Genomic DNA, 144,179 nt, shown 5'->3' on the forward strand with positions numbered 1-144,179 from the left:
TACAGCTGTGTGTCGTCCGCATAGCAGTGAAATTTAACATTATGTTTTCGAATGACATCCCCAAGAGGTAAAATATATAGTGAAAACAATAGTGGTCCTAAAACGGAACCTTGAGGAACACCGAAATTTACAATTGATTTGTCAGAGGACAAACCATTCACAGAGACAAACTGATATCTTTCCGACAGATAAGATCTAAACCAGGCCAGAACTTGTCCATGTAGACCAATTTGGGTTTCCAATCTCTCCAAAAGAATGTGGTGATCGATGGTATCAAAAGCGGCACTAAGATCTAGGAGCACGAGGACAGATGCAGAGCCTCGGTCTGACGTCATTAAAAGGTCATTTACCACCTTCACAAGTGCAGTCTCAGTGCTATGATGGGGTCTAAAACCAGACTGAAGCGTTTCGTATACATTGTTTGTCTTCAGGAAGGCAGTGAGTTGCTGTGCAACAGCTTTTTCTAAAAAATGTTGAGAGGAATGGAAGATTCGATATAGGCCGATAGTTTTTTATAATTTCTGGGTCAAGATTCGGCTTTTTCAAGAGAGGCTTTATTACTGCTACTTTTAGTGAGCTTGGTACACATCCGGTGGATAGAGAACCATTTATTATGTTCAACATGGGAGGGCCAAGCACAGGAAGCAGCTCTTTCAGTAGTTTAGTTGGAATAGGGTCCAGTATGCAGCTTGAGGGTTTGGAGGCCATGATTATTTTCATCATTGTGTCAAGAGATATAGTACTAAAACACTTTAGTATCTCCCTTGATCCTAGGTCCTGGCAGAGTTGTGCAGACTCAGGACAATGGAGCTTTGGAGGAATACCCAGATTTAAAGAGGAGTGCGTAATTTGCTTTCTAATGATCATGATCTTTTCCTCAAAGAAGTTCATAAATGTATTACTGCTGAAGTCAAAGCCATCCTCCATTTGCGAATGCTGCATTTTAGTTAGCTTTGCGACAGTATCAAAAATAAATTTCGGATTGTTCTTATTTTCCTCAATTAAGTTGGAAAAATAGGATGATCGAGCAGCAGTGAGGGCTCTTCGATACTGCACGGTACTGTCTTTCCAAGCTAGTCGGAATAATTCCAGTTTGGTGTGGCGCCATTTCCGTTCCAATTTTCTGGAAGCTTGCTTCAGCGCTCGTGTATTTTCTGTAAAGCAGGGAGCTAGTTTCTTATGACAGATGTTTTTAATTTTTAGGGGTGCAACTGCATCTAGGGTATTGCGCAAGGTTAAATTGAGTTCCTCGGTTAGGTGGTTAACTGATTTTTGTCCTCTCACGTCCTTGGGTAGGCAGAGGGAGTCTGGAAGGGCTTCAAGGAATCTGTGGGTTGTCTGAGAATTTATAGCACAACTTTTAATGCTCCTTGGTTGGGGTCTGAGCAGATTATTTGTTGCAATTGTAAACGCAATAAAATGGTAGTCCGATAATCCAGGATTATGAGGAAAAACATTAAGATCCACAACATTTATTCCATGGGACAAAACTAGGTCCAGAGTATGACTGTGGCAGTGAGTAGGTCCAGAGACATGTTGGATAAAACCCACTGAGTCGATGATGGCTCCGAAAGCCTTTTGGAGTGGGTCTGTGGACTTTCCATGTGAATGTTAAAGTCACCAAAAATTAGAATATTATCTGCTATGACTACAAGATCCGATAGGAATTCAGGGAACTCAGTGAGGAACACTGCATATGGCCCAGGATGCCTGTAAACAGTAGCTATAAAAAGTGAGTGAGTAGGCTGCATAGATTTCATGACTAGAAGCTCAAAAGACGAAAACGTCATTGTTTTTTTTTGTAAATTGAAATTTGCTATCGTAGATGTTAGCAACACCTCCGCCTTTGCCGGATGCACGGGGGGTATGGTCACTAGTGTAACCAGGGGGTGAGGCCTCATTTAACACAGTAAATTCATCAGGCTTAAGCCATGTTTCAGTCAGACCAATCACATCAAGATTATGATCAGTGATTAATTCATTGACTATAACTGCCTTGGAAGTGAGGGATCTAACATTAAGTAACCCAATTTTGAGATGTGAAGTATCACAATCTCTTTCAATAATGGCAGGAATGGAGGAGGTCTTTATACTAGTGAGATTACTAAAGCGAACACCGCCATTTTTAATTTTGCCCAACCTAGATCGAGGCACAGACACGGTCTCAATGGGGAAAGCTGAGCTGACTACGCTGACTGTGCTAGTGGCAGACTCCACTAAGCTGGCAGGCTGGCTAACAGCCTGCTGCCTGGCCTGCACCCTATTTCATTGTGGAGCTAGAGGAGTTAGAGCCCTGTCTATGTTCGTAGATAAGATGAGAGCACCCCTCCAGCTAGGATGGAGTCCGTCACTCCTCAACAGGCCAGGCTTGGTCCTGTTTGTGGGTGAGTCCCAGAAAGAGGGCCAATTATCTACAAATTCTATCTTTTGGGAGGGGCAGAACACAATTTTCAACCAGCGATTGAGTTGTGAGACTCTGCTGTAGAGCTCATCACTCCCCCTAACTGGGAGGGGGCCAGAGACAATTAATCGATGCCGACACATCTTTCTAGCTGATTTACACGCTGAAGCTATGTTGCGCTTGGTGACCTCTGACTGTTTCATCCTAACATCTTTGGTGCCGACGTGGATAACAATATCTCTATACTCTCTACACTCGCCAGTTTTAGCTTTAGCCAGCACCGTCTTTAGATTAGCCTTAACGTCGGTATCCCTGCCCCTGGTAAACAGTGTATGATTGCTGAATGATTTGTTTTAAGTCTAATACAGCGGGTAATGGAGTCGCCAATGACTAGGGTTTTCAATTTGTCAGAGCTAATGGTGGGAGCCGTCGGCGTCTCAGACCCCACAGCGGGAGGAGTAGAGACCAGAGAAGTCTCGGCCTCTGACTCCGACTCGCTTAATGGGGAGTTTCTGTCGGCTGAATAAGCGACACCGGTTGAGCATTCCTACTGCGTTTCCCTCCAGAAGCCATGAGAAAGTTGTCCGGCTGCGGGGACCGTGCGAGGGGGGTTTATACTAACGTTACTATCTGTACTTGCTGGTGGCACAGACGCTGTTTCATCCTTTCCTACACTGAAATTACCCTTGCCTAACGATTGCGTCTGAAGCTGGGCTTGCAGCACAGCTATCCTTGCCGTAAGGCGATCGTTCTCCTGTATATTATAAGTACAACGACTGCAATTAGAAGGCATCATGTTAATGTTACTTAGCTTCGGCTGTTTGAAGTCCTGACGAACCATGTCCAGATAAAAACTCCGGGGTAAGAAAGTTGAATGAAAAAAGTTGAGTGAGGGTAAAAAGTAAAAATATACGGTAATGAAAAAGTAAAAATCGTCAGGTAGCAAAGTAAGATCGGCAACAAAAATGCACAGCAGCGTAAACAAGTCTGCAAGTTGTGACCGGAAACAGGAAAACTGTAGGGGATAACCAGACCTTCATACAAACTTGCTATGCTGAATTCTTGACACACAATTGAACCGCGCTGCTATATGCTGCCAGCACACCCACAAGCAAGCCACTTCTGGTGGCTGGCGCGGCACGTTGCAATTTACCACGTACTAATGTACACGTACGGTAAGGATTTCAGGTTAGTCCCATGCACCTCAGTAGTGCTGAGGCTGCGGCTGCCCCCTTAAATAGCTACCACTGCACTACTTCCACCATGTGTCCTTTTTCGAGGTGCCGTAGCTCACCGACATAGACGATTGGAGTGATCTAATAGCTCACATAACCTTGGTTACATACGTAATCTTCATTATGTAACACTATATTGGATCACTCCAATATGGTATCACAATACCAGATGAATCGGTGAACTAGGTAAGGGCCAGACAGAGAGTAAAGTCCCATAGGACTGAGTTTAGGGCAGTCATAGTTGTTGCTGTGTTCCTCCATCCCGACTCAGGGAGGCGGAGGTAACACCCAGCACAGCCGTCCCAACCTTATCGGCAGGGTCCCCATTTACTTGATAGTACCTAGAAAAGGTGCTAGACGATGCCCAACTGGCTGAGGCACAAATGTCATTGAGGGGAATTCCTCAGAGCAGGGCTCATGATGTAGCGACTCCTCTAGTAGAATGCCTCACTACAGCAGACGGCAGAGGCCAATATGAGAGTCTTTATATCGATAGGCTTGTCCTAGAACTCTCTCACCATAGCAAACAAATAGCTGATCAGACAAAAACGTAAATTAAACAGGAGTTGTTCAATTTGATAAACTCTTTGGTTAGTGTCAGTTGATCTCAAAAAGTATTTGTATAATTAGACAACCTTTACATTTAAAAATATGAAATGATACCTCTTCTATCAAAAACCTGAAGCTCTCAGGTGAATTTACACTGTGTATGTGTAATGTAAGTGTCCAAGGCCCTCATCAGGCACAGCACACTTGGGAAAAAACACCCAGCTCACCCGCATCCGCGGGAGGGGCATATACAGACAAATGTAAGGCCCGGTTCACATGTTTATCAGACAGGACCTTCGGCAAGAATTAGGGGTTAAGATGGAGGGTGACACTCCTCTTGCCTGGACCCATTGTGAAAAACATTCAGTGCTCACTGAAAAAGCATGAAGTTCACTCACACTCGTAGTGGAGGTAATAGCCAACAGGAATGCCCAGCTTAATGGATAAGTGCTTCAAAGACATCAACTCTAGGGGCTTGAGGGCGGCTTAGCAAGAGCTGACAGCACCACGTCAAGGTTCCAACTTGGCACCGAGCGAGCCTTTGCTGGACACAGACGTTGAACTCCCTTCATAAATTTGGAGAGCAATGGGTAGCCACCCATGGGTCCATCTTGGCTGTTGTCATGGCATGCTGAGATAGCGTCTAAACTGTGAAAATGTAAAACTGTTTGCATATGTGACTCCAGTGGAGGCTGCTGAGGGGAGAACAGGTCATAATAATGGCCAGAACAAAGCAAATGGATGTATTGATACCATTCCATTGATTCCGTTCCAGTCATTACCACAGCCCATTCTCCCCAATTAAGATGCCACCAACCTCCTGTGTATGACTCTCACACCAGGTACAGAATATGCCCCATCACATTTGATATGATGCATTGGTGGAAGATGCCATGGCGCTCCACAACGTGTTCATCACATTGTCCGGAAGGTCTAGATCGGTCCACTAGAGGCCAAGCCCAAAGCTGGAGGCGGCGCGGGTCCGGATGCCACAGTGTCCCCCAAGCCTGAAAGAGCAGGTTGGGCCTCAGGGGCAGCTCCCATGGGGTCCCCGAGAGGAGGGACAACAGGACGCTGAACCATGGTGGTCTCGGCCAGCATGGAGCTATCATGAACAGCTGGTGGCCCATCAAGACAACCCTGTCTAGCATAGCTGTGATCAGGGAAAATGGTGGGAACACGTAAAGTGTCGTTGCTGGCCAATCGTGAGTGAGGGAGTCCAGACCCAGAGGGCCTGTAGGGTCCAACATCGAGAACAATCTGGGGCAATGAGTGTTCTCCTGAGATGCAAACAGATCCACCTGTGCTCTCCCGAACCTGTCCCAAAGCTGTAGCACCAAAGATCTAGTCCCCCTCCGGTGGGCCGTCTCTCAAAAGCATGTCTACTGCATTGTTCAGGACCTCGGGGATATGTGCTGCTCGCAGCGATGCTAAGTGGGTCTAGGACCACAGCAAGAGCTCCCCAACCATTGGACCAGGAACTGTCCTACCAGGCAGGACTGGAACTGTTGGAGAGCTAGGCAAACCCCCGAGTTCCTGCACATTGATGTGTTGACCATTCCATGGGGGGCTCCAGCGGACGCTGGCCGCCTGCCTCTTAACACGGCACCCCAACCCAGAGGCATCAGCTCACACAAGTTATCTGAGGTGGACTCTGATTAGGTACACCCCTTTAAAACCTGTTAGGGCTAGGGGGCAGTATTTACACGGCCGGATAAAAAACGTACCCGATTTAATCTGGTTACTACTCCTACCCAGTAACTAGAATATGCATATAATTACACCCTAGAACACCCTAAAGTTTCTAAAACTGTTTGAATGGTGTCTGTGAGTATAACAGAACTCATATGGCAGGCAAAAACCTGAGAAGATTCCTTAAAGGAAGTGCCCTCTCTGACAAGATCATGTTTTTCTTGTCTCTGTTTATTGAAGACTGAGGATCTTTGCTGTAACGTGACACTTCCTACGGCTCCCATAGGCTCTCAGAGCCCGGGAAAAAGCTGAATGATGTCATTCCAGCCCCAGGCTGAAACACATTTGCGCTTTTGGCAAGTGGCCGATAAGAGGATAATGGGCTTAGGCGCGTGCACGAGTCGATCCTGTGCTTTATTTTCTTTCGTCTATTTACCTAAACGCAGATTCCCGGTCGGAATATTATCGCTTTTTTACGAGAAAAATGGCATAAAAATTTATTTTAAACAGCGGTTGACATGCTTCGAAGTACGGTAATGGAATATTTAGAATTTTTTTGGTCACGAAATGCGCTGTGCTCGTCACCCTTATTTACCCTTTCGGATAGTGTCTTGAACGCACAAACAAAACGCCGCTGTTTGGATATAACAATGGATTATTTGGGACCAAACCAACATTTGTTATTGAAGTAGAAGTCCTGGGAGTGTATTCTGATGAAGAACACCAAAGGTAATCAAACTTTTCTAATAGTAAATCGGAGTTTGGTGAAGGCTAAACTTGCTGGGTGTCTAAATAGCTAGCCCTGTGATGCCGGGCTATCTACTTAGAATATTGCAAAATGTGCTTTCACCAAAAAGCGATTTTAAAATCGGACATATCGAGTGCATAGAGGAGTTCTGTATCTATAATTCTTAAAATAATTGTTATGCTTTTTGTGAATGTTTATCGTGAGTAATTTAGTAAGTTGTTAGTAAATTCGCCGGAAGTTTGCGGTGGGTATGCTAGTTCTGAACGTCACATGCTAATGTAAAAAGCTGTTTTTTGATATAAATATGAACTTGATTGAACAAAACATGCATGTATTGTATAACATAATGTCCTAGGTGTGTCATCTGATGAAGATCATCAAAGGTTAGTGCTGCATTTAGCTGTGGCTTTGGTTTTTGTGACATTATATACTAGCTTGAAAAATGGGTGTCTGATTATTTCTGGCTGGGCACTCTGCTGACATAATCTAATGTTTTACTTTCGTTGTAAAGCCTTTTTGAAATCGGACAGTGTGGTTAGATTAACGAGAGTCTTGTCTTTAAAATGCTGTAAAATAGTCATATGTTTGAGAAATTGAAGTAATAGCATTTCTAAGGTATTTGAATAACGCGCCACAGGATTCCACTGGCTGTTACGTAGGTGGGACGATTTGGTGCCACCTACCCTAGAGAGGTTAACAGGAAGGAGCGGGATAGCCATTTCGATAGGGTCTTCAAACATGCACTCATCACCAACAGTTGATAGTGTCTGTGCTGGTTTGGGTGCCGGCCGTGGGATTTGAACCATCGCTGGAGTGGCCTGATGGAGAATGCCCAGCGGAACTAACAGTGAAGCCATGGCTCGTCCGAGCCGGAAACGTTTGAGCTAGGATATGATTTTGTTACTCTCATCTGAGGGAGACGTGCCCTCATGAGAGCCGAGTCTATGGACATCCCGCGGTAGATCAGCTGCTGTGAGGAGGTCAGGTGACTCTTCTCCTCGTTTAGGGTGAGGCCCAGAACTCGAATGGGGTTCAAGAGGGTCCTCAGGTCTGTTTTGGCCTGTTCCCTGGATGGGGCAGACTATCCAATCGTCCAGCTAAGGCAGTTATGCCGAAATGCTGCAGTAGGTGTTCACCATGCAATGTGAGAGTCCAGTCAGGTGCCAGAACTGTAGCGGTGGCCAGCATTGGAATTGGAGTTTGTTGCCTTCTGTCACTGTGTTCAGTACCCATGGGGACTCCACTTGCCTCTTTCAGTTTGGCCTTTGGGCCTGTGAGAAGCTGCCAATGCTGACAGCAAGCACTTCAGGATGACTGCTGAGTGCCACCTTTCATAGACACAGTCCGCTGCCTGTGGGCAGGGGCACCTTGCATTTCTCAACGTGAAACGCCATACTGGAAATGGTCATTTCTCTCTGTGGGAAGAAGAGAAGTGTAACAGAAAAATATGGCAACACCGTAAGACCAACAGTGTAATCTAGTTGTTATGTGAAAAAAAACTATCGAGCACCAACCCAGCTACGCACTGTTTGAAAAACAGCTGTGCAATGCAGCTGTAATGCAGCTGTAATGGAAACTAGTATAGTTAATGTCTATACTGCAAAGTAGTGCAACATAACTATAGTAAACACAGATACACACTGAAACCCTTAGTACAATAGAGCTGTAATGTGAGTTTCCAGGGGAAACTAGGATAGTTACTGTCTTAACTGTAAATACAACAGAAAACTAGTAACCCCAGCTACACACTGTGCAAGACCGTAGTGTAATAGCGGAAAGGTGAGTTTCCAAGGGAAAACTAGGATAGTCACTGAAAACTGGTATGTAGCCTACCGTAAGTAGTGCAACAGAAAAACTATAGTAAACCCAGCTGCACACTGTGCAAAAAAAGGTAGTGTATAGGGCTGTCAGTTTCCAATTAAGGGATAGTTAATGTCTGTACTGTAAAGTAGTGCAACATAACAAAAGTAAACACAGCTACACCCCGAAATAGAGCTGAGATGTGAGTTTCAATGGGAAACTATGATAGTTACTGTCTGTACTGTAAAATAGTTTAACAGAAAACTATCACAACCCAGCAATTGTGTGAAAAAATAACATTGTAATCTCACTATGGTGAACATAAACTCTATACCCAGTAAATTAAGCCAACAGTGTAATTTTCTGGGTATACAAAACATTAAGAACACCTGCTCTTTCAATGACTGACTGACCAGGTGAATCCAGATGAAAGCTATGATCCCTTATTGATGTCACTTATTAAATCCACTTCAATCAGTGTAGATGAAGGGGAGGAGACAGCTTAAAGAAGGATTTTTAAGCCTTCAGACAATTGAGACATGGATTGTGTATGTGTGCCATTCAGAGGGTGAATGGGCAAGACAAAATATTTAAATGCCTTTGAACGGTGTATGGTAGTAGGTGCCAGATCCACCGGTTTGTGTCAAGAACTGCAACGCTGCTGGGTTTTTGACTCTCAACAGTTTCCCGTGTGCATCAAGAATGGTCCACCACCCAAAAGAAATCCAGACAACTTGACACAACTGTGGAAAGCATTGGAGTCAACATGGGCCAGCATCCCTGTGCAACACTTTCAACACCTTGCCCCAACAAATTGAGGTTGTTCTGAGGGCAAAGGGGGGGGGGTGCGGTGCAACTCAATATTAGTAGGGTGTTCATCATGTTTGGTAGACTCAATGTGGTACTGTGCCTATATATACACTGTGCAATACTGTATGATAGTATAGAATGGGTCCTACAGTATCAGCCTTAGTCTCATACACTATTTGAAGGAGAGGAGACATTAAGACATTAATGGCTGTAGCTTTTCCTTCTGGAAAAACAATTAAGCCAACCATGTAATATACAATGTTTATAGTAAACACTGTGCAGTACTGTACAATAGTAAAGTTTAGTATGGGCCTAAAATATCAGTCTTAGTGTATGAGACAATCTGAAGGAACAGACATTTAGTGTGAACTGCCTGACCGTGAAGTGGCAGGGCATTCTAACTCACACGTTTATAGCTTATTTCTTGCTATATACGTGGGGGTTCAGGTTGGCAGTACTTAGTCCTGCAATGGTCACCTCTCATTAAGATAGCTACTTTGCATAGCTCATTCACCATGGAACACACAAGAGTCTAGGCAAGATGGCTGCGCCCTCTGAGTGAGATGAAAATATGGTGTGCCTTGCGACACCTAGCTTACTCTCAGGGAAGAACTGCAAGTCCGCTGGAGTGAAACACACAGTCTCCTGATCTTGCGGGATAGGCATGGTCCCCGAACCTGAAGGCTTAAACCGTGAGGGTTCCGGTGGACAGACAAGTCACACAGACAACTAAGACAAACCCTCTGCGCCGCAATACTAGTCGGCCAAACCGAGTATCGCCCAGTTTTGTACACTGTCAAAAGTAATAAAACAAGGACAAAACCCCAAAAAGATGGCATAGGTCAAACCGAGTGGGGGGACAGCAGAGCACCCAGATGGAGAGGTTAGCTAGCTGCACCAAGCTAATGAATAGCTGTGGCTATACTTCTGCGCTTATACACTCTAATATAGAGCTCTTACCAAGAAAATCCTCTTGGAATGAGCCGAGAAAAGGAAAAAGGTAGAAGTAGTGCGGCGGCAGCTATTTAAGGGGGTCAGCCGCAGCCTCAGCACTACCCGATACAGTGGACTAATTTGAAATCCTTACTCGGAATGTATCCTGCCTCACGGAAGAATACCATATTGGAGTGATCCCATATAGTGCTACATAACGTATTTTGACATGTTAACGCTTGCAGAGCTGTCTAAGAGAGAAATGAATGGTAGTTAACTGGACTAGAGGAGACTCATCATATTCATCGTCTCTTCTCTGCCCAGATACCAGTTAAAGTGCACTACATTTGTAAAGGCATTGATAGTATACATTCGTATTATTAGATATTAGTTTAAAAATATATATGTACATTTGAACTCATGTTGCAATGGTCAGGAAGTAATCTTTAAAATCAGGTTGTACCGTGGATTTAATTACTTAACTTGCCACCAGGTGGCATGATTGCTTTGAATGTGCACTGACAGGATAGCATTGTTGACATTGTTGCACGGTGACTAGTAACCCTATGTCTATGCAGACATAGGGTTACATATTGGCCCCTTTGGCCATAACCTCTTTTTTGTTGTTATTTATTGTGAGTGGTGTAGATGTTTCAACTGGAATTTTAATTTGCATGACTCTATGACAGGCCTGTCCAGCAGTGGAGGCTGGTGCGAGAAGCAATAGGAGGATGGGCTCATTGTAATGGCTGGAATGGAATAAATGGAACAGAGTGAAATGTGGTTTCCATATGTTTGATGTGTTTGATACCGTTCCTTTTATTCCATTCCAGCCATTACACTGGGCCCATCCTCCTATAGCTCCTCCCACCATCCTCCACTGCTGTCCACACAATTAAGGTGTAGGCCTATTTCTGGAGCGCTCCTGAGACTCGGTCCTTTAATGGCCTTAAATAAAAACAAACCCACAGTTTCAGATTTTATGGACAATGTATTTTGTTTTTTTGTATTAGGCTATTAAATTACATTTTTGTTGAGAATCATTTTAAAAAGTTTGCCTCAAATGTCACGTAGGCCTGTTAGTGATCGGTGCGCACTGTGCACTGAGTGTTAAAACTTCGCAAATGTGTCTTTTGTCGAATGCCAACACTATAGGTATGGGTCTACTCGACAGTACCACCATATGACATTTTTTTGCACGCCCTCGGTCACTGGCCTTCTAAGCCCAGCTAGTGAGATTCCACACCCAATTTTGCAGCCCACTGGACCATTTGCGGTTTGGGTAAACTGTCAGTGAGCTTCCATCCATGGAATCTGGCATGATACTTCAATATTCCTCATACACGGCAGCCCAGCTTGGTCTCATAGACTAGACGTAACATAGTAAATGTAAACCCGAGACGCTCAAATTAATAGCTAACCCTAACCCTTTAACCTAACTCCTAATCTAAACCCTAACCTTCACACCCTAACCCTTAGCCTAGCTAACATTAGCCAGTATTCGTAACATATCATACGTTTTGCGAATTTGTAACATATTGTACATTTCGAAAATGTGTAACATATTGTATATTTTGCAAATTCGTAACATTAATAAGACAAATTATAATTTGTGACATATACTAAATGGGTGTCTCGGATTTAGATACAGAATAACACAAATGCTCTGAGACCAGGTTGGGCAGCCTGACCATCTTTTATTTGAGGTGTTAGAGGGCTCATGATGCGGGTGACCACAGAACATCAAAGGGGTTTTCCATTCCTTTCGACATGTGGACCTATCCATATCCCTATCTTTTGCGTGTGCGTGAGAGTAGAGAGAGAGAGAGAGAGAGAGAGATGGAGTTTTCGAGAGGGAGTTCAAGACTGTACACGCGGCTCACTATATGTTCTGTCCTCTTTCATTACCTTTCATACGCATGCGCAAGTCGCTACTCCATACTCACTACGCCTTTACGCAGTCTGGTCCTCTCTTTACTGAGCGAGGCTCATGACAGAGCAGAGGACAAAACAGAAAAGGATTCCCTGTTGTGGTTTAGGGGGGGAAAAAGAAAACAGGGAGAAAGAAAGAAAATAAAACGTTGTTTGCCTTAGCTACCAGCAGCAGAAAGATAACTTCAAAACGTATAGGCTACCTACCTACCGTCAAGGAACTGCCTGCATCTGATAAGGGATCAAGTCCACATATGAGGAGAGGGAGGGGGTGTGGAGAAAAGTCGAGAGAGAGACAGAGTGTGTGTGTGTGAGAGAGAGAGAGAGCACTGAGGGAGGGAAAAAGGTCAGGACACAGGGGGCATTTCGCACTGCGAGAAATAAGGATAGTATCAGAAGGTTGCAGAAGTAACGGAATTGGCAGAGATAAAAACGTGTGATAAAATAAACGTCTGCCCCACAACTTCTTCACAAAGTCAATTGAAAGGAGTACCTTGGGAATTGAATTGGGCGCATTTTCTCAAGAAAATTATTTGGATACTTAGGACACAGTTGGTTTTACTGAAGCCGAGACAGTAGGCTGGAGGCTTCACTTTGGATCGTGCGTAATTTTCATTGAGAGCCACCATCAGGATGCGCGTCTGCCTGCTCTTGGTCCTTCTCTGCCTCCTTTGCGCCGGGCACGCTCAGAAGTTCTCCGCTCTCACGGTAGGATACTATAAAAAAACTATTGCCAGAATACTCAGACTTTTTGCAGTCGAGCATTTGTCATACTTTTGTATTGGTTTATTTTGGATATAGCCTTCTTACGCGCAGAATGCATGCTTGGAGCAATGGCTTTATGTGATGGCAATTAAGAAAATAAAGGTTTTTCACCAGTTTACGAGCCGCGAGGGATAACATATGGTTCAGATTCTCCACTTGCATCTTTTTGAACCCATGAACATAGCCTATTGATTTAAGTGTTGTTTTATCTGGGACAAGATATTTTCTCTCTTTTTTCATTTTTGTATTTCTTTATTTAGGCCTGTTAATCTATCTATTTATTTATATTTAATCTTTTTTAATATTTCTATTTCTTTCCTTTCCTATTTTTAAATTATTTTTTTTAACTTAAAACTTAAATGATAGGACCATTCATGTAAGGTCCCTCTTTGATGTATGTAAGGTCCCTCTTCATTTCCGTGCCAAATCATGTCCAAATCATCCTAAAGTATGACAAAAATGACTGTGTAACTCAATGAAGTAACTTGTAGATGACTTGAACATGATTTGGAAAATTCTACTTTAGGTACTATTGACATGCATTGGATTGATGAAATAAATCAACTTACCTTGTTTCGTGAGAGTGAGTTAGATAATGTAGATGAGTCAGATAACATGTTTAGTTGAGCAAGGGGGAACAAACTACATTGTAAAAATAGTTAATGTTGATACGAAAAAAGATTAGCTGTGTGTCTGATTACACTAAATACCTGAACATTGCATATTGTATATAAATTAAAACATAGTGTGGTGGTGGTTTTGATTATTTAAAAAAAAAATGTAACCAGAGCAGTGTTCTCAAGCTTTAGAGGTACACCAAATATTGACTTGTTCACATGAGTCCATCATTCTAAAATCCGTTTTAGTGAAAAATATCTGGGTATGAGAGTCCATTGTGAAAGCTGGATGTACTGCTAACACGTATAGCTAATTTAATGTTATGACTTTCAAAGGTCTGAAATAATTTAAAGAATAATTTAGTTTAGCCTTATTGAATCTTTGGGTGAATTTTGTCTGTAACAATGGCATTTTCCGAAGCATTTTTTGTGCAAACGCTGCTCCTTCATGGAACTCCCTGTCAGCAAAGTCTTTCGTCCTTGCGCGCCTGTGCGCTCTCATTGCGAGTGTAAACACATTGGCTAGGGAATAGCTGGCTGGTTGCTTGGCAAGGAAACTCGTTTAAACCTGTTTGAAGGATGATATAAAGTATGTAGCTAAAAACAGCCTCATAGTCTTGTAGCCTTATTATAGTGATATTTCGCATGTGCTGCATTTGTTGCCTTTTAGATAGAGTAAATAAAACAGGGTTGGGAAAATAAGTAGAAAAATGTCATCCATAAGCCTACTAATACATTCATTAATAAAAAAATGTAAAACATGCACATATTCAATATAAGAAACAGACAAACTGACAGAGAAGTTATTTTAACCTTGTATTAACTCATTTTCTTTCAATATGCTCTATAGAATCTAATTATCAATATAATAACACTAGGCCTATGATATTTTCTTTCAAACATCATAATTGGCTTTATTTAGCAAGGCGCTCTGCAGAATCATTCATATTCAGCACATTATGATTCGTTTTTTAGAATAGGCTAATTATTAGAGATTCTGTACCGCTTTTTGTCAACAGCACACCAAATCTTTACATCAATTTGAGGAATATTAGGCTATAGTGATGTCACCAATAGCCTATGTAAAGTCTGTATCAATAGGCTACCAGTTGCATTTTTGAGATATGAAAAGGAGACAGAAATGTGACTGACCTACACTGTACAGGTAGGAAAGTGTCCAGACAATTGTGAGCTGATTAACCATTAGGCTAGGTGTGAATGTTCTGAAGCTTAATTCTAATACATCATGAATACAACAGAAACCCATCGACCCCTTATGAGCTATCAGCGGGACAAAAGTATTGCTCAGTCTATGAGATGGTTCGCTAAAAATGGCAGCACCATTTTATCAAATGTTCATGTTGATATTTTACAGTTTTCATGGGCATACAAATCCAAAATGATGTATGCGATTGCAAAATCGAATGCTTCTAACCGAGAGTCACCAACTTGCGTGGTACTTCAATATGCATAGGCCAATAGGACTACTTGTTGGATGCTCATTTGGTATCCAGGTGTTTAGTTAAGCCTAGTGATATTGTCCAGAATACTTAGGTGTCTAGTTCGCCGCGCCAATGAAGACTGTTGCGATCAATGTTGGATCCAATACCCCTACATTTATGTTGATTATCTGCTATTGTCAGATTGATTTACAGCAGTGTCTAGAAGATTTAACAGAGAAAGCATCAAGGTCTAGGCTACTGCGCCCAATTACGTAGGATGGGCTGCATACTTTAATCATAGAGGCTATTGTTACTTCGTGTCGCTAAAATTACAATGTTTCCATTTCTATTTTCATGTGACAAAGAGTCTTCTTTAAACTGAAACGACCTTAGCTCTGCCTTTTACCTGATCAAATATTTTTGCATGAACTGTTTATTGTCATACATTTGGTAGCCTATGCAACAAAATATAATATTCTGCCCATATGAACAAATTTATTTTAGGCCATAGCCTAAGGAACAGCTACATGATTGAATGAAAAGCAGCAAACAGACACAACATTGTTTCAAATTCTTTAATAAAAGACACATAAACAGCTTGCTTCACAGTTTGCTTCACAGTTTCCTCGCCACATAGGTCTACAAGGAAACTCAATGTATCTCGACGAGTTCCTGGGGGTCTGTACGCAGCATAGTACCTTCCACCAAAAGTTTTGCTCTACAAAAAGACACGTAAGAGGAATTTCTGTGTGCTTGTATTCCGTCTGGCTAAGTGGCTTGACAGATTCTCTGGGTGCATTCTGTCTGGCCTAGCAGTGGCATCTGGGCGCATGTACTCTGTCTGACCTAATAGAATCTCTAGGTGCCATCTCCCTGGGTTTGTAGGGTCTGACAGCTCCAGATGGCAGGAGTGGAGTGATTATCTCTGCTGGCATGTCTCTGTGATGCTGATGTGCCTGTTAGCAGCCTGCTCATTGCTCCAGTGCCTGGTCTGCCCAGTGATCCTCTCCAGTTTTGTTGTGCTAGTCACCCAGACAGCAAGCTAGAAGCCAAATATGCAGCCATGACTGCATCCAACATCCAACAGCACTGATGACAATGCACTCTTTGGGGATGGGCTCTATGCCTCTCTGCTTTGACTGCCTTACCAGCGCATTTACATTCATAAAGCACTTGTCATTGTTACCACAGGCGAAGCACAGGCCAGTGTCATTTCATCCCCCTCTAGATCTGAGTAATGGTCTGAAGCACCATGCACACAAGGCTTCTGGTGAACTCTAAAAACAACCTACTTGCTGTCCCCTCTTAGAGTGTAATGTTGACATGTTCATTGCATCATAACCCAGCAGGGGAAACCCAACAACACTACTGTGCCCATTCCATATTACACATCAGCCCTTGCATGCTTATGACGAAAAGAGCACATTTTGGGGTGGATGGAGTTTTTTTTTACGACCGTAATCAAGTGTGCCCACAGTGCTCACTTCTGCTCAGGTAGAAATAATAGAAAGTTGTAGAGACTGGAGGCCGAAGTGGCTGCCGAGGAATGTGCAGTGTCAGAGCCTTGCCTCTGTGATTTAGAGGTTAATGTGGCAGCCGCCGCCCTTAGCGCCACTATTTATGGGCTGTGCGAGGATGCGTTAATATCCAATGGGAAACAAATGGCCATGGGTTGTTAACCTGGAGGTGAGGGGTCAGAGAAGCTCTCTCTTCTGCCTGCACATGGCATTTTGGAATGCGGGAGAAAGTATTGCATTGTGCAGATGACCCTCTTGCTCTGCATTCTCACACACACTGTGATATACAGTTGAAGTCAGAAGTTTACATACACTTAGGTTGGAGTCATTAAAACTCGTTTTTCAACCACTCCACACATTTCTTGTTAACAACTATAGTTTTGGCAAGTCGGTTAGGACATCTACTTTGTGCATGACACAAGTCATTTTTCCAGTTATTGTTTACATACAGATTATTTCACATATAAGTCACTGTATCACAATTCCAGTGGGTCAGAAGTTTACATACACTAAGATGACTGTCTCTTTAAACAGCTTGGAAAATTCCAGAAAATGTTGTCATGGCTTTAGAAGCTTCTGATAGGCTAATTGACATAATTTGAGTCATTTGGAGGTGTACCTGTGGATATATTTCAAGGCCTATCTTCAAACTCAGGGCCTCTTCGCTTGACATCATGGGAAAATCAAAAGAAATCAGCCAAGACCTCTGAAAAAAATGGTGGACCTCCACAAGTTTAGTTCATCATTGGGAGCAATTTCCAAAAGATTGAAGGCAATACAAAATTCAAAAGGCACTCGCACATCTGAGCAATCTTTTTTGCAGGTGCATGGCAACAGTTGAACATGATGAAGGAAAAAGGAAACCGCACACTGCTCTTGATAGTATCACTGATATTTAATAAACTTACTTATCGGCGTCACGGCCTTCATCAGAGCTTTGTGATTTTTTTAAATGAGCACCCTTATGTAGACCTAGCCCCACCCACATCCGTTCCACACATCGAAAGGGGTTGGAGGCAAAGGAAAAACATGTAAGTGCTAACAAATATAAAAGCCTGAAGGTACCATGTTCATCTGGACAAACAATAGTATGCAAGTATAAACACCATGGGACAACGCAGCCGTCATACTGCTCAGGAAAGAGACATGTTCTGTCTCCTAGAGATGAACGTACTTTGGTGCGAAAAGTGCAAATCAATTCCAGAACAACAGCAATGGACCTTGTGAAAATGCTGGAGGAAACAGGTACAAAGGTATCTATATTACCAGTAAAACGAATCCTATATTGACATAGCCTGAAAGGCCGCTCAGCAAGGAAGAAGCCACTGCTCCCAAACCGCCATAAAAAAAGCCAGACTACGGTTTACAACAGCACACGGGGACAAAGATTGTACTTTTTGGAGAAACGTCCTCTGGTCTGATGAAACAAAAATAGAACTGTTTGGCCATAATGACCATCGTTATGTTTGGAGGAAAAAGGGGGAGGCTTGCAAGCCGAAGAACACCATCCCAACCGTGAAGCACGGGGGTGGCAGCATCATGTTGTGGGTGTGCTTTGCTGCAGGAGAGACTGGTGCACTTCACAAAATGGATGGCATCATGAGGATGGAAAATGATGTGGATATATTGAAGCAACGTCTCAAGACATCAGTCAGGAAGTAAAAGCTTGGTTGCAAATGGGTCTTCCAAATGGACAATGACCCCAAGCATACTTCCAAAGTTGTGGCAAAATGGCTTAAGGACAACAAAGTCAAGGTATTGGAGTGGCCATCACAAAGCCCTGACCTCAATCCTATAGAACATTTGTAGGCAGAACTGAAAAAGTGTGTGCGAGCAAGGAGGCCTACAAACCTGAATCAGGTACACCAGCTCTGTCAGGAGGAATGGGCCAATATTCACCCAATTTATTGTGGGAAGCTTGTGGAAGGCTACCTGAAACATTTGACCCAAGTTAAACAATTTAAAGGCAATTCTACCAACTACTAATTGAGTGTATGTAAACTTCTGACCCACTGGGAATGTGATGAAAGAAATAATAGCTGAAATAAATCATTCTCTCTACTATTATTCTGACATTTCACATTCCTAAAATAAAGTGGTGATCCTAACTGACCTAAGACAGGGAATTTTTACTAGGATTAAATGTCAGGAATTGTGAAAAACTGAGTTTAAAACTTGTTGGGGCTAGGGGGCAGTATTTACACGGCCGGATAAAAAATGTACCCGATTTAATCTGGTTACTAATCCTACCCAGTAACTAGAATATGCATATACTTATTATATATAGTTAGAATACACCCTAAAGTTTCTAAAACTGTTTGAATGGTGTCTGTGAGTATAACAGAACTCCTATGGCAGTCAAAAACCTGAGAAGGTTTCATGCAGGAAGTACCCTGTCTGACAAGGTGTTGTTGTTCTTGCTTCTGTTTATTGAAGAGTCAGGATCTTAGCTGTAACGTGACAATTCCTAGGGCTCCAATAGGCTCTCAGAGCCCGGGAAAAACATGAACGATGACGAGGCAGCCTCAGGCTGAAACACATTATCGCCTTTTCCAAGTGGCCCATCAGAGGACAATGGAATTAGGCGCGTGCCCGATTCGACCCCGTGCAGTGTTTTCCTTCGGCTGTTTAGCTAATTGCAGATTCCCGGTCGGAATATTATCGCTTTTTTACGAGAATAATGGCATAAAAATTGATTTTAAACAGCGGTTGACATGCTTCGAAGTACGGTAATGGAATATTTAGAATTTTTTGGTCACGGTTTGCGCCATGCGCACGACCGTGATTTACCATTCTGATAGTGTCTAGAACGCACGAACAAAACGTCGCTGACGGAACATAACTATGGATTATTTGGGACCAAACCTACATTTGTTATTGAAGTAGAAGTCCTGGGAGTGCATTCTGACGAAGAACAGGAAAGGTAAGACCATTTTTCTTATAGGAAATGTGATTTTGGTGAAGGCTGAACTGGGTGGGTGTCTAAATAGCTAGCCCGTGATGGCTGGGCTATGTACTTAGAATATTGCAAAATGTGCTTCATCCGAAAAGCTATTTTAAAATCGGACATATCGAGTGCATAGAGGAGTAATGTATCTATAATTCTTAAAATAATTGTTATGCTTTTTGTGAACGTTTATCGTGAGTAATTTAGTGAATTGTTAGTAAATTCCCCGGAAGTTTGCGGGGGGTATGCTTTTTCTGAACGTCACATGCTAATGTAAAAAGCTGGTTTTTGATATAAATATGAACTTGATTGAACAGACATGCATGTATTGTATAACATAATGTCCTAGGTGTGTCATCTGATGAAGATCATCAAAGGTTAGTGCTGCATTTAGCTGTCTTCTGGGTTTTTGTGGCATTATATGCTAGCTTGAAAAATGGGTGTCTGATTATTTCTGGCTGGGTACTCTGCTGACATAATCTAATGTTTTGCTTTCGTTGTAAAGCCTTTTTGAAATCGGACAGTGTGGTTAGATTAACGAGAGTCTTGTCTTTAAATAGCTGTAAATAGTCATATGTTTGAGAAATTGAAGTAATAGTATTTCAAACGTTTTGAAAATCGCACCACAGGATTCAACTGGCTGTTACATAGGTGGGACGAATTCGTCCCGCCGGTCCCATAGAGGTTAAATATATTTTGCTAAGGTGCATGTAAACTTCCGACTTCAACTGTTTGCATAGACTAGCCGCGCACAAACACATACACACACACTGATATATGTGTGCACTCTGTCCATGTGGAGGCAGAGGGACGGAGCAGTGTTTGGTGTGTTTGTGTTTGTTTTAACATCTCAGTGTTGAGGTAAAAAGTGTTGTGAGTGTTATATCTGACTTTTGATTCTAATGGAGTTAATACCAGTGGGATTGAAATTGACGTCACCTGAGGTGAATAAATGAAGTGGGGTTTTGTTACTCCACTGTGTTGAGGTAATTTCTCTCTCAGAGTGAAAAAAAACATGGAAGGGGCCTCATGATCATATTTCCCAGTATCCCTTGTTGCAGGTTGCTATTTATAATTGTTTGTTTTAATATCTATGTTTCTGCATGCATATTGATTGATTAATTGTTCTTATACTACCCAAAGATAACACATTTTTCTTACCATATTCGATCTGTAATCGGTTGGACTTATTGCATCCGTTATTGAGATGGTTGTTCCAGTTTAGATGGTTTAGGTCGTCTCATTTATCACTTATAAGTTCCAATTGTTGGATATCCTAATATGACTTGCCAATGTGGCCTGCAAACCAAGTGTTTCAGACCACTGTGTTAGGGTAAAACTAGGCTGTCAAAGTATGATATTGTCAAAAAAAGTAATATATTGTCATGAATAATTACATCTTTATGATAAAATATTCACTTAGCCATTCACTTGCTGAAGGTTGCAGGACTGAAAGCTGTGAAATGCAACAATAATGTCTCTCTCACTAGCAAATACGTCATGTGTACTACAAGTACCTCTAAAATTTACTTGAAAGGCACCCTGGGAAATAAATATGCAAATAGGACTTTACACCCTACAGTGTTAAAACAACACCCCAAAATGAGTTACTGTAACTCCACAGGTATTCATTCCTTAACACAGAAAAATTTGGTAACTATTTGCATCAGCTTTTTGAGTATTTCCAAAATGAGGTATTCTTTTGTATAATATACTTAACTTTTGGTTTTACACTAATATTTTAATTCCAGCATCTAAAAATTGGCTTAGTTTCAACTTAATTTTTTAAAGTCCAACACTGTTATTGTTTGGAAGATCTACTTCGTTTTGATTAGTTACTTTCAGAGATCATATCTTATTATTTAACATTGTTTTAGATTTTTGATTATTAGGCATTTTATCCCACTTTCACAGCCATTGTTGTGCACTGTGCTCAATCCACTAACAGTAGCCTAAGTGGAGGTAGAGCTGCAAGCATTGTAGGATGCTGCATTTGCCTTTGTCATTAAGGGTTGTGTGCATGACCCTGGCGATGGTGGGAATGAGTTGTCTCATCTTTGAACATCAATTTGCACAACAGTTTTGGTAAACCAGAAACCTGCATTTTTATGTGAGAATCATAGCTTCTTTTGGGTAATATTTACTAAGCCTCTGAATATTTTTTTTTACAGTGTGTTAATTTAAGTCACAATTTGCTACACTCGTAGTGTTAGTTTTTCAACACTTTGAAAAGTATTATTTTAACAACCTTTCTGTCGGTTACATATACACACTAAGAAAGTGTTACAATTAACACTGTGGTTGTTAAAATTCTGATCTCAAATTTGCTGTGTGGGCACGGTGCAGGGGCATGCTCGGGATATGACTATAACAATGAGACAACTTTTACCATGTGGTAAACTATTGCAACACAAAACATTCCCTGGTATGCATATATAATCTACTGGACTCAAATTGGTGAGTCTCAGAATTACACTTTATTGGTGAACCGTCATAATAGGCCCCTTAGAAAACATAACTGTTATTGTATTTAGGCTATATTTGGTCACACAAACAATAACTCATTCATTCAATTAACCTCTCTGGCGAATGTGGGACGAATTCGTCCCACCTACGTAACAGCCACCTGAATTCAGTGGCGCAATTTTTGAATCGTTTGAAATACTATTACTTCAATTTCTCAAACATATGACTATTTTACTGCTATTTAAAGACAAGACTCTCCTTAATCTAACCACACTGTCCGATTTCAAAAAGGCTTTACAACGAAAGCAAAACATTAGATCATGTCAGGAGAGTGCCCAGCCAGAAATAATCAGACACCCATTTTTCAAGCTAGCATATGATGTCACAAAAACCCAAACCACAGCTAAATGCAGCACTAACCTTTTATGATCTTCATCAGATGACACACCTAGGACATTATGTTATACAATACATGCATGTCTGTTCAATCAAGTTCATATTTATATCAAAAAACAGCTTTTTACATTAGCATGTGACGTTCAGAAAAAGCATACCCCCCGCAAACTTCCGGGGAATTTACTAACAGTTTGCTAAATTACTCACGATAAACGTTCACAAAAAGCATAACAATTATTTTAAGAATTATAGATACATTACTCCTCTATGCACTCGATATGTCCGATTTTTAAAATAGCTTTTCGGATGAAGCACATTTTGCAATATTCTAAGTACATAGCCCAGCCATCACGGGCTAGCTATTTAGACACCCACGCAGTTCAGCCTTCACCAAAATCACATTTCCTATAAGAAAAATGTTCTTACCTTTCTTGTTCTTCGTCAGAATGCACTCCCAGGACTTCTTCTTCAATAACAAATGTAGGTTTGGTCCCAAATAATCCATCGTTATATCCAAACAGCGACGTTTTGTTCGTGAGTTCTAGACACTATCAGAATGCTACATCACGGTCACGAGCATGGCGCATGGCGTGACAAAAAATGTCTAAATATTCCATTACCGTACTTCGAAGCATGTCAACCGCTGTTTAAAACCAATTTTTATGCCATTTATCTCGTAGAAAAGCGATAATATTCCGACCGGGAATCTGCAATGAGCCTAAACAGCCGAATGAAATTTCTCCACGGGGGCAAATCGTGTACGCGCCTCATTCAATGGTCCTCTGATCGGCCACTTACCATTGGCGATAATCTGTTTCAGCCAGAGGCCGCCTCGTCATCCTTCAGGTTTTTCCCGGGTTCTGAGCGCCTATTGGAGCCCTAGGAATTGTCACGTTACAGCTAAGATCCTTACTTTTCAATAAACAGATGCAAGACGCACGACTCCTTGTCAGACAGGCCACTTCCTGCATGAAACCTTGTCAGGTTTTTGCCTGCCATAGGAGTTCTGTTATACTCACAGACACCATTCAAACAGTTTTAGAAACTTTAGGGTGTTTTCTATCCAAACCTGAACAATAATATGCATATTCTAGCTTCTGAGTTGGTGTAGGAGGCAGTTAAAAATGGGCACATGTTTTTTCCAAAATTCTCAATACTGCCCCCTAGCCCAAACAGGTTAAGGAAATTTTAAGGGAAAAGATAAAGGGAAAATGAATCACCTTAGAGTTACCCGGGACGAACTGAGTATAGGAAGTGTGTACAGAAAAAGCATGGAGGTCCCCATCACGTTTAGCCGAGGCCAAAGCCATGAGCAGGGAGGTTTTTTAGAAGAGGATCTTCAGATCCACCGACTCCAGAGGCTCAAAGGGGAACACAGTGCCTCCAAAACCAGCGTCAAGTACCATGTGGGCGAAATAGGTTTAGAGATCTGACTGATACGATGTACACCGTCCAGGAACCACACAACCAGGGGGTGTGCCCCCGGTGTGGCTCCGTCATTTCCCACATGACACTCTAATATAGCGGCCATGTACACTTTTAAGGTGGAGAATGCACGCCCCTGCTCAAAAAGCTGCTATAGGAACCTAAGGATGTCCCTCACAGAGCAATGAAAAGTAACCAGCCCTTTAACATGGCACTAGAGCTCAAACGCTTGCCTCTTATATGCATACAGCCCTCTCGTGGAGGGCACCTTTGGAGATTGAACGGTAGCAATAACATTCGGAGGTAAACCTCTAGCCATCAGATTGGCCCTCTCATTGGCCAGGCACATAGGAACCTGACCTCCAGCCTTGCATGCCAAACCTGCCCATGCGCATGGGACAACAGTTCCCTGCGCAACTGGAGTTGCCACGAGTCCCCGCCTAAAGGGCAAATGATCTCCTCGAACCAAGGCTGCCTGGGCCAACGGGGAGACACAAGAATCAATGATAATCCCTTCCGGTGCACTCAAACGTGGGCTGAATCAGAACCACTGGCGGAAACGCGTAAAGGAGGGTCCGAAGCCACTGGTGCACCAGAGCGTCCATTCCCCATGGGGCACTCGGGTCCCTCATCAAGAGAAATAGACTACATTGCACGTTCTCTCGTGATGCATAAAGATCTACATCGGCCCTGCCAAACCTCTCCCATATCTGGGCCATGACCCAGGGGTGAAGTCTCCACTCCTTGCGGAACAACACCTAGTCCCTCAAGATGGGCACGAAGGCCTCGGGAACAGTAGACGTGATGACGGCGTAGAAAATTGTAGCCTGTACCCCGACGTTCCTGTTCGCATGATCCATAGAAACATTGCACATGGGCACTATTGATTGGAGCAGACAGTCAGCCTCCCGTCAAGTCCTGTCTGAAGGGGCGGGACACTACCTTGTGGACTGGTCGAGATTGGTTATTTTTCCCTTTCCACCACTCTCGACCACGTGTCTGAATGTGGAGAAGGGACACTTTTCATTACACCCACGTGTGGGAGACGCAACACTTTTGTTACCCATGAACACTGTGGAACATTTTTTTACATTTTACATTTTAGTCATTTAGCAGACGCTCTTATCCAGAGCGACTTACATTAGTGAATGCATACATTTCACAAAAAAAAAATTCTTCCATACTGGTCCCCCGTGGGAATCGAACCCACAACCCTGGCGTTGCAAACACCATGCTCTACCAACTGAGCCACACAGGACCCACGTTGACAGCTGTGTTTATGCACTAAGGTTTGCCTGAAGCCCAGTCCACTCTGGGTTTTGGGGCACCAGCAATTAGTGACGTGCCCCGATTGGCAGTGCCCCTCGGTTTAGGCGGTAAGATGCATCCCGGTAACCGGCTGGCACCCAGCGCTGAAGGTTATCATACCCACCAGTCATAGGAAGGTTATCATACCCACCAGTCATAGGTACCAGTGTCACATCACCTTGTAACCCAGCTGGAAAAGGGACATACAGCTCTGAAAAAGCTGTCTGTCCTCTTTCTAATTCCCAGGAATGAAACCAACCGCCTATAAAACCCATTACCTGTATCACTAAGCACCTAATAGGGACTAGTGAGCTACAGGCATGAATCAGCTATTAATCCCAGTAATGAGCCACCTATGGGGAGGAGTGCTCCCTTGTGGAGAGAGAGCGAATCTCCCAATGTATTACTCTCACCCTGGGAGATTGATATACCCTTTGAACCAGGTGAACACCATGGAACGGGGGGGTATAAGGGGGCTTTAAACACGAACAAGCTTCCAAACTAAGTTGTGTTTCCATGAGACTGTATAGCCTGGATGAAGCCCGGCCCCTTATGGACACAGGGGCTCCGGCAATGGTTGACGTAGCACCCTGTTTGGCCGTAACCATACGTGGAGGCACTGATGTCACAGTAATGTTTTTGTGCAGGGTCTCACCAGTCACTCAGACCTGTGCTAAGGTCCCTCGCTCCGAGGGTTAACCGAGCCAAGTGCTCGGAGGCTGCTTTCTCATCGGAGGTGCCCGCAAGCCCCACTTCCTCCACTCCCTCCAACTCCAGGAATAGGAAATAGGAATGTGATTGCCTTAATGCTGAGGGAAAGCTAGTAAGCTTAATTTGCCAGAAGTTATGCATGCTAACCGACTTTAACCATGATGAGGCTTCTAGTCTAGCTAGCCTCTTTGACCGTAGCACAATCCGTTTAGAATAACCAAGAAACTTAACGCTTGCTACGTATACTAAATAAGAGAGCTACCCAAGCAATTCCACCGTTAGGAAGCCGGAATAGCTGACAGTAGCTAGCTCTCCTCTGCAAGTTAGCTAACCTGGTTAGCATGCTATGCAGCGCTTGTTAGCTAGCCTGATCTCAAAAATCTACATAGGACCGAATCACCGAGGTGGGACCTTGAGCCTTCTAGGAAGAGAGGCAGGCGGTTCTTAACCAAGGCAGACACAAGCAGCAGAACTTGGTCGCCCTCTCTTTTCAAGTAGCCTCCCATAACCGGCGAGCCGGGAGACATTCGACCCGACCAAGGAAAAGTCGCTATCGGAAACACCAAGCCCCCTAAATAATGTCACACGATTGTCAAGAGAACCTGCGTTGCGAACAAGTAGTGGAACAGTGCCAGCCATCCCCTAGTCTCATGTACAAACTGATTCGAGCGAGGGCAGTCTGAGCATGCATCGAGACAAGACATACAAGACAACAAACGTGAGTATCTTAATTCATTTGGGAGTGGTCGCGAACCCGAACCGGCTTGTTAGCCTTAGTCGTTTCGGACGCGTTAGCCATCTTACTAACTGCTATAGCCAAGTCAAACTATTCAAAGAATAACTAATTGTTTGTGATTAGGAAACTTATGAGAACCATACCAAATTCAGCACACAAAGTCCAGGGAGTGGCATGCTCTACCACTAATGGACAGTTAAGTTGACACAATGTATGACAGTTTCGTGTTACAATTGTTTGTTTAGTAGTGTGAATCGTTCCATTTCACACCGAGGTGAAGAACAGAATAATTGAAGGAATGAATCCGAGCCTCAAGCTTATCACCTGTGGAAGGCGGGGCTTCCAGCGAGGCGCAGATTTTCTTCTTCTTGTCGGGCGTGATTGTAGATACTTCAACCGAAGTCGCGAGTGTGCGACTCCCCATAGAATTTTACCGAAGTTGACTAACTTAACTTTAAAGGGGAACTACACCCGCTGATTTGGCCTAATTTTTTTGCTTGCTCCTCAAGAAATGCTGGTGGCCATGACAGAAGCCAAACGTGAGTTGGCTTGTGGGTGTGGTTTGATGTGGGTGCTTCTTGGGTGTGCCTTTGCCACCACCAAGACACACCCATCTGTAAGAACCTTGCCCGCAGCTGTTTCCCCCAACTCAATCACAACAAACCAACTTCCTTCAGGTTGACTCCAATAACTACAGGCAGATGTATGAAGAGATGCCGAAGGAAGCTTTGAATAGGTCAGTAGCCTACAGAGTAATATGAGAAGAATGCATTTGCTGAATTTATGTAGATATTCTAAACAAAGTGTTTTGATAACTTTTAAATGTAGTAACAGGTCCATATATAATAAACAAGCCTTTACGTAATACCGTAGAAGCAGTGTTCTACCAATATAACAATGTGCACCTTTCATCTTTCATTGCAATTCACAGCATTCTGTCTGGTGGTAATGGGGCTTGGCAAACATGTCAGAGTGGTCATACCTTCCTGTGTGGTGTCCCATATACAACAGGAGTTCCCTGATCCTGGTGCAGAATACACAGGGTTTCTCCCTCCCGATATTGATTGATACCACTCAATTCAATAATAAAAAAGACAATACAAGTAAAAGTTGTGTCTCGTAAAAATGTTATGCCGAGTGCCAGGTCTCTCTCCATTCAGAGACATCAGTATCAAGCCTGTCTGTCAGTCTGGACTTCATCACATCATCTTTCAAGTCTCCATGTGCTGGCTCCATACATGTTTCTGTGAACACACACACATAGTGTATGTGTTTTATTACCAATGGCAGTTAGGATAGGAAATAGAGTATCTGACAGACAAACAAGTACTATGTTAAAGATTGAAAAGGTCAGATAAAACCTACTGTCACGTCCTGACCAGTAAAGGGGTTATTTTGTTATTGCAGTTTGGTCAGGGCGTGGCAGGGGGTGTTTGTTTTGTGTGTTTCGGGGTTTTTGGTGTATTTTCTATGTTTTCTATTTCTATATGGGTTTTCTAGTTTTTCTATTTCTATGTTAGTTTTGGGAACAACCTTCAATTAGAAGCAGCTGGTTGTTGTTGCTTCTAATTGGAGGCCATATTTAAGTGGGTTTATTTTCTCTTGTGTTTGCGGGTAGTTGTTTTTCGTATAGTCCTTGTGTCCTTACAGAACTGTTGGTTTACGTCTATTTATTTTGTTTAAGTGTTCACTTAAATAAATAAAAGAAGATGAGCACGATACCCGCTGCGGCTTGGTCCACTTTTTACAACGAATATGACAGAACCACCCACCAAAAGAGGACCAAGCAGCGGAGGAAGGAGCAGCAGAGGAGCTATGTAGAGTCGTGGACATGGGAGGAAATATTGGCTGGAGAGGGACCATGGAAGAAGGCTGGAGAAAACCGGGAATGTTATGTGGGAACACGGCTGGCAAGGAAGCCTGAGAGGCAGCCCCCCCAAAAACTTTTTTTGGGGGGCACACAGGGAGTTGGAGCAAGTTAGGCAATAGGCCTGAACCAACTCCTCGTGCTTATTACGGGGAGCGACAGATCGAGAAAGCACCGAGCTATGCGGAAATGCACACTGTATTGCCCAGACGCGTTCAAAGGCCGGTGCAATTGGTGAAAGCTCCTCAGTATGGCCAAGCTATGGTGAGCACTTAGCCAGGAAGGGTTGTGCAGGCCGTATGCTCCAGACCTCCAGTGGATCTCCAGGGTCCAGTTTACCCTGTTCCTGCTCCTCGCACTAGCCCTGTGGTGCGTGTCACTAGTCCGGCGCCTCCTAAGCCAGTTCCACGGACCAGGCCTCCAGTGCGCCTGCCCAGTCCAGTATGTCCTGTTCCTGCTCCTCGCACTAGCCTTGAGGTGCGTGTCACCAGTCTGGCGCCTCCAAAGCCAGCCCCACGCATCAGGCCTCTAGTGCGCCTGCCCAGTCCAGTATGTCCTGTTCCTGCTCCTCGCACTAGCCCTGAGGTGCGTGTCACTAGTCTGGCGCCTCCAAAGCCAGCCCCACGCATCAGGCCTCTAGTGCACCAGCCCAGTCCAGTACGTCCTGTTCCTGCTCCCCGCACTCACCCTCCAGTGCGCCTCCATAACCCGGTACAGCCAGTGCCTGCTGTGAGCCAGTCCGGCGCAGCCAGAGTCGCCCGCCAGTCCGGCGCAGCCAGAGTCGCTCCTCAGCCCAGAGACTTCAGCGGGGGTGGACAGGTTTGAATGGGGACTAAGGCTGGAGCCAGAGCCAGAGCCACCTCTGTAGTTGGAGGATTGGGGGGGTGGTGTAGCACGGTAGCCGTCGGTGACGGTAGCCACCCTCCCTTCCCTCCCTTTAATTTTGGGGTTATTGTTTTGTTAGTTTTTTGTTTCAGGTGCATCCGGGGTCTGCACCTTTGGGAAGGGGGGGGGGGGGGTTACTGTCACGTCCTGACCAGTAAAGGAGTTATTTTGTTATTGCAGTTTGGTCAGGGCGTGGCAGGAGGTGTTTGTTTTGTGTGTTTCAGGGTTTTTGGTGTCTGTTCTATGTTTTCTATTTCTATGTTAGTTTTGGGAACGACCTCCAATTAGAAGCAGCTGGTTGGCGTTGCTTCTAATTGGAGGCCATATTTAAGTGGGTTTATTTTCTCTTGTGTTTGTGGGTAGTTGTTTTTCATATAGTTCTTGTGTCCTTGCGGAACTGTTGGTTTACATCTATTTAGTTTGTTGAAGTGTTCACTTATATAAATAAAAGAAGATGAGCACGATACCCGCTGCGCCTTGGTCCACTTTTTACGACGAATATGACACCTACCCAACTATAGTCTTCCCATCAAACGACTGAGGCAAAAGCATCTCCAGTCCATCTGCAGAAATAGGCAGAGTTGAGACAGATTTCATCAGTGACACATGGAATGAAAATAGTGTTACTGTTACTGGACATTTGTGCTGTACTGTATTATTAGTAATCGCCTCATTGTGAATGTGTTGAGTTGATGTGTTGAGTGCCTTGTCAGACTAAACCTACCTAATTCTGTTCTCCCCATCGACAACCATTGGTGAGCAGGCAAGAGGTGAGGTCTTTGCCAGAACCCCCTTGATGGGCATAGCAGCGTATATCAGCTCCTGGCCACTCATCAAAGATACTGGTCAGTAGTGCTGAGCGATTAACCAACATATACTTTTTTTGGGCTATTAAACAAGTCATTAACCGTCATCAGTTCAGTTACATGAATTCCATTATGTTTTTTTTATTTTGTGAACCCAGTGCACTGTTACTCTAGAGAGGAAATCAAATCATTCACGAAATAAATCAAGTCAAGTACTATTTGGGATGCTGGGCTGAAGGGAGTGATAGTTTTTACTGAGCAAATATTCAACCTAGTTCAGCGCATAAACATGGTAATTAACTACAATGACCATTTTTTTACTATTGCTCCATTTTTTTCCCAGCTTAGATGGATCAGCGAGGAAGAGGCGAAGTGAGAGGTTTCACTCTTGCCAAAATATGTCCAAAATAAGCCCAATGCATTTCTGTGGGCTTATTTTGGACCTACGCTTGTAGCCTGCCTTCCCCCCTTTGGGACAATGACTCCCATTGTTAGGGCAGAGACATGGGCATCTTGTCATATACAGTATGCAGATCTCTGGATTGATACACTTTTACGGCTGCTACGTTAGGTTAGATACACACAGACCACATAGACCGCATGAGAGAGGAATGTACACAACACAAGAGGAGAGGGATGGAGCCAGTTCGTGAAAGTATGCCTTATCTACTTTGAAAAACAAGTAAAATTATTTCATCAGACAGCTCTGCAGGCTAGCTAAATAAGATGACTAAAAACAGTACAGTATGGGGAGGACATAATGTTCGATGGCCTGGCTGGCTGACTGCAATTGCCTGAGTAGAGATGAGATGATTACTTCATGAAATGAAAAATAATAAACTAATCAAATAAAAACTAACTGAAATATTTTATTATTTTATAGTAATTTCCATTTTTCTATTGTCTACTCAATGTGGACCTGATCAGAGAGAATGGAATATTTTCTACGTTTTGGCAATTCAATGTTTTGTTCAATATTGAATATTGAATATTTTTGGCTTTGGAATTTCCATTAAAAAGCTCTGAAATCATTGTAAAGTCATAATTTCATAAGGCATTTAATGTTATTTGACACACACAAATACACAAAGCACTGATTACATTATCAACGGTGGTTCTGATTAGCCTGTGATACTAACAAGAACAGTGTGCGGTTTCCTTCTTTTCTCTCATTTTATTAAACTGTTACCATGCACCTGCAAAAAAGATAGCTCAGATGTGCGAGTGCCTTTGGAAGTTTTGGTTCTGATTAGCCTGGTGAAACCAACCTGATCTATGCGTTCACCTTTCTATTTCACTTCAGATATATCATACCCTGGACATTATACAGTGGCTTGCGAAAGTATTCACCCCCTTGACATTATTCCTATTTTGTTGCCTTACAACCTGGAATAAAAACTGGAAAAAAATGTACATAACATGCCTACCACTTTGAAGATGCAAGAATTTTTTTTATTGTTAAACAAACAAGAAATAAGACAGAAAAACAGAAAACTTGTGTGCATAACTATTCACCCCCTAAAGTCAATACTTTGTAGAGCCACCTTTTGCTGCAATTACAGCTGCAAGTCTCTTGGGGAATATCTCTATAAGCTTGGCACATCGAGCCACTGGAATTTTTGCCAATTCTTCAAGGTAAAACTGCTCCAGCTCCTTCAAGTTGGATGGGTTCCGCTGGTGTACAACAATCTTTAAGTCATACCACAGATTCTCAATTGGATTGAGGTCTGGGCTTTGACTAGGCCATTCCAAGACATTTAAATGTTTCCCCGTACACCACTCGAGTGTTGCTTTAGCAGTATGCTTAGGGTCATTGTCCTGCTGGAAGGTAAACCTCTATCCCAGTCTCAAATCTCTGGAAGACTGAAACAGGTTTCCCTCAAGAATTTCCATGTATTTAGCGCCATCCATCATTCCTTCAATTCTGACCAGTGTCCCAGTCCCTGCCGATGAAAAACATCCTCACAGCATGATGCTGCCACCACCATGCTTCACTGTGGGGATGTTGTTCTCGGGGTGATGAGGGTGTTGGGTTTGCGGCAGACATAGCGTTTTCCTTTCTGGCCAAAAATCTACATTTTAGTCTCATCTGATGTAACGGCTGTCGTCGCAAGAAAACCAAGATGCAGCGGAGGTTGTGGATTCATTATAAATATTTAATAAAATGAACCACTATAAACAAAACATCAAACAGCAACGAAAGCTAACAGTCCTGTCTGGTCAAAAACAAACGAGACAGAAAACAATCCCCCACAAAACCCAAAGGAAAAACCTGCTCCTTATGTGTGACTCCCAATCAACAACAACGAACTTCAGCTGTGCCTGACTGGGAGTCACACACGGCCCAAAACAAAGAAATACAAAAAACCTAGATAAAGAACATAGAACGCCCACCCAATGTAACACCCTGGCCTAACCAAAATAAAGAACAAAAAACCCCTCTCTATGGCCAGGGCGTTACAGTACCCCCCCCCCCCCCCAAGGCCGCAAAACCTGACAGTGAAGGGGAGGGTCCGGGTGGGCCTTCTTACGGCGGCGGCTCAGGTGCGGGACGTGGCCTCTGCCCCACCCTTGGCGTCGCCCTCTTAGGTGGCGCACCTGGCCGCGCCGAAGGTCTGGTGGGCGACCCTGACTTCGCCCGGCTGGCGGGCGACCCTTGTTGCGCCCGGCTGGCGGACGACCCTGGCTGCGCCCGGCTGGCGGGCGGCGATGGCAGATCCGGACAGGCGGGCCACTCTGGCAGATCCGAACAGGCGGGCCACTCTGGCAGATCCGGACAAGCGGGCCACTCTGGCAGCTCCTGACAAGCGGGCCACTCTGGCAGCTCCTGACAAGCGGGCCACTCTGGCAGCTCCTGACAAGCGGGCCACTCTGGCAGCTCCTGACAAGCGGGCCACTCTGGCAGCTCCTGACAAGCGGGCCACTCTGGCAGCTCCTGACAAGCGGGCCACTCTGGCAGCTCCTGACAAGCGGGCCACTCTGGCAGCTCCTGACAAGCGGGCCACTCTGGCAGCTCCTGACAAGCGGGCCACTCTGGCAGCTCCTGAGAAGCGGGCCACTCTGGAGGCCTAGTCCTGGGAGGAGGCACAGGACGAACCAGGATGGGGAGACCCACTGGAGGCCTGGACCTAGGAGGAGGCACAGGACGGACCAGGATGGGGAGACCCACTGGAGGCCTGGTCCGAGGAGGAGGCACAGGATAAACCGGGCTGTGGGGGAGCACTGGAGTTCTGGTACGGACGCTCGACATGCTTACTCCAGGCTGAATGCCCACTTTGGCCCGGCACGGGCAGAGAGCAGGCATTGGGCGAACTGGACCCTCCCAGCGCCCTGGAGACCCAGTGCGCAACGCCGGCACAGGATAACCTGGACCGAGGAGGCGCACTGGAGACCAGACGCGCTGAGCTGGCACAACCCGTCCTGGCTCGATGCCTGCTCTCGCATGGCACTTGCGGGGGGCTGGCATGTAGCGCTCCGGGCTATCAACGCGTACTGGGGACACCGTGCGCTTTACCGCATAACACGGTGCCTGACCAGTACTGCGCTGCCTCCTGTAAGCACGGGGAGTTGGCTCAGGTCTACCGCCTGACTCTGCCAATCCCCCCGTGTGCCCCCCCCAATTCTTTGGGGGGGCTGCCTTCCGTGTCCGTTCCGCTCCCTCTCTTCGTACCAGCGCCTCTCAGCTCTCGCCGCCTCGATCTCCCATTGCGCGCGGCGATAATCCCTAGCCTGAGCCCATGGTCCTTTACCGTCCAGGATTTCCTCCCAAGTCCACGACTCCAGATAGCTTCTCTCCACTTCTTTCAACGTCCATGAGTCCCGATAGCTCTTCTCCTTCCTCCGCTGCTTGGTCCGTTTCTTGGTGGGGGATCCTGTAACGGCTGTCGTCGCAAGAAAACCAAGATGCAGCGGAGGTTGTGGATTCATTATAAATATTTTAAAAAATGAACCACTATAAACAAAACATCAAACAGCAACGAAAGCTAACAGTCCTGTCTGGTCAAAAACGAACGAGACAGAAAACAATCCCCCACAAAACCCAAAGGAAAAACCTGCTCCTTATGTGTGACTCCCAATCAACAACAACGAACTTCAGCTGTGCCTGACTGGGAGTCACACACGGCCCAAAACAAAGAAATACAAAAAACCTAGATAAAGAACATAGAACGCCCACCCAATGTAACACCGTGGCCTAACCAAAATAAAGAACAAAAAAACCCTCTCTATGGCCAGGGCGTTACATCTGACCAGAATACCTTCTTCCATATGTTTGGGGAGTCTCCAACATGCCTTTTTGCGAACACCAAATGTGTTTGCTTATTATTTTCTTTAACGTCTCTGGGCCAGTGCGTCCCACCTACTCAACAGCCAGTGTATTCCCGTGGCGCGATATTCAAATACCTTAGAAATGCTATTACTTCAATTTCTCAAACATATGACTATTTTACACCATTTTAAAGACAAGACTCTCGTTAATCTAACCACACTATCCGATTTGAAAAAGGCTTTACAACGAAAGCAAAACATTAGATTATGTCAGCAGAGTACCCAGCCAGAAATAATCAGACACCCATTTTTCAAGCTAGCATATAATGTCACATAAACCCAAACCACAGCTAAATGCAACACTAACCTTTGATGATCTTCATCAGATGACAATCCTAGGACATTATGTTATACAATACATGCATGTTTTGTTCAATCAAGTTCATATTTATATCAAAAAACAGCTTTTTACATTAGCATGTGACTAGCATTCCCACCGAACACTTCCGGTGAATTTACTAAATTACTCACGATAAACGTTCACAAAAAACATAACAATTATTTTAAGAATTATAGATACAGAACTCCTTTATGCACTCGCTATGTCCGATTTTAAAATAGCTTTTCGGTGAAAGCACATTTTGCAATATTCTGAGTAGATAGCCCGGCCATCACAGGCTAGCTATTTTGACACCCACCAAGTGTGGTACTCACCAAACTCAGATTTACTATTAGAAAAGTTTGATTACCTTTGCTGTTCTTCGTCAGAATGCACTCCCAGGACTTCTACTTCAATAACAAATGTTGGTTTGGTTCCAAATAATCCATAGTTATATCCAAATAGCGGCGTTTTGTTCGTGCGTTCAAGACACTATCCAAAGGGTAAAGAAGGGTGACGCGCCTGACGCGTTTCGTGACATAACGCTGTTTAACTTCTTTGGGCTATGTGGGACGTTAGCGTGCCACCTGTGGCGCACCCTATCAACAACAGGTGCATTTCAAGAGCGGCAAATTTGAAACCAAATAAATGTCAAAATTCAAGTTTTTCAAACATACAACTATCTGGCACCCTTTGAAAGATAAACATCTCCTTAATCTAACCACGTTTTCCGATTTCAAAAAGGTTTTACGGCGAAAGCATAAAGTTAAGTTATGTTAGGAGAGTACATTGACAATAGCTGTGTGTAGTGTATTGTCAATTCAAAGACAGGCGTCACCAAAACCATAAAATCAGCTAAAATTATGCACTAACCTTTTACAATCTCCATCAGATGACACTCCTAGGACATTATGTTAGACAATGCATGCATTTTTAGTTCTATCAAGTTCATATTTATATCTAAAAACAGTGTTTTAATTATGTGACTTTTGAAGGTAATTGGTTGCACCAGATCTTTTTTAGGGGCTTCATAGCAAAGGGGTGAATACATATGCAATCACTACTTTTCCATTTTCTATTTTTTATAATTTTTTGAAAAAGTTATTTTTTTCATTTCACTTCACCAATTTGGACTATTTTGTGTATGTCCATTACATTAAATCCAAATAAAAATCTAGTTAAAAAATAGGTTGTAATGCAACAAAATAGGAAAAACACCAAGGGGATGAATACTTTTGCAAGGCACTGTATGCATCTAAGAAGTAGAAAACAAGAAACAAATGTCAGTTACATAAATCATGTTTCATAATTGGGTTATCAAATATGTCAAAGCAATGAAGTGGGTTAACTTCTGTATTTGTACAAAGGATGAGCCTTTGAAAGCTGTTGCCGCTGACAGGTGAAGGTTACTGGCCGGATACTTGCCAACATGTGGCTGACTGACATTTACTCCTGAGGTGCTGTCCTGTTGCACCCTCTACAACCACTGTGATTATTGTTATCTGACCATGCTGGTCATCTATGAACGTTTGAACATCTTGGCCATGTTCTGTTATAATCTCCACCCGGCACAGCCAGAAGAGGACTGACAACCCCTCAAAACATGGTTTCTCTCTAGGTTTCTTCCTAGGTTCTGGCCTTTCTAGGGAGATTTTCCTAGCCACCGTGCTTCTACATCTGCATTGCTTGCTGTTTGATGTTTTAGGCTGGTTTGCTGTACAGCACTTTGTGACATCGGCTGATGTAAAAAGGGCTTTCTAAATACATTTGACTGATTGATTGACTGTTCAATTTATAGGAATTCTCACAGCGAGAGCATGTCTGCAAGATGCTGAAGAGGGCTCCCTTGCTGGTCTTTTCTATGCTGCATGTTCGGTTGCAAACTGGACATCTCTCGATCAACTGCAGCAGTTAATCTTATGAGGTGTTGTTGACTGGGAGGGCCTGTGACATGGTGATATATTAGATAGCCAAGTGGTAAATTGCATTTTGTTATAAAGAAAGGACAAATCTTTTTGCTAATATACTTCAGAACTAAAATTACTGTACTAGTTGTATCTGCTTGGCTGGGTAATTGGCCTACTATTTTATCAAGCCGGGTATTTTTGAACAACTTTTTATATAACACATCTTACATCTTACACATATAACACATTGTTGATGAAGTCGCATGTGTCATCAGGGTAGTAACTCGGCTCACTGTCAGAGGCCTCATGATGGCGTGTCCTTTTCATAGGAGTCAAGGGAGACTCTGGCAACAATGGCAATCACATTGCCGGACATGTTATGATACCCACCTTTGCTCCTTCTGGTAGGTCCCGGCATCTATTCATGACCAGGGGATCCATCTGACACCCAACTGTGCACTTTGTCTAATAGGAAAACAGGGTCAACAATTGTCATCATCCCTCAGTTATAAACATAGCTTGAGAAATAATGTAATCTCATTTGGAAGCTAATTCTATGCTTTACAGATGTTGACTGACTGGCTCCAGATTGTATTAGATAAACATGTTACATTATGCAACCAACTGTGACATGTTTTGCTATGGCCCTGGGTTGGTTTGAGTTTGTTGCTGCTAGTTAGTACACTGTTATAGTCAGACATGAGTTAGTTAGTACCACCATAGCTGCATCCAATATTTATTTGTGCCCTAGAGACAAGGGTTGCACCTCGGATGCTAATGTGACTGTTTTGTCTGAATTACACCAACTTAGCGTGGCATGGAAATACGATGACATTGTTAAGTAGGCAAATAATTAGTAGGAAACAACTTTGCCAAATTGTGTTGTCGTCAAATTTACTTTAGAGAGATAGCAATGTTGCCATTTCTGTTACGAGAAAAGTTTGTCAAAAATAGCTAGCAATGCTAATGTTAGCTAGCTAAAATACGGTGGTCCCCTCAATCTTAGTTAGCTAGCTAAAGTTATATTGCATCTAAAGTCACTCTGGTGACATCACAATCATGACAAAAGGTTTTCCTACTAATTATTTCCCTTCTTTTTAAATGTTATCATGTTTTCAAGCCAAATCCAAGTTGTATTGTGGTAGGCTAACATTTGCCTAGAAAGTAATAGTTGAGAAAAAAGTAACTAAAAAGTGACGTGTTTTATTATCTTCTGATTAATTTGTTTCTCCTGTGCATGTAAAACTTATATTTTGCGATCTACCAATATAAATGTGATTTCTTTGAGGAGATGTTTGGTCAGTGAATCAGGCCGTATGCATGGTAACCAGACACTCTTTCTGCCGTGCATGCCTTCAAACTACTGTAAAAACACTTAAGTATGCCACTTACCTAAGGAAAATGTTTGAGGGGCTCTATGCAACACCCTTAAACAATTCCCTTAGGTAAGGTCAAATTATTCCTTAATGTAAACCCTTAAGGGAAATTCTTAAGATGTTTTATGCAACCGGGCCCAGGTCCTTAGCTTTGGACTATTTCCCATCTCGCCGCCTCCTTTTGCTTCTGAAGAGCAACAGAGGTCACATGCCCATTGTTTAAAGGGTTGACTGTAGGAGATATTTGTGCTGCGGTGAGTTGGGTATCACCACACATTTTTGTGAGATTTTATTGCTTGGATGTCACTGCTCCCAGTGTGGCCCACAGTGTCCTTAAGGCTTTGACAGGGGAAAGTCAATAAGCAGCGCACCTTGTGTGCAATACCCAGACTGACGCATCTGGCTGGGTCAGGTCTGGGTGGTCTGCCAAGGGACGTTTCATTTATAGTATTCATTGGGGTCGGCCTGGGGCATGATTATATTTCCCCATAGTATGTTGTACCGAGTTGACTGACTGAAAGGGAACGTAATGTTATGACTATAACTACTGTTACTTGAAGGAGGGAAACGAGGTACAACACCTGTTTGGCCCGGCGTCACCCGTTCCTAGGCTCCTTGAAGAGCGGTATAAAACATTTAAAGAATGAATCCAAGCCTCACGCTTATCACCTGTGGAAGGCAGGGCCTCCAGCAAGGCACGGATATCATTGGCCTTGTCAGGCGTGATTGTAGATCCTTCAATCAAAGTCGCGAGAGTATGACACCCCATAGTATATTGTGCCTCGTTTCCCTCCTTCAGGGAACACTAGTTATAGTCATAACGTTATGTTCTCTGCCTAAAACATTTGTCGATGCCCTCTTGATGTTATTAGGCAGCTGAACAATGTGCCACTTATGTCATTCCTGGGTAAGTTATGTTTTTGTCATTGTACTGTGAAAGGTGTTAGACCTGTCTAGAATTGTGTTTAAATCGGATAAGAACGTGTAGAACAATGCCTGCCTCTGGCACAAACCTATAAAAAGAAGAATCATGCTTTAACTTAACACATGGCCTCTATTGCCCCCTTGTCATTCACGAAACTTAGCACCTGCACACATTTCTTTACTTTAAAAAAAAAATTCTCACATTAAAAACTACCAGCGGCCTTTCACAGATTTCTCTTTTCTTTTTTTTCCTTCTTATTTTTTACATCTTTCACAGCAATTAAATGCCTTTGCCTTTGATTGAGTTAATAGCCTGGTTAAAAAGCTGTCACTTTCTTCCCTGTCCACCATTCTGGAAACTAATGATCTCCTTTGCATCCAAGCGGTGGTGCAGGAAACTCCCGCCAAGGCGATTTAACACGTTTATGACGGCTCTCAGCTGGTGCCCCCATTGACTGTACGGGGTCCTGGTGTGAGGGGCCTCTCGGGGCAGTGGAAGAGGGGGCACCCCAGCCCAGAAGGCCCTCATTGGGCTACAATGTGCTCTCTGCTGGAGCTTCGCCTCCAGACCACTCCATTCAATCCCAAAAAGCTGCAGAGCCAGGGGAGGTAATAGGATTTGATTTGTATGCTGGTTGGTCTAGAAAAGAAAAATCCTCTCTCTCACACCACTCCCTTTCTCAACCCCCCCTCTTTTTCTTCAAACCTCTTATTGCATTATTTTAGCAGATGCAAAAAGCATCTTCCAACAGAGATTAAGAAAATAGCATAAAAAGGACACAGACTGGAAAGATAGAGAGAAATGGGCACATCAAAAGGGTACATGAAAAGGACTCAAGCCACAACAAGTGGTCTGACTTGCATGAATTCTCTTCTTCTCCTTCTATGAAGAAGTCGTAAGTCACAGTAGAGCGGAGGGCGGAGACATGCACTTAGCTGTAGCAGACCCACTGGGCACACACTGGTTGAATCAACATTGTTCCCACATAATACATTTTTTTTTAAACAACGTGGAATAAACATTGAATTGACATTTGTGCCCAGTGGGGATGCAGTGGACAATCCATCACATTGTGGCCCAGGCCCTGTTATGGTGTGTGAGGGTTGCCATGAGGTTGGAGTGAGATGTCAGGGGAGTGTCAGGCCCACTGGATGTGGTTGATAATGATGGTCTGGTCTGGTTCTCTAGGTGGGCAGCAGCAGTAGTACTCTGGGCTGTGGTGGGGCTCTGGGGCTGCTAGCCTGCTGTGGTGGGCTGGGTCTGGGTTGAAGTCTGGAGGACACACAGACTGATCATTGTCAGAGCTGATCCTGGCCCACTACGGCTGTGGTCTTGGAGAGAGCCATTTTCTGCCCAGTCTTTCTTGCCTCCTGCCCTTTATGTGACAGGGAGCTGTGAAAGAGAGCGGCCGGGTGCATGGAGGTCACAGCTGCAGGGGAAAGCCCTAACGGGAGATGTTGTTTCTGTACGATGGGAAGGGAAGACAGCGAGGGAGGAGGGGGGGGAGGAAGGAGGGAGGGGGTGAGAGAGTTCTCTGACCCAAGACTGTGGGAGACTGTCAGTCAGAAGCAGTGGTGCAGACGATCCAAGAAACTGAGAGATGAGAGACATGGAGGAAGAGAAGGGGGGTTAGGGATAGACCCCCAACACACTCAGAAATGGGCAACAAACCCTCCTCTTTTCTTCTCGAGATGATATTCATAAATTGGATGAACATTCAGATGGATGTTTTGCATAGATCAGTAAAAGAAAACCAAGACAGAGGAAGTGGGCTTAAAAGATTCACTGACAATCGTTTATCTCCCAATCCAGAAGATAGTATTCCAAGTGGGTGAGAGAGGGGAGAAGGAGGAGGGAAGAAAGGAAGGCTGCAGAGACTCTGTAGTTGTGACTCAGACACAGGGTGTGTTTGTGAAAACAGACGTGGGGCCCCTGTAGCACGTGCAAACATTTTATTCCACCGTCTCATCTCCTCTACTCCCTTTAGCTTCCTAGATCAATGTTTTTTTAAAGAATGACGACAACATCAGTTTAAAGGCAGCCGGGAAAGCAAGACAGACAGAAAGACAGGGGCTTGTAAAAAAATTTTTTATTTTTATTTAATCCAAGTCTTCCCTCGTGGCTCCTCTCTCTTTCTCAATGTGTTTCAACTGGTCTCTCTCTTCTGATTCCTCCCTGGGAGATTTATGATCAGAGATGACAGAGGGGATTGTCTCCCCCGGCCATGAGCGATGCCGTGATCCAGGCTAGCGCTCTTCCAGGTGCAGTGCAGTCCCTCCAGCTCTCCTCTTCTAAGCACTGTTAGAGGCCCATCTGCTAACAACACTAAACCCTCGGCACGTCAAGTCTCTCTTCATTTGTTACATGTCAGACAAAGCTAATTTATTTTATTAGTGATCATCCCGTCCACCTATATGGAGTATATTTCCTTTTTTCATCTTTCTAGGCCTGCTGCCCTGTCATTTGATCGCTAACAATGGATTTATATGGTGTGGGTAACTTGTAGATGTAGGTGTGTGTCTGTGTGGGGGGGTGGGTGTGTGGGTGTTGGAGGTTACGGCTGTTCAGGAGTGTGTATACTGCATGTGCATGTGTGCGTACCTACAATGACAAATGAAACAAAAAACTGTTCATGTTTATTTTGAGTGGTCCAATATTTACATGACTTAAGATACAATAGAATTCAAGTGACAGGAGAGGACAGTTCAGTCCACAGACAGGCATTTACTATTGGATTTAAATGAAAACAACACCTGCGTGTGTTCTGGAGACAAGAGAGGGCACAAAACAGTTTGTTTTCACCGTTCAATCCACCTGAATATCGTACAGAACATGCAAGAATCAAGCCAACACCATGAAAACACACACATTTCTACTCTAAGTCACACAAAACCCTCAAGACTTCTAGTTTATTTAGACACTTTCTCATTGTTTTTCCATTCATTATATCAGTCACAGCCTGTTGCCTGCTCCTTTGTGTGGACCAGTGAGGGGGTTTCAGTTTGCGTTGGGCAGACACAATGGTGGCATTGACACAGGTGATCCGATGCGTTCAGCCAGGAGGCTGCATCCTTGTTGTTCTCTTTTCATGCCTCAGTCAAACATCCATCGGGAATCTGGAGGGATTTCAGGTGAATTCCTGCACAGGTGTTGGCACGAAAAAAAGGCAAGCAGGAAGCGTCACTCAAGTCTGATCCAGCTCCCCTCCCCCTCCACCCCCTCACCCCCGGGACAAGACAAGGCATGGCTACTCCTTGTGACTGACAGCTTCTCCTCAGTCCTGTGATAGAGACGGTTTCATCAGGGTGTCTATGTGGTTGTATATCAATGAGAGGATGTTGTGCTTGTTTTCTTTTTACCACCACTAACGACTAGAAAAGACTGCTAAAAAGGAACGTTCAATTACTATATTTGGTTTAGGCAATGAATGGACAGCTGTACCTTGTTGACATAAGAGTCTCACAATATGGTTCTGCAAGGCATATGCCCCTTCCCAGGCCCCAATCACACCCTGTATTTAGGCTAGATACTGTAAATCCCTTTGAAATCACACCTGCTGCTTGAGAAGATTAAACTGTTTTGGCAGAGAGGTCAATGAAATTATTCGGTGTAATGATTTTTCAACATGTTTAACACTTCTCTCTTATTTCTGTCCCTTTCTCCACTCTATCTTGCTCTCTGTCTTTCTGTCTCCTTTTCTCTCTACTCTCATCTCCCTTTCTGTCCATCTCTCCCTCTTGCCTCTCCCTCCCTCTCTTTCCTTTCTCTCTCAGTTTCTGCGGGTGGAGCAGGATAAGGAGTGTAACATGGAGTGTACTGGTGGTCCCAGGAAGCCCCTGTGCGCGTCGGACGGCAGGACCTTCTCATCGCGCTGCGAGTTCCTCCGTGCCAAGTGCCGAGACCCCCAGCTGGAGGTCATCCGAGGGCCATGCAAAGGTCAGGCCATGAGTCACGCTTCAGCCCCGCGGAGCCTCGCAAATGAGCCGCGGGTCACAGCAGAAACTTCATTTCAGCATAATTGATTCTTTGAGCACTGGGATGACAACTGGAGTTGACACAGACAGGCCTATAGAGAGTATAATGTAAAGTGAAATCCGCTGGTTTGGTCTTATAGGTTTGTGTTGTAGCTACTAGTCATGCATTATACAGGACGAGTTCCCAACTCCCTATCAATGTTTTAAAAGTGTTATGTTCTTTGTGGTATAATAAGTCTAACTTGAGGGATTATGAAAGGATAATTGGCAGTTAAAAGTGTAGACAGTCGACGTGTAGAAGAATGAACACCATTCTAGTTTATTGCGTTGATGAAGTTCTTGAATGATTTGTATTAGATGTGTATATGTGTTGCAGGATGTGTATCCTTTGCTTTATGTTTCTTTTTACATTATTTCCTTTCCTTTCTATCCAATCACAATGTCAAACTGTGGGTGAAGCATCCTCATCAATTAGAAACAGATTTTTTATCCTCTGTCTGATGGAACAGAATAAATTATGTGACAGGTGTCTGAATGAAATGCCTTGACAAGAGTTAATGGGGTCGTTTTCATTATATAGATTATATATGCATGCTAGCATAGACATATATGGGACCGATGGCAGATTTGGGATGAAAAGCGTAATGCAATCGGAACCCAACAAGGTCAGGCAGCTCACAGACCCACTCATTGTGCGAGTGGTGGTAGGAAGACCCCATAGAATCCTAGCATCCCCAATTCTGAACCTCCTACTCCTCTGCTGCACTCACTAGAAAGTCACAGGGGAGGATTGCGGGCAGGGTGGACTTGGACAAAAATTCGGGCCAACTCACCTTTGTTCGCCTCTCTGTCGTGCGCTCTATCTATCTTAGCATCTTTTATCCTGTCACATTGTGCCTCTTTTTGTATGTCTGCTTAAGTCATATACATTATAAATGCCAAGCTAACGACTTAGGCTATATTGCAAATTAGTGCCCGGATATCTGTTCCCCTGAATCAACACCTACCTTAAGTTTTAATTACTATTACAGGGCTCCAGACTAATATTTTCCCCTGGTGTCACTGGTGCCACTATCTTCTACAGTTGGTGGCACCAGCCCATGATTTGGTCGGACCCAAGTCATGAGTAATCATCTTCTAAAATAATTAATAGTGCTTTAATAGGAAGTGTAATAAATGGACTACTAATGTATACAATACATAAGTTGTTCAATCTAACACGTCCAAGCAGGAATGCATGATTCAATTTATTTTGATGTACAACCTAATAAGGTGATTGTCATGAATTTTGGGTTGACAATTAGACTATAGTTGCTATATTTTACTGTCAAAATAGGACTCCAGAATTTCAAGATTTATTTTGTGTTCAATAGAGATGAATTACATACATCTTTATGTACACTAACTAATATCAGGATATTAACATTTGAGGTTCAACATCCGGGGGAAGTGAAAACTCAAACGACGTTAAAGATGCACTCTGGGATCTTAAGCACAACAAATTCGTAACATATTGCACAAATTGGATTTGTAACATATCACACGAATTGCAAAATTCATGATCCACCAGTAACTGTAATGTCCTAAAAAAAAAATGCACAGTTGTAGGCTATTACCCATGAGACCTATATATGCCTATGACCGTGCACCACTCCAAATCTCAAAGCCATATCAAATATCTTGGTTGTAAAATAGATGCTATTGAGCGGAATATTGAGAGTTGAGAAATGTAAATGATTCCTACAGAAAGCGGAGACCCTCCTCTCTGACAGGGACAAAGCATCCAAAGCTGTGTTTTTCCTGCAATTGCATTTTGAAATGTTATACAACCAGAACGGATTTTTCACTCGAGCTCATGGAGGGAGAGGAGAGTGGCTCGCTCATCACAGCAGCAGGCTCCAGTGAAACAAGCACAGTGGCAGGACAGGCACTTTCATTACAGGAATTATGAAGATAATGCACTTTACTGTTTGACCAATTCATGGTTTTAGCCGCCCAAAAAACTGGACGTTTTGAGTGAGTTGACAATGTATAATGTGCTCTTTCTGCATTTATAGGTACCTTTTAAAAATGTTTTATGATCCATGATCTTGGCTGTTTAATTGATGACAGAGTAGGAGCAGATCTCTTTGCTGATGCCGCGTTTGACTTTGAATGTGAGTTTGCATGACCTCAGCTCAGTCAGAGAACCGAGCCGGCCGTTGCCCACTGAGCAGCCAAAGCTCATTATAGATTAGTATAACAAAGGAATTGTGCAAAAAATTTGTAATAAAAAAATGTATTAATAGGCTTATGGGCCATGTCACCTTTTATATAAAAAATATATTTTAGGGGTGTCAATTCCGACAAACCCACCCCAAAAATAATTGTCCAGCCCATCTGGCATTTGTCAGAATTACCAGATGGCCAATCTGCCCAACTGCAAAAAAAACAAAACGTAACATGACAAAAAACTTTTTTTCCGCATTTATGCTTGTGCTGGGTTGCCACGGCAACTGCTTTGAGCGGGACATCTGGATGTGGCCAACAAAGAAAGGGAGGAGAGAGAATGGAGGATTCCAGCTAGGAGGGCTGAAAGGGACAAGGGTTCATGAAAGTCCTATTGTATGAGTAAATAACATAGATGCTGGGGGAGTCTAAAACCCCATCCATTCCTTGGGGCAAGACCCACAAAGTGACTTTTCCAGACTGAAGCCCAGGCCAGTTGGGACCAGAAATAACCCAGAGGTCAGCAGAGACTAGGCGGCTTTGGAAGCACAGAGATGTGTTTGTGCGTTCGGGATGGAGGGAAAGGCGAGACTGGCACCACATTTGTTTTCTATCACAAAGCAGAGCTCAGATGATTCAACTGTCCTATCATTTTTTCCAGTCGTCGGGTATTTGGTTGGAGCCCCCTAGTGAAGGACGAGAGGTTTGGTTTTTTTCCACTGAAGCTAACTTTAGACAAGTCCCTGTTTCCCTCCCTCCGGAACATTGTCTTGCCTTGCCCCCTCTTCCACGCCTGTGACAGTGGTGCACACACACACACAAACACTCAGGCTGAAATAAACCAGCACACTTTCTCTCCAAAGACAAAGAGCCAGCGACAAAGAGCCTCCTCACCAGACCGGAGACAACTTTTAAACGTTTTAGCATGTGTCATTGTTTTCACTTGATTCGAACCAGCCAGCCAGGTTTGCATTATGGGTAATGTGTCACACATAGTAATAGTCAGCTGTGGAATCAACACACCATCCACTATAGCTCCTGACAGGGCAATCTGATCTGAGGCCATTACCATAAGAGAAGAAAAATAGGACCCATTTTTACATCCAAGAACCCTTAAAGGCCAGGAGAGAAAAAAGAAATGACCAGAAACTAACTGTTTTGGAGTGGGGTTTAAAGAGAGGGAGGGAAAGAGAATGAGAGAGATGGAGTGGGGTCTAGAGAATGGGGTTGAGAGAGAGAGAGAGAGAGAGAGAGAGAGAGAGAGAGAGAGAGAGAGAGAGAGAGAGAATGCTGTGGGGTGTAGAGTGTGAAGAGATGGAGTGGGGTTTAGAGAGAAAGGAAGAGGTGGACATCCCAACGTTCCGACCTTCCAGAAAATGTTTTCCGTGCATCAGCCCTTTTCTGAGCTAGGCCAAGACTGGAATGTACTCCAGGAGAGAGAGGGAAAGTGATCTGTCCAGCCCCGTAATGGCTTTACCACTTGGCCATTGGACTGGCTGGTGCAGAGGCCTGTCTGCTACTAATAAGATGGCGATGTTGGTTCGATTCCCAGCCACACAAGCATCTGCCACTTCCGAAACAGATTGAATTATTTCCCCTCCGTCTTAGTCTTTCTTTCTCTTTCCTCTCTTCATAATATGAATATGTGATTCAATGTCTCACTCTGTCTTTTAACCATATTTATTGTCTTGGCTTTTTAGTGAATGTCATAAAATTCACAAGTATTTCAACTAGTGGATTTTAACAGAGTATTTGAAGTCCACATGTAGATATGACTAGTTGGATTCTTATTGAGGTGGAGTCTGTCCGCTCTTGCTGGACATGCAATGATTGGATTGTTATGATTTTTGTTGCCCAGACAGTAGTGCTGCGATTCAATTCATAGCGCAGTGCACTGAACAGCCAACAATGATGCTTTTAAAGACATTTTCCCAGATGTTCGTGTATATCACATTCACGGTAAACGCTGCGAATGTGGGCTCAATCGGAAATTACCTTAAAATGTCAAGCATGGATTGGATTGAATCCCAGCCTAGTTGTTTTTATAAACAGTGTTTTCTAGACATATGATTGGTTGAAATATTATATTGTTTATTATATGATTGGTTGGATTATTATTTAGTTTAGTATATGATTGGTTGGATTACTGGATGTGTGATGATTATGATGTCTGTGCCGCAGATACATCCAGATGTGTGGCAGAGAAGAAGTACACGGAACAGCAGGCCAAGAAGCTCTTCCCTCAGGTGTTTGTACCTGTCTGCAACCCAGACGGAACGTACAGTGAGGTAAGATAGAGTGCAATTATAGGAGCTCGATCAGCATTTCTCAATCCTCTCCTTGAGTACCCCCAGCCATTTCAACTATTTCATATATTTTAACATTCACATTTTAGTCATTTAGCAGACACTCTTTTCCAGAGTGACTTACATGAGCAAGTAGGGTTAAGTGCATTGCTCAAGGGAACATCAACAGCTTTTTCCACATATTCGGCTCAGGGATTTGAACCAGCAACCTTTTGGTTATTGGTGCCGCATGCTTACCTGCTAGGCTATATATTCCAGAACTTAATCAGGTGTTTTAGTTCTGTTTATCAAATATGTAGAATCACTGGGGATACTTGAGGACAGGTTTGGGAAACACTGATACTGTAGATTGGATTTGAATTATTTGGTGTTTTTGACAAGGCCGTCAGTCGCCTTGTGCACTTAAAGGCGTAAGAAATTAATTGAGAATAAAACTTGAGTTATTGTGAAAAAAGCAATATAAAACTAAACAGATTAGCAGTTCAAAGGTTCTAAAAACAACCTCACATGTTTCATGAACATACCTGTTTTACACTTTGGGTTGAGCAATTAACTATTAGGTACACTTGGAGTGTGACCTGCCATGCAAATCTTAACCATTCTCATTTAGCACACAACTGAAACAATTAACCAAACAATTAATTGCATGAGGTGATACTTCTGCATGAGGTTGATTCTGCTGCTACAATTGGTAGTGTGCAGCATGCTCCGATCATTTGTGCTGCAAGGCAGCTGTCCCGAGTTAGTGGGCATGATTGAAATCCAAACCCAACCCTCAAATATCCCAGGAAATCAGCAACGTCATTTTCACAAAATCTTTGTTTTGGAAAATACTTAATGACCAGATTTATCCCACTACTTACAGTTGTTAGTCAATTTTGGGACTAGAATTCATATTTACGACTACTACCGATGCCACAGTTCATTTATCTAGTCGTTTCTTTTATTGTTCAGCCGCTCTTTAAGTATGGAAGGATTTGAATGAATCAATACAAAACAGAAACACACTTGCCCTTAAATAACTTGCATATTTTAAGAGTACAAGGGCTTTAGTGACAGAGCATTTCCTTCACTTCTGAAATGTTTTGTTTTAAGAGCATCTTAAAGATTGCTGCAATGCAAAGTGATACAAATTAAATCTTTACACAGGCAGCCCAATGCTGATATTTTGCCATTAATTGGTCTTTCGACCCATCAGATCAGAAAATTGGACAAATTATCAGAATTGGGCTGCCTGTGTTAACACAGCTAGGGAGTCTGCTGCCAATACAGTTAAGTTTTGAAGGCCTTAATCATCCAGCACACAGTCAATAAACACATCTCTTTGCAGTTCCCCATATAACCTCAAGAGGACAGCCCCCTGACTTTATCTAAGTCCTCCTGTAGTTCCCCTTTCGGTATATCGGCAACTGCGGGAGTGCCTCCACCGCACTCCCAGGACACTGCAGCCTAGGCACTGAGGGCAGCAGGTAGCCCTTAAGAGTGGTGGGCCAGTAATCGAAAGGTCACTGGTTTGACTCTCCAAGCCAACTGGGTGAAAAACATCTGTTGATATGCCCTTGAGCAAGGCACTAACCCCTAATTGCGCCTGTAATTCACTCTGGATAAGAGAGTCTGCTAAATGACTAAAATGGAACTGCTGTACTCCTCAGCAGGAACAGAACCGCTTCCCCTTTTCAGGGGTCTTCCATGCTGGTCCTCCAGAGGATATACACCAGTTGCCACCCACCCACATCCTGTTGAACCATGGCTTGGTGCTGTTAGACGATGGCCTTGACATTGCTTGCTCTTGCAAAAATGTCTCAGTTTAAAGCCTTCTACAAAAAAAGCCCCCAAAACCGCAAGGGGTAAATATCCAACCACTGCCTCCATACGTGACAAGGCTGGCCATCCCCTCAAAATAAACTGAGAATAAACCTTTTTTTAAAAGTGTTTGAGCAAGCTAAAACAAACCAGATTGCCGGTTCAAAATAAAAAAAGAACCTCACTTTTCAGAACATACTGAATATACCTGTAATATACTCTGGTTTGAGCAATTAACTAATTAGGTACACCTGTAATGTGACCTGCCATGCAAAACGAGCCAATCTGCTCAGTTAACACACAATTGAAACAATTAACTGCATGAGCTGATACTGATAGAAGGCACTTAAATATGGAAGTATTTGAATGACGAATGAATGAATCAATTCAAAATATACGAACGATCTGGGCCCGGTTTCCTGATAGCGATGGAACTTAGTGTCACGATTGTGTGGAGAGAAGGACCAAGGCACAGCGTGCTCTGAGTTATATTTTATTAAGTGAAACTTTGAACAAAACAAATAAAGACACAACGAACCGTGACTTCAGAAGTGCTACATGCACTAACTCAAAACAAGATCCCACAAAACACAGTGTGGAAATGGCTGCCTAAATATGATCCCCAATCAGAGACAACGATAAACAGCTGCCTCTGATTGGGAACCATACCAGGCCAACATAGACATAAAACCACCTAGATAACCCACCCTAGTCACACCCTGACCTAACCGACATAGAGAATAAAAGGCTCTCTATGGTCAGGGCATGACACTCAGGCTTACAAGTGTTTTAACAATGCACCTTTCCTACAATGGCTGAAAATGTAACATGTGTTTCCCAAAACACCATGCAGAGAGAACGGCTGTTAAGTGGAGCATGTGTCGATACTGATAGGATCGAAAGAAAGACAGTGCTGCTCTGGGATCAGCTTTCTCCATTAAAATCTTACTTTAACATTATAATTATTTCACAATACTGACGATGGATAAGCTCCTAGAGAGATATTACCACCTACGGCTGCAAATATTGAAGCGGCTTATTCTAATGCTTACCCAATAAAAATACTCTAAATCACCGATTTGGCAAATCATTGCGCACCTGTTACGATGCACATCATGATATTACAGACAGTAGCCTACAAGTAGCAAATTGGAACTCAATTGATTGAACATTAAATGTATTTCAATATTATTTCCTACTGTTTATATTGTAATGCAGTCACCTCAGTTTTCACTTGAATCATCTTTTTATACATCGCTTGTTTGTATCAATGAACAGTCATACGAAAATGGCTCACCTTTTAGCCAGGTACATTTCTATGGCAATGAATCCTTCAGAACTAACCTGCTGCGGGGCAGGCTAACTCACAGCTAACTCCACTTACCCTGAATGAAATGACTGAACCACGAGTTGAGCACCAATGAAATTACTTGCCCATGGATTGATTTTTCATCATTGTCTCAATGAAGAGTTCGGCGTTCGACTAGCCATGTGCGACATGCATGCATAGTTACAAGCCTCCTAGAGGCTTGAGCAATATCCAGTTGTATTATGGATGAAGCCGGAGCTGGAATGTGAAGTTAACTGAAGCTGATTAGCTTTAGAAAACGCTAAGTAGATCTAGATCGCTTCGTAGGATACCCCTATGACGTTATCGGCGGTCACAGAGAGATGGGTAAACCATGTGATTCTATGTTTAGCGGAGATCTTCTTTGTATACATTTATGCTGCAAGGCAAAAATGTATCTAGCGATGCACCTAGCTGTTCTATGAGCGGTCTGAGGCAGGTGTTCGATTACGAGAATATTCAAGTGCAACGTTAATAACATTGGTCTTGGAAAACAGTTTGGAGATTTAACGATGCTCCTACGAAGGTTCTAACGATGAACTTAGCCTAGATGCCTTTGGGAAACCAGCCCTGCTCTTAAAGCTATACTTTGGGATTTGGGAGTTAGAGGTAGTTTCGCAAGCCAATGCTAACTAGCGTTAGCGCAATGAGATAACCATAGACTTCCAGTCATTGCACTAATATTAGTTAGCAATTGCGCTAGCACTAGTTAGCAACTTCCTTCAAACTGTAAGCAGAGACATACCATTTTTATTCACGAGTTCAACTGACTGGGGAAGAAGACAAAGGGCCTCATTGCCAAAATCACAAAGTATACCTTTAAATAACTATACTTTAAAATACTCCAATGTCTCTAGTGAAGGAGCTTTTCCTGTGCTGAGCTCCTATGCCATGCTGTGTTGGTTACAGGTGCAGTGTCATAGTTACACAGGCTACTGTTGGTGTGTCACGCCCAATGGCCGTCCTATCAGTGGCTCAGCCGTGGCCAATAAGAAGCCCCGATGCCAAGGTAGGTACACTCCTCCCAACCTGGGTCCTTTTAATATATTTTTTTGTTAGAGACCATCTAGTTGATACTGTAGCTATATATTCTGTGTGTGCATGTCTATGTACGTGTCTACTTGCACAATTTTGTGTGTGTTAACGTGTTAATTTTCTGGCACTTTTTAGTTACAATGTTGTCGCAATGTTGTTGTTGATTGATCAGTTGCTGACAGTGGAGAACCATATCCAAATATTACAGTAGTGATGTGTATTGTAATTTAGCTTTAGCACCATGTAGCTGAGTAACAATGACAATGCTTGCTCAATCCACTTACGTAGGGAACCAACTTGACATTCTTTTGATTATGAGACATATTTGTGTGGACCACCATGTAATGCCCTTCCCTATGGGAAAGTCAGGATCCAGCAGACCTTGGGCTTTGAGGGTTAGGTGTGCATCCCAAATGTCACTCTTTTCCCTATGGAGCACAGTTATTTTGACCAAAACCAGTAAGGGCTATTCAGTATAAAGGGAATAATGTGCCATTTAGGACGCAACCTAGGAGTCCGAGGATGTTGCTCAATTCATGGGCTACATGGTGTAAATAGGCCCAGCAGAAAATCTTGCAGTGGAGTTGAGCAACAAAGTTAAACTGCACGGAATGTGAGCGTTCCTGGATAACAGAGTCTGCCAAACAATCAAATAACCAATGCCACATGTCCCTATATTTCCCTCTTTGGAGCTCAATTGGAAGTCAGTGTGATTTCAGTTGTGAGGCAACTACAGAGATCTCAGGGTATGGGTTTGGGTTTGCAGTCCATGTTGGTGTCACAGTATGAGGCCAATGATTGAAAACATGGCGGATATAGGAGCCACTGGTTGGTGTACTAGGACTCTTGGGTCGTGTTCATTAGGCACCAAATGAAGAAAACTGACTGAAACAGAGAGTGACTACCTGGACTTGTCCAATAAGAAACACTAACTTCTTTCCATTTTCAGGGTCAAAACATGAGAGAGCTAGCACAAGAGAACCCGGAAAAGCAGGTAAGTACTTAGTACATTAGTACCTTGACAATAACATGATCAAACTGTTGTTTTTGGTATATTTTATGTGTATCTATAGTGGGTGTGCATTCATCCATGCCTAAGGGAGTGTGTGAGTGAGTGCATGTGTGTGCTTGTGTGCATGCACCTGTGTGTGTTTGAATCTGTAATATATGTACATCATACAGGAAGGTCACCTGTTATAGCTTGCCTTTCCAATATTTTGACAATTGAAAGAGTGCAAGAGAGCAGCCTCAGGGCTGGAATAAAAGACAGCTTGTTACACAGCAACTAGGCCAGAGAGAAGAGAGGCTGTGTTTGGCTTGTATAAAGTTTACTCCCAGCAGCTAGACTAAAGGGATTTTCACACTACTGAGCCAAACCAGGTCAAGCCAAACCAAACTGTACTGAGCTGGCCTGGTTACACATCCACCATAGTTGCTGGAACCATAATGAAAAAGACAATGTGGAAAGAAATATCAAGCCTGTAAAGTTTGATTCGGGGTCAGCACAATATTGTGAAAAGGGCATAAGACCCCATTGCATTTCTGCTTGTCTTTACCAGACACCAGACAGAGATATTGAAGGGCCCTCAGAGTGGCAGAACTCACCAACATAACTCACCAACACAAATAATGTTCTTTCCTTTCAGCAGCAGTGTCCTCAGAAACAGCATATACAAGAATCTTCTCATTCCTCCCTAACATTTTACCTCCTTTGTCCTCTCCTTTTTACCTCTCCTTTATCCTCTCCCTAGCCTCTCTACCTCACAATTGAGTTTCATTTTAAGGGCATGCTGATTTGAAATCCTGTGAATTCTGTGAAGGATGTTGTTAATTGGGGGGAGGTTTCCGATTGATTCCAGAACCCGGTGTCGTGATATTCTTTGCTGTGTGACGTTTATGTCTGCGCCTCTTTTCAGTTAACAGCTTAAACCTAGAGCATGTAGGTTGTTTGAGCCCAGCCAAGTCATTACCCATACTGTAGGTCAACTGTTATTAGAGTCAGAGAAAATGCAAATACAGAAGCCAGAGAAAGAGAGTGCATCCCAAATGGCACCATTTTCTCTATGTAGTGCACTACTTTTGGTCAAAAGTAGTGCACTACATAAGGAATAGGGTGCCATTTCAGTCAATTGAAATAAATTCATTTGGCCCTAATCTATGTTGGTCACATATACCTTTTAATAAAAGGTAGGGGCATGGATTAGAAAACCAGTCAGTATCTGGTGTGACCACCATTGGTATCATGCAGCACGACACATCTCCTTCGCACAGTGTTGATCAGGCTGTTGACTGTATCCTGTGGGATGTTGTCCCACTCCTCTTCAATGGCTGTGCGATGTTGCTGGATATTGGTGGGAACTGGAACACTCTGTCATACACGTCGATCCAGAGCATCCCAAACGTGCTCAATGGGTGACATGTCTGGTGAGAGATTTGTTGCTGGAAGATTTTCAGCTCCCAGGAATTGTGTACAGATCCTTGCGACATGGGGTCGTGAATTATCATGCTGAAACATGAGGTGATATGTTGAATGGCACGACAACGGCCCTCAGGATCTCATCATGTTATCTCTGTGCATTCAAATTGAAAAACTGCAATTGTGTTCATTGTCCGTAGCTTATGCCTACTCATACCATAAAGCCACCACCACCATGGGGCACTCTGTTCACAACGTTGACATCAGCAAACCGCTGGCACACACAACACCACACACGTGGTCTGTGGTTGTGAGGCCAGTTGGACATACCAAATTCTCTAAAATGACGATGGAGGTGGCTTATGGTAGAGAATGTAATATTCAATTATCTGGCAACAGCTTTGGTGGACATTCCTGCTGTCAGCATGCCAATTGCACTCTCCCTCCAAACTTGAGTCATCCGTGGCATTGTGTTTTGTGACAAAATTGCTATTTTTAGAGTGTCCTCTTCTGGTCCCCAGCACGAGGTGCACCTGTGTAATGATCACGCTGTTTAATCAGCTTCTTGATATTCCACACCTGTCAGGTGGATGGAATATCTTGGCAAAGGAGAAATGCTCACTAACAGGGATGTAAACACATTTGTGCACAACGTGAGAGAAATACACTTTTTGGGCATATGGAAAATTACTAGGATCTTTTATTTCAGCTCATGAAACACTTTACATGTTGCGTTTATATTTTTGTTCAGTATAAAACACAGAAAAATTGAGTTTTTGACTGCATTCGTACATATTTCATACACATTCTGAAATAATTGGGTCACTGAAGACTGACAGTAACTAATGCTGTGTAACAACAAATGGCATGTGATTTTCCTACTACACACAAAAAAATGAATTACAGCCATAAAAACCTTACAAAATAGTGTTTATTAGAGGTTTATGTTAAATCCAAGTCCTTTTTAGAATCTAATTTCCGGTGTAGTGCTATGACTTCTTGTGCATTTCTGAATTAATTTGTAACTGAAGGCTGACAGGGTTCAAGTGAATTCAAACCCAAAAGCTTTATTGTCCATTGAATTAACATACGATGGAACATTCTTCAATCTCTCTAGTACCCATAAGCCTGTGTCCCCAGTCAGTCCCTACAGTGGTTGAGCCCTCCTCTGTGTCCTGCTGTGAGGTTACCCACACCTGCGCTTTACACTAACGAGCCAGGACCCAACTAGCCCCCTTTCCCAGTCCTCCCTTCCACCCCCCCCCCCCTCAAAATCAAACAAACAAACAGAGCCTAAACGAACACCAAGCCCAAGCCCAACCCTAACCCTCTTGTTAATTGATTCATCTGGAACATGTGTGCGCCTGGATGTTGCATATTTCTCTGGTTGGACCTTGCACGCCTTCTCCTCTCCTTCCTCCTGTTCTTCAGCTGGCGTTACACACATGCACGTACACACATAAACGTACACACGCATGCACGCACACAAACTCATGCATTCCCCACATGCAGATCCACAGAGGGATGGAGAAGTGTAAACCACAGAGTAGTGTCAGCCTTTAGCAACGTTCACATCCCTTCTCATTAACTTTGGGTTAGGACCTCAATAAGTGTACTGTATGTAGGGCTGCATCCTAGCTTGAGATGTACTGTATACATATGTAACTTTCCCATACATTTTCCATTGATAAAAGGGGATGGTGTGGGTGTCTGAAGTTAGTTTTTGGTATTATGTGTCTTTGAATAGCCACTAACTGGAGTTTTTTTTAACACTTTTTAATGATGATGATGATGATGAGTATTATGAAAGCTCTGTAATCTTGATGTCCAACTATGACCACTATATGTACTGTACATCCACTGACACCTTGAGTGCACCTCTTCCCCTCTCACTCTTTCAATCCTCTAGTCTCTCTCTCTCTCTCTCTCTCTCTCTCTACCTCTCTTGGCCGGGCAATGTGCAAATCTGTAATGGTTGATTTAGTGTTGTGAAAATCTAGCGTACACTCTCAATTGTAGTTTCCTTGCAAATCTTTTCCATTCTAAACGCAGATGAGTCAGCCGGCCTAGTGGGGGAGCCGAATTCCCCGACAGACGAGGAAGGTGAGCTCTTCTTCTTCCTTTCTGGGCCCTGTTCAATTAGTTCAGAAATGCATCCTTCCTTCCTTACCTTCAAGTAATCACAAATCTGAATTTGTTGGGCACTTTAAATAATTCCACTTAAATACTGTTTACATATCTTACATTACTCATATCACATGTATATACTGTATTTTATACCATCTACTGCACCTTGCCTAGGTAGTTGTTGGGGAATTGTTAGATTACTTGTCAGATATTACTGTACTGCCGGAACTAGAAGCACAAGCATTCCGCTACACTTGCATTAACATCTGCTAACCATGTGTATGTGACCAATAAAATGTGATTTGATAAAGGTAATAAATTAGTAACCTTGTTTTCACCTCAACAATACAAGAAAGGACATTTCTTCAGTATTCGAAAAGGGTCAGGATAGTTTCTACCCCACCAGTAAACTTGGGGCGGCAGGTATCCTAGAGGTTAGAGCATTGGACTAGTAACTGAAAGGTTGCAAGATCAATTCCCTGAGCTGACAAGGTAAAAATCTCTTGTTCTGCCCCTGAACAAGGGGCAGAACATGTTCCTAGGCTGTCATTGAAAATAAGAGTTTGTTCTTAACTGACTTGCCTAGTTAAATAAAGGTAAAAAAAAATAAACTCATGTGATGGATAATGTGTGTTTGATTGAATATTCTGTAATTTTCTTTCAGACATCATTTCTCAGTACCCCACCCTCTGGACAGAGCAGGTCCGCAGCCGGCAGAACAACAGGACCAGAACACAATGTGAGTTCAAGAGGCATTTCTAAATATCCAATGATTGTTTTTTAGATTGCATTGTGAACTGAATTGATGAAGCTCTGTGAGTTTTGTGAGAATATCTTAGTAGAAGAAGACTTTCATTATGATTAAGTATTTTATGAGAGTATTGAATGGGATACACCAATCTATATGATATTAGTATATGGGATGAGTATGCTGCATTCGCAATTGATGATGGTTTTGAGCTCTGTCTGTCTTTTTTCTTATGCCATGTGCCTGTAATTGTCAGCACATTGCAGTATCCTCTCCATTCCCCTGGCTCTATCTATCCTCTAACACACAGATTGATCTCATTGCATGGATCAATGGCGTTTTATTTATTCCCATCTACTCATTTGGGGAAAATTACTGCTTGCTGTATGAAACAATGTTATTTTTGGTGTCTATGTCATGATACGTGTGTGTGTGCGCATGTGCATGCATGCGTGTGTGTGAATCACTCAGTCTTGATTTTCGACCAATGAAAACGTTGCAAACGCAGTGTTGATGGTTTTGATTACCCAATGAACTCCCATGTGCTCCTTGTGGGGTATTGGATTTCTATCTATTAAAATATTATCAAAAGACAGACACACAGAGAGAACAATAGTAAAGAGAGACAGAGGAAGAGAGAGTTAAGAGAGCAAAGGAGGTATTTAGTGTCTTTTGTGTGGCTAAAGCTCTTGTAAAATGAAAACAAACAAAGACAAAGGGGATATGCATTATCCTACTGTTGATTCCAAGCCCAGAGAGAAGCCACAAAGAAGAAGTAGAGGAAAGAAAGAAGAAGTGTTGAAAGCCCCAATGGCCCAGAGGAGCTCTTTAAAAAAATGTGTTGGCATAGAAGTTTAATGCTTTAAAGCTTTGCTGGAGAGCTGTGTGGCATAGGGAAAATTCGGCTACAGGGAGTGATCTGATTGATTTCTGGTGGGACTCTTGGAGAGATATCTTTCTTCGGTGGAGCCAAAGTAAGTCCTTACTACTGGGTTTGGGAATGTTTAAGGAAAAATATGCAGACATAAAAGCTAGTTGCTTTAGATACAGTAGATGTTGCATTTTTCTCTTTGGGAAAGTGTGTGTGTGTGTGTGTGTGTGTGTGTGTGTGTGTGTGTGTGTGTGTGTGTGTGTGTGTGTGTGTGTGTGTGTGTGTGTGTGTGTGTGTGTGTGTGTGTAAATATTTACTTAACTTGAGCACAGGGACCTCTGTTCAGTCATTAGCCCTTTAATGCCAGTAAACAGTGCAGTGGGGGGCTGATAAAGCAGTCTGCACACACTGTCTCTGAACACTCCTCCTCCTCCATTGCTTCTTTTCCTCTCCTTTAAAAAATAAAATAAAATTGTATTGGTCACATACACATATGTTGCAGATGTTATCGCGGGTGTAGCAAAATGCTTGTGTTCCTAGCGCCAAGAGTGCAGTAATACCTAACAATATAAAACAATACACGTAAATCCCCAAAATTAAGAAATATTAGATGAGCAATGTCAGAGTCTGGAGAGCCAATTGCAATTGCAGTACCAGGTGGTGATACAGCCTGACAGGATGCTCTCAATGGTGCATTTGTAGAAGTTTGTGAGGGCCTAAGGTGGCAAGCCAAATGTCTTCAGCCTCTTGAGGTTGAAGAGGCGCTGTTGCGCCTTCTTCACCGCACTGTCTGTGTGGATGGACCATTTTAGGTTGTCAGTGATGTGCACACCGAGGAACTTGAATCTTTTAACCCCATCCACTGAGACCTTGTTGATGTAGATGGGGGTGTGCTCCCTCTGCTGTCTCCTGAAGTCCAGGTTCAGCTCCTTTGTTTTGTTGACGTTCAGGGAGAGGTTATTTTCTTGGCACCACTCTGACAGGGCCCTCACCTCCTCCCTTTAGGCTGTCTCATCCTCATTGGTAATCAGGCTTACCACTGTTGTCGTCTGCAGACTTGATGATTGTGTTGGAGACATGCGTGGCCAAGCAGTCATGGGTGAACAGGCAGTACAGGAGGGGGCTGAGCACACACCATTGTGGGGCCCCCGTGTTGAGGATCAGCATTGCGGAGGTGTTGTAGCCTCCCTTCACCACCTGGGGTCGACCTGTCAGGAAGTCCAGGACCCAGTAGCACAGGGTGGGGTTCCTACCCAGGGCCCCAAGGTTAGTGATGAGCTTGGAGGACACTATGGTGTTGAAGGCTGAGCTGTTGTCAATTAACAGAATTCTTACATAGGTATTCCTCTTGTCCAGATGGGATAGGGCAGTGTACAGTACAATGGTGATTGCATCATCCGTGGATCTGTTGGGGCGTTTTGCTAATTGTAGTGGGTCTAGGTTGTTGGGTAAGGTGGAGGTGATATGATCCTTAACTAGCCTCTCAAAGCTCTTCATGATGACAGAAGTGTGTGCTACGGGGCGATTAGTAATTTAGTTTAGTTACCTTTGCTTTCTTAGGTACAGGAACAATGTAGGGATGGGCTTGAGTAATCAAGTACTCGAGTACTCGAACTGACCTCAATGCTCGATCTTTAGATATTTTTTTTCTAATACTGTAAAACTATTTGGTCGAAATGTTGTCTTGAAGACAACGTTACTTTGCTTTGACTCTAGTGTTCCATTTGTACATGTGCATTTCAGGGACACAACAAAAAAATAAACCAAGCCAAGCATCACACAGTTCTGCTCACTAAATTCCCTTTCCCCTCCATGTCTCACTACTCACTCAATTGTGTACCGACTGCTCCCTCTACACACACGTGCTGTGTACGCCTACAGAAATAAATGGCTATAAAAATGTATCTAACTGATGGGAAACTCAAGCTACATTCCTTGCCAAATGATGACAATTTTATTACAAATTCTAAATGGACTGGTTGACTGAAGTATGGATATATGTGTTTCCAACAATGAACTGTAGATTTGGAATATTTGTCATTAGTCGTTTAGGGTACTGGTACTAGTCAAAATTTTCACAAAGTCAAAATTGGCTATATCGTAAAAATGCATGAAAACAAAAATGTGCTTTTTGGTCTTAATTTAAGGTTAGGCATAAGGCTAACAGTGTGGTTCAGGTCAGGGTTAGGTTTAAAATCTGATTTTAAGAAGCAAACTTGTAGAAACAGGCAGGGTTTATGACTTTGTGTTTGTGGTAACTAATGTTAGTGACGACCCTACGAACTGCTAGTGGCATTTAGAATTGGTTAGCCTAAACTATTACCCCCCTAAACATAGACAGGTTCCACAATGAAAACATGGAAAAAGTTATTAGTTTGATGAAGACTAAGAGCGTATTTTCATCAGAATCATTAAGCCTAGGCCTACTCCCCAAACAGATGTCTTGGCCATAATTCATCCACATGTAGTGTTCAATGTAGAAGGAACAGGCATAATAAACTCAATCTTCATATCAAAAAGAAGACTTCCGTTTGATTTTGGTTTGTAACCCTTGCCAAATTGAGCCTATTTCACATTATCACTCTAAGAGTGACTGTTCGAGACACGAATGGCTTTGCACTATTCTATTCTATTTTATTTTGATATTTTACATCATATTTTTTTTACTATAAAATAGGTGTCTTTCCTGTGATCAGGGCTCGGGAAATAAGGGGTCTTGTCTACAAAATTAACAAAACAAGGCAATGCCATTGCACAGCGATAGGCTTCTACAAGTAAGCGTCACACTGCTGAGGTTACTACCTTTTTGAAGATTGTGTTCCACAATGTTAACCAGTTGATTTTACAGTTTTCAATAAATACATCTTAAATGGCACTTGTTTTTTTATTTACTGAATATATATATGGGGCAATTTAGCAATTAGTATGTGTTGTCTGTAATGGTTATGATAAATTAGGCATTGTTGCTCGCTGTTGGCATATTGATAAATGTGAACATTTTCTGAAAATAGCAACAACAACAAAAACAATTTTTTTGGAGTACTCGAGTACTATAAAAAAACATGCAAGTACTAGAACAGTCAAAAAGGTAAAATGCCCATCCCTAAAAGAATGGTGGACATCTTGAAGCAAGTGAGGTCAACAGACTGGGATAGGGAGAGATTGAATATGTCCATAAACAAATAAAGGTTCCAATTCAGAAAGTCGTATTGCCGGTTGAAATGCTGGTGAGTGACCGCTGATCTAATATCCAAAAGTTATTATGGGCTGTAGGTAATAATGTAAGAAATAACAACAATACAAATCAAAATACTGCATGTCTGTCGGGGCACTCTTGATTTACCTCTGCTACCTTCTGGTTCCTCCTCTGTGGGGGTCTAGGGTCTGATGCTGCTGTTAGTCACAGAATGTGGATAGTGTCACGGCCCCTCCTCTGCAGTGCAGGGGCGGTTCCTCCTGCAGGCAGAGGAGGGTCGTCAGTGATTAGAGCTGGGGTGATTGGAGCCACCTGGGCTCAGGGTATTTAAACTTGCTGCTTCACTAACCACTCCCTCTCTCTCCCTGCTCCTCCAGGTATGATCCTGTTTTGTTTGTTCCTTTGTAGGTTTACTTAGTTTCCACTCAGTCATGTTCACACACACAGATTCATGCATCCATGCACCTTACCTACAAAATACAGAAATAGTCATAATAAACATTCATAAAAAATACAAGTGTTATACATCGGCTCAAACATGAACTTCTTGTTAATCCAGCCGCTTTGTCAGATTTCAAAAAGGCTTTACGACGAAAGCATACCATGCGATTATCTGAGGACAGCGCCTCGCTTACAAAAGCATGCAAACATTTTACAACCAAGTAAAGGAATTACTGAAGTAAGAAATAGCGATAAAATGAATCACTTACCTTTGAAGATCTTCATATGGTTGCAATCACAAGAGTCCCAGCTACACAATAAACTGTTGTTTTGTTCAATAAAGTCCCTCTTTATATCCCAAAAACTCAGTTTTGTTAGCGCGTTTTGTTCAGTAATCCACTGGCTCAAAGGCGGTCAACATGCAGACGAATACATCCTAATAGTAAAGTTTGTCGAAACATGTCAAAAGATGTTTCTAATTAATCCTCAGGTTGTCAATTGTCTAAATAATCGATCATATTTCAACCGGACAATAGCGTATTCAATAGAAAGGAAAAACAATGAGGGGCGCACACTCGCGCGCACCAGCACTGCATGATTCTACAGTCCACTGACAGAAAGGTCTCCTTCTTCATTTTTCAGAAAACAAGCCTGAAACAACGTTTAACCTCTTATATCTAGATGTTCCGCTAGCGGAACGTCTGCTCCAATATCCAATGATGGGCGTGGCGCGAAATACAAACTCCTCTAAAATCCGAAAACTTCCATTTTTCAAACATATGACTATTTTACAGCTATTTAAAGACAAGACTCTCGTTAATCTAACCACACTGTCCGATTTCAAAAAGGCTTTACAGCGAAAGCAAAACATTAGATTATGTCAGCAGAGTACCCAGCCAGAAATAATCAGACACCCATTTTTCAAGCTAGCATATAATGTCACAAAAAACAAAACCACAGCTAAATGCAGCACTAACCTTTGATTATCTTCATCAGATGACACACCTAGGACATTATGTTATACAATACATGCATGTCTGTTCAATCAAGTTCATATTTATATCAAAAACCAGCTTTTTTTACATTAGCATGTGACGTTCAGAACTAGCATTCCCACCGAACACTTCCGGTGAATTTACTAAATTACTCACGATAAACGTTCACAAAAAGCATAACAATTCCTTTAAGAATTATAGATACAGAACTCCTCTATGCACTCGATATGTCCGATTTTAAAATAGCTTTTTGGATGAAGCACATTTTGCAATATTCTAAGTACATAGCCCGGCATCACAGGGCTAGCTATTTAGACACCCAACCAGTTTAGCCTTCACCAAAATCACATTTCCTATAAGAAAAATGTTATTACCTTTCCTGTTCTTCGTCAGAATGCACTCCCAGGACTTCTACTTCAATAACAAATGTTGGTTTGGTCCCAAATAATCCATTGTTATGTTCCATCAACGACGTTTTGTTCGTGCGTTCTAGACAATATCCCAATGGTAAATCACGGTCGCGCATGGCGCAGAATGTGACAAAAAAATTCTAAATATTCCATTACCGTACTTCGAAAGATGTCAACCGCTGTTTAAAACCAATTTTTATGCAATTTATCTCGTAGAAAAGCGATAATATTCCGACCGGGAATCTGCATGTCTGTAAACTGAGGGAAAAACCGAAAGACGGGGGCGGGGCAGGTCACGAGCGTAAGCATTTCTCCACTGATAGCCCACTTAGCTTTTGCTCTTGTTTGTTTCAGCCAGGGCTTTGAATTACGTCATTCCTGTTTTTCCCGGGCTCTGAGAGCCCATTGGAGACGTGGGAAGTGTCACGTAACAGCAGAGATCCTTTGTAATAGATAGAGAGAATCAACAAGGGCAAGAAATGTTCAGACAGGGTACTTCCTGAACAGAACCTTGTCAGGTTTTTGCCTGCCATAGGAGTTCTGTTATACTCACAGACACCATTCAAACAGTTTTAGAAACTTTGGAGTGTTTTCTATCCAAAGCTAATAATTATATGCATATTCTAGTTTCTGGGCAGGACTAATAATCAGATTAAATCGGGTACGTTTTTTATCCAGCCGTGAAAATACTGCCCCCTAGCCATAAGAGGCTAAAGACTGTTGACATCTAGTGGAAGCCATAGTAACTGCAATCTGGGTCCTAACCCATTAGATACAGTGAGGAAAAAAAGTATTTGATCCCCTGCTGATTTTGTACGTTTGCCCACTGACAACAACAAATTCAGAAAAACTCATGTCAAAAGATATAAATTGATTTGCATTTTAATGAGGGAAATAAGTATTTGACCCCTCTGCAAAACATGACTTAGTACTTGGTGGCAAAACCCTTGTTGGCAATCAGAGGTTAGACGTTTCTTGTAGTTGGCCACCAGGTTTGCACACATCTCAGGAGGGATTTTGTCCCACTCCTCTTTGCAGATCTTCTTACAGATTTTCTATGGGATTAAGGTCTGGAGACTGGCTAGGCCACTACAGGGCCTTAATGTGCTTCTTCTTGAGCCACTCCTTTGCTGCATTGGCTGTGTGTTTTGGGTCATTGTCATGCTGGAATACCCATCCACGACCCATTTTCAATGCCCTGGCTGAGGGAAGGAGGTTCTCACCCAAGATTTGACGGCACATGGCCTCATCCATCGTCCCTTTGATGCGGTGAAGTTGTCCTGTCCCCTTAGCTGAAAACACCCCCAGAGCATAATGTTTCCACCTCCATGTTTGATGGTGGGGATGGTGTTTTTGGGGTCATAGGCAGCATTCTTCCTCCTCTAAACACTGCGAGTTGAGTTGATGCCAAAGAGCTCCATTTTTTTCTCATCTGACCACAACACTTTCACCCAGTTGTCCTCTGAATCATTCAGATGTTCCTTGGCAAACTTCAGACGGGCATGTATATGTGCTTTCTTGAGCAGGGGGACCTTGCGGGTGCTGCAGGATTTCAGTCCTTCACGGCATAGTGTGTTACCAATTGTTTTCTTGGTGACTATGGTCCCAGCTGCCTTGAGATCATTGACAAGATCCTCCTGTGTAGTTCTGGGATGATTCCTCACCGTTCTCATGATCATTGCAACTCCATGAGGTGATCTTGCATGGAGCCCCAGGCCGAGGGAGATTGACAGTTCTTTTGTTTTTCTTCCATTTGCGAATAATCGCAAAAACTATTGTCACCTTCTCACCAAGCTGCTTGGCGATGGTCTTGTAGCTCATTCCAGCCTTGTGTAGGTCTACAATCTTGTCCCTGACATCCTAGGAGAGCTCTTTGGTCTTGGCCATGGTGGAGAGTTTGGAATCTGATTGATTGCTTCTGTGGACAAGTGTCTTTTATACAGGTAACACGCTGAGATTTGGAGCACTCCCTTTAACCTCTTACATCTAGACGTTCCGCTAGCGGAACACCTGCTCCAATATCCAATGATAGGCGTGGCGCGAAATACAAACTCCTCGAAAATCCAAAAACTTCCATTTCTCAAACATATGACCATTTTAAAGACAAGACTCTCCTTTATCTAACCACATTGTCCAATTTCAAAAAGGCTTTACAGCGAAAGCAAAACATTAGATTATGTCAGCAGAGTACCCAGCCAGAAATAATCAGACACCCATTTTTCAAGCTAGCATATAATGTCACAAAAACCAAAACCACAGCTAAATGCAGCACTAACCTTTTGATGATCTTCATTAGATGACACTCCTAGGACATTATGTTATACAATACATACATGTTTTGTTCAATCAAGTTCATATTTATATAAAAACACAGCTTTTTACATTAGCATGTGACGTTCAGAACTAGCATTCCCACCGAACACTTCCGGTTGAATTTACTAAATTACTCACGATAAATGTTCACAAAAAACATAACAATTATTTTAAGAAGTATAGATACAGAACTCCTTTATGCAATCGCTATGTCCGATTTTAAAATAGCTTTTCGGTGAATGCACATTTTGCAATATTCTGAGTAGATAGTCCGGCCATCATGGCTAGCTATTTTGACACCCACCAAGTTTGGTACTCACCAAACTCAGATTTACTATAAGAAAAATTGGATTACCTTTGCTGTTCTTCGTCTGAATGCACTCCCAGGACTTCTACTTCAATAACAAATGTTGGTTTGGTTCCAAATAATCCATAGTTATATCCAAATAGTGGCATTTTGTTGTGCGTTCAAGACGCTATCCGAAGGGTAAAGCCCGGCGTGTTTCGTGACAAAAAAAACCAAAATATTCCATTACCGTACTTCGAAGCATGTCAGACGCTGTTTAAAATAAAATGTTATGCAATTTTTCTCGTAAAAAAGCGATAATATTCCGACCGGGAGTGGTTTTTTTCGTTCAAAGACTGAAAATAAAAACATGGAGTCGTCTCGTGCACGGCCGCGCCAGTCTCATTGTTCTCAGATCGACCACTATCCAAATGCGCTACTGTTTTTCAGCCATGGCCTGCAAAGTCATCATTCAACGTTCTGGCACCTTCTGAGAGCCTGTGGGAGCGTTAGAAAATGTCACGTTACAGCAGAAATCCCCTGTTTTGGATAGAGATGATCAAGAAGGCCAAGATATGGTCAGAGAGGGCGCTTCCTGTTTGGAATCTTCTCAGGTTTTGGCCTGCCAAATGAGTTCTGTTATACTCACAGACACCATTCAAACAGTTTTAGAAACTTTGAGGTGTTTTCTATCCAAAGCAATTATATGCATATTCTAGTTTCTGGGCAGGAGTAATAATCAGATTAAATCGGGTACGTTTTTTTATCTGGCCGTGAAAATACTGCCCCCTATCCATAACAAGTTAAGAGTGTGCTCATAATCTCAGCTCATTACCTGTATAAAAGACACCTGGGAGCCAGAAATCTTTCTGATTGAGAGGGGGTCAAATACTTATTTCCCTCATTAAAATGCATATCAATTTATAAAATTTTTGACATGCGTTTTTCTGAATTTTTTTCTTATTCTGTCTCTCACTGTTGAAATAAACCTACCATTAAAATTATAGACTGATCATTTCTTTGTCAGTGGGCAAATGTACAAAATCAGCAGGGATCAAATACTTTTTCCCTCACTGTACTCTAGGCATTCAATTGAAAATACCCACATAAAAAAAATCCCACCCATTCCTCAGGTTTTCACCTGCTATATCAATTCTGTTATACTCACAGACATTATTCTAAGTTTTGGAAACTTTAGAGTTTTCTATCCATATCTACCAATTATATGCATAGCCTAGCTTCTGGGCCTGAGTAACAGGCAGTTTACTTTGGGCACGCTTCTCATCTAGACGTCGAAATACTGCCCCCAAGACATAAGATGTTAAATGAATCTTCTCCAGGTGTACTGTGTGTGGGTGTCTATATACCAAGGTGGACCATCTCCACTGCGCTGACTTGATCTGTTCTCGCTGCTTATCCTCTTACCCCTGACCCCTCAGCCTCGTCATGTGACCAGGAGCAGCAGTCGGCCCAGGAGGAAGCGCGGCAGCACAAGAACGAGGCGGTGTTCGTGCCCGACTGTGCCCAAGGGGGCCTCTACAAGCCTGTCCAGTGTCACCCGTCCACCGGGTACTGCTGGTGCGTGCTGGTGGACACTGGGCGGCCCATTCCTGGCACCTCCACCAGGTGAGAGACTGGTACTGCCCTCCTTGGCAGTACAGCTACAATACACCTGACAGGGGGCTGGAGCTGGAAGTTTTCAACCTGTATTACAGTAGGCTATCGATATATCGGCTTATTGGGTACCCTGCTTTGTGTCCTGCTTTGTATAGTGTACGTCCTGAAGCTTCCAAGTGTACAGATGCAACTACATACCAACGCACATGCAGGTACATACAGAATGCCCTCACATCCACATTTCCTATAGAGTCCAATCACACATTAAACTGAGTGCCAGTCACCAGTAGCTAAGCGGTCCATCATGGGCACTGCTGTGTGTGTGATTGAGCGGTTGGTGAGGTTGAATGTGGAGTTCAGGGGTCAGCGAGGCTGGCAGAGAAGGGGCATGCGTGCGGGTACAGTTTTAATGAGTGGGGGGGAATGATGCAGAGCTGGGTATCGGATTAACAAGGCCCCAGGCAGGGCGCCAGACAGCGCATTAGTCTGTTCTTGGCCAGGACGCATGGCACAGCAGTGGCAATCGGGGCTTCACTCTCTCGCATTTTCCAAGGGAGGGCATGAAAGACATCCCTGTGTCCCACGCTCTCTGTTTCCCTGTTTCTCTCTATCTCACACACAATTTCCTTTCTCTTTCTCTCTTTCTCCCATCTCACTATCACTGTTCCTCTTTTCTCTCTTTTCTCTCTTTTCTCTCTTTTCCCTCTTTTCCCTCTTTTCCCTCTTTCCAAGTTGCAGATAAAGTATTTAGGCACAGTAATATTTCTAGATTAAGTGGGACTTTAAACTGCTGACATTTGATTGCATGGGGAGATGGGGGATGAATTATAGCATTGTTAATTTAACCATAAGAGTGAACTGAACAGCATTAATAGTTCTTTACATTGTGTATCACAGATATGAGCAACCAAAGTGTGATAGCAACGCCAGAGCCCATCCCACCAAACCGAAGGACCATTACAGAAGCAGACATCTTCAAGGTGGGTCTGGGTGGATGAAATCTACATGGTCTCTTTCCTCTTTCCTATCCGGAACACATTGTGGAATCTTAATCCTAACCATTAACTTCTTACGACATCAATCCCATTAGCGGGATTGACTTTGACAATAGCCAGTGAAAAATCAGAGCGCCAAATTCAAAACCACAAATCTAATTTCAATTTCTCAAACATACGACTATTTTACACCATTTTAAAGATGCACTTCTCCTGAATCGAACCACGTTGTCCGATTTCAAAAAGGCTTTACAGCGAAAGCAAAACATTTGGTTATGTTAGGACAGTACATATACAAAAATAACCACACAGCCATTTTCCAAGCAAGGACAGGTCCACAATAAATGTTGTTTTGTTCGATAAAGTCCAAAATTTATGTCCAAATACATCGTTGTTTGCGCGTTCAGTAAGCTACTCCAAATGTAGGAAGCGCGTGGAAAATTTCACGACAAAGTCAAATAAAGTTATATTTACGTTTGTTGAAACATGTCAAATGTTGTAAAGCATCAATCTTTAGGGCCTTTTTAACCTCTCTGGGCTAGGTGGCACCAAATCGTCCCACCTACGTAACAGCCAGTTGAATCCTGTGGTGCGATTTTCAAAACCTTTGAAATGCTATTACTTCAATTTCTCAAACATATGACTATTTTACAGCTATTTAAAGACAAGACTCTTGTTATTCTAACCACACTGTCCGATTTCAAAAAGGCTTTACAACGAAAGCAAAACATTAGATTATGTCAGCAGAGTACCCAGCCAGAAATAATCAGACACCCATTTTTCAAGCTAGTATATAATGTCACAAAAACACAAATCACAGCTAAATGCAGCACTAATCTTTGATGATCTTCATCAGATGACACACCTAGAACATTATGTTATACAATACATGCATGTCTGTTCAATCAAGTTCATATTTATATCAAAAAACAGCTATTTACATTAGCATGTGACGTTCAGAAAAAGCATAACAATTATTTTAAGAATTATAGATACAGAACTCCTCTATGCACTCGATATGTCCGATTTTAAAATAGCTTTTTGGATGAAGCACATTTTGCAATATTCTAAGTACATAGCCCAGCCATCACGGGCTAGCTATTTAGACACCCGGCAAGTTTAGCCTTCATCAAAATCATATTTACTATAAGAAAAATGGTCTTACCTTTCCTGTTCTTCGTCAGAATGCACTCCCAGGACTTCTACTTCAATAACAAATGTAGGTTTGGTCCCAAATAATCCATCGTTATGTTCCATCAGCGACGTTTTGTTCGTGCGTTCTAGACACTATCAGAATGGTAAATCACGGTCGCGCGCATGGCGCATAACGTGACAAAAAATGTCTAAATATTCCATTACCGTACTTTGAAGCACGTCAACCGCTGTTTAAAATCAATTTTTATGCAATTTATCTCGTAGAAAAGCGATAATATTACGACCGGGAATCTGCCTGTCTGTAAATAGAGTGAAAAACAGAAAGGCGGGGGCGGGCAGTGCACGCGCCTAAGTCTTTTGTCTGCTGATAGACCACTTAGCAAAAGCTCTCGTGTGTTTCAGCCAGGGCTTTGAATTACATCATTCAGGTTTTTCCCGGGCTCTGAGAGCCCATTGGAGACGTGGGAAGTGTCACGTAACAGCAGAGATCCTCAGTTTTTGGAAAGAGATGTCAAAGAAAGCAAATAAATGCTCAGACAGGCCACTTCCTGTAAAGGAATCTCTCAGGTTTTTGCCTGCCAAATGAGTTCTGTTATACTCACAGACACCATTCAAACAGTTTTAGAAACTTTAGGGTGTTTTCTATCCATATATAATAAGTATATGCATATTCTAGTTACTGGGTAGGATTAGTAACCAGATTAAATCGGGTACGTTTTTTATCCGGCCGTGTAAATACTGCCCCCTAGCCCCAACAGGTTAACGTAGAACTTCAATAATATTCCAACAGGACGATTCCAATGTCTTGAAAAACGTTATGGAACACAGCTACCTCCTCAGGTGAACGCGCGCCAATGAACTCATGTCATTTTCTGGGTCACCAACTTCCCCACCTTCTTGTTCGCTCTCTGTTCACTGCAAAAGGCTGAAAGAAGGTTCTAAAGACTGTTGACATCTAGTGGAAGCCTTAGGAAGTGCAAAATGAAGCCTAAGTCACTGTGTTAGATAGGCAATGACTTGGAAAGATTCCAAGCATCAGATTTCCACTTCCTGGTTGGATTTTTCTCAGGTTTTTGCCTGCCATATGAGTTCTGTTATACTCACAGACATCATTCAAACAGTTTTAGAAATGTCAGAATTTTCTATCCAAATCTACTAATAATATGCATATCCTAGCTTCTGAGTTTGAGTAGGAGGCAGTTTAATATGGGCACGTATTTCATCCGAAAGTGAAAATACTGCCCCCTACACGTAAGAAGTTAAACTTGTCTATGACCCTAACTATGCTATGTGACCTATAACTAATATATCACTATATAGTGATATTTTATTGTGTTAGAAAATAAGATCAAAATTGGTTTAATTGTCATTTTTTTGTCAACAATCTACACAAAAATACTATGTGGAAGAAGATTAATAGAAATTAAATAACTAAAATATAGTTGCATAATTATTCAGCTCCCTGAGTCAATAGATGTTAGAAACAGCTTTGGCATTGATTACAGCTGTGAGTCTTCTTGGGTGTCTATAAGAGCTTTGAACAACTGGATTGTGTAATATTTGCCTATTATTCTTTTAAAAATTCTTTACGCTCTGTCAATATGTTGGGGATCATGGATAGACAGCAATTTTCAAGCAGATTTAAGTCAAACTGTAACTTGGCCACTCAGGAACATTCACTGTCTTCTTGGTAAGCAACTCCAGTGTAGATTTGGCCTTGTGTTGTAGTTTATTGTCCTACTGAAAGGTGAATTCCTCTCCCAGTCTGGTGTAAAGCAGACTGAAGCAGGTTTTCTCTAGGAGTTTTCCTGTGCTTAGCTTCATCCTGTTTATTTTGATCCTGAAGCTCCCCAGTATTTGCAGAAAACAAGCATACCCATACCATGATGCAGGCACCACCATGCTTGAAAATAAGGAGGCAGTTACTCAGTGATGTGTTGTGTTGGATTTGTCCCTAACATAAGGCATTGCATTAGGCCAAAAAGTATATTCCTTTGCTGTGTTTTTGTTTCTTCAGTATTACTTTAGTACCTTGTTGAATACAAGATGCATGTTTTGGAATATTTTTATTCTGTATATTTCTATTCTTCTTTTCACTCTGTCATTTAGGTCATTATTGTGGAGTAACTACAATATTGTTGATCCATCCTCAGTTTTCCCCCATCACAGTCATTGAATGTTTTAAAATCACCAATTGCCTCATGGCTTCCACTCATGAAATCCCCTAAGCAGTTTAATTCCTGTCCTGCAGCTCAGTTCAGAAGGACTGTATCTTTGTGTCTGGGTGATTTAACCCTTGTGTGGTGTTCATGTTTTTGTTATTCATCCAATGTTTGCGGGTCTGATGGATCCACAACATTAATGGGTTTTTAAAACAATACAGTCGTAACAATTTACGTAAAAATACTTAATACTTAGATGTTGGCTTATATCAATTACGAGCAATATAGACAACATACATGGTTCATCTAGATCACATGTATAAATAAAAGTGCTAATAGTTAAAAAAAAATAAAGACGTGTGGATTAAATCATGTTTATCTTGAACAAATATAAATGAAACAAGGATTTCATCACTATTAATGTTTATTGCTTTGAACTGAACAAATCGGAAGGACAAATTTTACATAAAGTATTTTATGGAAATGATAAATGAGCCCCATTGAACACAAATTAAGGCTGGTCTACACACCACATGAGGGATAGAGTTTTACTGTGTGTTGCAAATGTATTTATTGCACTTGATGCATGTGTACTGTGTCTTACTGTCCTTCATGGGTCCACACACTTCTTGTTACTACTGGCTGCAATCTAGAATAATGAAAACACTTAGTTCTGGAATTTTATTAACATCTCACTCACATATATAGTTACAGCAGGCCAAGGTAGGAGAGTTAGACACACACACGTGCAACAACATCGCTCACACTTACTTCTGGTATTGAAGTTGTTGGTTCTGTGCGTCGGGCGGATGTGGCACCAGCGTCCTCCTCCTGAATCCTCCTCACAATGGCTGCAAAAGCTGGGGTCCTTGGGATATGTTGCCTCCTCTGGATTTGAATTCTTACCAATACCTTATCCAGCTCCATTAGAAAGAGCTATCATCCGCTCTGTAGCTTCCCTCTGTTCCAATCTGGGTTCAACGCCATCCAGATGACAAACGCATTGTATGCCGAGATGTCCAAGATGTTGAAGAATATCACAAGTGGCCAGCGTGGGGTTCTTATTTTGCAGCTGTAGCCAGTCACCAGCTTGTCTAAATTGTCCACCTCTCCTTTTGTGGCATTGTAATCCATTATGATTTCTGTTTTTTGATGTTCCTGGCTACAGATTCTCCCATTCCTATGCAGCGTACTCATGACTATCACATTTTTGCCTTTCTTTGGCACGTAGGACACTAGGGACGTGTCGGCCATGAACACAAACTTAGAGGAATTGATAGGCCTGTTCCGTGTATTCAACAGCTGAGGTGGGAGCTCTGGCTTGTTTTTTCATACTGTTCCTGCCATCGTCAGCTTCCTCTTGAGGAGCTGCAGTCCCAGCTTGTGTGAAGTAAAAAAGTGTAATGTATTGTCATACAAATAATGTATTGTAATAACATTGTGCAGGTTCACACACTACAAAGGGTAAAGAGTGCGAGAAAAGCGGGAGACAGGCAGACAGACAGGTTCTTGGTGCTATGTTGAAACAGCAAGCCCAGAGAGGAGGAAGACAGACTGAAGGCACACAGCAAACCTTTTTGTTTAATTTTTACTTGTTTTCACCTACACACACTTTTATTACCCTCGGGACCGGTGGACCCGAACACGACATATGTAATGTAAATGTGTAGGGGGATGCACAGTGTGCACTCAATGAAAATGTGTTCTTTTACATGTTCTTCACAGAAAATGAGCCAAGGCCAATGAGTCTCAGGTTGAAAAAATGGTAAATTGTATCATTTTTATTTTAGTAAACATTGAAAATGGGTCCCATAGACCCAATCAACCCACAGCAAAATTATTAACTTGGCCATGCTTAAAGAGATATTCTGGGTCTGATTTGCTATTGTTGCCGATCTACCAATCACTGCCCTTTTTTATGAGGTTTTAGAATCTGTAGTTAAATCTGTGCTTGAAATTCAGCAATTGACTGAGGGACCTTACAGATGTTCTATCTATGGGGGACAGAGGAAGGGTTAGTCATTCGAAAATCACATGATCCCCTATTATTTCACACAGAGTGAGTCCAACTTATTATGTGATTCGTTAAGCAATATTTTATTCTGGAACTAATTCAGGCTTGCCTAAACAAAGGGGCTGAATACTTATGCAACAACTACATTTTAGTAAAAAATAAATAAATATCCACTTTTACCTATTTTGTGTAGATTGTTGACAAAAAATGGCAATTAAACCATTTGAATCTGTCTTTGAAACACAAAATGTGAAGAAATCCAAGAGGTCTGAATACTTTTGCAAGGCACTGTAAATAAAATATCACTCTAAGTAAAATATAATGAATATGTCACTATACGGTTTAAAGATGATCACTAGCTAGGTTTTCATACAATTAGCGACAGATTTTCATGCAAATGTTCTAAAGTCCGTAAGAAATGATATGTGCACTTTCCCACCAGAGGCATGTTTCCATCAAACGGACTTTTTGCTGATAAAAAGTTGTGTGATGACGTAGTGCACATGAAAGCACTTTTGCGCTTAAAGTTTCTGTGTACCGAATAAAAAACAGAAGTTCAATATGTTTCCATCCCATTTTACTCTACCGATGGAATTTTGTGTGAAGCTTTGTCACTGTGCACTTAACCACCATAAGTTATACACTTATGAAATAAGTTATGAAGTTCATCATAACTTATTTCATCTGCCTTTAAATGCTTTTCCGCATTCTGGTTGTGGTAGAACGTAATATATCATCCCGTGACTCCAAGTTTAATTCGTCATGATGCGTTTCAACCGCAATTGTGACTATCTATTTCACCAACAAAAAAATGATCGTAACTTCTCTAGAGTATTTTGTTTTGTCGACATATGGGAAATTTTACAGCCAAAATTGCTGTTTTTTTGCATTAGGTAATTCATCCGCATGAAATGGTTGGATGGAAACCTGGTTACTTTAAGTAACATGTAAGTAATATGTCAGTTTAGGTGACATATTACTACATAATGGTTAGATATGACTATTTTGACATTCTAATGAGACCATGTTGGTTTCACAGCAGTTTACCCTGTCTGCTGATCCCAACACAAAGGGCAGAAACACAGTGCCTGTGTGTGTGTTTGTTGACATCATTAGTGTTAATCCATGAAATGCTTGACGCAGGCTGGCTTGATATTTCCCACAACCCCTCACATTGTGTGTGTGAGTTTGTGTGTGATAGAGAGGAGACAGATGCTAATTAGTGAGGCATTTAATTAGGGACTGACAGGGAGAGATGTGAAATAGGCGGGTGACAGGAATCGCCAGTTGAGGATGGAAGAGTGTGAGAGAGGGAAAGATAATGAAGGACAGGAAGTATGGGGGATACCATGGATAGTTAGTGGAAGATGGATGGACAACAGGGATAGATCGGTGTGGGCAGGGGAAATCCCAAGAGGGACTCCTAGTTTTGGGTGGCACTGGTTGGTTTTTAGGCCTAGGTTTTTTTGTTTTTTGTTTTTTTTTGTACAAGAATGCTATTCAGTACAGATTATATTGAAGTTAAAGTATCTGCTGTAAAAATATTCAGTGTTTCCCATATGAAATTGTTACCAAAAGTAAGATGAGTTGGCTACAGGAAAATATTGTTGATACTTGACAGCAAATTACAAAAATGACATATTGGTTATCTTACTCTGTAGGTAGTCTTTGGACAAATCCATGCTTTGGTTTTGTCACCTTTAGTTTCCGTCACCTTCAGCATTTTAGTTTAAAAACCAAAGTTAGCATTTGATGAGAGCGGCCAGGTAAACAAAACCAAATCATGGATTGCTGTCTCTTCTTAAAGGGTAAGGAAAACATATGAAATGTTTTGAATTTGGGTGAACTATCCCTTTAATTAATCTGTAAACCCAGCCCCTAATGGGATGACAGCCATTTTAATAGTGTGTAAGATTCAGACCAAGGGAGCTTGGTCAGTAGTGTGTTTCGCGTTGGGCAGCTTTAGGTAAACAATGAAGCAGGAAAAATGGCATAATCTACTGATCTGGTTTAATAAGGCGCTTTTAGGAAAGCCGATTGACACTGCTTTCACAACTGTGTTAAAAGACGTCTGCCTTGAAAACAGCTTTCATTCTTATTCACACTCCAGGCAGCACGCAGAAACAAATAAAAAAGAATAAATATAATTTTCTCAACACCAGACAGCCTCTGATACATGGGCTACATATAGACAGAGGGGCCCTGTTTCACTCACTCGGATGCTTTCTGCTTTCTCAGGTGAGATAGTTTCAGCAGAGAGGTAGAGGCGAAGTGAGAGGGCTCACTCACACCAAAATTTGTCCAGAATACACCAATGCGTTTCTACAGGCTTAATATGCAGCCCTAAGCTTGTCGCCTGCCTTCCCGCCTTTGGGACAACTACTCCCATTGTTAGTGCGGAGATATGAGCATTTCGGCATTACATAGATTTCTGATTTCAGCCACTTGTGAATTGGAAAGGAAAGTTGGCGGGTGCACAGCACACTGTTCGGATGCTGGCTTGCACTAAAGTAAATTGATGTTTTCCAAAGTTATATAGCTACTTCAGTCGAAATACAATTATTCAAAATACTTCACCAGAGAGCATGACTTAGCCATAGAGAATCATTAGCTTATTTTAAAAATTAGCTGTGGAATATTTAAAATCACAAGCATGTAGGCCTATGCCAATTTGGGAAGCCGGCAATCAGCAATTTGGCAGCACACATGGCAAAAGGCCTAGCTGAGTATTGAGTTGCGGCTGTCAGTGAAAAGCATCTAAAATATGTGTGAAGATAATGTCTTGAGTATAATTTAAAATGTTGAGACAAGAACGGGAGGGGTGTGTAGCTAAGATATGGCAAATCTCTCTTCAGAATGCATATATTCAGCTGTCCAGAATGCCCTCAGCTGTCTCCCTCTAATTCTTTCGCATTCATTGTGTGAATTATTTGCTCTTTGATTGTTAAATTTGTAAATTCCCAATTACGTGTCACAAGTTTGCCTGGTAAATGTACCATTAATCCCCATCATTTAGTTACGTTTTTTAACATTTGATTTATTTCACCTTTATTTAACCAGGTAGGCCAGTTGAGAACACGTTCTCATTTACAACGGTGACCTGGCCAAGATAAAGCATAGCAGTGCGACACAAACAATAACACAGTTACACATGGAATAAACAAACATACAGTCAATAACACAATAGAAAAGTCTATATACAGTGTGTGCAAATGAGGTAAGATAAGAGAGGTAAGGCAATAAATAGGCAATAGTGGCAAAATAATTACAATTTAGCAATTAAACACTGGAGTGATAGATGTGCAGAAGATGAATGTGCAAGTAGAGATACTGGGGTGTAAAGGAGAAAAAAAATACAGTATGGGGATGAGGTAGTTGGATGGGCTATTTACAGATGGGCTATGTACAGGTGCAGTGATCTGTGAGCTGCTCTGATAGCTGGTGCTTAAAGTTAATGAGGGAGATATGAGTCTCCAGCTTCAGTGATTTTTGCAATTCGTTCCAGTCATTGGCAGCAGAGAACTGGAAGGAAAGGTGGCCAAAGGAGGAATTGGCTTTGGGGGTGACCAGTGAAATATACCTGCTGGAGCGCGAGTCATGGGTGGGTGCTCCTATAGTGACCAGTGAGCTGAGATAAGGCGGGGCTTTACTTAGCAAAGATTTATAGATGACCTGGAGTCAGTGGGTTTGGCGACGAAAATGAAGTGAGGGCTAGCCAAAGAGGGCATACAGGTCGCAATGGTGGGTAGTATATGGGACTTTGGTGACAAAACAGATGGCACTGTGATAGACTGCATCCAATTTGCTGAGTAGAGTGTTGGAGGCTATTTTGTAAATGACATCGCCGAAGTCAAGAATCGGTTTTACGAGGGTATGTTTGGCAGCATGAGTGAAGGATGCTTTGTTGCAAAATAGGAAGCCAATTCTAGATTTAACTTTGGATTGGAGATGTTTGATGTGAGTCTGGAAGGAGAGTTTACAGTCTAGCCAGTCACCTAGGTATTTACAGTTGTCCACATATTCTTAGTCAGAACTGTCCAGAGTAGTCATGCTAGTCGGGCGGCCAGGTGTGGGCAGTGATCGGTTGAAGAGCATGCATTTAGTTTTAATTGCATTTAAGATCAGTTGGAGGCCACGGAAGTAGAGTTGTATGGCAATGAAGCTCGTCTGGAGGTTAGTTAACAGTGTCCAAAGAAGGGCCAGAAGTATACAGAATGGTGTTGTCTGCGTAGAGGTGGATCAGAGGAACAGAGGAGGAGGAGGATAAGGGTATGGCTAAAGGCTATAAGATCTGGTCGTCTTGTGCATTTGGAACAGAGAGTTAAAGGAGCAGGTTTCTCGGCACAAAAGAATCGATTCAAGGCATAATGTACAGACAAGGGTATGGTAGGATGTGAATACAGTGGAGGTAAACCTAGGCATTGAGTGATGATGAGAGAGGTATTGTCACTAGAGACACCATTTAAACCAGGTGAGGTCCCTGCATGTGTGGGAGGTGGAACAAAAGGGTTAGCTAAGGCATATTGAGCAGGGCTGGAGGCTCTACAGTGAAATAGCACAATCACTAACCAAAACAGAAATGGACAAGGCATATTGACATGCGTAGCCGAGTGATCATGGAGTCTCGTGAGTAGCTAGGCGGGCTGGAGACACGGCAATTCAGACAGCTAGCAGTCCGGGGCTAGCAGGCTATCAGAAGGTCCTTAGGGGGACGTCGTTATGGAAGACTCAGTTGTAGCCCCATCGGGCAGTTACGTCGTCAGACCAGTCGTGATGGATCGGCAGGGCTCCGTGTCGTAAAAGGGTCCAGGCCAATTGGCAAAATAGGTATTGTAGCCCAAGAAATTTGGCTGATGGACCTTTTCAGCTAACAGTCCGATATGCTCTAGACAGCTAGCAGGCCGGGGCTAGAAGGCTAGCAGATGGGCATTCAGGGGACGTTGTGATGGAGGAGCTTGTTGAAAACCCCCCCGGGCGGGTTACGTCGGTAGACCAGTCGGGAAGGATCGGCGGGGCTCCATATCGGCAGTAAGAGGGGTCCAGGCCAATTGGCAAAATAGGTATTGTAGCTCAAGGAGTGGCTGATGGACCTCTTCAGCTAGCCAGGAGATGGGCCTAGCATAGGCTAGCTCCAGGCTAATTGGTGCTTGCTTCGGGGCAGACATTAGCCAGGAGTAGCCACTCGGATAGCAGCTAGCTAGCTGCGATGATCCAGGTGAAAAGGTTCAGAGCTCTGGGTTGAATCGCGCTGGTATGCTGAATCGCGCTGTGCAGAGTCCGGTATGCTCTGGGTTGAATCGCGTTGTGCAGACTGGCAGGAGTTGTCCTGAATAAAGGTTAGCTGATGACCGCTAGCAGTGGCTAGTAGCTAGTTAGCTTGCTATCTTCTGTTGGGGGTTCCAGTTCTAAAGTAAAGAAAATAGCAGATCCATACCACATTAGGTGAGGCGGGTTGCAGGAGATTATGTTGGAGTTGAGGTTAAAAAATATTTAAAAAACATATGCGAAGAAAAAAGATATATACATGGGACAAGACGAAGACAAAGACGCCTAACTGCTACGCCATCTTGGATTGTTTTTGGTAATTCACGCATGTAATAATTAGCCTACAGTAATTTACCCTTTCTCCTTCTTTGAGTGGAAACTTTGTTTTCAGAGTTCACAACATGCTACACTTGTGAGAAACAAGTTTTGGTTTATTTCATAACCATCATTTCCGAACACTTCTATTTTTTGTAAACGTTTATAATGACTATTTCTGTATTTGGAATTTGGCGCCCTGCAATTTCACTGTGTTGTTGAGGTGGGTCGCTAGCGGAACGCCTGCACCAGAAAGGTTATTAAACATTCATGAAAATACAAGTGTCTTCGTTTAAAAGCTTAACTTCTTGTTAACATTATTTTTGAATGACTACCTCATCTCTGTACCCAACATAAACAATTATCTGTAAGCTCCCTCAGCCTAGCAGTGAATTTCAAACACAGATTCAACCAGAAAGACCAGGGAGATTGTCCAGTGCCTCGCAAAGGGCACTTATTGATAGGTGGGTTAAAAAAAGCAGACATTGAATATCCCTTTGAGCATGGTGAAGTTATTAATTAAAATTTGGAGGGTGTATCATAACATATCTTTCTCACTAGAATGATACAGGCGTCCTTTCTTACTCAGTTGCCAGAGAGGATAGAAACCGCTCACGGCCAATGGTGACTTTAAAAGAGTTGTGATAGGATAAAACTAAGGATGAATGAACAACATTGTAGTTACTCCACAATACTAACCAAATGACAGAGTGAAAAGGAGGGAGCCTGTTGTCACGTTCCTCTTCGTCTGAAGATATGGAGAAATCGCTGTCGGAAAAAGTGGACCAATACGCAGCGGGATGCGTGCTCATCATATTTTATTTAAATGTGAACACCACGAAAAAACAAGAAACAATGACCGACAGGAAGAGTTTTGCAGGCTATATACAACGCAATGCAAAAACAACTACCCACAAACTACAACCATTAGCATGTGACGTTCAGAACTAGTATACCCACCGAAAACTTCCGGTGAATTTACTAAATTACTCACGATAAAACATAACAATTATTTTAAGAATTATAGATACAGAACTCCTTTATGCAATCGCGGTGTCCGATTTTAAAATAGCTTTTCGGTGAAAGCCCATTTTGCAATATTCTGAGTAGATAGCCCGGCCATCATGGCTAGCTATTTTGACACCCACCAAGTTTGGCACTCACCAAACTCAGATTTACTATAAGAAAAATTGGATTACCTTTGCTGTTCTTCGTCAGAATGCACTCCCAGGACTTCTACTTCAACACCCAATGTTGTTTTGGTTCCAAATAATCCATAGTTATATCCAAATAGCTGCGTTTTGTTCTTGCGTTCAAGACACTATCCGAAGGGTGACGCGCCGGCGCGTATCGTGACAAAAAAATTCTAAATATTACATTACCGTACTTCGAAGCATGTCAAACGCTGTTTAAAATACATTTTTATGCGATTTTTCTCGTAAAATAGCGATAATATTCAGACCGGGAGACCTTTGTTTTCGTTCAAACACTGAAAATAGAAAATTGAGTCTTCACGCGCACACCCGTGTCATTGTTCTCAGAACGACCACTTTCCAAAACCCCTACTGTTTTTCGCCCAGGGACTGCAGAGTCATCATTCCCCATTCTGGCGCCTGCTGAGAGCATATGGGAGCCTTAGAAAATGTCACGTTACAGCAGAGATCCTCTATTTTCCATAAAGAGGCAATAGAAGGCCAAGAAATGGTCAGAGAGGGCACTTCCTGTATGGAATCTTCTCAGGTTTTGGCCTGCCATATGAGTTCTGTTATACTCACAGACACCATTCAAACAGTTTTAGAAACTTTAGGGTGTTTTCTATCCAAGTCAATTATATGCATATTGTAGTTTCTGGGCAGGAGTAATAACCAGATTAAATCGGGTACGTTTTTTATCCGGACGTGAAAATACTGCCCCCTATCCTAAGCAGGTTAAACATAGAAATACAAAGAACTAGAAAGAACCAAGACATACAAAACATAGAACATAAACCAAAACCCGGAAATAATAAATCAAACACCCCTACAAAATTCACACTCAACCTAAACCATACAAAACAAATACCCATCTGCCACGTCCTGACCAAATTATAATACAATTACTCCCTTTGCTGGTCAGGACGTGACACCTGTACAAAATAAAAATATTCCAAACCAGGAATCCTGTTTGCAATTTGGCACTAAAGTGAAACTGCAAAAAATGTGGCAAAGACATTAACTTTGTCATGAATAGCATCATGCTGTGAGGATGTTTTTCAGAGGCTGGGACATGTCAGGTTTGAGGGAAAGATGAACGGTGCAAAGTACAGAGATATCCTTGATGAAAATCTGCTCCAGAGTACTCAGGACCTCAGACTGGGGTGAAGGTTTCCCTTCCAACAGGACAACAACCCTAAGCACACAGCCAAGACAATGCCGGAGTGGCTTTTGGAAAAGTCTCTGAATGTCCTTGAGTGGCCTAGCCAGAGACCGGACTTGAACCCGATCGAACAGAGAGACCTGAAAATAGCTGTGCAGCGATGCTCCCCATCCAAACTGACAGAGCTTGAGAGGATCTGCAGAGACGAATGAGAGAAACTCCCAAATACAGATGTGCCAATCTTGTAGCGTCATACACAATAAGACTCAAAATCAAATCAAGTGTTATTAGTCACATACACATGGTTAGCTGTGATAATAATGCGAGTGTAGTGAAATGCTTGTGCTTCTCATTCCAAAGTGCAGTAATATCTAACATGTAATCTAGCAATTTCCCAACAACTACCTAATACACACACATCTAACAAGTAATCTAACAATTCCCCAACAACTACCTAATTCACAGAAATCTAAAGGGGTGAATGAGAATATGTACATACAAGTATATGGATGAGCGATGGCCGAGCGGCATAGGCAAGGTGCAGTAGATGGTATAAAATACAGTATATACATGTGATATGAGTAATGTAAGCTATATAAACATTATTAAAGTGGCATTATTTAAAGTGGCGTTGTTTAAAGTGACTAGTTATCCATTTATTAACGTGTCCAGTGATTGTGTCTCAATACAGTATATACATGTGATATGAGTAATGTAAGATATGTAACATTTTTAACGTGATCCATTTATTTAACTTTATCAATTTATTAAAGTGACCAGTGATTGGGTCTCAGTGTAGGCAGCAGCCTCACTGAGTTAGTGATGGCTATTTAACAATCTGATGGCCTTGAGATTGAAAAACAGCTTCTATCTCCCAGTCCCAGTTTTGATGCACCTGTACTGACCTCGCCTTCTGGATGATAGCAGTGTGAACAGGCAGTGGCTCGGGTGGTTATTGTCCTTGATGATCTTTTTGGCCTTCCTGTGACATCGGGTACTGTAGGTGTCCTGGAGGGTAAAAGTTTGTCAAGGTTTTCGGTGACAGGCAAAATTTCTTCAGCCTCCTGAGGTTGAAGAGGCGCTGTTGCGCCTTCTTCACCACACTGTCTGTGTGGGTGGAACATTTCAGTTTGTCTGTGATGTGTACGCCCAGGAACTTAAAACTGTCCATCTTCTCCACTGCTGTCCCTTCGGTGTGGATAGGGAGGTGCTCCCTCTGCTGTCTCCTGAAGTCCACGATCATCTCCTTTTTTGTTGATGTTGAGTGAGAGGTTGTTTTCCTGACACCACACTCCGAGGGCCCTCACCTCCTTCTGGTAGGCTGTCTCATCGTTGTTGGTGATCAAGCCCACTACTATTGTGTCATCTGCAAACTTGATGATTGAATTGGAGGCGTGCATGGCCACGCAGTCATGGGTGAACAGGGAGTACAGGAGAGGGCTGAGCACACACCCTTGTGGGGCCCCAGTGTTGAGGTCAGTGAAGTGGAGATGTTATTTCCTACCTTCACCACCTTGGGGCGGCCCGTCAGAAAGTCCAGGACCCAGTTGCACAGGGAGGGGTTGAGACCCAGGGCCTCCAGCTTGATGATGAGCTTGGAGGGTACTATGGTGTTGAATGCTGAGCTGTAGTCAATGAACAGCATTCTTACATACGTTGGTATTCTTTTTGTCTAGATGGGATAGGGCAGTGTGCAGTGTGATGGCGATTGCGTCATCTGTGGACCTGTTGGGGCGGTATGCAAACTGAAGTGGATCTAGGCTGACCAGTAAGGTGGCGGTGATATGATCCTTGACTAGCCTCTCAAAGCACTTCATGATGACAGAAGTGAGTGCTAGTCACTTATTTCAGGTATCTTTGCCTTTTTGGGTACAGCAACAATGGTAGCCATCTTGAAGCATGGGGGGACAACATACTGGGATAGGGAGCGATTAAATATGTCTGTAAAAACGCCAGCCAGCTGGTCTGAGCATGCTCTGAAGACGCAACAAGGGATGCCGTCTTGGCCAGCAGCCTTGCAAGGGTTAAGAAGTTTAAATATTTTACTCACATCAGCCACTGAGAAGGAGAGAGGCCGCAATCTTTGTTCGCAATCCGCGACGGTGGCACTGTATTATCTTCAAAGCGTGCAAAGAAGGTGTTGAGTTTGTCTGGAAGTATGACATCGGTATGCGTGACGTGGCTGTTTTTGTTTTTGTAGTCCGTGATTTCCTGTAGACCCTGCCACATACGTCTTGTGTCTAAACCGTTGAATTGCGACTCGACCTTGTCCCTGTATCGGCATTTAACTTGTTTGATTGCCTTGCGGAGCGAATAACTACACTGTTTATATTCAGCCATATCTCCAGACCTCTTTCCATGGTTAAATGCGGTGGATCGCGCTTTCAGTTTTACACAAATGCCACCATCCATCCACGGTTTCTGGTTAGGGTAGGTTTTAATGATCACAGTGGGTACGACGTCTCCAATGCACTTATTTATAAACGCACTCACCGAGTCAGCGTATAGGTCAATATTGTCCTCTGAGGCTGATCGTGGCTTCCGATTGGCTTCCAATTGGTCAGACCAGCGTTGAATGGTTCTCGTCACTGGTACATCCTGTTTGAGTTTCTGCCTATAAGCCGGGATGAGCAAGATGGCTTCGTGGTCGGATTTGCCGAAGGGAGGGCGGGGAAGGGCTTTGTATGCATTGCGAAAGAATTAGCCCTACGTGTCGTGCAATCAATATGCTGATAAAATTTAGGTAGCATTGTTCTCAAATTTGCTTTGTTAAAATCCCCAGCTACAATGAATGCAGCCTCCAGATATATAGTTTCACATAGAGTCAATGTCCAGTCTTGAGGCTGTAATCGCTGCCAAAGGTGCTTCAACAAAGTACTGAGTAAAGGATCTGAATACTTATGTAAATGTCATAATTCCGTTATTTATTTTGAATACATTTGCAAAAAAAAAAATAACATTTTGCTTTGTCATTATGGGGTATTGTGTGTAGATTGACGAGGGGAAAAAAAATATTTAATCCATTAGAATAAGGCTGTAACCATTGGTGGTAAAAGTACCCAATTGTCATACTTGAGTAAAAGTAAAGACACCTTAATAGAAAATGACTCAAGTAAAAGTAAAAGTCACCCAGTAAAATTCTACTTGAGTAAAATAAATAAAGTATTTGATTTTAAATATACTTAAGTATGACAAGTAAATGTAATTGCTAAAATATACTTAAGTATCAAAAGTAAAAGTATAAATAATTTCTAATTCCTTATATTAAGCAAACCAGACGGAGCAATCTTCTTGTTTTTTAAATTTACGGATAGCAAGGGGCACACTCCAACACTCAGACATAATTTGCAAACAAAGCATTTGTTTTTAATGAGTCCGCCAGATCAGATGCAGTAGGGATGAGCAGGGATTTTCTCTTTAAGTGCATGAATTATACAAGTTTCCTGTCCTGCTAAGCATTCAAAGGAACTTGTGGGTGTCAGGGAAAATGTGTGGAGTAAGAAGTACATTATTTTCTTCAGGAATGTCGTGAAGTACAAGTAAAAGTAATCAAAGATATAAATAGTAAAGTAAATTACAGATACCCCCCAAAACTACTTAAGTAGTACTTTCAAGTATTTTTACTTAAGTACTTTACACCACTGGCTGTAATGTAAGAACATGTGGAAAAGGTCAAGGGGTCTGAATACTTTCTGAATGCACTGTATTCTCTGAACGTTCTGAGAATTTTTCTGATGTCACACAATTCTAAATATGAAATTAAATATAACTACTTGGGAACTTGTATGGTACGTTCTGTGAAAATACCGAAATTCCCCCAAAAGAACGCTGGTTCTTTACTTTCTTGGAAGCTTTTTAGAACCTCCCTAAAGTCACAGAGTTTTGGTGAACAATCCCCCATTTCTTTTGCAAAAAGTAATGAACAGTTTCAATATTTCTCCATGCCGTGTTGCATTATTCAAGTGTATTAACTTCTGTGCAATATGAGTGAGGAGCTAACAATGCTGCCCAGACAGCTCTAGAAAGTAATGATTAAGTGGTGCAGGCACTTTGCTCTTCACACTATAAAGGGGCTCCGCTAATACAGACTTGATCCTCTTAATCATGTGAGACACATTTGACAGAAGTACGGAACGTAACCAAAATTCTAGTACAGAACCATATTTTTTTGTATTGAAAAAGTACAGAAGTTTCAGTATATCATGCACTATTCCAAAGTGAGTATTGTTGTTGCTGATTGTCCTGTCGCCTTGACAATCTTATGTTGTTTATGTTACCCTAAAAGCGCCAACAGGGGTAAACTTTGACCACAAGTGATTCAAATGTAATCATTTTGTAAAAAAAGTTTATATCCTTCAAGACTTTGACAAGCAATTACAGTGCCTTGCAAAAAGTATTAATCCCCCTTGGCGTTTTTCCTATTTTGTTGCATTACAACCTGTAATTTAAATGTATTTTATTTGGATTTCAATTAATAGATATACACAAAATAGTCCAAATTTGTGAAAAAATAAATTACAAAAATGTGTATTCACCCCCTTTGCTATGAAGCCCCTAAATAAGATCTGGTGCAACCTTTTACCTTCAGAAGTCACATAATTAGTTAAATAAAGTCCACCTGTGTGCAATCTAAGTGTCACATGATCTGCCACATTATCTCAGTATATATACACCAGTTCTGAAAGGCCCAGAGTTTGCAACACCACTAAGCAAGGGGCACCACCAAGCAAGCGGCACCATGAAGACCAAGGAGCTTTCCAAACAGTCAGGGACAAAGTTGTGGAGAAGTACAGACCAAGGTTGGGTTATAAAAAAATATCAGGAACTTAACATCCCATGGAGCACCATTAAATCCATTATAAAAAGGTGGAAAGACTATGGCACCACAACAAACCTGCCAAGAGAGGGACACCCACCAAAACTCCCGGACCAGGCAAGGAGGGCATTAATCAGAGAGGCAACAAAGAGACTAAAGATAACCCTGAAGGAGCTGCAAAGCGGAGATTAGAGTATCTGTCCATAGGACCACTTTAAGCCGTACACTCCACAGAGCTGGGCTTTACGGAAGAGTGGCCAGAAAAAAAGCAATTGCTTAACCTGTTTAGGATAGGGGGCAGTATTTTCACGGCCGGATAAAAAACGTAACCGATTGAATCTGGTTATTACTCCTGCCCAGAAACTAGAATATGCATATATTTATTTTATTTGGATAGAAAACACCCTAAAGTTTCTAAAACTGTTTGAATGGTGTCTGTGAGTATAACATAACTCATATGGCAGGCCAAAACCTGAGAAGATTCCTTACAGGAAGTGCCCTCTCTGACCATTTCTTGGCCTTCTATAGCCTCTTTATGGAAAATAGAGGATCTCTGCTGTAACTTGACATTTTCTTAGGCTCTCAGAAGGCGCCAGAACGGGGAATGATGACTCTGCAGTCCCTGGGCGAAAAACAGTAGGGGTTTTGGAAAGTGGTCATTCTGAGAACAATGACACGGGCGCGCGCGTGCATGTGAAGACTCCATTTTCTATTTTCAGTGTTTGAACGAAAACAAGGTCTCTCTAAATTGATTTTAAACAGCGTTTGACATGCTTCGAAGTACGGTAATGGAATATTTCGAATTTTTTTGTCACGATATGCGCCGTCGCGTCACCCTTCGCATAGTGTCTTGAACGCAAGAACAAAACACAGCTATTTGGATATAATTATGGATTATTTGGAACCAATACAACATTGGGTGTTGAAGTAGAAGTCCTGGGAGTGAATTCTGACGAAGAACAGCAAAGGTAATCCAATTTTTATTATAGTAAATCTGAGTTTGGTGAGTGCAAACTTGGTGGGTGTCTAAATAGCTAGCCATGATGGCCGGGCTATCTACTCAGAATATTGCAAAATGTGCTTTCACCGAAAAGCTATTTTAAAATCGGACACCGCGATTGCATAAAGGAGTTCTGTATCTATAATTCTTTAAATAATTGTTATGTTTTTTGTCAACGTTTTTCATGAGTAATTTAGTAAATTCACTGGAAGTTTTCAGTGGGTATGCTAGTTCTGAACGTCACATGCTAATGTAAAAAGCTGTTTTTTGATATAAATATGAACTTGATTGAACAAAACATGCATGTATTGTATAACATAATGTCCTAGGAGTGTCATCTGATGAAGATCATCAAAGGTTAGAAGCATGTGGGAGACTCCCCAAACATATGGAAGAAGATTCTCTGGTCAGATGAGACTAAAATTGAGCTTTTTTGGTCATGAAGGAAAGCACTATGTCTGGCACAATCCCAACACCTCTCATCACCCTGATAACACCATCCCCACAGTGAAGCATGGTGGTGGCAGCATCATGCTGTGGGGATGTTTTTCATTGGCAGGGACTGGAAATCTGGTCAGAATTGAATGAATGATGGATGGCGCTAAATACAGGGAAATTCTTTAGGGAAACCTGTTTGTCTTCCAGAGATTTGAGACTGGGACAGAGGTTCACCTTCCAGCAGGACAATGACCCTAAGAATACTGCTAAAGCAACACTCAAGCGGTTTAAGGGGAAACATTTAAATGCCCTGGAATGACCTAGTCAAAGCCCAGACCTTAATCCAATTGAGAATCTGTGGTATGACTTAAAGATTTCTGTACACCAGTGGAACTAGTCCAACTTGAAGGAGCTGGAGCAGTTTTACCATGAATGGGCAATTATCCCACTGGTTAGACATGCCAATCTTATAGAGACATACCCCAAGAAACTTGCAGCTGTAATTGCTGCAAAAGGTGGCTCTACAAAGTATTAACTTTGGGGGGGTGAATAGTTATGCACGTTCAAGTTTTCAGTTTTTTTGTCTTATTTATTTGTTCTTCAATGTGGTAGGCATGTTGTGTAAATCAAATGATACAAACCCCCAAATAATCAGTTTTATTTCCAGCTTGTAAGGCAACAAAATAGGAAAAATGCCAAGGGGGTGAATATCTTCGCAAGCCACAGTAGTTACCAACAAAAACTAAAACCTTTACCATGATGTTTATGTTAACATGAAGGAATTAAAAATAATCTCTCTTTTTTATACTAGTGGTGCTGAAAATGTGGACTCAATAGTAAAACATTCAAACATTCGTGATAAAATTGAATTGCCAGTTTGATCTTGATGGATTTTTGACCATTTTCAATGATGTTGACTACTTTAAACGCCTTCGTCTCCAGAACTGCTAGACCGACCGACACAACATTTTTCAAGACTCTTGCTAATACAATATGGCGGCAATAAGCGAATGAGCTTGTGAATGTTTTTTTCTGTTCAAACAGTGCCCCCATGTGGCCGAAGTGAACCATAGTTGACACATTAGCTAGACTCATATCCTTTAGCATGTGTGCCAAATTTAATCACTCTGAGTCAAACAGATCAAGAGATATAAACATGTGCCCGTTATAGCTCCACCGTGTCTTCGAGGTGAATATGTTTGCATTTGTTGAGTCTTGACACTGTTTCGAACATGTGTACCAAGTTTGGTTACAATGAGAATATCTGTGTCTGATTTATACGCATGAATGTGCCAGACCACACCCACATTAATGTTTATTGGTCAGTATTAGCCATGATGTTTGACATACTAGTCTGGAAAATATTGGGTTCAGAGACCTTGGTACAAACACTGAGTGTACAAAACATTAAGAACACCTGCTTTTTCCATGACATTTAAAAAAAACATTTTAGTAATTTTAGCAGATGCTCTTATCCAGAGCGACATACAGAAGTGAATGCATACATTTCATAAAATGTTTTCCCATACTGTGCCCCCGTGGGAATCGAACCCACAACCCTGGTGTTGCAAACACCATGCTCTACCAACTGAGCCACACGGGACTACATGGACTGCAAAGCTGAATCCAGGTGAAAGCTATGATTCCTTACTGATTTCACTTGTTAAATCCTCTTCAATCAGTGTAGATGAAGGGGAGGAGACAGGTTAAATAAGGATTTTTAAGCCTTGAGACAATTAAGACATGGATTGTGTATGAAATCAAATCAAATTTTATTTGTCACATGCACCGAATATAACAAGTGAAATGCCGTGAAATGCGCCGAATACAACAAGTGAAATACCGTGAAATGCTTACTTACAAGCACTTAACCAACAGTGCAGTTAAAGAAGAGTTAAGAAAATATTTACCAAATAAACTAAAGTAAAAAATAATTAAAAGTAACACAATAACATAACAATAACGAGGCTATATACAGCGGCCACCGGTACCGAGTCAGTGTACGGGGGTACAGGTTAGAGGTCATTTGTACATGTAGGTAGGGGTGAAGTGAGTATGCATAGATAATAAACAGCGAGTAGCAGCAGTGGGGGTCAATGTAATAGTCCGGTGGCCATTTGATTAATTGTTCAGCAGTCTTATGGCTTGGGTGTAGAAGCTTGTAAGGAGCCATTTGGTCCTAGACTTGGCGCTCCGGTAACGCTTGCCGTGTGGTAGCAGAGAAAACAGACGATGACTTGGGTGACTGGAGTCTCTGACAATTTTATGGGCTTTCCTCTGACACCGTCTATCATAAAGGTCTTGGATTCTCAGGAAGCCTGGACCCAGTGATGTACTGGGCCGTACGCACTACCCTCTGCAGCGCCTTACGGTCAGATGCCGAGCAGTTGCCATACCAGGCGGTGATCTAACCGGTCAGGATGCTCTCGATGGTGCAGCTGTAGAACTTTTTGAGGATCTGGGGACCCATGCCAAATCTTTTCAGTCTACTGAGGGGGAAGTTCTGTGTGGCTCAGTTGGTAGAGCATGGTGTTTGCAACGCCAGGGTTGTGGGTTTGATTCCAACGGGGGACCACTACGGACAAAAAAAAATGTATGAAATGTATGCATTCACTACTTTAAGTCGCTCTGGATAAGAGCGTCTGCTAAATGACTAAAATGTAAAAATGGGGAAAAGGTTTTGTCGTGCTCTCTTCACGACTGTCTTGGTGTGTTTGGAACATGATAGATCGTTGGTGATGTGGACAAAAATGAACTTGAAACTCTCGACCCGCTCCACTACAGCCCCGTCGATATTAATGGGAGACTGTTTAGCCTGCCTTTTCCTGTAGTCCACTATCAGCTCCTTTGTCTTGCTCACACTGAGGGAGAGGTTGTTGTCCTGGCACCACACTGCCAGTTCTCTGACCTCCTCCCTATAGGCTGTCTCATCGTTGTCGGTGATCAGGCCTACTACTGTTGTCGTCAGCAAACTTAATGATGGTATTGGAGTTGTGTTTGTCCACACAGTCGTGAGTGAACAGGGGGTACAGGAGGGGACTAAGTACACACCCCTGAGGGGCTCCACTGTTGAGGATCAGCGTGGCAGACGTGTTGTTGCCTACCCTTACCACCTATGGGCGCCCCATCAGGAAGTCTGAGTTCCAAATGCAGAGAGAGGTGTTTAGTCCCAGGGTCCTTAGCTTAGTGATGAGCTTCATGGGCACTATGGTGTTGAACGCTGAACTGTGGTCAATGAACAGCATTCTCACATAGGTGTTCCTTTTGTCCAGGTGGGAAAGGGCAGTGTGGAGTGTGATTGAGATTGCGTCATCTGTGGATCTGTTGGGGCGGTATGCGAATTGGAGTGGGTCTAGGGTATCCTGGAAGATACCATGTGTGTCATTAAGAGGGTGCATGGGCAAGACAAAAGATAGAAGTGCCTTTGAACAAGGTATGGTAGTAGGTGACACAACTGTGGGAAGCATTGGAGTCAACATGGGCCAGCATCCGTGTGGAATGCATCCCTGTGGAACACTTTTGACACCTTGTTGAGTCCATGAGGGCAAAGTGGGTGCAACTCAATATTAGGACGGTTTTCTTTTGTACACTCAGTGTAGATGCCATATGTCAAGGTTCATACAGATCGGCCCAGTGGTTCCAGAGGAGATTACTTAAACATTTTTTTTTACTAAATGTAAATCAATCATGGCGGACCTTATGGGTCCTTGAGGCAAATTTGTTCCTTCTGAAAAGAGGGACCCACACACTGAATTTCAGGACTTGTTCATATGGGGTGAGGGGCGTGACCTTTCAATGTTTGCAATTTCAATCACCCGTTATAGCGCCACCTTCTGTTCAATTGTCATGGCATTGCATGAAAGAGTGTGGACTATGGGCCTTTACCACTAATAATAATAACAATAATGAACTGGAACAAATACAATTGGGTTTCACCATCTTTACGGCTGAAGCCCTAATTAAAGCTGCAAGCAGCATTTCCGGGCTTCAGCTGTGGGCCCATTGATTCAACATCAGGTCAAATTGGATGCTACAGACAACGAACACAATTGCGTTTTATCAATGGCAATTTGAATGCAGAGATACCGTGACGAGATCCTGATGCCCATTGTCATGCCATTCATCTGCCGCCATCATCTCATGTTTCAGCATGATAATGCATGGCCCCATGTCGCAAGGATCTGGACACGATTCCTGGAAGCTGAAAATGTCCCAGTTCTTCCATGGCCTGCATACTCATCATACATGTCACCCATTGAGCATGTTTGGGATGCTCTGCATCGACGTGTACGACAGCGTGTTTCAGTTCCCGCCAATATCCAGCAACTTCGCACAGCCATTGAAGAGGAGTGGGACAACATTCCACAATCAACAGCCTGATCAACTTTATGCGAAGGAAACGTGTCACACTGCTTGAGGCAAATGGTGGTCACACCAGATATTGACTGGTTTTCTGATCCACACCCCTACCTTTTTCTTCAGTTATCTGTGACCAACAGATGCATATCTGTATTCTAAGTCATTTGAAATCCATAGATTAGGGCCTAATGAATTTATCTCAGTTGACTGATTTCCTTATATTAACTGTACCTCAGTAAATTGATGCATGTTGCGTTAGTATTTTTTCCCAGGTCTCAAAAGACTTCCCCTGATATTGTTTAGGCAAAAAAACGGAATTAGGCAAAAACTTCAAACTTATTATTTAAAGGTCCTACCAATGTTTTTTGCTGTGCATGACTGTGTCAAGCCGCAGCACAGACCTTTTTTTGCTCTACTTGTCCGAAGTAGAGACCCTGTGTGGTTTGTGACTTACCTAAAAGCACCATCCACAATAGCAATTCACACTCCCAATCCAATCAGATGAACACATGAAAAAGACAAAAGAGAGACAATTACGTTAGCCAATGTCCACTAAATATTTCACAGTATATTATCCAATACCAAACATATAATTCTGTCGTAGATTGTTACATTGTGTCAGTTAGGGTTGGGTGATTTGGCAAAAAAAAATATGTCAAGCCCTGTGTGGTAGGAATAGGCTAATTACCCGGAATGTCACTAGTATGCTTCCCTTCTGTGAACTTCCCTACTCCATTCTTTACTGCCCAATTTTTTTTTTAGGTCTACTCATTGCTGAAGAATGAATAAAAAAGCTCATATACTGTGGAAGCAACAAGTTTTTCTATCTAAATATTTGAAAATGGACCAATTCCACCAGATAGGTTCAGTTGAAGTCGGAAGTTTACATACACCTTTGCCAAATACATTTAAACTCAGTTTTTCACAATTCCTGACATTTAATCCTAGTAAGAATTCCCTGTCTTAGGTCAGTTAGGATCACCACTTTATTTTAAGAATGGGAAATGTCAGAATAATAGCAGAGAGAATGATTTATCTCAGCTTTTATTTCATTCATCACATTCCCAGTGGGTCAGAAGTTTACATACACTCAATTAGTATTTGGTAGCATTGCATTTAAATTGTTAACTTGGGTCAAACGTTTCGGGTAGCCTTCCAAAAGCTTCCCACAAAAAGTTGGGTGAATTTTGGCCCATTTCTCCTGACAGAGCTGATGTAACTGAGTCAGGTTTCTAGGCCTCCTTGCCTGCACAAGCTTTTTCAGTTCTGCCTACAGATTTTCTAAAGGCTTGAGGTCAGGACTTTGTGATGGCCACTCCAATACCTTGACTTTGCCATTTTGCCACAACTTTGGAAGTATGCTTGGAGTCATTGTCCATTTGGAAGACCCATTTGCAACCAATCTTTAACTTCCTTACTGATGTCTTGAGATGTATATATCCACATAGGTTTACTGCCTCATGATGCCATCTATTTTGTCAAGCACAACAGTCCCTCCTGCAGCAAAGCACCCCCACAACATGATGCTGCCACCCCCGTGCTTCGCGGTTGGGATGGTGTTCTTCACCTTGCAAGCCTCCCCCTTTTTCCTCCAAACATAGCAATGGTCATTATGGCCAAACAGTTCTATTTTTGTTTCATTAGATCAGAGGAAATTTCTCCAAAAAGTACAATCTTTGTCCCCATGTGCAGTTGCAAAGCGTAGTCTGGCTTTTTTATGGCAGTTTTGGAGCAGTGGCTTCTTCCTTGCTGAGCGGCCTTTCAGGTTATGTTGATATAGGACACGTTTTACTGTGGATATAGACATCTTTGTACCTGTTTCCTCCAGCATCTTCACAAGGTCCTATGCTGTTGTTCTGGGATTGATTTGCACTTCTCGCACCAAAGTACGTTCATCTCTAGGAAACAGAACGCGCCTCCTTCCTGAGCGGTATGACAGCTGCGTGGTCCCATGGTGTTTATACTTGCGTACTATTGTTTGTGCAGATGAACTTGGTACCTTCAGGCATTTGGAAATTGCTCCCAAGGATGAACCAGACATGTGGAGGTCTACAAATGTTTTTTCTGAGGTTTTGGCTGACTTTCCCATGATGTCAAGCAAAGAGGCACTGAGTTTGAAGGTAGGCCTTGAAATATATCCACAGGTACACCTCCAAATGACTCACATGATGTCAATTAGCCTATTAGATACTTCTAAAGCCATGGCATCATTTTCTAGAATTTTCCAAGCTGTTTAAAGGCACAGTCAACTTAGTGTATGTAAACTTCTGACCCACTGGAATTGTGATACAGTGAATTATAAGTGAAATAATCTGTCTGTAAACAATTGTTGGAAAAGTTACTTGTGTCATGTACAAAGTAGATTTCCTAACCTACTTGCCAAAACTATAGTTTGTGAACAATACATTTGCGGTGGTTGAAAAACAAGTTTTAATAACTCCAACATAAGTGTATGTAAACTTCCGACTTCAACTGTAAATCATAAATCAGACAGTCACTGATATGATAACATAAAAGTAACCTAAGTTTCAAAACACATTTCCACCACTGTTATTGTTGGAAAAGGTAGCTAGCGTTTATACATTTATCGAGAGCCCTGAAAAGTTAATCGTGTCACTGACTGACTTGTGAAGAGAAGCCAGTCAAACCACTTGGGGACAATTTGTATAAAGTGAGAATTCAGTGGAGAGAATGCATCTGTGATCAGTTTTACCAACCTACCAGGTTCCCCCCCTTATAGGCCTTAGCTAGGTGGCTAACACATTAGCTACTTGCCATTAGCTTTTAGCTATCAGACATCATGATGCTGCCACAAATGAATGTTCATGTCTATTCTAGTATTCTAATAGAGACCGATAGTAATGGTGTCTTTTGTTGCCATCTTTTTGAAGACACTAAATCCGGCATTGGTTCATTGAGCAAAGCCTATGGGAAAATTCATGGAGTTTTTAAAGGTTTTTGGATAAGCGCTGAAAATAAGGTCTGTGGTAAACACAGGCTTATGAGATCTGATATGTTTTGTTCTTTGAGATAACCTTCATCAGCTAACATCACCTTGTGAATTCTTTTATATTTTATGTAATAAAAAACAATGCACAAAATAATTTATAAAGGTCATGTTATCTGACGGATATTATCTCATAGAACAAAATGTATAAGATCTCATAAGCATGTGTTAACCCTATTTTTTTCCCCATTCATTTTCCCCATAGGAACGCTGAATGAACCAGAAGTATCTCATTTCCGGGTTTTAGGGCAACAAGCTGGCGAGCTCTATTGCTAATTCATTCTATAAAGAGCGTCTTTTTTCAACTGAACACAACATGAGTCACGTGGAGTGACTAATGGCTAGATTGCTACTGAAATATTGCACTGTCAAAGCTTCCGCCAGACAGGCTATTGAAATGTTGATAATGTTACTATTGAAGTCCAACACTATCCACTAACGACCCTCTCAATGATATAAAACTGCTTACAAAACACCAATCAATCATTTGTTATTTTGTTACTAATTAACATTAGCTTAATATCCATCTCTTGTTCATTGTAGCTAGCTAGCTACATACCATCAGAGATAATACTGCTACAAATACCAACAAACCCATTTGATTGAAATCTTCACTTTGAACACAAACACGTTAACTGGCACAACTTTCACATGCTTACCTTGATACCCACATTGCTCACGGACCAGGCAAATGTCCGATTTTTGGTTGTCTGATAAACTTTCACTGGGCAACATACTGTGCAGGCGTCAGCACTGTTTTTACTGTGACAGTGTTACAAAAACACTTTCATTTGTTGAATGTGGCCGTTGAAGATGTTCACTAAATTATCTATAAAACAGACACTTATAAATATATGTAACTTTTTCTCATTGTGATAACATTTGAGTGGATATAGGCAAATGCCAAACATATTTTAAGCATCATAACATGCACACGTGGCTCAAATAATTCCCATGGATCCAATAACATACTTTCTCTCTTCTGTGCTTTAGAAACCTCCTGCCTCATGTTAATGACCCTGTATAACTCAGTTTAACTGCATCCATTTATGTCACTCTGTAGCAGAAATATCCAAATCAGGACAAGTTGCCACAATTAATAGACAACCAGAAATTGAATGTAGGTTAGTAGTTCATGTACATACTTTTTGCCATATTTTGACCATTATAAAATCATTCACTAAATCTAAACCCAAGGATCAACAACTCTCTATCTTTCATTTTCCTGAGCTCTTTAAACCTCCTTACTTTCAACCCGCTGTCTTGCCTTCCGATGACCATGTATATCTAATACATTTTCCGTCTTGCAAACTACAGCAATGAGTTGTAACACAGCAAATCTTTATTATGCTTGTTGATTTAATGAAAAAGTCCTGCCCTATTTTCAATTCAGTTCCAGTGTGTCTGTGTGTGTGTGTGCTTATGTTTATAAGTGACTGTGTGTGTCTGTGTGCCTACATCTGTATTCTTTACTATTTTTAATGATGTTGACTACTTTAAATGTCTTCTTCCTCAGAACCGCTGGACTGATCAGAACCGAATGTGGTATTTGCACAACTTTCCAAAACTCTAGCTGAAACAATGTTCGCTATGAGCCAATAAGCTTGCATTAATGTTTTTTCCTGTCCAACAGCGCAACAACGTTGCCAAACTCAACCATATTTGACAGGTTATTGAGACTCGTATCCTTGAGCATGTGTGCCAAATTTTATCACTCGGGCTCAAACAAATCAAGAGCTATAAACACGTGCCTGTTATAGCGTCACCGTGTGGTCGATATGAATGTGCTTGCATAAGTTGAGGCTTCACATTATTTGGAACATGTGTACCAAGTTTCGTTACAATACAAATATCCGTGACTGATTTATATGAATTTGTGACAGACCACTCCCACTTGAGTGTTTATTGGTCAGTAGCAGCCATGTTGTTTGACATATATGCCTCGATTATAGTGCCTTTACAGACCTTGGTCCATAGATGCCATATATCAGGTTTTGTGACGATCGGTCATTCGGTGCCAGAGGAGTAGCGTTTAGATTTTTTTTCACAAAATTCAAAATGGTGGAAAATCCATCATGGCGGACTTTATTGATTTTGAGGCAAATTTGTTCCATATGAGGAACGGGACATATGGACTACATTTCATGGTCATACGGGGTGCAGGGGCTGACCTTTCAAGTTTGCATTTTCAATCGCTTGTTATAGTGCCACCATATGGCCAATTGGCATGGTATTAAATGAGAGAGTGTGGCCCTTAGGCCTTTACCATATTGCTAAGTTGCACAGTCTTGAGCCTTTTGATCTGACAGGAATTTGACATTTTTCACCAAAATGTCAGAAAAAGGGACAATAATAATAATAATAATAATAATAATAATAACAATGAACTGGAACAAATACCATAGATTCACCAGCTTTGCTGCTGAACACATAATAATAATAATAATAATAATAATAATAATAATCAACCGTCAACTAATAGAATAGGGTTGCACCAGCTTCGTTGCTTGAACCCTTAATAATAATAATGAACACCAACAAATAAAATAGTGTTTCACCAGCTTCGCAGATGGAACCCCTAAATATAGTTGCAAGCATCAATGCCAGGGATCAAGCTGTGGGCCCATTGCGCCACCATCAGGACAAATTGGACACGTTTCTCTAGGAAGAGTGACTTCTGCACTCCTTACCACACGTGTCCAATATCACAACAAAAAATTGAACAGATCATATATTATGCACATTTTGAAAAACATTTTATGATGTTAACTACTCTAAAATGTCTTCTTCTCCAGAACCACAAATACCAAATTTGGTATATAACATCTATGGATGCACATCTTCAAGACTATTGTTCAAACAATATCGCTGCAATAATCAATGTTCTTATATTAATGATTTTTCCTGTCCAAGAGCGAACTGAGCCATACAGATTAGCTCGACTCTTATCCCAGCTTCGCAGCTGAACCCTTAAAACCTGTTGGGGCTAGGGGGCAGTATTTGCACGGCCGGATAAAAAAACGTACCCGATTTAATCTGGTTACTACTCCTGCCCAGAAACTAGAATATGCATATAATTAGTAGATTTGGATAGAAAACACTAAAGTTTCTAAAACTGTTTGAATGGTGTCTGTGAGTATAACAGAACTCATATGGCAGGCCAAAACCTGAGAAGATTCCATACGGGAAGTGACCTGTCTGACAATTTGTTGTCCTTCTGTTGCATCTCTATCGAAAATACAGCATATGTGCTGTAACGTGACACTTTCTAAGGCTCCCATTGGCTCTCTAAAGCCGCCAGAAAGTGTAATGGGGTGTCTGCTGTCTCTGGGCGAAGAACAGCAGGAGAATTTGTGAGTGGTCAGCCTGGGGACAGTGACACTGGAGATGCGCATTCATGATAATTTTCAATTTTTTTCTTTCAGTCTTTGAATGAATACAACGTCGCCCAGTTGGAATATTATCGCTATTTTACGAGAAAAATAGCATAAAAATTTATTTTAAACAGCGTTTGACATGCTTCTAAGTACGGTAATGGAATATTTTGAACATTTTTGTCACGAAATGCACTCGCGCGTCACCCTTCGGATAGTGACCTGAATGCATGAACAAAACGGAGCTATTTGAATATAACTATGGATTATTTGGAACCAAAACAGCATTTGTTGTTGAAGTAGAAGTCCTGGGAGTGCATTCTGACGAAGAACAGCAAAGGTAATCCAATTTTTCTTATAGTAAATCTGAGTTTGGTGAGGGTCAAACTTGGTGGGTGTCAAATTAGCTAGCCATGATGGACGGGCTATGTACTCAGAATATTGCAAAATGTGCTTTCACCGAAAAGCTATTTTAAATTCTGACACCGCGATTGCATAAAGGAGTTCTGTATCTATAATTCTTAAAATAATTGTTATGTATTCTGTGAACGTTTATCATGAGTAATTTAGTAAATTCACCGGAAGCTTGCGGTGGGTATGCTAGTTCTGAACATCACATGCTAATGTAAAAAGCTGGTTTTTAATATAAATATGAACTTGATTGAACAAAACATGCATATATTGTATAACATAATGTCCTAGGAGTGTCATCTGATGAAGATCAAAGGTTAGTGCTGCATTTAGCTGTGGTTTTGGTTTTTGTGACATATATGCTTGCTTTGAAAATGGCTGTGTGATTATTTTTGGCTTGGTACTCTCCTGACATAATCTAATGTTTTGCTTTCGCTGTAAAGCCTTTTTGAAATTGGACAATGTGGTTAGATTAACGAGAGTCTTGTCTTTAAAATGGTGTAAAATAGTCATATGTTTGAGAAATTGAAGTTATAGCATTTTTTAGGTATTTGTATTTCGCGCCACGCGATTCCACTGGCTGTTGACCAGGGTATGACGCAAGCGTCCCACCTAGCCCAGGGAAGTTAATAATCAACGGCAGCAAATACAATAGTGTTTCACCAGCTTCGCTGCTGAACTCCTAATGATTAACAGACAAATGTTCATAACAAGTGGCTATGGATGTAATATATTAAAATATCTGTTCAAAAACATTTTGAAACATCAAATGTGACCATAAATGTGTGAAAATTTGCTTATTTTAGGGTATTTAAACAATTTACCTGTGTTACTAAAGGGTAATAAAATTAAAAAGTTGTACTGTTTGACACAGTGGTTTTTTTGCCAGAGAGAGAGAGAATATGTTGGTTAAATGTATACAACAGATCAGGAGGGGATGGGGGGTCAGCATGTTAATAATCCAGGCCATGCAGGAGCCATGAACAGAGCTTCCACTGTTTCCAGACCGTTCCACTGCTGTTTATGTAACACCGTGCCCGGCCAGAGCTGTGTTAGCAGGTGGTGTTTACTGAACAGAACAGGTCCATTGTGGAGCAGCCCACAGTACCAAAACATTCAAAGGCCATTTTCTCAAAAGTGGGTTTACAAGTTTAGCAACTTTCAAAGAATATTTACTTTCTCATTGTTCCTCAACTGCAGTTTATGACGACACACCATTTTCTAGCTCTGAGTCTCTACTTTAATCCACTGTAAAAAACACAATTTCAAATTTTGCTACATAAGGCCAAATCAAGGCATTGGGTCACATTTCTTTTGAGGCCTGACAGGGACAGGCGCAGGGTTAATATCATCACACACTGAAAACACTCTCTGCTATTGATGTAGCCTACTGTTTTTACTATTGCTGTACTGTTTCAACCTGACATCTTGGTTGACTGATCTGGTTAAAATGCTAAATTTTGTGGCACTGCTAGAGCCTGTTGAGCATTTGGGAAATATTGGTTATTACAAGCTGGAGAGAAACAAATGAAGTTATGTGTTGTTAACCAAGTGCTCTGTGCTTGAGTAGGTGACAATGGGGTGGGGAACAACTACAACCATCCCATGAGAGAGACCACAACCACAGAACATGAGATCCTTCAGAAACAGTAGTAGAGTACTGTATAACGAGGCTTGTTTGTAAAGACTCAGTGTGAGATTGCAGCCACACTCTCACACACACAAACATGCATAGAGCATCTATCATGGCACCCTGTTCTATATAACTCCTGTCTCTCGTTGTAAAATGTGTCAGGACAGAGCGTCAAGAAAAAGCTGCATCTTGTTTTTTTAATGAGTTATTGCTTCAGTGGCCGTAAACTCGGTTAGTGTATAAAACTGGGAAGGATAATTATAAATGTTTCCTTCACATCACGGCAGCATATTTGCACTTGAACCACTGGTGTTGAAAGGTTTATGGGGCGAAAAGGGAGAAGGGGGCAACATGCGCTGAAAGGTGTGAGGGGATGGGGGTGTTTGACCAGTGTGAGGGACTGAGGGATGCCATGGGGGCTGATCCTGGGAGCTGCTGCACTGAGTGCTGACAGGGCTTTGCCCCATGTGGGTTTATGAATTAACCAGGCAGATCACTCAAGAGTGACTTCGAAATTGGACGTCTATCCATGCCCTGAGGATGTTGGGAAATTATTTTGAAACCAGCCACTAGGGGGCAGCAGTGAGCGCTATTACCGACAAGTGTTGAACGCCCCCACACACACAAGTGTTGAACGCCCCCTCTGTCTGCTGCCAAGAGGGAGTGTCTAGCTGGATCTGGATCCTTACCGGAAGGCTTAACATTTGTATGAACTGCAGGGACATTTGAAATCCTGGAGGACTACAGAAATTCCATATACAGTTGAAGTCGTAAGTTTACATACACTTAGGTTGGAGTCAATAAAACTAGTTTTTAAACCACTCTACAAATCTCTTGTTAACAAACTAGATTTGGCAAGTCGGTTAGGACATCTACTTTGTGCATGACACAAGTAATTTTCCAACAATTGTTTACAGACAGATTATTTCACTTATTATTCACTGTATCACAATTCCAGTGGGTCAGAAGTTTACATAAACTAAGTTGACTATGCCTTTAAAACCTGTTAGGGACAGCCTCACCAATATCCAATGGTATAGCGTGGCGCGAATTACAAATACCTCAAAAATGCTAAAACTTCAATTTCTCAAACATATGACTATTTTACACCATTTTAAAGACAAGACTCTCCTTTATCTAAATTCAGGCTGTAACACAACAAAATGTGAAAGAAGTTAAGTGGTGTAAATACTTTCTGAAGGCACTTTAGCTATCGGGAAGAGGCATCTAGAGTCTAGATATTTCATTGAGTCTGGGTCATTGAGGGCCTTCTCAAATGTAAATGCAAGTCTCAGAGCAGAAACAGCCAAGCCAGTCTAACAGTTAAGACGTTAGAGTCAGTCGAGTCGTCAACCCTCGGTTCAGCTGCTGATAAACCTTTGCTTTTCTCTGTCGTCAGTCCTCCATTACGCTGCTCATACACCTTTGCTTTTCTCTTGTGTCTTTACCTGGGAAAGGATGAAATGAGGCTGGGTGCTGGGTGTTTACCTCTGCGCTGGTCGCCACCTGTTAGAGAAGGGCCAAGCATGCTATTATCTCCTGTGCAGGAGAATCTGGCCCCGTAGGCCTGGGTCATAAGAAGAGAAGAAACCCTGGATAATGTTCTCCTTCTCCTCCCACAGGCAGCAAGTTGGGGTGGGGGAAAGGGGTATGGAGGGGGGTGACTGTGAGAAAACCGAAAACTCCTGGAGGAAGAGTCCATGAATCTCTCGGGACTCCATGGCCTTCAGCTCTTCCAGAACAACCTTGGCCCCTTATTCTTAAAACATTATGGCCGAACACACAACTACTATCATTAGTTTCATTTGCTTCAGTTGCCCCCTCATATGTACGTACATATTGGAGAGGTTCTTTCCCGATGATGATTGGCTAAGGCTAAGTGGAGGTGTCTGTTGGATATAATTGTTTACATCCAACAGATTTACACAGTGACACATATAGGGCACATACCGGCTATGTATATTTCTTAAAATATGTATTTTTAAGTTCAAATACTCAGTCCATCAAACACATTTTAATTTTTAATTTTACCTTTTTGTAACTAGGCAAGTCAGTTAAGAAAAAAATCTTATTTTCAATGATGGCCTAGGAACAATGGGTTAACTGCCTTGTTCAGGGGCAGAACGCCAGATTTTTACTTGTCAGCTCGGGGATTAGATTTTGCAACCTTTCGGTTACAAGTCCAACGCTCTAACCACTAGGCTACCTGCTGCCCCACATATTGATTATATTATCAGATGATGTTGCAGAAAGAGACCAAAAGGATGGGAATATTAAGATTCTTATAGTCAATAATATCTACAGTTTGCCTATGAAATGGCACCAGGCGTTGGTTAGTCACGTCGGGGGATACAGGGCCAGGGCCCCTGGTCTGTATCCCACAGTTGTGAAAACTGTGATAGGTTTGCTCTCGGAGCCTCCAGATACTTTTTCCTTCTCCATGATTGGGGAATTCTGACACTTATTGAAAGGGATTAAAAAGAAAACTGTGTGACAGTCTCATTGGGTTTTTATTTTCCCCTCTGCCATCTTTATGTGAACTCATGAACTCATGTTCAAACTACAGTCTCAGTTATTTTACTTCCCTTCCCAAAGGTTTTTTGGGGTTTTATGGTGGCAACCGCCTTTGAAAAATTGAATGGCATGACATGGAATGGAAAGTCATTGTTCTGTCTCGTCACTCACCGATGTTGACGTTCTTTTGTAAATCAAACACATAATAGGTGCATATACACTTATTCAGCTACCTTTGTTTTCCTTTCCAGGGTGTCCCGGGGCAAAGAAAACTGAATTTCTGACGAGTGTTCTCGACGCACTGTCAACAGACATGGTGCATGCTGTCACAGATCCAGCGTCTGCCGGCAGGTTAGAATGTCACTGATTGATTTATTCATAGTTTTTTTATTGATTTAGATGGTTTGGCCCACTCCTTAATTAGAAAAACAAACAAAATGGCAGCCAAGCCACTTTAAAGCTGAGTGATATTCTTTTGCTATGAATCTGAGTGATATTCTTTAATATCATACAATATCATGAATTTAAATGATATTAAATTGATGTAAATATCACAGAGTGGGCCTTTAACGGATTAATTCCCTGATTGACTGATTAATTGAACAAACATGGATCCACAGGATGTTGGAGCCGGACCCAAGTCACACACTAGAGGAGAGAGTGGTCCACTGGTACTTTAGTCAGCTAGATAAAAACTCCAGCGGCGACATCGGCAAGAAGGAGATCAAACCTTTCAAACGTTTCCTGCGCAAGAAGTCCAAGCCCAAGAAGTGTGTGAAGAAGTTTGTGGAGTACTGTGACATCAGCAATGACAAGGCTCTGTCCCTGCAGGAGCTGATGGGATGCCTGGGCGTCACCAAGGAAGAAGGTGAGATACCAAATTCTCATTCCCAGAGAATTCGCAACCAGGAATACTGCCTGACACAAATGGGAATGGTACACCTCTCGAATACTAATGTTGTAATAAGCTGCTAAATTATTAATCGGAAATGACTATGACGTGCTTTTATAAATAAACTGCTGGTAAAGTTTTACACTGCTCTCATCATGTAAGGCTGATTAGATTGTGGCACTGTTTTTCTCCAGGGACCAAACCAGGTGACGGTACATCCTCCAGTAAACTGGTAAGTAAACCCTGGCAATTACTTGTGTGAGTGTTATATGCTGCACTTATAAGGTTAGCAAATATCAGAGTGACAATAAGGAGAGTTGAGATCCAAGCAGTGAAGTAATGGGAGGCCGTCTGCCCTCTTTTAAGGTCCTTAATATCAAATAGTCTGCTACAGATGCATTGTTTAAAATATGTATATAATAATAGAAAGATAGAGACTGCACTCCATTGAGATTTTGGAATAATCCAAACTGGAGGCTCAAATGCAACAATATAAATAATTTATTAGGACATCATGATGTCCTAAAAGTGCAAGGTGCATACTGAAATGCACACTGAGGACACTGATGATGGTTTGAAATACCAAAAACGTTTGTCATTTTTTACCTTTTATTAATGCACTTTTCTGCACTTTTTGGGCAGTATGATGCCCTAATAAATTATAAATATTTTTGCATTTGAACCTTCAGGGGTTCTTGCAAATTTTACCTTAACATACAAGCAGCTAGTGGCAAGTAGGTTACTGTGAATATCAGATCAACGACACACAGTACAATAATGTAAAATGTATAATATTATACTGTAAAAAGTATACTTTTTACAGTATAATACTACTGTAATCGTAATAAATGAATGAATGAATGGATGAATTCATTAAATTAATTGATGGGAGATGGGGGTGGATTATACAGTATTTTACTTGGATTGGTGCAAGCAGGTTGGCTGCTAGGTAAAGTGTTTACACATTACAGCATATCTACTAATATTTGTATTTTATATCACTTGCACTTTTAAAGGCCATAGTTAAAGCTTCAAACTGGCAGTGACTACAGATAAAAGCAGACCAAAAGAACATGCCAAAATGCTCAACCGTTAAAGGTTTAAGACTTGCTCCCACTCCAATCTGTATCCTATACATTTTAGATTGATAGGGCATTACTACCACACATCAGTTAAATTGGTACAGCAGTCTCACAAACGGGTGCAACAAAATTAATATAGGGACACGCAAAAATATGATAAAGAGCCAGAAACAACAATACCATGCATCAATTGGTGGTAAAAAAAGATGTTGGCGCTCCAAAAATATGGCAGAATAATCTATTCTGTAGGGTGGAAATACAGCAAATATTTCACCTCTCACAATATTTTCTAACACTGCACCTTAATTTACCGTATTATGCTGTATAATGCTTCTACAGTATTTTACTGTTGATACATATATACATTTACCGTATAAATTACAGTTTTCTGTTACAGTGCAGTATGATCTCTTTTTTTATAAGATCCTAGCAGTGCTAACACTTCCTTTGAAAAGCAGGTTATAATAACTTTGGAGAAAGATGTGTGAGATATGTGTCACAGATATAGTTTGCTATAGTGCTTGGTTCTTCCTCTTCGCAGAATCCCTCAAAGAAGCAAGGCTAAGCCAACAACTGAGATTTCCCCTCCCCTTTTGGAGCTTCTGCCAATCGGCAATGGAAACCATAGTATTTGCACTTTGTACTTTAAGAAATGTAAATTCCCTTTGTAGAAATGAGGTATTTAAACAGACTGCTGAATCTGTGAATGACGTAGTTTTTTTTAATGTCTTTAGAAAAAATATTTAACACATACAGTGTATGTGTCTTTTGTGTCTAAAGAAAGTATACTTTTCGGAGTTGTACAAGTTTTGTGATGTTGCATTTTGTGTCCGCTTTGAATTGTTACGTTTTACTGTTGTTGATGTTGACGCAGATGTATGTATTGTTTGTTACATGGCTAAAACAATAACTTAGGCCCCTCCGCATTTTTTATGTACTTACTGACCTAGCAGCCCTTCCTGAGCTCTGTACAGCAGTTTGTATTATTAAACATGGATCATCACACAATTAATTTTGTGTAAAATGTATACATGTTTATTAGAAATAAAAAACTATTTTATGACCCATTTGGGTCCCACTTTAAATGACATGCTGCTTATAAAGGCATCATAAAGGACGGCAGGTAGCCTAGTGGTTAGAGCATTGGGCCAGTAACTGAAAGAATGCTATATCGAATCCCGAGCTGACAAGGTAAAAATCTGTCGTTCTGCCCTGAACAAGGCAGTTAACCCACTGTTCCTAGGCCGTCATTGTAAATAACAATTTGTTCTTAACTGACTTGCCTGGTTAAATAAAGCCTCCATATAGCGTTCATAAACACTACACGTGTCATTTATAACCGTATGCCATGCTTTATAAAGTGTTTATACATGTGGCATAACTGTGTGACATAACCACCAATGTCAAATGTGACATAACCCACTATGTCAATTGTGACCTGATTCAGGAAACTAGGCGTATGTCAGAAGTCACGACTTCACAGGATTACCGCTTGAACCTAAAAAATATTTTTGATCAAAATGCGTTTTTTGACAGAAATGCCTTCTCAAACATGTGAACTTTCATGTGCCTTTATAACAAACTTGTATGCCATCTGTAAATACAAATAACATTTCTAAATTGCAAGCCTTGTTGGTTAAGCCACAGAAAAAGCCAGCAACCTTCCCACTAGCCATGATTGGCTGAGATAATGAGTCAGCTGGACATGCCGAGAGAGGAGTTTGGATTGATCTGCCATATAGAAGGCTTCTGTCTATTTGAGCTGGTCAGTCTGTGTTGGTAATCCTGTCGAACACTGTTTAAAAATATATATATATATTGTGTAGTGGAGCTGCATAGCTAAGTGTTGCTCTCCACTCTCTGGATTGGAAATTAGTGGAATTAGAGTATGATTGCTAAATAGATGGAGAAAACACCTGTCTCCGGATTACATCTTCAAACTAAGGGCAACTGTGGCATGGTATCCATGACAGGGAGATGCGTCCATCATGCATGATGATGTATACAGGTAAGATAGTCTACCATTAGCTATCTACATTTTCAGATATTACACGTTTTTTTGACAGAAAGTGGTTTCATTTCAAGGTAAAGTGTACTGTTAGCTAGCTAGCTAACGTTAGCTGGCTGGCTCCCTAGCTGGCATTATTATTTGTATCCCACAGTTGTTTGCTTCACTATTTCGAGCCTAATGTTAGCTAGCTAACATTGAACCTGGATAGTTACCTTCCAGCATAGTCATGCAGGGTAGTATCGACATGATTTGGCACTATGTTCATAGTTGTTAAACTAGCTAACATTAGCTGGCTGGCTCGTTAGCTAATGATATGTGACGTGTGTGTGATCTTACACATTGTTTACCAAGCTAGGTTCATAGTTTACCTAGCTAGCTGCATGTCTTAAGCTAAAGTGAACATCACGCATTGAATATGGCCAGTGTCAGTAAATGTCTGCAAAGAAGCGTCATGAAATTGTTGCCAGCAGAGCTAGTTAGGCTGTTTTCATGTTATCAACAGGTAAAGTGTGTGCTGTGAACGCTGTGAACGCTCCGAGGGCGAAACAAGATGGGTGGGGCTAAAGCTTAAGAGAGTGTGAATGATGCTGAATGTATGTAGACAAAGAAGAGCTCTTCACTAGATACCAAAACATTCAAAGGCCGTTTTCTCAAAAGTGAGTTTACAAGTTTATCAACTTTCAAAACAGAATTACTCTCCCATTGTTCCTCAACAATGCAGTATGATATACAATGTTTTAGCTCTGAGTCTCTACTTTTATCCAATGCAAAAAACACCATTTAAAATGTTGCAATATAAGACCGAAGCCAGGTGGTGAGTCACAAATATGACCTAAACCTGTGCTTTATAAGGATGGCGTAAGCACCGCTTAATAAAGGCCTTATACAACATATTAAATTGAGGCATCACAAAGCCTTTTTAACCCTGTCATGCATCTTGGTAGAGTATTGCAACGCCAGGAAATTGGGTTCGATTCCCGGGACCACCCATATGTAAAAATGTATGTATTCATGCATGACTGTAAGTCGCATTGGATAAAAGTGTCTGGCAAATTGTATATATTATATTAAATTTCACTAAAACATTTCTATGATGACCCAACCTCTAGGGTGCATAGTCAGAGTTGGACCTGACCTCAACTTCCCCCAAAGCAAAAAAAAGTTGGTAGGGCCTTTTAAAATCAGTTAAAAAATGTTGCCTAATTTTCTCAAATTCCATTTTCTTGGTTTTGTTTTTCCAGGTTTTGATTTTCCCTCCTTTTTTTCTGCTTTACACCAGTTTAATAGAAAAACAACCATATTTGGATGTTCTGTGTTCACACAACTTAGATTTTTGGATGAGCATGCCATGCCATAATTCAGTGGGCATGCCATGGTTAGCGTTTTCTTTGTAGTGCAGTAAGCACACGTCATGTGATTCGGCCAGCAATGGAATGGGTGGAATAAAAGGCCAGTAACACTTCAGAGCCCCATGAAACGACATCATATACAATATACATTCTACAGACCATACTGAGTATTCCCTACAATACTTTTACTGCGGCACCTAGAATAATTCTTGCTCCTAGCTAACATGTATTACATATACAGTGATTCGCATTGATTTGACCTTGGAACATGTTTTCAAACCCATATTTATGCAAATGTCACTTAAACATGAAGAAATATGAATCATTGTTATTATTTAGACAATTATTTGTCATATATATCATGAATGGTTATTGACACTCTTCTACTATTACGTGGGGGACTTTTATTTTCAAAAATGTCAGAAATTCTGTGACCCTAAAGTACTTTTTTAGTCTTGCTGACGAGATGCTGATCATGTGATGAGTTAGCAAATCAAAGGCACACTTGTGCTGCCACTGGACAGCGAAAAACCAGTAAGTTAACCTTCATTTATTGTAATTTAAATTAGTTTGTAGAAGTTAAGTGATGAGTTAGATTACATACCGTAGCTACCTCAATCGTTATTTCAAATAATTTTGCTAGCTAGCAGGCTTAGCTAAATACAAATCCCCCTAGATACAGCCACGCCTCATAGTCACATCATGAGATTTGTAAATTAAAGAGAAACATAACAATATGAATTGAATAGAGTTTACCATCTTCCCATTTAGAGTTTCTGGCACAGCATAGAAATGCCCTTATCCAGATGGTGTGACAAAGGCATTTCCTAACAGACCTGCTAACTTTCTTTGTTGTTACTTTTAAGGTTGGAACCAACATGCAGTAACTCCAGGAGGAGGAGAGACCATTTCCTCTGCCAGTTCAGGGACAAGCTACTGTTCAATGTAATTGCATTTCTGGACTTTTTGAAACTTCATGTATTCATGTTAGTGATAATTCCCTAAGTGTTAATACATTTGTGTTTATATCATTAAGCCTTTATGTATGTGTTATAAATAACCAAATGTGCCTGATTTTATAGTAAGTACAGCATCATATGATACAAGGCATTTATGTATGTGTTAAAAATGAACAAAGGGGTCTGACTTTAAATGAAGTACGGCATCATGCCATATAGAGTCTTTATGGATGTGTTATGAATGACTGAAGGTTTCTCACTTCGAACTAAGTATTACCGGACACTACATAAAGTGTCAATAAATAGGTTAGTAACGTTCTGCTGATTTAGGAAGGTTCTCTCATTATCCACAGGTTACTATAGGGTGAGAGGTATTTAAATAGATTGACGGACCTGCAAAGCTTCCGTTTGTGTGTGTGTGTGTGTGTGTGTCATAACCAAGATGATTTGGAGTAGTCCAACCTGAGACTACTGCACCAGGTATTCCTCTTCTGTTCCCATGCTGGAAACAAGTGCGTGATTACAACCTGTTACAATGGTGCCAACATTTTGTGGCTGATCTTTCAGTGGGGGAGTGGGTGAATGTATCAAAGACCTGACTGGGCACAGCATTGCATGGTATGGTTCATTTTTGTTGTGTGCGTTTTTATGTACTGAGGAACATGTAACTTGGTTCCAGAAGACAGACACTTAACATTTCTTTAGGTTGGAGGCTTTCATCAAGTTAAGTGGTTCTTGGTGTAAAGTCATCCCCAGGCAATTGCACACACACACAGAACACATATAAGCCTGGGATATTAACCATTCAAAGTGGGCCTTAGTGGGAGTGCCCATAGAATTCTATAGGAGTAACCTTACTGAGTAAAGTATTTGTCATCGTCACTACTTAACACAGCCAAAAAGTAATAATTCTGGCTAAACCCTGCCCATTTCCACAATTTATCTTCAAATTAGATTTTTAACCTAGGTGTAATGTGACTAACATGCCATCACTTTAAAGCATATGCCATCCTTCAGCACAACATGTCACCCTTTGTAAAGCACATGTTTATATCATATTTAACATAGTGGGTTATGTCACATTTGACATTGGTTATGTCACACAGTTATGCCACATTTATGAACCCTTTATAAAGCATGACTTACGGTTTTATAGATGCTTTAATAACACATGTATGTAGTACTTATGAAGGCATTATGAAGGCTTTATGAGGCCTTCATAAGCTGAACGTCATTTAAGCGGGACCCATATTTGCATTGCATGTGTCTATCAGTCATACAAAGGCCCGAGGAGGTGTGGTATATGGCCGATATACTATGGCTAAGGGCTATTCTTAGCACGACGCAACCCGGAGTGCCTTGACACAGCCCTTAGCAGTGGTATATTGGCCATATACCACAACCCCCCGAGGTGCCTTATTGCTATTATAAACTGGTTACCAATGTAATTAGAGCAATAAAAAAAAATGATTTGTCGTACCCATGGTATACGGTCTGATATACCATGGCTTTCAGTCAATTAGCATTCAGGGCTTGAATCACCCAATTTATAATGGGAAATATTGCATGATCTAACAACTACCTGTTTTCCTCTGTATTCCACTTACTTCTCCTCGTTTTTACCTCTTCTGTCAATGAACTCCATAATATTTTTTCTGTTTTGTATTTTCGATAACACTTTCTATGATGACCATACGTATAACGCTTTAAAACATGCTTTATAATGTGTTATGACATTGACTTTAAGCATCCATAATAACTCATAGGCGGTTATCAAACTTGATATGATGTTTTATAGATCATGAACTACAGTAAAATGACTTAAAAGACTAATGTATTATAGCCAAACTGGTTTGAAAACAGACAATATAGTGATTACACACATTATGCCCCAAGATACACTAAAACAAAAACTCTTAAAGCTTTCTAATCACCATTATTGTGTTTTTGTTTGCTTTGAGTAAAGTGATTCCCTTTAATTATAAAACACTATAAAACACTACTCAGCTACCTGGCTAAAATGCTTGCTCGCTAGCCTAACTTCCATTCATGGGCAACGTTTAGCTAGTTAACTTTAGCCTTCTACATCTAGCAACATATTGAACTTACATCTTCTCAGGCCATGGGCACAAACAATGTATGAATTAATGGTTGGATCAGAATCGCCGTTATAATCATTGGCCAGCATGGAGAATTAAGTGAAACCACAAGTCCAAATCCCTATCTCCATCCATGGCTAATTTAGGAAAGGGACACTTTTAGCTAGCTGGCTAGCTAGTCGCTGGAGGACAACAATACAATGAGATGCAAGAATTCATTTTTTTCTGTCAATGACGTATGCTCTCAATGGTATTTGATAGGAGTTGCGCCAAATCCAAGCTGGCTTCCCTTGACACTTTTTTTTGGTGCGCCAGGACCATTCACAGTTGAGCTCACTCAGTTTAGCTTAACGCTGATTGGTACATTTTTATACTTTTTTTGTCAAGGGAGACCAGATGCTTGCTGGCTTCCCTTGCCTTCAATGCTACAGGCGGCAACAATGTCATACTCATTTGTACAAGACAGAATCAAATGGATGGCCTACACGTAGAGAGACAGAGGGGCGCTGTTTCACTCACTCGGATGCTTTCTCCTGTGAGATACATTCAGCCTCTTGCGAATTGAATGAAAATGATGAAACACAGAATGACGAAAGATAAATAATTGTATGTTTTTTTATTGGTATTTTTGGGGTACTTCCCTGGCTTCTCTTGGCATCCATGAATACATGCCACTGCCTGAACATACATCAGCAATCATGCCTGGATCAAATTAAATTGCTTATGAGAAAACATTACAGGGATGTACTGCTAATGTTCAGGATGACAGTATCCAAAACACCGATAACAACTAAGCAGGAAACATTCCCGCAAGACTAATAAAGTTACAGGGTGATGTTCCAATAAAGTACTTCAGCAATTATGTGGTTCTGGGAAAACATTACTGGAACATTCTGCTTATGTTGATGGAGATGTCATCCAAGTAGGGTTGCAAAATTCCAGGAACTTTCAATAAATCCTGGTTGGAGGATTCGGGATTTCCTGCTTATTCCCTCCTGATTCTGGGATTCCTCTAACCGGGATTTCAGGAAAACCAGGGACATTTCCCAACCCAACATCAAAGACACCTTTAACAACAAATGCAGAACATTCCCATAATACCCTCATAACAGGCGCCTCACAAGTCCTCAACTGGCAGCTTCATTAAATTGTATCTGCAAAACACCAGTCTCAATGTCAACAGTGAAGAGGCGACTCCGGGATGCTGGCCTTCTAGGCAGAGTTGTAAAGAAAAAGCCATATCTTAGACTGGCCAATAAAAATAAAAGATTAAGATGAGCAAAAGAACACACACACTGGACAGAGGAACTCTGCCTAGAAGGCCAGCATCCCGGAGTCGCCTCTCCACTGTTGACTTTGAGACTGGTGTTTTGAGGGAAGTATTTAATGAAGCTGCCAGTTGAGGACTTGTGAGGCATCTGCTTCTCAAACTAGACACTCTAATGTACTTGTCATCTTGCTCAGTTGTGCCCCGGCGCCTCGCACTCCTCTTTCTATTCTGTTTAGAGCCAGTTTGCGCTGTTCTGTGAAGGGAGTACTACACAGCGTTGTACGAGATCTTCAGTTTCTTGGCAATTTCTCGCATGGAATAGCCTTCATTTCTCAGAACCAGAATAGACTGACGAGTTTCAGAAAAAAGGCCTTTGTTTCTGGCTATTTTGAGCCTGTAATTGAACCCACAAATGCTGATGCTCCAGATACTCAAATTGTAACGGCCGTCATATAAAGGGGACCAAGGTGCAGCGTGTTGCATGCTCAGAATTATATTTGAATGAAAACGAACACTTATACAAAAGAAACAAAACGACAGCAAACAGTTCCGTCAGGCAACCTACAACAAAACGGAAAACAACTACCCACAAAACACAATAGATAAAAAACAACTTAAATATGATCTCCAATTAGAGACAACGCGAACCAGCGGCCTCTAATTGGAGATCATCCCAAAAACCTCCAACATAGAAATAGAATAATAGAACTAAACATAGAAACAAAAAACCTAGAATGCCCACCCATATCACACCCTGACCTAACTAAACAGACAAAAAACTGCTTTCTTTGGTCAGAGCGTGACAGTACCCCCCCCCCCCCCCCCCAAAGGTGCGGACTCCCGGCCACAAACCTGAACCTATAGGGGAGGGTCCGGGTGGGCATCTGTACTTGGTGGCGGCTCTGGTTCTGGGCGTAGCACCCCACCGCCCGCTGATCCCCCCGCTTCTGTGTGTCTGGAGGAACCAGACCGTGGATCATCGCCGGAAGCTTTGGACCGCCAACCGCCGCTGAAGACTCTAGGCTAAAGGCCTCCGGGCTGCGGACCGCCGCCGGAGGCTCCGGGCTGCGGACCGCCGCCGGAGGCTCCGGGCTGCGGACCGCCGCCGGAGGCTCCGGGCTGCGGACCGCCGCCGGAGGCTCCGGACTGGGGACCGCCGCCGGAGGCTCAGGACTGGGGACCGCCGCCGGAGGCTCCGGACTGGGGAGCGGCGCCTGAGGCTCCGGACTGGGGAGCGTCGCCTGAGGCTCCGGACTGGGGAGTGTTGCTGCAGGCTCCATGCCATGGATCGTCTCTACAGGTTCCGCGCAATGGATCATCTCTACAGGTTCCGCGCCATGGATCATTTCTACAGGCTCCGGGCCATGGATTATCCCTACAGGCTTCTTACCATGGATTATCTCTACAGGCTCCGGGCCATGGATTACCTCTGGAGGCTTCGTGCCATGGAACATCCCTACAGCCTCCGGACCATGTATCATCACTGGAGGCTTTTCTCGTGGAGCTGGAACAAGTCTCACTGGACTGGAGAGACGCACTGAGGACTGGGTGTGCAGAGCAGGCACCGGACGTACTGGGCTATGGAGGCGCACTGGAGGGAGAGTGCGAGGAGCAGGCACCGGACGTACTGGGCTATGGAGGCGCACTGGACGGAGAGTGCGAGGAGCAGGCACAGGACGTACCATGCTATGGAGGCACACTGGAGGGAGAGTGCGAGGAGCAGGCACATGCTCACCACAATAAGCACGGGGAGTTGGCTCAGGTCTCACCCCTGGCCCAGCCAAACTACCCGTGTGCCCCCCCCCCCCAAGATCTTTTTCGGGGCTGCCTCTCGTTCTTCTGTTGTTGTTGCGCTCTTGCTAAATCCTCCAAAGCCCTAGATATACTCCTCCTTATCTCCTCAAATGTCCATAGGTCCATATCACGCTGCTTGGTTGCCTTGGTGGTGGGTAGTTCTGTAACGGCCATCGTATAAAGGGGACCAAGGTGCAGCTTGTTGCGTGCTCATAATTATATTTTAATGCTCTCTTAGGTCAGAGCGTGACACAAATAGTCTAAAGAAGGCCAGTTTTAATCCTTCTTTAATCAGAACAACAGTTTGCAGCTGTGCGCATAATTGCAAAATGATTTTCGAATGATTAGTTAGCCTTTTTAAATGATAAACTTGGATTAGCTAACACAATGTGCCAATGGAACACAGGAGTGATGGTTGCTGATAATGGGTCTCTGTACGCCTATGTAGATATTCCATAAAGAAATCTGCCGTTTCCAGCTACAATAGTCATTTACAACATTAACAATGTCCACACTGTATTTCTGTTCAATTTGATGTTATTTTAATGGTTAAAAAATGTGATTTTCTTTCAAAAACAAGGACATTTCTAAGTGACCCCAAACTTTTGAATGGTACTGTATAATACTGCCTTAATTTTTGCTGGACTGCAGGAAGAGTAGCTGCTGCCTTTATTGGTATTTTATTAGGCTCCCCATTAGCTGCAAAAGCAGCAGCTACTCTTCCTGCTGTCCACATAAAACATGATATAATGCAGGAGATGAATAAACAAGAACAGCTGGTGGAGAAAACTACATAAATAAAAAGAATGTAGCCTACATATTAATACACACACACATAAACTATCTAGGTCAAAGAGGGGAGAGACGTTGTGTCGTGAGGTGTTGCTTTATCTGTTTTTTGAAACCACGTTTGCTGTTCATGTGAAAAATGCAAAAATGGCTCTATATAATAATGTACACTTACTTGATTTTTTTCTGGATTTGGGGACTGTGAAAAGACCCCTGGTGGCATGTCTGGTGTGGTAAGTGTGTGTTTCAGAGCTGTGTGTAATTTGACAATGAAACTATTAAGGATTTTTTAAATGTGTCATATAAAAGAAAAAGTGATGCAGTCAGTTTCTCCTCAACTCTTAGCCAAGAGAGCCTGGCATGCATAGTATTTACAGTACCAGTCAAAATTTGGACACACCTACTCATTCAAGGGTTTTTCTACATTGTGGAATAATAGTGAAGACATCAAAACTATGAAACAACACATAGAATCATGTAGTAACCAAAAAAGTGTTAAACAAATAAAATTATATTTGAGATTTGAGATTTTTCAAAGTAACCACCCTTTGCCTTGATGACAGCTTTGCACACTCTTGGCATTCTCTCAACCAGCTTCACCTGGAATGCTTTTTCAACAGTCTTGAAGGAGTTCTCACATATGATTAGCACTTGTTGGCTGCTTTTCCTTCACTCTGCGGTCCAACTCATCCCAAACCATCTAAATTGGGTTGAGGTCGGGTGGTTGTGGAGGCCAGGTCATCTGATGCAGCCCTCCATCACTCTTGTTGTTGGTCAAATAGCCCTTTCACAGCCTGGAGGTGTGTTTGGTCATTGTCCTGTCGAAAAACAGATGATAGTCCCATTAACCGCAAACCAGATGTGATGGCGTATTGCTGCAGAATGCTGTGGTAGCCATGCTGGTTAAGTGTGCCTTGAATTCTAAATAAATCACCAGCAAAGCACCCCCACAGCATCACACCTCCTCCTCCATGCTTCACGGTGGGAACCACACATGCGGAGATCATCCGTTCACCTACTCTGCGTCTCACAAAGACATGGCGGTTGGAAACAAAAATCTCAAATTTGGACTCATCACACCAAAGGACAGATTTCCACCGGTCTAATGTCCATTGCTTGTGTTTCTTAGCTCAAGCAAGTCTTTTCTTGTTATTGGTGTCCTTTAATCGTGGTTTCTTTGCAGCAATTTGACCATGATGGCCTGATTTCACGCAGTCTCCCCTGGATGATGTGTCTGTTAATTGAACTCTGAAGCATTTATTTGGGCTGCAATCTGAGGTGCAGTTAACTCTAATGAACTTTCCTCTGAAGCAGTGGTAACTCTGGGTCTTCCTTTCCTGTGGCATTCCTCATGATAGCCAGTTTCATCATAGCGCTTGAGGTTTTTGCGATTGCACTTGAAGAAACTTTAAAAGTTCTTGAAATGTTCCATATTGATTGACCTTCATTTCTTAAAGTAATGATGGACTGTCTTTTATCTTTGCTTATTTGAGGTGTTCTTAGAAATTCCACAAATGAGCTTTTAACAAGGCACACCTGTTTAATTGAAATGCATTCAAGGTGACTACCTTATGAAGCTGGTTGAGAGAATGCCAAAAGTGTGCAAAGCTGTCATCAAGGCAAAGGGTGGATACTTTGAAGAATCTCAAATATAACATATATTTTGATTTGTTTAACACGTTCTTGGTTACTACATGATTCCATATGTGTTATTTCATAGTTTGATGTCTTCACTATTATTCTACGATGTAGAAAATAGTAAAAATAAAGAAAAATCCTACAATGAGTAGGTGTGTCCAAACTTTTGACTGGTACTGTGTTTCAGCCCTCTGATTACAATGAAGAGCAAGACTTGGCAGCAGCTAATGGGGATCCATAATAAAAACAAATACAAACATATTGTCTCCAAACTGTTCCCATAACCTAATTAAATGTTTTGGGAATCTTAAAGAACAGGTAAAAACGGTTCTGTAAATATTCTTGCAACATCAGAGGAATGTTTTCGGCACCCTACTATAAATATTGTATAATTATCAGCACAACTGGACAGATTTTGTCTTTTGAGAACCAATCTCTTGTAATGTCCCCACACTGTTCACAAATGCGGGACAATGGACAGGGCTGCATCTTGATTAAATTTGACTAAATGTGATTGGCTGGTGACATGTCTTTTTTATGTTGCTGTGCACAGAATATCAGATAATACAAGGATTGGAGAAGAGTTTAACCTCAACAGTAAAACATCCATATGATACATACACTACATGACCAAAAGTATGTCGACACCTGCTCATCGAACATCTCATTCCAAAATCATGAGCATTAATATTATACTGTTGGTCTCCCATTTGCTGCTTTAACAGCCTCCACTCTTCTCGGAAGGCTTTCCACTAGATGTTGGAACATTGCTACGAGGACTTGCTTCCATTCAGCCACAAGAGCATTTTTGAGGTCGGGCACTAATGTTGAACTCCCAAAGGAGTTCAATGGGGTTGAGGTCAGGGCTCTGTGCAGGCCAGTAAAGTTCTTCCACACTGATCTCAACAAACCATTTCTGTATGGACCTCGCTTTGTACACTGGGGCATTGTCATGCTGAAACAGAAAGGGCCTACCCCAAACTCTTGCCTTAAAGTTGGAAGCACAAAATCCTCAAGAATGTCATTGTATGCTGTATGTTTTCCTCCACTGGATCTTCGGGGCCTAACCCGAATCATGAAAAACAGCCCCAGACCATTATTCCTCCTACACCAAACTTTACAGTTGGCACTATACATTGGGGCAGGTACGGTTCTCTTGGCATCCGCCAAACCCAGATTCATCCGTCGGACTGCCAGATGGTGAAGCGTGATTCGTCACTCCAGAGAACGCTTTTCCACTGCTCCATAGTCCAATGGCGGCTAGCTTTACACCACTCCAGCCGACACTTGGCATTGCGCATGGAGATCTTAGGCTTGCGTGTGGCTACTCGGTCATGGAATCCCATTTCATGGAACTCCCGACGAACAGTTATTGAGCTGACGTTGCTTCCAGAGGCAGTTTGGAACTCGTTAGTGAGTGTTGCAACCAAGGACAGACGATTTTTACACACTACGCGCTTCAGGTCTCTGTGAACTTGTGTGACCTACCACTTCACAGCTGAGCTGTTGTTGCTTTTATACATTCATAGTTCACCGGAGCAGCTCTAGCAGGGCAGAAGTTTGATGAACTGACTTGTTGGATAGATGGCATCCTATGACGTTGCCGCATTGATAGTCAATGAGCTCAACAGTACGGCCATTCTATTTCCAATGTTTGTCTAATGCAATTGCATGGCTGTGTGCTCGATTTGATATGCCATTCAACAACAGGTGTGGCTGAAATAGCTGAAACCACTCATTTGAAGGGTGCACATACTTTTGTATATACAGTGCATTCGTAAAGTATGTGGACCCTTTGACGTTTTCTACATTTTGTTACGTTACAGCATTATTCTAAAATTCATGAAATTATTTTTTTCCCCTCATCAATCTACACACAATAATCCATAATGATAAAGCAAAAAACGTTTTTTTTTACATTTTTGCAAAAGTATTAAATGTAAAACAACTGAAATCACATTTACATAAGTATTCAGAGCCTTAACTCAGTACTTTGTTGGAGCACCTTTGGCAGCAATTACAGCCTTGAGTCTTCTTGGAATGACGCTACAAGCTTGGCACACCTGTAATTTCTTCCATTATTCTCTGCAGATCCTCTCAAGCTCTGTCAGGTTGGATGGGGAGCATCGCTGCACAGCTATTTTCAGGTCTCTCCAGAGATCTTTGATTGGGTTCAAGTCTGAGCTCTGGCTGGGCTACACAAGGACTTTCAGAGACTTGTCCTGCTACCGTCTCTGGCATTAAACAAAGCATGTGTGTCCATGTATGCTGATGATTCAGCCATATACGCATCAGCAACCACAGCTAATGAAGTCACTGAAACTATTTTGGAATGGGTGGCCAGTAATAAACTGGTCCTGAACATCTCTAAACCTAAGAGCATTGTATTTGATACAAATCATTCCTTAAGTGCTAAACCGCAGCTCAATCTGGTAATGAATGGTGTGGCTGTTGAACAAGTTGAGGAGACTAAATTACTTGGCGTTACCTTAGATTGTAAACTGTGATGGTCAAAACATATAGATTCAATGTTTGCAAAGATGGGGAGAGGTCTAGCCGTAATAAAGAGATGCTCTGCTTTTTTGACACCACACTCCAAAAAGCAAGTTCTGCAGGCTCTAGTTTTGTCTTATCTTGATTATTGTCCAGTTGTGTGGTCCAGTGTGGCAAGGAAAGACCTTGTTAAGCTGCAGCTGGCCCAGAACAGAGCGGCACGCTTTGCTCTTAATTGTAATCAGAGGGCTGATATAAATACTATGCACGCCAGTCTCTCTTGGCTAAGAGTTGAGGAGAGACTGACAGCATCACTTATTTTTATAAGAAACAATGTGTTGAAAATACTCAATTCTTTGCATTGTCAACTTACACACAGCTCTGACACACACACTTATCCCACCAGACATGCCACCAGGGGTCTTTTCATAGTTCCCAAATCCAGAACAAATTCAAGAAAATGTACAGTATTATATAGAGCAGTTACTGCATGGAACTTCCTTCCATCTCATATTGTTCAAATAAACAACAAACCTGGTTTCAGAAAACAGATAAAGCAACATCTCGCGGCACAACGCCTCTCCCCTATTTGACCCAGGTAGTTTGTGTGTATGCATTGATAAGTAGGCTACGTGTGCCTTTTTTAAAAATGTATGTCATTCTGTCCTTGAGCTGTTCTTGTCTAATGATGTTCCGTATTATGCAATTCTGTATTATGTTTCATGCTTTGTGTGGACCCCAGGAAGAGTTGCTACTGCTTTTGCAACAGCTAATGGGGATCCTAATAAAATACCAAATACCAAACCTTAGACATACTTATGACATTTAATATAATGGGGCCAGAGGGGATGGCTGCCATTTTATGGGCTCTGACCAACTGTGCTATTTTGTTTGTTTTTTCACATTGTTTGTAACTTATTTTGTGCATAGAGTTGCTGCTACCGTCTCTTATGACTGAAGAGCTTTGGACATCAGAACAGCAATTACGCACCTCAAACTGGATGAAGATTTTTTCTTTAATGAGTACGACACGAATGAGACCAAGCCCAAATCCCTGTCATTCATGTGAAGAAAAGGCAGAGATAAAGAGGGAGAAGGTTGGGGTGCCTTGTGAGGATTTGGAGGCGAGTGAGTAAATCGCCACTACCATCAGTTCAATTGGCCAAAGTACAATCACTGGAAAACAAATTTTATGATCTACGGTCGAGACTATCCCACCAACGGGACATTAAAACTGTAAAATCTTATGATTCACTGAGATGTGGCTGAACGACGACACAGATAATATAGAGCTGGCTGTGTTTTCAGTGCATCGGCAGGACAGAGCAGCTACATCTGGTAAGACGAGGGGCAGGGTGTGTGTCTATTTGTCAATAACAGCTAGTGCGCGATGTCTAATATTAAAGAAGTCTCGAGGTATTGCTCGCCTGAGGTAGAGTACCTCATGATAAGTTGTAGACCACACTCTCTACCAAGAGAGTTATCATCGATATTATTCATAGCCGTCTATTTACCACCACAAACCGATGCTGGAACTAAGACCGTAATCAACGAGCTGTATAAGGCCAAAACCAAACAAGAAAATGCTCATTCAGAAGCGGCGCACCTAGTGACCAGGGACTTTAATACAGGCAAACTTACATTTCTACCAGCATGTCACATGTGCAACCAGAGGAAAAAAACTCTAGACCAGCTTTACTCCACACACAGAGACGCATACAAAGCTCTCCCTCACCCTCCATTTGGCAAATCTGACCATAATTATATCCTCCATATTCCTGCTTACAAGCAAAAACGAAAGCAGGAAGTATCAGTGACTCGCTCAATGCAGAAGTGGTCAGATGACGAGGATGCTACGCTATAGAACTGTTTTGCTAGCACAGACTGGAGTATGTTCTGTTCATCCAATGACATTGAGGAGTATTCCACCTCAGTCACAGGCTTCATCAATAAGTGCATCGATGATGTCGGCCCCACAGTGATTGTATGTACATATCCCAACCAGAAGCCATGGATTACAGGCAACTTCCGCACCGAGCTAAAGCCTTGAGCTAAAGCCTTGAGCGGGACACTAATCTGGATGCTTACAAGAAATCCTGCTATGCCCTCAAACAAACCATCAAACAGGCAAAGGGTCAGTACAGGACTAAGATTGAATCCTACTACACCGGCTCTGATGCTCGTCGGATGTGGCAGGGCTTGCAAACTATTAAGGACTACAAAGGGAAACCCAGCCGTGAGCTTCAAGTGAAGCTCAGCAGAGCTAAATGCCTTTTTTTGCTCTCTTCGAGGCAAGCAACACTGAAGCATAAATGAGAGCATCAGCTGTTCTGGACGACTGTGTGATCACGCTCTCCGTAGCCGATGTGAATATTACCTTTTAAAAGGTCAACCTTCACAAGGCTGCGGGGCCAGACAGATTACCAGGTTGTGTAATCAGAGCATGCGCAGACCAACTGGCAAGTGACTTCACTGACATTTTCAACCTCTCCCTGACCGAGTCTGTAATACCTACATGTTTCAAGCAGATCACCACAGTCCCTGTACCCAAGAATGCAAAGGTAACCTTCCTAAATGACTACTGCCCCGTAGCACTCACGTCGGCAGCCATGAAGTGCTTTGAAAGGCTGGTTGTGGCTCACATCAACACCCTCATCCCGGAAACCCTAAACTCACTCCAATTCGCATACCACCCCAACAGATCCACAGATGACGCAATCTCAGTTGCACTCCACACTGCCCTTTCCCTCCTGGACAAAAGGAACACATGTGTGAGAATGCTGTTTATTGACTATAACTCAGCGTTCAACACCATAGTGCCTACAAAGCTCATCATTAAGCTAAGGACCCTGGGACTAAACACCTCCCTCTTCAACTGGATTCTGGACTTCCTGACGGGCCACCCCCAGGTGATAAGGGTGGACAACAACACATCTGCCATGCTGATCCTCAACACCGGGGCCCCTCAGGGGTGCGTGCTTAGTCCCCTCCTGTACTCCCTGTTCACCCACGACTGCATGGCCAAGCATGACTCCAACACCATCATTACGTTTGCTTATGACACAACAGTGGTTGGCATGATCACCGACCACTATGAGACAGCCTATCGGGAGGAGGTCAGAGACCTGGCAGTGTGGTGCCAGGACAAAAACTCTCCCTCAATGTAAGCAAGACAAATGAGATCATCGTGGACTACAGGAAAAGGAGGGCCAAACAGGCCCCCATTACCATCGACAGGGCTGTAGTGGAGCAGGTCAAGAATTTCAAGTTCCTTGGTGTCCACATCACCAACAAACTATCATGGTCCAGACACTCCAAGACAGTCATGAAGAGGGCACAACAACACCTTTTCCCCGTCAGGAAACTGAAAAGATTTGGCATCAGTCCCCAGATCCTCAAAAAGTTCTACATCTGCACCAAAGCATCCTGACTGGTTGCATCACCGCAAGGTATGGCTACTGATCGGCCTCCGACCGTAAGGCTCTCCAGAGGGTAGTGCGTACGGCGCAATACATCACTGGGGCCAAGCTTCCTGCCATCCAGGACCCATATACTAGGCAGTGATAAAGACTCCAGTCTCCCATGTCATAGACTGTTTTCTCTGCAACCGGTACCGGCAAACGATACCGGAGCGCCAAGTCTAGGTCCAATTGGCTCCTCAACAGCTTCTACCCCCAAGCTATAAGACTGCTGAACAACTAATCAAATGGCCATCCAAACTATTTACATTGACCCCTCCCCCTTTGTTTTACACTGCTTCTACTCGCTGTTTATTATCTATGCATATTGACTTTACCCCTACCTACATGTACAAATTACCTCGCCTAACCCGTACCCCCGCACGTTGACTCGGTACTGTATATAGCCTCGTTATAGTAATGTAATCTTATTGAGTTATTATTATTATTTTCTTTAGTTTATTTGGTAAATATTTTCTTAACCAACAATGCAGTTCAAGAAATTGAGTTAAGTAAGCATTTCACGGTAAGGTCTACCTGTTGTATTCAGCGTATGTCACAAATTTGATTTGATTTGTTATTATTATTCTTTGGAACTAGCTATAAACATCATGGAAACTTTAATGTGTTTACCTTGCTTTCCACAAATGTGCTTTTAAATGTGCTTTTCCACTTTTGTTATATCTTTTATACTTTTTAGAACATTAAGCTTTTTGTCCTCATAGGATTTCCTCAACATTCTAAAGGCCCCATTGTGACATCATCACTCCCAACATTCAATTCTATTCACTGTAAACAATGTAACTTTGACACAAATCAGCTACTTTGACCACTTACCCAACAAAAAAGACAAAAAAGAGTGTATGAAATCTTCCTCTACCTTCTCTGCTATTCAAATCTGAAATTGGAACAAAAATATCTCATACCTATAAAACGATACAGCTCTTTTACTGACCGTGTCAATTACATTTCCTCTACCTTTTTATAAACAACTTACATTTTGACCACTTTCTCAACAAGTTAGACAAAAAGTTAGCATGTCTGAAATCTTCCACTACTTCTTTGCTATTCAAATCTGGAATCGTAACAAATATATCAGCTACCAATCGAACGGTACAGCTGTTTTAGTAACCGCATTAATGATTTTTCACAAAACATTTTACAAACAACTGACGTTTTGACCACTCCGAACAAGTTAGACAAAAACGTAGAGGGAATGACATCATGGTTTACTTTTCTTTTATTCAAATCTTGAATCAGAACAGAGTTATCTACTACCAATAAAAAGATACAGCAGTCTGAGTTTATATTGACGAAAAGTAGCTAGCTAATGTCAGCTAACAGCTCTTTCATGTCTCGTCATTGAGCAGCCCAAACTGAACCATTGCTATGGATACCAATGCCTTTCAATGGCAAAAAACGGCCTTTCACTGTTTAAACTATTAACTCCATCTTCACTGACCCTACTTAGATTGCTTGTCAAAATATTTTTTATACTTTTTTCACTATAACCATATGACAATTGCATAAATTAACATTGGTTTGAATGAGAACTATAGGAATACAGAGGTAGCCAATTAAGCTACAAGACAAATTTGATCTGATTGGATATCCTAGTTTTACTACCTTTGGTTTGTTCTGTAGATTGGTCAAAAATTGATTTTGAATACAAACAAGTCAGATCTGGTATAAATGGAATCAAGGTCTGTTGTTCTCTCTCTTATCCTATAAATTCTGATTTCCTATTTTTTTATACATTTGCAAAAAAAATTAAAAACCTCTTATGGGGTATTGTTTGTAGATTGATGTGAATTTGTATTTATTTAATACATTTTAGAATAATGCTGTAATGTAACAAAATGTGGAAAAAGTCAAGGGGTCTGAATTCTTTACAAATGCACTGTAAGTATTCAACCCCCTGAGTCAATACATGTTAGAATCACTTTCTGGGTAAGTCTCTAAGAGCATTGTACAATATTTGCATTTTTTTTATTGTTCAAGCTCTGTCAAGTTGGTTGTTGATCATTACTAGACAGCCATTTTCAAGTCTTGTCATAGATTATCAAGCCAATTTAAGTCAAATGAAAAAGAAAACCGCACACTGCTCTTGATAGTATCACTGATCTTTAATAAGCTTACGTAAGCTTATAAAAGATCAGTGATACTATCAAGAGCAGTGTGCGTTTTCCTTTTTCATTCATCTTGTTCAACTGTTGCCATGCACCTGGTTTTCCTCTAGGAATTTGCCTGTGCTTAAATCTATTTAGTTTATTTTTATCCCCAAAAACTCCACAGTCCTTGCTGATAACAAGCATACACATAACATGATGCAGCCACCAACATGCTTGAAAATATGAAGAGTGGTACTCAGGGATGTGTTGTGTTCGATTTGCCACAATCATAACACTTTGTATTCAGGATGTAAAGTTAATTTCTTTGTCACATTTTTTGCTGTTTTACTTTAGTGCCTTATTGCTAACAGGATGCATGGTTTGAAATATTTGTATTCTGTACAGGCTTCCTTCTTTTCATTCTGTCATTTAGGTTAGTATCGTGGAGTAACTACAATGTTGCTGATCCATCCTCAGTTTTCGCCTATCACAGCCATTCAATTCTGTAACTGTTTTAAAGTCACCATTGTAGAAGAAAAAGAAACGCACACCTATTATTAACTACTAAAGTTAGGTAGATAGCTAACGCACCGGTACATACTGCTGTAATGATATGCTATGTGGTTAGTAAGGACAGCGTAGCTAACAAATTGTCAGCCAACATAACGTTATTTGAAAAGTTATTACTTTATTACATTGAGTAGCAAGCTACCACGAGGACACGCTCCATTGACTCTGCGGCTTGAGCATGCTTTTGGTGCACAGTCAATAGCGCGCTGGATTTCAGGCAAGAAGGTTGGTGGTTCGAAACCTGCTCCCCCTGCTTGTTTCATTTGAAGTTAATTTGAAATGATCAGTTTATTATTTGGTTTATAGTGCCCATTCTTTGTCAGTTAGAGACACGGCAGTGCATTGGGACCCAAAATAATAATCACTTCTCTAACTCCCCCTGTTCGTTAGGGCAAATCTGGTCTGTGATAGGATTTTTTTTACACACCTATCTCGGCTATTAGACTATTCTTTAGTAAAGGTTGAATAGTCTATTGTTCAGCTATTAGGCCCCCTCCCCAACTTGCAACAAATGGAGAGCAAAACTTTTTTATTTAAAATCAAAAATAATAGTTCTGAAAGCAAAAACGAGGCTTCAAAGTAAAACAAATATTTTGCAATCAAATATGTTGTAATAGAGCGCAAAACTTTCTGCATTTTATTCCCCAAAAATATATTGAGAACAAAAAATGTATTTGAAAACAAAACTCCAATTTAACCTGTTAGGGTATAGGGGGCAGTATTTTCACGGCTGGATAAAAAAATGTACCCGATTTAATCTGGTTACTAATCCTACCCAGTAACTAGAATATGCATATACTTATTATATATGGATAGAAAACACCCTAAAGTTTCTAAAACTGTTTGAATGGTGTCTGTGAGTATAACAGAACTCATTTGGCAGGCAAAACCCTGAGACAGATTCTGACAGGAAGTGGATACCTGATGTGTTGAATTGACTTTAAGCCTTTGCCATTGAAAAACAAAGGGGCTGAGGAATATTTTGGCACTTCCTATTGCTTCCACAAGATGTCCCCAGCCTTTACAAAGTGTTTTGAGCATTCTACTCTGAGATCTGACTGAAGAAGAGCCTTGGAACTGTGATGGCCCATTAGACACCTTGCGCGCGAGTTGATGGTGGGTACTCTCATTCCGAAACGTTTTAAAAGAGAACCCAATGGTCCGCCTTGAATTTTATTCATGTTCTGGTTAAAAAAGGCCCTAATAATTTATGCGATACAACGTTTGACATGTTTGAACGAACGTAAATATATTTTTTCCGTTCGTGAAGTGAAGTGAAGTCCGGCTGGCTTAGATCATGTGCTAACAACACGGAGGTTTTTGGACATAAATGATGAGCTTTTTTGAACAAAACTACATTCGTTATGGACCTGGGATTCTTTGGAAGTGACATCTGATGAAGAGAATCAAAGGTAATGGATTATTTACATAGTATTTTTGATTTTAGATCTCTCCAACATGGCGGTTAGTCTGTATCGCAATGCGTATTTTTCTGGGCGCAGTGCTCAGATTATTGCAAAGTGTGATTTCCCAGTAAGGTTAATTTTAAATCTGGCAAGTCCATTGCGTTCAAGAGATGTAAATCTATAATTCTTTGAATGACAATATAATATTTTACCAATGTTTTCTAATATTAATTAATTATTTTGTTGTCATGACTTGACTGCCGGTATTGGAGGGAAACGATTTCCTGAACATCAACGCCATAGTAAAACGCTGTTTTTAGATATAAATATGAACTTGATAGAACTAAAAATGCATGCATTGTCTAACATAATGTCCTAGGAGTGTCATCTGATGGAGATTGTAAAAGGTTCGTGCATAATTTTAGCTGATTTTATGGTTTGGTGATGCCTGTCTTTGAATCGACAATACATTACACACAGCTATTGTCAATGTACTCTCCTAACATAACCTAACTTTATGCTTTCCCCGTAAAACCTTTTTGAAATCGGACAACGTGGTTAGATTAAGGAGATGTTTATCTTTCAAAGGGTGTAAGTTAGTTGTATGTTTGAGAAATTTGAATTTTGACATTTATTTGGTTTCAAATTTGCCGCTCTTGAAATGCACCTGCTGTTGATAGGGTGCGCCACGGGTGGCACGCTAACGTCCCAAATAGCCCCAAGAAGTTAATTTCACTATCAACCACCCTCCATTTTGGCCATTTTTGAGTGTCGGTTTGGCTACAACCAATACTGTGTCTTTCCAACACAAAGGAAGTCAAAGCGGAAACTTATGAAGAAGGACTGTGTGATGATGGCATCTTAGGTAAGCAGCACTGGGCGTTCTTCCGTCCAACTTTTAGCGCCTACAATTCAGTGTTGGTTCATGACATTCTACTATATTACATACATACATAGCGTAGAATGATAAATCATGCAATTATTATTATCAAGCTAACCAGAAGCATTTAGCTACAAATGCCTCTTCTCTCTATTTTCAGTTGAATTAATATAACTTTCTTTAATGGCAACTCATAAGCTGGCCATGTCCTATTTGTTTCATAGTTGATGTATAATAATTTTTTATGACAGTGTAACGGTTAGATTTTTTTACAGAAGGATGAAAGAACACAATATGTCTGTCAGGGAATGATATTCTGATATGTCAGATGAAGAGTTAGACCAGAAAGTCAGCGCCATTAAGGCAAGGATGCCCATGCGGGCTTTAGAATGGTCAAAGGAAGTCTCAGAACAATGGGCAATCGTGTACAATAGCGAAGAGTTAGGGAGTCTTTGCAGCATGTAGATGGTGCAGATATCATTGCCAGAATAATCCAGCTTCGTTGCATTGCTTGTCAAAAATACTCTGTTCCTGCTCCCCTGTATCTCGTCCACATTGATACAAATCATAAATTGATAAGGTACTAAGATGTAATACATAAGAAGTTATTTTAACTTTTTTATTCTTACTTATTCATAGACAAATGTTCAATGATGTATGAAAATGGAGTTGTTCTTGTAATACATAAATAATGAAGCAGGTTAATAGGTTAAACATTTCACTTTTAATTCCAATCCTTTTTTTCAAGATACAACATTGTCATCTTTGGCGGTATAGATGGATTTTCAAGGAAGGTAAGTATATTATTTTGTATACTTATTGCATATTTCCCATCACCTAATGAACAACCACAATACCAGTCTGGTGTTAAGCTTTCTGTGCTGTATTGACATATCCTGAAAATTACATCTGCTGCTTAGATTGAACGGTCATATCTCAGTTATTGTTTTCTTATCTCAAAAAATAAGCTATTTTCTTTACTTTCAGAGTGAGAGCTAATGAAGGGGTCGAAAATGTAGATATTGCCAGATGTTCACTGTCCGAGGAACAGGCCGTGGAAGCTTTATTGCTGGCAAAAGTGTCCATAACCAGAGGTAATTAAACTGTTCTGTGTTCTTTTTCTCTCTTTCTCTCTGCCTGTCTTGTTGTACATGGAACTTGTCTCACATGTACAGTTTGGAGGAAGAAGGATACCTTGACCTGTCGAATTCTATCCACCTCTTCTGTGTGAGATATGTGTTCCTACCTTGTCTGTGGGTAGATCTGCAGCACTTCACAGAGAATTGGAATGATCACCCTTTAAGTACAGAGGCAAACCTAACACCTCACCAGCTGTGGCATATCGGAATGCTCCAAACACCTGTGCACATTTTTGTTTTTGCCACTACACATCTGATTCAACTGATCAAGTCATCATCAAGCATCAAGTGGTATTTATTTACAATATCTTCTATTGTTTGTCCGCATGTGTCTGTATTTCAGCTTAAAGTATTCTGTAGCCACTTAGTGTGGACACCAGGTGAGACCACACACACAATAACAGTCTCTCTCCTTCACTTCATCCCTCTCCGCTTTCTCCCTAAATCCACTAGGTTATATCAGCTGTGTTGGTGAACCCCTCCCGCATCTGAACTGGCTGACACAGAGGGCACAGTGTGATCATAGGTGAGAGGTCACTTGGTCGGGTCAACAGGAAGTATTATTAAAGAGATGCTTTACGTTGAAATACAGATAGAGATGTAGTAGTCCCAGAGTTAATGATCCAAGGTCAGTTTTACATTTCACCTCCTGATGATTGTGATGACTGACCGTGTTAGAATAAAAAAAAACAAGGCTTAATCATGCTCTCTCTCTATCCATCTGTCTCTCGTCAGTAGGTATGTTTTGATGTGAGAGAGGAAGCCAGTCCCATCATTGCCACCTCACCCGCTCTTAAGATAACCTTCGGGCCAACTGGGGGCCCAAGGCTGGTTAGGAGACACCACTAGAGACACTGTAATTGTGATGAACTGAGAGAATATTAGCGTAGCACTGTAATTCATTAATCATATGCTGTCTGCCTCTTTTCTTCACTCTTTCCCTTTCTGTCTTCTACACCTGTTTCCCCACCTCGTCTTTCTTCCTCGTTTTATAATGCACACCATATGTGCATTGAAGTATAGATTGAACTTGTATTTATAATACCGAAAACACTCACAAACTTTTACAGATGAACAATCGAGAGCATCCTATTGGGCTGTATCTCCGACTGGTATGAAAACTGCTCCGCCCACAACCGTAAGGCTCTCCAGAGGGTAGTGAGGTCTGCACAACTCATCATTGGGGGCAAACTAACTGCCCTCCAGGACACCTACACCACCCGATGTCACAGGAAGGCAAAAAGATCATCAAGGACAACAACCACCTGAGCCTGTTCACCCCGCTATCATCCAGAATGCGAGGTCACTACAGGTGCATCAAAGCTGGGACTAAGAGACTGAAAAACAGCTTCTATCTCAAGCCCATCAGACTGTTAAACAGCCATCACTAACATTGGGTGGCTGCTGCCAACATACTGACTCAAATCTCTAACACTTTAATAATTACAAATTGGATGTAATAAATGGATCACTAGTCACTTTAAACAATGCCACTTTATTTAATGTTTACATACTCTACATTACTCATCTCATATGCATATTTACATTTACATTTAAGTCATTTAGCAGACGCTCTTATCCAGAGCGACTTACAAATTGGTGCATTCACCTTATGATATCCAGTGGAACAACCACTTTACAATAGTGCATCTAAATCTTTAAGGGGGGTGGGGGGGGTTAGAAGGATTACTTTATCCTATCCCAGGTATTCCTTAAAGAGGTGGGGTTTCAGGTGTCTCCGGAAGGTGGTGATTGACTCCGCTGTCCTGGCGTCGTGAGGGAGCTTGTTCCACCATTGGGGTGCCAGAGCAGCGAACAGTTTTGACTGGGCTGAGCGGGAACTGTGCTTCCTCAGAGGTAGGGAGGCGAGCAGGCCAGAGGTGGATGAACGCAGTGCCCTTGTTTGGGTGTAGGGCCTGATCAGAGCCTGAAGGTACGGAGGTGCCGTTCCCCTCACAGCTCCGTAGGCAATCACCATGGACTTGTAGCAGATGCGAGCTTCAACTGGAAGCCAGTGGAGAGAGCGGAGGAGCGGGGTGACGTGAGAGAACTTGGGAAGGTTGAACACCAGACGGGCTACGGCGTTCTGGATGAGTTGTAGGGGTTTAACCTCTACGGGCTAGGGGGCAGCATTGAGAATTTTGGAAAAAATATGTGCCCATTTTTAACTGCCTCCTACACCTACCCAGTAACTAGAATATGCATATACTTATTATATATGGATAGAAAACACCCTAAAGTTTCTAAAACTGTTTGAATGGTGTCTGTGAGTATAACAGAACTCATTTGGCAGGCAAAACCCTGAGACAGATTCTGACAGGAAGTGGATACCTGATGTGTTGAATTGACTTTGAGTCTATGCCATTGAAAAACAAAGGGGCTGAGGAATATTTTGGCACTTCCTATTGCTTCCACAAGATGTCACCAGCCTTTACACAGTGTTTTGTGTCTTCTACAATGAGATCTGACCGAATAAGAGCCATGGAACGTGATGGCCCATTAGACACCTGGCGCGCGAGTTGATGGTGGGTACTCTCATTCCGAAACGTTTTAAAAGAGAACCCAATGGTCCGCCTTGAATTTTATTCATGTTCTGGTTAAAAAAGGCCCTAATGATTTATGCGATACAACGTTTGACATGTTTGAACGAACGTAAATATATTTTTTCCGTTCGTGATGTGAAGTGAAGTCCGGCTGGCTTAGATCATGTGCTAACAACACGGAGGTTTTGGGACATAAATGATGAGCTTTTTTGAACAAAACTACATTCGTTATGGACCTGGGATTCTTTGGAAGTGACATCTGATGAAGGGAATCAAAGGTAATGGATTATTTACATAGTATTTTCGATTTTAGATCTCTCCAACATGGCGGTTAGTCTGTATCGCAATGCGTATTTTTCTGGGTGCAGTGCTCAGATTATTGCAAAGTGTGATTTCCCAGTAAGGTTAATTTTAAATCTGGCAAGTCCATTGCGTTCAAGAGATGTAAATCTATAATTCTTTGAATGACAATATAATATTTTACCAATGTTTTCTAATATTAATTAATTATTTTGTTGTGATGACTTGACTGCCGGTATTGGAGGGAAACGATATCCTGAACATCAACGCCATAGTAAAACACTGTTTTTAGATATAAATATGAACTTGATAGAACTAAAAATGCATGCATTGTCTAACATAATGTCCTAGGAGTGTCATCTGATGGAGATTGTAAAAGGTTAGTGCATAATTTTAGCTGATTTTATGGTTTTGGTGACGCCTGTCTTTGAATTGACAATACACTACACACAGCTATTGTCAATGTACTCTCCTAACATAACCTAACTTTATGCTTTCGCCGTAAAACCTTTTTGAAATCGGAAAACGTGGTTAGATTAAGGAGATGTTTATCTTTCAAAGGGTGCCAGATAGTTGTATGTTTGAAAAACTTGAATTTTGACATTTATTTGGTTTCAAATTTGCCGCTCTTGAAATGCACCTGCTGTTGATAGGGTGCGCCACAGGTGGCACGCTAACGTCCCACATAGCCCAAAGAAGTTAATGGCACAGGCAGGGAGCCCAGCCAACAGTGAGTTGCAGTAATCCAGACGGGAGATGACAAGTGCCTGGACTAGGACCTGCGCCGCTTCCTGTGTGAGGCAGGGTCGTACTCTGCGAATGTTGTAGAGCATGAACCTACAGGATCGGGTCACCGCCTTGATGTTAGTGGAAAACGACAGGGTGTTGTCCAGGGTCACGCCAAGGTTCTTAGCACTCTGGGAGGAGGACACAAGGGAGTTGTCAACCGTGATGGTGAGATCATGGAACGGGCAGTCCTTCCCCGGGAGGAAGAGCAGCTCCGTTTTGCCGAGGTTCAGCTTGAGGTGGTGATCCGTCATCCACACTGATATGTCTGCCAGACATGCAGAGATGCGATTCGCCACCTGGTTATCAGAAGGGGGAAAGGAGAAGATTAATTGTGTGTCGTCTGCGTAGCAATGATAGGAGAGACCATGTGAGGATATGACAGAGCCAAGTGACTTGGTGTATAGTGAGAATAGGAGAGGGCCTAGAACAGAGCCCTGGGGGACACCAGTGGTGAGAGCACGTGGTGCGGAGACAGATTCTCGCCACGCCACCTGGTAGGAGCGACCTGTCAGGTAGGACGCAATCCAAGCGTGGGCCGCGCCGGAGATGCCCAGCTCGGAGAGGGTGGAGAGGAGGATCTGATGGTACACAGTATCAAAGGCAGCAGATAGGTCTAGAAGGATGAGAGCAGAGGAGAGAGAGTTAGCTTTAGCAGTGCGGAGAGCCTCCGTGACACAGAGAAGAGCAGTCTCAGTTGAATGCCCAGTCTTGAAACCTGACTGATTAGGATCAAGAAGGTCATTCTGAGAGAGATAGCAGGAGAGCTGGCCAAGGACGGCACGTTCAAGTTTTGGAGAGAAAAGAAAGAAGGGATACTGGTCTGTAGTTGTTGACATCGGAGGGATCAAGTGTAGGTTTTTTCAGAAGGGGTGCAACTCTCGCTCTCTTGAAGACGGAAGGGACGTGGCCAGCGGTCAAGGATGAGTTGATGAGCGAGGTGACGTAGGGGAGAAGGTCTCCGGAAATGGTCTGGAGAAGAGAGAAGGGGATAGGGTCAAGTGGGCAGGTTGTTGGGCGGCCGGCCGTCACGAGATGCGAGATTTCATCTGGAGAGAGAGGGGAGAAAGAGGTCAAAGCACAGGGTAGGGCAGTGTAAGCAGGACCAGTGGTGTCGTTTGGCTTAGCAAACGAGGATCGGATGTCATCAACCTTCTTTTCAAAATGGTTGACGAAGTCATCCGCAGAGAGGGACGAGGGGGGGAGGGGGAGGAGGATTCAGGAGGGAGGAGAAGGTAGCAAAGAGCTTCCTAGGGTTAGAGGCAGATGCTTGGAATTTAGAGTGGTAGAAAGTGGCTTTAGCAGCAGAGACAGAAGAGGAAAATGTAGAGAGGAGGGCGTGAAAGGATGCCAGTTGCGCAGGGAGGCGAGTTTTCCTCCATTTCCGCTCGGCTGCCCGGAGCCCTGTTCTGTGAGCTCGCAGTGAGTCGTCGAGCCACGGCGCAGGAGGGGAGGACCGAGCCGGCCTAGAGGATAGGGGACAGAGAAAATCAAAGGATGCAGAAAGGGAGGAGAGGAGGGTTGAGGAGGCAGAATCAGGAGATAGGTTGGAGAAGGTTTGAGCAGAGGGAAGAGGAGAGAGTAGCGGGAGAGAGAGAGCGAAGGTTGGGACGGCGCAATACCATCCGAGTAGGGGCAGAGTGAGAAGTGTTGGATGAGAGCGAGAGGGATAAGGATACAAGGTAGTGGTCGGAGACTTGGAAGGGAGTTGCAATGAGATTAGTGGAAGAACAGCATCTAGTAAAGATGAGGTCAAGAGTATTGCCTGCCTTGTGAGTAGGGGGGAAGGTGAGAGGGTGAGGTCAAAAGAGGAGAGGAGTGGAAAGAAGGAGGCAGAGAGGAATGAGTCAAAGGTAGACGTGGGGAGGTTAAAACCTCTTACATCTACACGTTCCGCTAGCGGAACGTCTGCTCCAATATCCAATGATGGGCGGGGCGCGAAATACAAACTCCTCTAAAATCCGAAAACTTCAATTTTTCAAACATATGACTATTTTACAGCTATTTAAAGACAAGACTCTCCTTTATCTAACCACACTGTCCGGTTTCAAAAAGGCTTTACATCGAAAACAAAACATTAGATTATGTCAGCAGAGTACCCAGCCAGAAATAATCAGACACCCATTTTTCAAGCTAGCATATCATGTCACATAAACCCAAACCATAGCTAAATGCAGCACTAACCTTTTATGATCTTCATCAGATGACACACCTAGGACATTATGTTATACAATACATGCATGTCTGTTCAATCAAGTTCATATTTATATCAAAAACCAGCTTTTTACATTAGCATGTGACGTTCAGAACTAGCATTCCCACCGAACACTTCCGGTGATTTTACTAAATTACTCACGATAAACGTTCACAAAAAGCATAACAATTATTTTAAGAATTATAGATACAGAACTCCTCTATGCACTCGATATGTCCGATTTTAAAATAGCTTTTCGGATGTAGCACATTTTGCAATAATCTAAGTACATAGCCCAGCCATCACGGGCTAGCTATTTAGACACCCAACCAGTTTAGCCTTCACCAAAATCACATTTCCTATAAGAAAAATGTTCTTACCTTGCTTGTTCTTCGTCAGAATGCAGTCCCAGGACTTCTACTTCAATAACAAATGTAGGTTTGGTCCCAAATAATCCATCGTTATGTTCCATCAAGACGTTTTGTTTGTGCGTTCTAGACACTATCCCAACGCTAAATCTCGGCCACGAGCATGACGCAGAATGTGACAAAAAATTTCTAAATATTCCATTACCGTACTTCGAAGCATGTCAACCGCTGTTTAAAACCAATTTTTATGCAATTTATCTCGTAGAAAAGCGATAATATTCCGACCGGGAATCTGCCTGTCTGTATACTGAGGGAAAAACCGAAAGGCGGGGGCGGGGCGGGTCGCGAGCGTAAGGCTTAGTCCACTGAGTGACCACTTAGCTTTTGCTCTCCTTTGTTTCAGCCAGGGCTTTGAATTACGTCATTCCTGTTTTTCCCGGGCTCTGTGACTCCATTGGAGACGTGCGAAGTGTCACGTAACAGCAGAGATCCTTAGTTTTTGGGAGAGATGTCAAACAAAGAAAATAAAAGGTCTGACAGGGTACTTCCTGAACAGAAGCATCTCAGGTTTTTGCCTGCCAAAGGAGTTCTGTTATACTCACAGACACCATTCAAACAGTTTCAGAAACTGTGGAGTGTTTTCTCTCCAAAGCTAATAATTATATGCATATTCTAGTTTCTGGGCAGGACTAATAATCAGATTAAATCGGGTACGTTTTTTATCCAGCCGTGAAAATACTGCCCCCTAGCCATAAGAGGTTAAAGTCACCCAGACCTGTGAGAGGTGAGCCATCCTCAGGAAAGGAACTTATCAAGGCGTCAAGCTCATTGATGAACTCTCCAAGGGAACCTGGAGGGCGATAAATGATAAGGATGTTAACCTCTATGGGACCGGCGGGACGAATTCGTCCCACCTACGTAACAGCCAGTTGAATCCTGTGGCGCGATTTTTAAAACGTTTGAAATGCTATTACTTCAATTTCTCAAACATATGACTATTTTACAGCTATTTAAAGACAAGACTCTCGTTAATCTAACCACACTGTCCGATTTCAAAAAAGCTTTACAACGAAAGCAAAACATTAGATTATGTCAGCAGTGTACCCAGCCAGAAATAATCAGACACCCATTTTTCAAGCTAGCATATAATGTCACAAAAACCCAAACCACAGCTAAATGCAGCACTAACCTTTTATGATCTTCATCAGATGACACACCTAGGACATTATGTTATACAATACATGCATGTCTGTTCAATCAAGTTCATATTTATATCAAAAACCAGCTTTTTACATTAGCATGTGACGTTCAGAAAAAGCATACTCCCCGCAAACTTCCGGGGAATTTACTAACAATTTACTAAATTACTCATGATAAACGTTCACAAAAAGCATAACAATTATTTTAAGAATTATAGATACATTACTCCTCTATGCACTCGATATGTCCGATTTTAAAATAGCTTTTCGGATGAAGCACATTTTGCAATATTCTAAGTACATAGCCCAGCCATCACGGGCTAGCTATTTAGACACCCAACCAGTTTAGCCTTCACCAAAATCACATTTCCTATAAGAAAAATGTTCTTACCTTGCTTGTTCTTCGTCAGAATGCAGTCCCAGGACTTCTACTTCAATAACAAATGTAGGTTTGGTCCCAAATAATCCATCGTTATGTTCCATCAAGACGTTTTGTTTGTGCGTTCTAGACACTATCCCAACGCTAAATCTCGGCCACGAGCATGACGCAGAATGTGACAAAAAATTTCTAAATATTCCATTACCGTACTTCGAAGCATGTCAACCGCTGTTTAAAACCAATTTTTATGCAATTTATCTCGTAGAAAAGCGATAATATTCCGACCGGGAATCTGCCTGTCTGTATACTGAGGGAAAAACCGAAAGGCGGGGGCGGGGCGGGTCGCGAGCGTAAGGCTTAGTCCACTGAGTGACCACTTAGCTTTTGCTCTCCTTTGTTTCAGCCAGGGCTTTGAATTACGTCATTCCTGTTTTTCCCGGGCTCTGTGACTCCATTGGAGACGTGCGAAGTGTCACGTAACAGCAGAGATCCTTAGTTTTTGGGAGAGATGTCAAACAAAGAAAATAAAAGGTCTGACAGGGTACTTCCTGAACAGAAGCATCTCAGGTTTTTGCCTGCCAAAGGAGTTCTGTTATACTCACAGACACCATTCAAACAGTTTCAGAAACTGTGGAGTGTTTTCTCTCCAAAGCTAATAATTATATGCATATTCTAGTTTCTGGGCAGGACTAATAATCAGATTAAATCGGGTACGTTTTTTATCCAGCCGTGAAAATACTGCCCCCTAGCCATAAGAGGTTAAAGTCACCCAGACCTGTGAGAGGTGAGCCATCCTCAGGAAAGGAACTTATCAAGGCGTCAAGCTCATTGATGAACTCTCCAAGGGAACCTGGAGGGCGATAAATGATAAGGATGTTAAGCTTGAAAGGGCTGGTAACTGTGACAGCATGGAATTCAAATGAGGAGATAGACAGATGGGTCAGGGGAGAAAGAGAGAATGTCCACTTGGGCGAGATGAGGATTCCAGTGCCACCACCCCGCTGGCTCGATGCTCTAGGGGTATGCGAGAACACGTGGGCAGACGAGGAGAGAGCAGTAGGAGTAGCAGTGTTATCTGTGGTAATCCATGTTTCCGTCAGCGCCAGGAAGTCTAGGGACTGGAGGGTAGCATAGGCTGAGATGAACTCAGCCTTGTTGGCCGCAGACCGGCAGTTCCAGAGGCTGCCGGTGACCTGGAACTCCACGTGGGTCGTGCGCGCTGGGACCACCAGGTTAGAGTGGCAGCAGCCACGCGGTGTGAAGCGTTTGTATGGCCTGTGCAGAGGGGAGAGAACAGGGATAGACAGACACATAGTTGACAAGCTACAGAAGAGGCTACGCTAATGCAAAAGAGATTGGAATGACAAGTGGACTACACGTCTCGAGTGTTCAGAAAGTTAAGCTTATGTTGCGAAAATCTTATTGACTAAAATGACGAAAATGCTAGCTAACTAACACAACACTACACTAATCAAGTCATTCCGTTGTAATGTAATAGTTTCTACAGTGCTGCTAGTCGGTAGAGGTTGGCTATTATACAAAAGCAACTTTGTAGCTAGCTAACATAACATAACACTAATCAAGACGTTCCTTTGTAATGTATTTAGTTTCTACAATGCTGCTCGTCGGTAATAGTTGGCTAGATATGGAACAATGGCGTCGCGGGGGACGGAAATAGCTGGCTAGCTAACCTAGCTAACCTCGATAATTACTAAACTACACAATTATCAAGCTATGACAAAGACAACTATGTAGCTAGCTAGCTAACACTGCACTAGTCAAATCGTTCCGTTGTAATGTATTAGTATCTACAGCGCTGCTAGTCGGTAACGGTTGGCTAGCTAGCAAACCCACTAGCTAGCAGTGGGTTTGATGACTAGGTGTGTTGACTAAGTCTGGAGTCTGGACAAGGTGTCGCGGCTGGCTAGCTAACCTCGATAATTACTCTAAACTACACAATTATCTTAGATGCAAAGACAGCAAAGACAACTATGTAGCTAGCTAACTAACACTACACTAATCAAGTCGTTCCGTTGTAATGTAATAGTTTCTACAGTGCTGCTAGTCGGTAGAGTTTGGCTAGCTAGCAGTGTTGACTAGCTAGCAGCTAGCAGCTGGCAGTGTTGACTACGTTAGGAGGACGAAAAAATAGCTAGCCTCGATAATTACTCTAATTACTCTAAACTACACAATTATCTTTGATAGCTAAGAAAAATTGCTCAGATCAAACAAACCAAACCGTTGTAATGTAAAGAAGTGTAATATTACCTGTGGAGCGAAGCGAAGTGCGACTGCTCGCTCCGGACCGGAAGTGACACTCATATACTGTACTCTATACCATCTACTGCATCTTGCTTATGCCGCATGGCCATCGCTCATCCATATATTTATATGTACATATTCTTATTAATTCCTTTACACTTGTGTGTATAAGGTAGTCGTTTTGAAATTGTTAGATTACTTGTTAGATATTACTGCACGGTCGGAACTAGAAGCAAAAGCATTTTGCTACACTCGCATTAACATCTGCTAACCATGTGTATGTGACCAATCAAATTTGCTTTGATTTGATTTGATATAATATTACAATTATCGTAATTACAATGCATGTATTATGTATTTATAACAGCTGCATAATGAACTTCTTTCAATAAAGCATTTCACATTCTCCACTGGTTGAAATTAAGTATCTCATTGAAATACTATCCTGTGTCCTCAGCTTAATGCAGATGAAGGGAGTTAGATATGCATAGGTTTTTTTCTGCATATATGAATTACAAATCAGCCTTTACTTAAATCATGTTTCTAGTCTATTGCATAGTTACAATGTGTAATCATTCAAGTCCCAGGAGCAGGAGTGGTAAACACTGTTGAAGTGTATAATTGTAATATATACATGCACACAGCACAGAGTTTGATACACCTGGTATTGGATATGACTGAAAAAGAATGTCTCACAGAGATTCATACTTGAACCACACCTTTATTTGCCAAGGAAGAGTACATAATCAGTGAATATATTCAATGTACAGGCTACAATGAGGGGATCACATGCGTGGTAATAACTACAGTACATGTATATAGGACTTGCATCCTTGGCACATTCAAGTTATTATATTGTACTCTATCCATAGGCATCATTAATGCCATTCAGACTTGAAGATGATACAACAACTATGATAGCTGAGGTTCATAGATTGGTATGAATATTAGTTCATTCATATTTTGGCTACATACTGTAGCTACACATCCATAGGCATGTTTATCCTCCACTACACAATAAGCAAGTAACTAGTTAGCTAGCTATGTTGCAAGGAACGCTTGAACAATTGTACATTCAATTTTCACTAAATGCTTTAGCTAGCTAGATTCTTTACATCCACTGTTTCCCAAGATGACAGCCTGGTTTGCTGGTTTTCTCAGGAGTCCCTAAAACATTAAACAACACAAATTACAATGTCATACTCATGTCATAACACCAGCTAGCTAGCTGGCTAATGTTAGCTGGTCAGCTAACTTGCTAAATAGCAATTTTTGTAAATTAACTTCATGACAAAAAAAAGCACAATCTAACATATTCCTCTCAATTGTATATTTTTTGCTTGACTCGTTATGACGTTATAATTACTCACATTTGCTTCCACCGTAATGTTTTGTCAGCCATCTTTCCTGAAGAAAGTCACCAGGGACGGGTGGCTCGTGTGAAATTCGTCATTGGAACCACTCGATATGATTGGTCATATAAAAACCTTGGAACCCAAATGCATAATGCTCTAACTCCCCCTTGTGGTTGTCTGGAGCAATGAAGCCACGACGCTGGGTACCTCTAAGTCCCGCGGTGTAAGCTCGCAACTTTTAAAGGAGAAATCACTGTACCCCGTCAAAGTGAAACTGTGTTGTGTTACATTGCTACGGGTTGTGTAAGTTGGCCAGATATATGATTGATTGTGCGGAAAAAAATTATAATGTTCCAAAAGTAAATCTTCTGAATGCTCTGAAGGATGTACTCCAGGAACAATAATTACTTCCCGTTGAAATGCAAGGCGAACAATGCATGCTCCGGTGTCAACTGGATTTTCTGCAACGTGACAGGCCATAGTGATGGACAAGAATCTGATTGGCAGAGAAGCCCGTCTTTTTTCACCAGGACAGACTAAGATCAAGTTAAGCTAGTAGGTAGCAGGTTTGTTTCAGAGCATTTGTTGCTATGGTTTCTGATCAGGTTATACATTGAGCTCTCTTTCTGGAACCAGAAATTCAGAGTTTGCTTAAATTCTGATTTGACAGATCTCGCTAACTCACTAATGCAGCTTTCTGGAATACCCCTCTGAAGTAAGTGAGCTGAGCTGGTTGGATGATAGATAATTTGCTACAGCACTACTAATATCCAACTTCGATTTGAAAAATGTCTCTTCAGTACTACTAGAAATATCTAGCTTGCTATCAGCTGGTTCAGGTTGGAACAGGCTGAACTGCTAGCTAGCATTACAGATCAACAAATAAGTGAAAAAGTTTTATGCAGGCTAGTTACTTGAATAGCTAGCTATCAAACAAATCCCTGTATTGGAACATAGCTAGCGAGCTTGCTGGCTTTAGGTGGCTTGAATGTTGTCAACAGCTACCTCATCAGTTTCAGTCACTCTCACTTTCGGCTGTGCAGTCTGTCCTGACCTCAAATCACAATTATTCAAACCTGATCTTTTATTGATAACAACTAGCCGGTCCAGGTCTTTGAATTGCACACAAAGTGGTAATGTTGTTTTCGCAAGAATGTGTCCAAAATCTGGCTTGCCTACTACTCACTTAAACTGCATACTGTGTGCTAGTTGTACTATGTACATACTGTTCAGTAAAAAGTATGCAGTATGCCATGGACGAAACGTGCTACTCTTGGTGCTTTCAAGACAGCTGGGAATTTGTAAACAAAACAAGCTCCGACTGGGAAAGATCGTGAAGTTGGTGATCTACAGGTCAGAGAAGTTGGAGTGCAAGGATAGTGCCAGAGTTTCTCATTTGTAATTCTGAGTTGGATAACCATTCAAAGTGATTTTTCCATCTGTTGTCTTGAATGCACCATCAGTTACGGCTTCAGATATGAACTGGGAAAGGATTGTCTGTAGCCCCACTCAGTGACTTTTTGTGTTGTTGGTTTATGTTAGCTAAGTAGCTAGCATTTGGAACAAAGTATTTGTAATAAACGTGTGTACTGTAGGCCTATGTGTACCCCCTTAATGAAGAGTCACCTGGAGCTTGAGAGGAATGGGAGATGAAGTAGAGGAATGCTGTGCTGAGGCAGAGGGCTCGTAATGAGGATGACTGGCTACTACTCTGAACTGTGTGTGATGAGGCATCACCCATACATTGTGAGGGAGAAGTCCAGTGGCTACCCGACTCAGGGTGTTTCCCGGAATAGCTAGCCCTCTGCAAGATAGTCACCAGACTCCATCTTTATCAACCATCTCCCTGATCATGTTCCTCTGATCAAGTCATGAGCTGTCCCTCTCCATCATTGGAGGATGCACGCAATCAAAGACTTATCCTCTATTGGTTGACCTACACAAAGCTGGAATGGGCTACAAGACCATCGCCAAGCAGCTTGGTGAGAAGGTGACAACAGTTGGTGCGATTATTCGCAAGTGGAAGAAACACAAAAGAACTGTCAATCTCCCTCGGCCTGGGGCTCCATGCAAGATCTCACCTCGTGGAGTTGCAATGATCATGAGAACGGTGAGGAATCAGCCCAGAACTACACGGGAGGATCTTGTCAATGATCTCAAGGCAGCTGGGACCATAGTCACCAAGAAAACAATTGGTAACACACTACGCCGTGAAGGACTGAAATCCTGCAGTGCCCGCAAGGTCCCCCTGCTCAAGAAAGCACATATACATGCCCGTCTGAAGTTTGCCAATGAACATCTGAATGATTCAGAGGACAACTGGGTGAAAGTGTTGTGGTCAGATGAGACCAAAATGGAGCTCTTTGGCATCAACTCAACTCACCGTGTTTAGAGGAGGAAGAATGCTGCCTATGACCCCAAAAACACCATCCCCACCATCAAACATGAAGGTGGAAACATTATGCTTTGGGGGTGTTTTTCTGCTAAGGGGACAGGACAATTTCCCCTTCATCAAAGGGACGATGGACGGGGCCATGTATCGTCAAAACTTGGGTGAGAACCTCCTTCCCTCAGCCAGGGCATTGAAAATGGGTCGTGGATGGGTATTCCAGCATGACAATGACCCAAAACACACGGCCAAGGCAACAAAGAAATGGCTCAAGAAGAAGCACATTAAGGTCCTGGAGTGGCCTAGCCAGTCTCCAGACCTTAATCCCATAGCAGGGGATCAAATACTTTTTTCCCTCACTGTATCTGGTAAGATTTTGTATATTTGCCTTATGGTGTTTAAGGTGTTGTATTTGTATATGTTAACTTATATAATGTATATGTCAACCACAATTCACTACATGATTGTGGTGAATTTCCCACATACTGTACAGTGCATTCGGAAGGTATTCCGACCCCTTGACTTTTTTCACATTTTATTACGTTACTGCCTTATTCTAAAATGGATTAAATAATCTACACACAATACCCCATAATGACAAAGCAAAAACAGGTCTATAGAATGTTTGCAAATTTATAAAATATAAACTGAAATACCTTATTTACATAAGTATTCAGACCCTTTGTATGAGACTCAAAATTGAGCTCAGGTGCATCCTGTTTCCATTGATGATGATTGAGAAGTTTATCCAAGTTGATTGGAGTCCCACTGTGGTAAATTCAATTGATTGCACATGATTTGGAAAGGCACACACCTGTCTATATAAGGTACCACAGTTGACAGACCATGTCTGAGCTAAAATCAAGCCATGAGGTTGAAGGAATTATTCATAGAGCTCCGAGACAGGATTGTGTCAAGGCACAGATCTGGGGAAGGGTACCAAAAATGTTCTGTAGCATTGAAGGTCCCCAAGAACACAGTGGACTCCATCATTCTTAACAAGAAGTGTATCTTTAAAATGGTGCATAATACTTGTATGTTTGAGGAATTTTAATTATGAGATTTCTGTTGTTTTGAATTTGGCGCCCTGCAATTTCACTGGCTGTTGTCGAGGTGGGACGCTAGTGGTAGGGGAGATCTGCATGACCTGACTCTGTCTGTTCCAATAGTGAGACAAACTGCCTGTGGTTTAAAGATTTTGCTCTTATGAAGTTTACCACTTTAGTGATTTTCAGACCCATTTACAGAGCGCCTCTGATGAATAATGCAATATAGGAAAATCATTTTCTGATCTGGGTTCAGCTCAGCTACTTGATCTTGTATCCTTTTCAAAAGGCCAATGTTTTTTCCTGTCAAGTTTGGCCACCATCAGTGGTCACACTGGATAACTTTTCAAAACTCAATCCCAGCTTTGCCACACACTTATTAACCACCTCCAATAAATATTTCCCTGTGGTTGTGCCCTTCATTGACTGCATTGAAGCAAACTCCTCTGTAATTTCAAAGTCTTGGGTTATGCCTCGTAAGAATATCAACAACTGTGCCGTGGCAAGTGCATCAGCTCTCATCCAGGGCCAAGGATAAATAGGTGAAATCCTTTACCTTGTCTTTCAACTGTTGTTCTATATTCTATGTGATGTCCTCAACACGCCGTGTCACTGTTCGTCTTGACAGAGGAACATTTTCAAACAGCTCTTTCTTGTTGGGGCAAAGTAT

At 42.0% G+C, this 144,179-nt stretch overlaps 1 protein-coding gene across 3 annotated transcripts; it reads left to right on the forward strand.

The window, feature by feature from the left end:
- Positions 1–12,094: 12,094 nt before the first annotated feature.
- Positions 12,095–106,038, forward strand: smoc2 (SPARC related modular calcium binding 2). 3 transcript variants are annotated; one of them, XM_029753432.1, is made up of 14 exons: positions 12,095–12,808; positions 42,615–42,777; positions 47,205–47,311; positions 51,390–51,489; positions 52,465–52,509; positions 55,951–56,034; positions 56,723–56,797; positions 66,758–66,944; positions 67,091–67,147; positions 67,833–67,915; positions 103,000–103,099; positions 103,369–103,616; positions 103,835–103,872; positions 105,264–106,038. In XM_029753432.1, the coding sequence occupies exons 1-14, from the start codon at positions 12,734–12,736 to the stop codon at positions 105,285–105,287; spliced, it is 1,386 nt and encodes a 461-aa protein (XP_029609292.1). In that variant the 5' UTR covers positions 12,095–12,733; the 3' UTR covers positions 105,288–106,038. The 3 variants fall into 3 exon arrangements, with proteins under 3 accessions (XP_029609292.1, XP_029609294.1, XP_029609293.1); XM_029753433.1 differs by having other exon boundaries at positions 12,096–12,808; positions 55,984–56,034; XM_029753434.1 differs by lacking the exon at positions 67,091–67,147.
- Positions 106,039–144,179: the final 38,141 nt, after the last annotated feature.

This window comes from Salmo trutta, chromosome 5 (genome assembly GCF_901001165.1).
Source record: "Salmo trutta chromosome 5, fSalTru1.1, whole genome shotgun sequence".
NCBI lineage: Eukaryota > Metazoa > Chordata > Actinopteri > Salmoniformes > Salmonidae > Salmo > Salmo trutta.

What these genes read in the sequence shown, in the direction of transcription:
- smoc2 (XM_029753432.1), top strand. Translation starts at nt 12,734, where the DNA reads ATGCGCGTCTGCCTGCTCTTGGTCCTTCTCTGCCTCCTTTGCGCCGGG. An exon ending in CAGACGGAACGTACAGTGAG is followed by an intron (nt 47,312 to 51,389) that starts GTAAGATAGAGT and finishes TGTTGGTTACAG; the next exon opens with GTGCAGTGTCATAGTTACAC. An exon ending in ATTCCTGGCACCTCCACCAG is followed by an intron (nt 66,945 to 67,090) that starts GTGAGAGACTGG and finishes TGCTTTGTATAG; the next exon opens with TGTACGTCCTGAAGCTTCCA.